Raw genomic sequence first — 138364 nt, 5'->3', positions numbered from 1 at the left:
GGTTTCCTGCTTCATCCATGTCCCTGCAAAGGACAGGAACTCATTCTTTTTTATGGCTGCATAGTACTCCATGGTGTATATGTGCCACATTTTCTTTATCCAGTCTATCATTGATGGGCATTTGGGTTGGTTCCAAGTCTTTGCTATTATAAGTAGTGCTGCAATAAACATATGTGTGCATGTGTGTGTCTTTTTTTTTTTTTTTTGAGATGAAGTCTTGTTCTGTCTCGAGGCTGGAGTGCAGTGGTATGATCTCAGCTCACTGCAACCTCCGCCTCCCAGGTTCAAGTGATTCTCCTGCCTCAGACTCCCAAGTGGCTGGGACTACAGGCAGGTGCCACCACACCCGGCTGATTTTTGTATTTTTTTTAGGGACGGGGTTTCACCATGTTGGCCAGGATGGTCTTTATCGCCTAACCTCATGATCTGCCTGCCTCAGCAGCCCAAACTGCTGGGATTACAGGTGTGAGCCACCGCGTCAGCCGTGCATGTGTCTTTATAGTAAAATGATTTATAATCCTTTGGGTATATACTCAGTAATGGGATTTCTGGATCAAATGGTATTTCTGGTTCTGGATTCTTGAGGAACTGCCACACTGACTTCCACAATGGTTGAACTAATTTACACTCCCACCAACAGCGTAAAAGCGTTCCTATTTCTCCACAGCCTCGCCAACATATAACACCACACTTCTCACCTTCTAATGTAGCTAAATGAACAAGTTTCCTTAATAGTAACAAGTTCTCAAACATATAGCCATTCTGTAGCATATAAAAATAATAAGTATAGCATTTGGTAATCAATGTTTCATTATTCATTCTTTTTCAGACATTAGCTAGGTTATCAATAATTATTAACTCAATTTATTATTAATTCAAGGTTTCAAATTACCTGAGGATATTGGAAATTACCTACTAATAAAGCTAACATCCTACAAGGCATACATACTGCTATAAAAACATTTTTCAGAATTATTCAATTTAGCTGAAATTTATATTTTTCATAATCTCAAATGCTACGTAGGGGTATTAGTTTATTTGAATCAATATGAAATCAATATGAAAAAGATAGGAAGTTTATGAGAAAAGAAACCAAAATCTTCACACAAATAAATGCAAATGGAAAGACATATAGCTATTACTTATGTTTTAAACCAAAATTATTGAGCCAGTTTTTCCAAAGATTTACCTTAACTACGTGAACCAGGATTCTTATATTAATGTTTCTAAGCTAACATTTTTAGTAAGAAGGACTTTTTAAAACCTTGCACTTTAAAGTAGTAGTTTCCTTATTTTCTGCAAATTTCAGAAATAGGAGATTTATATAAGTATCAATTTCTGAAAACTCATCAGATCACTGCTCCTTTATTTTAATATATTTAATAATATAATCTGGAAGTAATAAAACATTTCATATTCGTACAATGAGATATCAAGGGGATTTCTGAACCACAACATGCAGCCATCCAGACACAGAGAGCTCATAGCTTCAATCTCAAGTTAAAAATAATCCCAGAAAAATAAAAAAAAATCACTGGTTTAGATCTCAAAGGGCTGTTCTTCTAGGGAACATGAAATCCATAATTGATTCATGCTCATAAACAGACACACATACAAACGATTAAAAAAGACTATCAAACCAGAATCTCTCTCTCACCCAGCAGAGAACAGACCTGTTATCCACCTATGGGATATCACCAAATGGTCAGATCATAAAACCCAATCCCCAATTATTGCTAACACCAATTAGACTGACAAGCCAAGAATAAAACAAAAATACAAAATCTATAGACATGAAAAAAAAAAAGAATGTGGACAAACTGAGAGCTGGCAAAGTTAGAGCTCATTACCACCCGGGATTCTCTCTGGAAGCCCAGAAAAGACCCGTGTGGGCTTAAACTGGAGTGCAGTGGCACGATCTCAGCTCACTGCAACCTCTGCCTCCTGGGTTTAAGTGATTCTCCTGCCTCAGCCTCTCCAGTAGCTGGGATTACAGGCATGCGCCACTATGCCTGGTTAATTTTTTTTTTTTTTTTTTTAGTGGAGATGGAGTTTCCCCATGTTGGCCTGGCTGGTCTCGAACTCTTGACCACAGGTGATCCGCCTGCCTTGGCCTCCCAAAGTGCTGAGATTACAGGCGTGAGCCACCGGGCCCGGCCAAAATGCATTTCTTAAGCAAAACAGTTTAACTGTCTCCTTCAGGTTAGTCCACCTGGACATCTCTGTAGAACAAACCACAAAAAGCACAATTTCCAAAAAGATAAAATCTTGACTCTTACGTAAATATAAAATCAATGCAGGTCAAAAATTTTATTCAATTCATTTGTTAATGAGGGAAACAGTAGTATGTTAAGACTGGTTCAAACAACATTCCAAAAGCTAGGTATTTAGAGACAATTTATGGCCAGGTACAGTGGCTCACACCTGTAATCTCAGCACTTTGTGAGGCCGAGGTGGGAGGAGCTCTTGAGGTAACATAGTGAGACCCCCATATTTACAAAAAATAAAAAAATTAGCTGGGCATGGTGGCCTACGCCTATAGTCTCAACTACTGGGGAAGCTCAGGTGGGAGGATCGCTTGAGCCCAGGAGGTCGAGGCTGCAGTGAGCCATGATCATGCCACTGCACTCTAGCCTGGGCAACAGAGCAAGACCTTACCTTAAAATAAATTACAAAGACAATTTACAAAGAAATATTAGGGTATGATGTCTGGGTTAGATACAAAACCACTTAAAGTCCAACAGGGTAATGAACTGTAACTTTTGCGGTTATCGGTTCTATCAGAGAGAAATTACTTTCATCTCTACTGTGCAAAACTCTTCAAGCAAACATGTCACTTCACGTAATCTAGACCTGTAACAAATCGTAAGCCAACAGTTGAACAAAATATATTCCCCTCGTTTGAGTGGGTCTGGGTCAGTATACGACATGGAAAGGACATGCCACTCACCAACTTGTCTTATTTCCAAGTTTTAGATCATTTTTGTTTTTTTTTCTTTTTTTTTCCTTTTCCTTTTTTTTTTTTTTTTTGAGACGGAGTTTCACTCTTGTCACCGAGGCTGGAGTGCATTGGTGCCATCTCAGCTCATCATAACCTCTGCCTCCCAGGTTGAAGTGATTCTCGTGCCTCAGCCTCCCGAGTAGTGGGACTACAGGCGTGCGCCACCACGCCCAGCTAATTTTTGTATTTTTAGTAGAGATGGGGTTTTACCATGTTGGCAAGGCCAGTCTCGAGCTCCTAACTTCAAGCGATCCACCCATCTCGGCCTCCCAAAATGCTGGGATTACAAGCATGAACTACTACACCCAGCCTTGGATCATTTTGCCTCACAATAAAAAAAAAAGTTGTCCGACATGGGAGATAAAAGATTCATGCCCTTATGTGCTTGGAGAGCAAAAATAGCAAAATTGATTGCTCTAGACAGATGAAAAGGCATTCCCTTCCTCTTGCCCAACACTAGAACCTCAGATTTCAACTCCCACCACGCTACAGGTGTTCTTTGAAACATTACTTTCTATGAAAGGTCTGGGTTCTTTAAGACAGTATCAAGGCAGTTCAAATTAATAAAATAGATACAGAGTGTTAACTAACTCACAGGCACCTGTTAGAGAAAACTGACTTCCCTGGGGAAGTCAAAGGAGAGTACCTCTTCCTGAAAGGTGGAGAGACATTCAACATTTGATGTACACAACAGTAAAATGCCCTATGCAGCTCTCTCTTCCCGATCATCCCCTCCAATGTCTCTTTTTGAAATGGCTCCTTCCACAGACACTGTGGACCCCAGCCTGAAGGAGTTCTCATCAGGCCAGGTCCCATCCTGTCTGGTGACTCAAGAAGGCCACCAGTGAGAAACAGATTTGGCTCTAAAAATGAGATGCATGGATTCACTGGCTCTTCAATTCTCCCCACTCCCACTCTGCAGCATGGCCAGAGTGATAGCTTTGCTACTTCTGCTTCTTATGGTCCCCTCCAATGACTTTTGGATTTTTATTTTAACCTGTTTCCTGCTTAAAAACAAAATAAAGAAGGTCGGGTGTGGTGGCTCATGTCTGTAATCCCAGCACTTTGGGAGGCTGAGCCAGGTGGATTGCTTGAGGTCATCCTGACCAACATGGTGAAACGCATCTCTACTAAAAATACAAACATTTGCTGGGCATGGTGGTGGGCGCCTGTAATCCCATCTACTCAGGAGGCTAAGGCAGGAGAATCACTTGAAGCCAGGAGGTGGAGATGGCAGTGCGCCAAGATCATACCACTCCACTCCAGCCTGGGTGAGAGAGAGAGATTCCTTCTGAAAAAATAATAAATAAATAAAGGGCCAGGTGTTAATTAATTAATCATGCCTTAATTCCAGCACTTTGGGAGGCCAAGTCGGGAGAATCACTTGAGCTTAGGAGTTCAAAACCAGCCCGGGCAACATAGCAAGACCTTGTCTGTACTAAAAAAAAAAAAAAAACATATATATATATTTATATATACATATTTATATATATATTTATATATATTTATATTTATATATTTTTGTATTTATATATATTTATATATATATATATGTAAAATAACAAAAAAACAAAATAAAGGTGATCAAGAAGGTATGATACAACTCATTCAGGTTCCCACCTCCCTAGGACAATGTTTTCTAAACTTCTGGAATATGTATTGTTTATCCTTTATATGGAAAAATAAAGCATAGGTACATTGAATGATTGCACCACTTGGTGACTTCTTACAAGGCGAACATCCTTATAACCATCACCCAGGCCAAGCCCAGAAATCCACTTCCTTTCTCCAAGAGTTACCAGCTAAATCAGTTTAAGTGGAGCAGAGTGGAAAATAACAGCAGGCATCAAATGGAGCCAACAGTGGTTGGAATCTGGCATTTTCCTTCCATATTAACTTTTATGTTAATGTGTGTCTGTGTGTGTATTTATGCATATGTTACTGAGTCACAATTTCTCATTATTGCTCACAATCAAAAAAGTTTTTAATAGGCCAAGTGCGGTGGCCCATGCCTGTAATCCCAGCACTTTGGGAGGCCGAGGTGGGTGAATCACTTGAGGTTAGGAGTTCGACACCAGCCTGGCCAACATGGTGAAACCCCATATCTACTAAAAATACAAAAATTAGCCAGGCCTGGTGGTGTGTTACTGTAGTCCCAGCTACTCAAGAGGCTGAGGCAGGAGAACTGCTTGAATCTGGAAGGCAGAGATTGAGTGAGCCAAGATCGTGCCACTACACTCCAGACTGGTCGACAGAGTGAGACTCCATCTCAAAAAAAACAAAAAAAGAAAGTTTAATAGCCGCCGCACCATAGTGAATTGTTGGGGAGGGGAAATGGGAGAAAACTCCATGATTTTGTTTGTTCCCTAAAAATGGGCAGACACAGGCTTAGGGTCACGTGTTTCCCACTTTGTAACAACTACAGCAGCTGCCTTTCTCACCTATCAGAACATTTTAGAAAACATAAAATGTTTTTAAAGAAGATGAAATATCTGTCCGTATTATGCAAAAAATGAATAAGGAATATTATAAAGAAAGCAATTAATCCACACTTAAAACTAATTGCCTAACCCAATGGGTCTTTAAATTATTCATTAGTGCTATTTAAAAATAATTCCAGCTTATGAGGAAAACCCATTATAAATTTCTTTTAAGAACTAAAAGGAAAGGGTTTCCATTTTTATTACTTACCAACTGCTTACAGCTCTTGAAACCAGACCCATTTTTAGACCAGCTTAATATATTCATTATCCTGCTGCCCCAATCAAATCATCTTTAACATTTATCATATCAACATTTCATGAGGTTCCCTGTAATGGATTCTGAACTCGCAGAGAGGACAAAGGTATTGTCCAAAAAGAACATAACCAGCTACTCAGGAGGCTGAGACAGGAGGATCACCTGAGCCCGGGAGGTCGAGGCTGTAGTGAGCTGCAATCATGACACTGCACTCCAACCTGGATGACAGAGCAAGACCCCGTATCAAAAAAAAAAAAAAAAGATGAAAGGTATGTTTAAAAAGAAAAAAAAAAGACTTTCAGAGAACAAAGCAAGAAACCACTAGCAAGATTTAACAATTTCCTCAGATTAAGTTCATGATTGTTCTTCCATCTCCAACTGAGTGACCTGGGATTTCCTCATGAGTTTTGCTCAAGTTAGTTAAGACTTCTGAATTCCTTCTCTGCTGTCTTCATTTACTTCATGTCATCAGAAACCAAAACAGGAAAAATAAATAAATACAAGACACATGGACAAGTTCACATGAAATGGGACAGAAGGGTTCACAGCCAAATTTATCAGAACCAAAGCCCATGTCATTTTATTTTAGTTTTTGGTTTATTTTTAGAAATGGAGTCTTGCTCTGTTGCCCAAGCTGGAGTGCAGGAGTGCAATCATACTTCACTACAGTCTGGAACTCCTGGGCCCAAGTGGCCCTCCTACCTCAGCCTCCCAAATAGTTGGGACTATAGGTGTGTACAACCATGCCTGGCAAATTTTAAAATTTTTGTAGAATAGGGGTCTTGCTGTGTTGTCTAGGCTTAGTCTTCAACTCATGGGCTCAAGCAATTCTGCCGCCTTGGCCTTCCAAAGTGCTGGGACTACAAGTATGCATCAACCTGCTGGGCTAATGTCAAGCTCGTGTCATGTTCTTAGTTTCTCTACTTTTTTTTTTTTCTGGAGACAGAGCCACTGTCACTCAGGCTGTAGTGCAGCGGCCTGATCGCAGATCACTGCAACCTCTGCCTCCCTGTTCAAGCGATTCTCCTGCCTTAGCCTCTCAAGTAGCTGGGACTACAGGCATGTGCCACCACACCTGGCAAATTTTTGTAATTTTAGTACAGACAGGGTTTTGCCATGTTGGCCAGGCTGCTCTCGAACTTCTGACCTCAAGTGATCCACCCGCCTTGGCCTCCCAAAGTGCTAAGATTATAGGCAGGAGCCACTGCACCTGGCCACTTTCTCTACTTCTTTTGGTTTCTTCAAAGAATGCTCAAAATTGTAGCCATGAAATGGTGGAACCTAAAAGGACTTGTCTAGTTTCGTGGTTTTCTATTTTAGTGTTTTCAAACTGTGTCCACAGGCACACAGGAGCTCCCCAGTGTGACTGAATTGCTGAGTTGGCAGGCTTGGGGTCCCCAACTCCACCTCAATGCCTATCCCCAAGTCTCCATCACCAGAGTCTACTTTGAGCCTTTTTAAGATTTCATTTGGGCCTGGCATGGTCACTCACACGTGTAATCCTAGCTACTTGGGAGGCTGAGGCAGGAGAATCACTTGAACCTGGGAGGCAGAGCTTGCAGTGAGCCGAGATTGTGCCACTGCACTTCAGCCTGGGTGACAAAGTGACACTTTGTCTCAAAGGAAAAAAAAGATTTCCTTTGAAAAAGGCATTCTTCCCCTAAAAACAAAATTCAAAATTTATTCTCATAATGTAGATGAGAACACCAAGGCCCTACCCTCCAGCTCCAGGGTGGACCCTTATTAGCTGATGCCAATAGATTGTATCCCCTACCCCTGACAACAGCAATTGGTTCTGTGATGGGGACCTCACTCAGTTGAAGCCAAGAAAACCAACAGATGTTTGCTGGAAGTACTGGGAAAAGCCATCTTTCTTCAATTGACTCTAATCTTTCCTTTAAATCTTCCCCTTAAACTTTCCCAAAAAATCTTTTCTAACTTATTGATGACAGATTTTTTTGCATCAGTTTTGTTTTTTACATAGAGCATCAAAATATTATTTATGCTTTTTATTTTTTTTAATTTTAAAAATTTATGTTTATTCGTTTCTGGAGGGTGGTGGGGGTAGGGACAAGAGCTCACTCTGTCATCCAGGCTGGAGTGCAGTGAGTGGAATGATCCTAGCTCACTGCAGCCTCCAGTTCCTGGGCTCAAGCAATTCCCCTTCCTCAGCCTCCCCAGTAGTTGGGACTACAGACATGTGCCACCATGCCCAACTAATTCTTTAAATTTAATTTTTTGTAGAGATGGGGGTCTTGCTACATTGTTAGGCTGATGTCAAACTTCTGGCCTCAAGTAATCCACCCACCTACCCACCTTGGCTTACCGAAGTGCTGGTATTATAGGCCTGAGCCATCCTGCCTGGCCAAAATATTATTTATCTTGAGGGTTTTTTGGCAGCTCTCCTTTTAAATTTTGCATCTCAGACAAGTGCTTCAATCCCCTAGGCTTGGTCTCTGCCCTGTGGGGATGTGGAGCCCACAGATGCCAAAACTTTTTTTTTTTTTTTTTTCACTTTGAGGAGACACTTTGGAGTTGATATGGAACCATCACATAGAGCTTTTGGAGGAAGTCATCATTACATGAGACCAAGAGAAACCAGGTCCTAGTTATTTGAGCTACCAGATCAAGCCTTGCCTGAAGGCATCCGTACCACTTGACAATTTACAAGAATCAGTGAATTCTCTTTATTCTGTAAGCTAACTTGAATTGCTTTATTTGACCTATAACCAAAATAATGCAAACTGGCACAATGGCCAGTTACACGAGGTTAGCCCTTGAATGTCTTGTTGCTTTCAATGTGTGGTCAATTAAACAGAGCCAGCATATCCTTGATGGCTGTGGTCAACTTTCAGCAGTTTTCACTGTAGAGTAAAATTTTATTCTATCATTTATTAGGGCCCTTTTATGCACCAGGCACTGTGATAAACACTCTATATATTATATGAAATACTGAGCTCTCATCAAAAAATGTATATATCAACTGGGTGAAGCACAGTGGCTCATGCCTGTAATCCTAACACTTTGGGAGGCAGAGGAGGGCTGATGGTTTGAGCTCAGGAGTTGGAGACCAGCCTGGGTACCATGTGGAAACCCTGTCTTTACAAACAAAAACAAAAACAAAAAAATTAACCAGGTGTGGTGGTGCACACCTCTGGTCCCAGTTACTTGGAAGGCTGAGGTGGGAGAATCACCCGAGCCCAGGAGGTTGAGGCTGCAGTGGGCCACAATCAAGCTACTGGACGTCAGCCTGGGAAATTGAGTCACACCTTGTATCAAGAAAGAGAAAAAAGATGTCAGCAGCTAGTACTATTATTACCCACATTTTAGAGGAAGGGAAATGAATGAATAAAGAAAAGAGCAACATGTACATGGTCATTTGAGCAGTTGCAAAGGAGGAATTCACAGCCAAAATTGTCTGAACCAAAGCCTATGTTCTTAATGACTCACACAATCGAGTCTCAAGATTTTAGCTATGGGCCAGGCGCGATGGCTCACACCTGTAATCCCAGCACTTTGGAAGGCCAAGGTGGGTGGATCACTTGAGGTCAGGAGTTCAAGACCAGCCTGGCCAACATGGTGAAACCCTGGCTCTGCTAAAAATACAAAGATTAGCTGGGCATGGAGGCACATGCCTGTAACCCCAGTTACTTGGGAGACTGAGGCAGGAGAATTGCTTGAACCTGGGAGGCAGAGGCTTCAGTGAGCTGAGATCACACCACCACACTGTAGCCTGGGCGAAAAAGTGTGGCTCCATCTCAAAAGAAAAAAAAAATTAGCTATAGATGGAAGAGAATACCTGCTATATAATAGATGCTCAATAGGTACCTGTGGAATGAATGAGTGAATTAATGAATGAAGTCAATTAATTATTTGAAAGGTGAAGTGTTAGGCATTTTGATATGGATTCATTTTATTTGCATTGACCTCTCTCTATAAATAGGGTGCAAAAACGCAGCCTCTTTAGGTTAAGTTTCAGTTAATACAGATATTTCTATTAAGGGACATGGTTCTCAGGGGTGCACATCATCAACATGGTTAAATACAAATTTATGAAAAAGACATGCAAAGATAGAATAATAGCTATCCATCTGAAAAAGTCTCATGGCAAATCAGGTCTCCTGACTTCAAAGGGCTTGGGAAGGAATCAAATTAGGTCACGGACTTGAAGATGTTTTGCAAAATATAAGGCAATACACAACTGATTATTAGTATGCTTTTAGGTTTACTGTCTTCATTCAAAGACTTACCATACAAAACGCCTACCTTGAATGCTAAATTTCTTTTACTCTAAGACCTACAGTTGATGAGTATGTCCGTAAGACAAAATCAATACCATTTTAAGATATAAATTTATCCGACAAAGGTAAATATCACAGTACAGAGTTCCAGGGTTTTAGCATTCTTACCCAAAGCAATGAATAAACAGACTCCTCCCAAAGTAAAGATGGAAATATGATTATTGACTCTCTTCATGTTAGATTTGCCCAGAAATTGAAATGTCGTTAGCAAACACAGATTTAAATTTTGTGCTCTAAATGAATTGGTAGATCTTTCGGTTTATTGTTTTGATTTCTCTACATTCTACCACAGGGAAATTATGCAAACTCTTAGAGTACATGAAAAGAATACTGATAATTATGGAATTTGCTGCTTAGCTTGAAGATAATTTCATGAAACTCTTTCGATCTTTGGTATGGTGGCCCGTGTGTGGTTGTATCACTGCTATTCTTAAGTCCTGTGATCTGATGTATATTGTAAGTGTGTTTGAAACTCTGCAATGCCAAGCTAATTATTCAATTTAGCACACAAAGTCAGCCCAGACAGTTTAGCCTATGGGGCTGGTTGCTTAACATATTTAAGTCATCCAATAGTCCAAGGCTGGGGGTCCCAACAGTCTGCTCCCAATCCCACTGGCAGGACGAAAGTGCCTGGAAAGCTTCATAAAATGGAAATCCCAGGGATCCACCCCCGATCTGTAGGATAAGCATCAGAACCCAGGTCATCTCTATTTAAATGAGCCCTTCAGGTGCCTCTCCCGCACAGCCAGGTGAAGAAAACACTTCTATGTTCATAACAGCACAGAATCCAGTAGAGACCAAGATAATCCATTCCTTTGTTTTGTCTGCATGATGCTCTACGTAACTGCTTTCGTTTTATATTTTGTTTATTTTTTAGAAAACCTGTTGGACTCCTTGGCTGCTATAATGCCACAGAGCAACAGGCTCAGAGGCTTTGCTTCAATCTGGAAAAACGACCATGCTTAGGAGCTGAGAGAATTGTATTTATCACAGAGTCTTAGAATGTGTCTGTTTCAGGCAGCCCATCTGCATTCCCTGTAGTAGTTTTCCCCGCTGAGGTTCAAAGTCATCTCTCTGTTATAAATAATAACCCTTCAATTTCATGAAGACAGTAAATCGCTCAGTGAGAGGCTAAACATCTCTTTTCACCTGACCATTCAGACAAAAACAAACAAATAAACAAAAACTAATGGAGGGCAATGGAAAGTATACAGCCTTTTAACTAAAAGTAGAACTACCATTTGATCCAGCAATCCCACTACTGGGTATCTACCCAGAGAGAAAGAAGTCATTATACAAAAAAGATACTTGCACATGCATGTACACAGCAGCACAATTCGCAGTTGCAAAAATGTGGAACCAGCCCAAATGCCCATCAATCAACAAGTGGATAAAGAAACTGATACACACACACACATACACACACTCCATCATATACATATAGATATACATATATATATGGATGGAATACTACTCAGCCATAAAAAGGAATGAATTAATGGCATTCACAGCAACCTGGATGAGGTTGGAGACCATTATTCTAAGTGAAGTAACTCAGGAATGGAAAACCAAACATCGTATGTTCTCACTCATAAGTGGGAGCTAAGCTATTAGGATGCAAAGGCATAAGAATGACACAATGGACTTTAGGGACTCTGGAGGAAAGGGTGGGAAGGGGGTGAGGGAAAAAAGACTGCAAAGTCGGTGCAGTGTATACTGCTTGGGAGATGGGTGCATCAAAATCTCACAAATCACCACTAAAGAACTTACTCATGTAACCAAACACTACCTGTTTCTCAATAACTTATGGAAATAATTGTTTTTCTAAAAAAATAAAACATACAGGCTTTTAATCCTGCACTTACTAGCTGGTAGATACTGGGTCCAGGATTGAATCCCACTGAGCCTCAGTTTTCTCATCTCCAAAATGGGATTGAAGGGCATTATTATAATAGATACCGTATTCGTCTGTTTTCACACTGCTACAAAGAACTACCTGAGACAGTGTAATTAATGAAGAAAAGAGATTTAACTGGCTCACAGTTGCACAGGCTGTACAGGAAGCATGGCTGGCAGGCCTCAGAAAACTCACAATCATGGCAGAAGGGTGAAGGGGAAGCAAGTCATGGAGAGTGGAGAGAGAGAGAGAAGAGGGAAGTACTACACACTTTAAAACAACTAGATTTTGGCCAGGCATGGTGGCTCATGCCTGTAATCACAGCACTTCGGGAGGCCGAGGCAGGTGGATCTCTTGAGGCCAAGAGTTCAAGACCAGCCTTGCTAACATAGTGAAACCCCATCTCTACTAAAAATATACAAATTAGCCAGGCATGGTGGTGTGCACCTGTAGTCACAGCTACTCAGGAGGCTGAGGGAGGAGAATTGCTTGAACCTGGAAGGCGGAGGCTGCAATGAGCTGAGATCACGCTATTGCACTCCAGCCTGAGTGACAGAGCAATACTCCATCAAAAACAAAAAACAGATTTTGAGAGAACTCTATCATGAGACAGCACTAGGGGGATGGTGCTACACCACTGGAAACCACCTCCGTGATCTAATCACCTCCCACTAGGCCCCACCTCCAACACTTGGGATCGCAATTCACCATGAGATTTGGATGGGGACACAGAGCCAAACCATGTCAGATACCTCCTTGCAGAATTATGAAAATTAGATAAGATAATCCACATAAAATATATGCACTAAACAGTCGCTATTATGATCATCAATATTGCTAAACAATGTTTTCCAGGACTCTGAACACTCTAAAGCTTTTATATTTCATGTGGCCTTATCTACATTTTCTTATGGCAAGTGTGAATATGATTTCAGATATTATTTGGCCAGAGAAGAGCTAAATAAACATATTACTTTGGTCTTTTAAAAATTATTTTATTTTTGTTTAAGATATTATTTTTAAGATTGGGGAGGTCGGCCGGGCACAGTGGCTCTCACCTATAATCCTAGCACTTTGGAGGCCAAGGTGGGTGGATAACGAGGTCAGGAGATGAGATCATCCTGGCCAACATGGTGAAACCCTGTCTCTACTAAAAATACAAAAAATTAGCTGGGTGTGGTGGCACATGCCTGTAATTCCAGCTACTTGGGAGGCTGAGGCAGGAGAATCGCTTGAACCTGGGAGGCGGAGGTTGCAGTGAGCCGAGATCTCGCCACTGCACTCCAGCCTGGTGACAGAGTGAGACTCCATCTCAAAAAAAAAAAAAAAAAAAAGATTGGGGAAGTCATACTTCCAAAATGCTTTTCTCTAGTAAGGCAACACCTGGAATACTGAGATTATTTCTAGACACCCCAGTTTACATATGTATGTATGTATGTATTTTTGAGACAACGTCTCACTCTGTAGCCCAGACTGGAATGCAGTGGTGCAATCAAGACTAACTGCAGCCTTGACCTCCCAGGCTCAAAGGACCCTCCTGCCTCAGCCCCCAAGTAGCTGGGACTGCAGGAATATGTCACCATGCACGGCTAATTTTTGTATTTTTTGTAGTAATGGGATTTCTCCATGTTGCCCAGGCTTGTCTCAAGAACTCCTGGGCTCAAGTGATCCACCTGCCTCAGCCTCCCAAAGTGTTGGGATTACAGACGTGAACCACTGTGTCTGGCCAACACCCTACTTTAAGAAGAATGCAGGGAACCTTGGGGAAGTGACCAGGGAAGTTCTGGAAACCAAGACAATATCATATGAGAAATTCTTTTAGAAACTGGGTGGCTTATGCCTATAATCCCAGAACTTTGGGAGACTGGGACAGAAGGATCATTTGAAGTCAAGAATTAGAGACCAGCCTGGACTGTTTCTACAAGAAAGTAAAGATAAGAAAGAAACTGGCATTCTCAGCTAGGAAAAGAAAAGTCATAGGGGAGTGTAAGACGGTGGTCTTCAGGTATCTGAACAGCTGCTGCACAGATGTAGAATATGACTTACGGAGATGGCCTCAAGTAATATAATTAGAACGAGGGCACTTGAGATGAACTATAAGGTCTCCCAGCACTAATGGTCTGAGGTGATTGGAGTCCAGGAGTTTCCTTGAACTGAGCACTCTGCTTCTACTCAGGCTGAAAAGAAATGTGTGCTAATTTTTAAACAGTCATATTACAGCACTGTTCTTTCTGAATATTCGAATGTGGCTGGGACTCTTGCTGGAAATGGGTAGCCTGCAAATTAGAGATGAACCACTGTAATTCACATGAGGAAAAACAACCCCAAAGACATAGACATATGAGCAGCGGCAGCTGGCTGTCTCAGTAAATTATTTAAAAGTGTCTAAAAAGCACCATTTTCAGGCCTCAGGCTTTGCACAGTCTGTTTAGAGCTTTTACCCTGAATGTCATGATTATCAGCAACATGCAGGGGAGGTCCACACATAAACAGCCCTGGCTGCTCAACAAACCCCTGGTCCACAAACTGACATGGTGAAATCCAGTCCAGAGCAGAGCAGGGATTTTCCTTAATCCAAAAAGCAGACAAGCTGGGCACAGTAGCTCATGCTGTAATCACAGCAAGATGGGAGGCTGAGGCAGGAGGATCTCTGGAGGCCAGGAGTTCAAGACTGGGCCGGGAGCTCAGGTTTGATTGGCATTTTGGCCACCACTGCCTAATAGCACTCCTTTAGACATTTGGCTGCCTCAGGAGGAGGAGAAGCAGGTTGGAGTTTCAGTACCATCTCTGCCACTTTTACCCAGACCAGTCTGGGCAACATAGTGAGACACCATCTCTAAAAAAAAAAAAAAAAAAAAAAAAAAAAAAATTCAAAAAGCAGACAACTGTTTAACAAACAGCAAATAAACTTTTTATTAAACTTGATTTTCATGATGTATGATGCAGTAGGTGGGGACTCTGACATCTCTAAATTTATTCCGCAGACATCAAACAACTTGTGTTTTGCTTGGTACTAATGCCACTGCACTAAAAAACAGCTTTTCTGAGAAAAGCAAAGTCTAACAAAATATTTTTTTTATCTCACACTCCAAAAATAAATGATGGGCTCATCTATTTACAAGGAATGTAAATGAATTTACAAATAAACGTAAGACTCTGTGACTACCATTTCTTTTCTTTTTTTTTTTTCTTTGAGACAGAGTCTTACTCACTCTATTACCCAGGCTGGAGTGCAGTGGCACAATCTTGGCTCACTGCAACCAATGCCTTCTGTGGTTCAAGCAATTCTCCTGCCTCAACATCCCGAGTAGCTGGGATTACAGGTGCACGCCACCATGCCTAAGTTTTGTGTTTTTAGTACAGACGGGGTTTTTCCATGTTGGCCTGGCTGGTCTGGAACTCCTGACCTCAAATGATCCTGCCCCCCTCAGACTCCCAAAGTACTGGCATTACAGATATAAGCCGCTGCACCTGGCCTCATTTAATTATTTTCTAATCACACCATTCGCAGGAGTGCCATTTCTTGGGGGAAAATAGTGGGGTGCAGAGGAGTTACACTCCTTATCTGGATCATTCAATAAAAGTGGCAGAGATGGCACTGAAATTTCAATCTGCTTCTCCTCCTCCTGAGGCAGCCAAATGTCTAAAGAAGTGCTATTAGGCAGTGGTGGCCAAAATGCCCTTCAAACCTGGGCTAACCCAAGGCAACAGAATAAACTTGAGGACAGTAGCACATTAAGAACCAGGCTGGGCATGGTGGCTCACACCTGTAATCTCAATGCTTTGGGAGGCTGAGGCTGGAGGTTCACTTGAGGCCAGGATATTGAGACCAGGTCTCATAATAAGGGCAACATAATAAGAACCGGTCTCTACAAAAATAAAATGATTAGCCAGGCGTAATGTCACTCACCTGTAATCCCAGCCACTTGGGAAACTGAGGTGGGAGGATCCCTTGAGGCCAGGAATTGGAGGCTGCAGTGAGCTATGATTGTGCTGCTGCACTTCAGCCTGGGCAACAGAGTGAGATCTTGTTTCCATAAACAAGAAAAAAGAGCCAAGATTAGATGGAATAGTACCAATACTGAAAATACAAAAATTAAAGTGTAAGCTATGATAAAGGCTGTTTGGGAAATCAGTGATGCTCCAGGTACTAATCAGAGCGCTAACCTTGGCATTTGCAGTTAACCTTGGTTTCCCAGTCTTGTGCATCACCTGGAAGGTCCACAGCAAGGTCATCAGTTAGACCCCCACACAGAGGGGTAGCCCCACCAGTTTGCACAACTCGAAGGAACATGATTGACGCAGACAGCAGTATGCGTAGTACCTTCGAGAGTCATATGGTACGGTAGCCCTGTAGGAGTGGTTGGCATATTAACAAATGCCGCAGCTAGTGAACAAGTCTAGCTCACTGCCTAGCATTTGTATCTTGATGTGGACTTGTTGCTTTCTCTATCCAATGTCAAATATGCCATGGCGCTTGCAATGTGTCAGGTATCTCATATCTTTTTTTCTTTTGAGATTGGATCTTGCTTCATCACCCAGGCAGGAGTGCAGTGCCGCGACCATGGCTCACTGTGTCCTTGACCTCTTGGGCTCAAATGATCCTCCCACCTCAGCCTCCCAGAGAGTAGCTGGGACTACAGGTGCACACCACCATGCCCAGTTAGTTTTTAAAATTTTTTGTAGAGATGAGGTTTGTTGCCCAGGCTGGTTTCAAACTACTGAACTCAAGCAATTCTTCCACTTCAGCCTCAAAAAGTGCTGAGATTACAGGCATGAGCCACCACGCTGGGCCCTCATGTCTCTTCAGGGAAAAAAGGGCCCCATTTACAATTGCAAATATGAATAACAGGAATAAAAAGAAAGTGAAGTATTAGATAAATCCAAGGATAAAATATCAAATTTGATAATTGCTTGAAGCCACCAAATACTCTATAAGGAATCAAGGGAAAGTAATTTCTGAAACTGTTCAATGAGTGTTTCGGCAAGAATTTATTTTAATTGCTTTATAAATTGCTTTAATCCTATTTTTAGGGAATCACTAGGAGCCTAAAAGGGTCACTTAAAATTTTCACTTATGCTTAACTAAATTTTATGGAGAAAATTACATGTTTTAATAGTAGTCACAGAATTGTGGACCTGAAAAGGTCTCAAAATTTGTCCTTCTAAAATAGCAAAGGTCTGTGACTCAGTATCACTTAATTTTCACAATAGCCCTGTGAAGGAATTATAATTATTCTCACATTACAGATGAGAGATCTGACCCTCAAAGAGTTTGAATTATTTGCCAAGTCAGCAATTTCATGGAAAGATCCTGCCATCTTCATCTTTCCATTCCCAGGGTCTGGCAGAGGACAGACATTCCACATGTTATTCCAGGTGTTCTCAAAGTCTGCTCTCTGGCTGGGCATTGTGGTTCATGCCTATAATTTCAGGTCTTTGGGCGGCTAAGGCAGGAGGATTGCTTGAATGCAGGAGTTCGAGACCAGCCTGGGCAATGTAGCTAGACGTTATCGCTACCAAAAAAAAATTGTTTTTTAAATTGTTGTCCCCCAATTAGCAGCATCACCATCACCTGGGAACTTATTAGAAATGCAAATTCTCAGGCTCACTCCAGACCTCCTGACTCAGACATTCTGGGTACAAGAAGACCTATCTTTTTTTTTTTTTTCTTTTTTTTTGAGACAGAGTCTCACTCTGTCACCCAGGGTGGAGTGCAGTGGCGTAATCTCTGCTCACTGCAACCTCCACCTCCCAGGTTCGAGAGATTCTCCTGCCTCCCAAGTAGCTGCGATTACAGGTACCTGCCACCATGCCCAGCTAATTTTTGTATTTTTAATAGACACAGGGTTTCACCATGTTGGCCAGGCTGGTCTTGAACTCCTGACCGCAGGTGATGCGCCCACCACGGCCTCCCAAAGTGCTGGGATTATAGGCATGAGCCACCATGGCAGGCTAGTTTTGAGAGTTCTTTTAACACTCTAGAGACAAGTAATCTGTCAGCGATGTGATTTGCAAATATTTTCTCCCAGTCTGTAGCTTGTCTTTTTATTTTCTTCATGGTGTTTTCGTAGAGCAAAACTTTTTTTTTGACGTTTGACGTTTTATATCATATCAATAACTACATACTGTACAAAATCTGTCTCCCAACCTGCCGGGCAGGCAGTGTGGTGGCCAAGAGCAGTGTAGAAAACCAGGTTTCTTGTCCCATAAGAGGACAGAAAAGAGGGTTTTGCAGTTAAGGAAAAATAGAATCAAAACCCAACATGATGGAAGAGAAGCCCTGAATCTGCATCAGATGGAGGGGCCATGGGCAATGCCGCAACTTGGCCACTGCTGCAGCACCAGTAGGAGGATTCCTGTGATTCCTGGTGGGGGCGGGGGGATGGGTCTGGGGTCAGTTCACGAGTTTATTGATTGATTGATTGATGGAGACAGTGGAGTCTTGCTCCGTTGCCCAGGCTGGACTGCAGTGGCGTGATCTCGGCTCACTGCAACCTCTGTCTCCCAGGTTCAAGTGATTATCACGCCTCGGCCTCCAGAGTAGCTGGGATTACAGGGGCCCGCCACCACACCTAGCTAACTTTTGTATTTTTAGTACAGACAGGGTTTCACCATGTTGGCCAGACTGGTCTTGAACCCCTGACCTCAGGTGATCTGCCCGCCTCGGCCTCTCAAAGTGCTGCGATTACAGGTGTGACCCACTGTAACTAGCCTCCAGATGTAAGTATTTCAAAATAGCTGGAAGAGGGAATTTTGAATGTTCTCACCACAAAGAAAAGATAAATGTTTGAGATGATGGATATGCTAATTACCTTAATCTGATCATTACACAATATGTACATGTATCAAACCATCACACTGTACCCCATAAATATGTACAGTTATCATGTGTCCATGAAAAATAAAACTTACAAAAACAAAAGAGGTGTGATGTCACATATCTTGAAAACCTTTCACCACTCCCAATTGATTGAGGAATTGTTTAGCATGGCATTCAGAACTCTGAGATTCTGGCTACATTCTGTATTTCCCGTCTTACCTCAAGGGAACCATCCCCAACCTTTTTGGCACAAGGGACAGGTTTTATGGAAGACAATTTTTCCACAAGAGGGAATGGCAGGGGACATGGTTTCAGGATGAAACTGTTTCACCTCAGATCACCAGGCATTAGATTCTCATAAGGAGTGCACAACCTAGATCTGTTGCATGCACAGTTCACAATAAGGTTCATGCTATTTTGAGAATCTAATGCTGCTGCTGATCTGGCAGGAGGTGGAGCTCAGGTGGGAATGCATTTCTGCCCACTGCTCACCCATCTGGTTCCTAACAGGCCACAGGCTGGGACCTGTGCCAAGGGATGCTAGAGGTTATCTCACTCCCATTCTACAGGAAACTTATCATCCCCAATCATATTTATGCTGCCAATCTTTGTCTTACCATCCCTTCAATCTAGAATTCTTTATAACCCCTTTCCTATCTATAAGACCCCAACTTATTTCCAAGCCCATTCTCAATGTCATCTTCCCATGAATTCAGTAAAAGCTAAGCATCTTTACCTAAACTTTAAATCAATTATTGGATTTCTTATATGTTTTATAACACATGAGCAACTAAACTGTTTCTAAGCTGAGCACTTACTATGTACTAGCCTTCATATATTGAGTCTTGAAACACATGCTATATATTAGGCTGTTCTTGCATTGCTATAAACAAATTTCTGAGACTGAGTAGTTTTATGAATAAAAGAGGTTTAACTGGCTCATGGTTCTGCAGACTGTACAGGAAGCACAATGCTGGCATCTGCTCAGCTTCTGGGGAGGCATCCAAAAGCTTTTACTCATGGCAGAAAGGGAGGTGGGAGCAGACACATCACAGGGCAAAGACAGGAGCAAGAGAAAGGGGTGCTGGGAGAGGTGCCACACATTGTTAAATAACCAGATCTTGTGAGAACTCACTCATTATCACAATGGCAGCACCAGGGGATGGTGCTAAACCATTCATGAGAAATCCACTTCCATGATCCCATCACCTCCCACCAAGCTCCACTTCCAACACTGGGAAATGGGCAGGGACAAATATCCAAACCATGTCACCCTACCGCACAGACACTGCTATTATCTCTACTTTTACAGAGCAAGAAACCAAATTTAATTGGAAGGGCTTAGACTTTCCCCAGGTCACATAGCAAACAGGAAAGCTAGGAATCTAACCCAGATCAACTGACGCCAGAGCCTGTTTTTATTTAAAATACTATTTGGTACACCCTCAAATGACAGAAGTTTCATTTAACTTTAATGCTGAATATGTAGGCCGCAGTTGGTGATCAATAAATGTCTTGAAGGAGAGAGAATAGAGTATCATCAGACTTCCCCAAAGTTCACCAAGGAAACCAGGGGACTCCTTTGTAATTTGGCTGAAGTAACTATCCAGTCAACATTGAATCAAATGTGAATTCAACTGAGTCACCCCAAGTAATAGAGCTAGATATGTCTCATGAATTGAAGTGGCAACAGGACAGACTAGGGAAGTAATTCAGTCAACTCAGAAGAAAAAAAAACTTACTACCGTCCCCATTGTAAAGACAGATAAACTGAGGCACCATGCAGTTTAACAATTCATGTTCACATAGTCAGGCTCCACAGCTCACTCTTAACCATCCTGTAATTCTGTCGACTCTATGCCCAGTCACTGAGGCACTTGCATGGCACATCCTGGCCCCTTAGAGCTTAGAACCTGGGTTTCATTTCCTGCTCTACAACTGTATAATTTAACAATTTTCCTCTGAATTTATCGGATTCTAACCTATATATCTCAAATTATATTAATATTACTAAATCTTAAAGGGGGCTGTGATGCTTTAGACTGTAGAAATATTAACCTATAAACAAAGGACTATACGAGGTTAAGCAGTATTCAAATTTCTATGTGCTTTAAAACATTGAGGCAATGTACTGAGAAACACACCTAAAAAACTGCAACCCATCTATTCTCAACAAAAATTTAGACACTGTTATCTCTTCAAAATAAGCTATCTAGTGCTATTTATGCATATACTTACATATATCAACAGTATTTTACATGCTCATAATCTTAAAAATAAAAAGTGTCAAAATTATAGGCATTATACATTTCTGTGGGCTTGAAAAAAAGATACAATACAGATAATTTCTTTAAAGTAGTCAATAAAACACATAAACTTCTAGAGCAATCACTAACAAAAAAGTTCATACCAAAGGTTGTAATACTAGGAATAAAAGACGTCTCAACACTGCAGGTTCTTAAAGGCTAAAGTTGATAAAGCCTCGTTTTTGAATGTGAATCTTGGCCTTAAAGAATTACACACATGATCCTCCCCTTCCTTTTCCTGTTGGCAAAGATGTAGTGACGCACCAGGTTTCCTCATGCAGATGACAATACTCTTGAAAATAGTGGCAGAGAAATAAAATGAAGGGAAAATGGTTCACTTAATGACCTCCTAAATTGGAACTTATTACTCCCATGACTCTTGCATATCTCCAGAACAGTATCTAAGAGAGATGAAATGGCTGTTTGCTACCAATACTTTATCTGATGCTTCATTTTTTGATTCCTTGAATAACTACTTACAATGCATTAACAGGATCGTGAAAGCACAGCTATTCAAGGAACTAAATAAATAAGCAACGAATTTTTTTTCTCATCTCTAAAACAGCATGGACCGATTATTTTTAAAATACAACACACTGATAAGCAGTTCATAGAAGCAACAGCATAAGCAAATGAAGAGGAACAACAAGATGAAAACAAGAAGAAAAAGCCAACTGGAAAAAAGGAAAAAGAACAGGTGAGGGAATCAGTCCTATTATGATACTTTTTCCCCCTTCCTGATTCACGAAATTTGAAAAAGTGCAAGACTATCACAACAAAAAGCAACCAAAAAGATACACAAGTAGACTCCCCCTAAATTTTGTTGAGTGAGATAATGCTCCATCACTTGGCTCAAGTGCCAGCAGGAGGAGGGTGCCCTTCAGATTCTGCAGGAGAAGGGGCAGGAGGACCCCTTGCCCTGGCTGTGCCTCCACTGCATCCACTGAGGCCTGCGGTACAGCACCTGCAGCTTCCTCCACCCCAGACTGCAGCGGGCCCCACAAGGCTCCTGCTCCCCCTTCCCAGCCCCCAGACTTGCTGCTGCCACCACTAGACACCGATGCCAATACAACCACCCCTGCCGTCACCCTCAATGCACTGGTCCATGCTGCAAAGCTCCTACCATTTGGCCACTGCCACAGCCCTTCCCTCACCCTGGCCACAGCTGGCCAACTCTTACCCCCCCCGGTGTGCTGCAGTCTCCACCACCACCACCAACTTCAGCAAGGCCAGCTGCAGTGTCACAAGTTCCAGCCTCCAGCATGTGGCAGGTCGCTATTCCTTCTGGCATGGAGCAGCTAGGTAGAAAAAGTCAGAAAAACCTAGAACAAGATGCAGGGAGTGGTAGCATTAGAGCGTCACCTTGTCATAATGGCCACTGGGTGGCAGAGGCGGTTTCAGCCAAGGCACTCACGCCCACCCTCCAAAGCGCAGCCTCTCCTTCTGGCCCAAGTTTGCCAGGAACTGGGGCCTGGGATGGGGACTGGAGACACCACAGTGCCCAGCTTCCCATTCCACAGGAACCGCTGGGCACTGGGGCTGCACTCCTCGCAGAGCAGGAATACCACAAACTCAGGACCAGCCAGGCCTACCCAAGTGCCTGTTCCCTTCCTGACACCTCCACCCACAGGGCCCTGTCTCTCCACGGTGTCCCCACGCCTGGGGGTTCCGGTCGGTCTCCACGACACAGGGTGGGGGCCCCCGCAGTTCTCAGGATTCCCGCGGAAACGCTGTGCACCCTCCCAAGTCACCCTTTAGAGTCTGGAGTCTGGGGAGAGAAGGACAGCTCCTTCCTTGGAGGCCACCACTGTAGCTGCCACCCCTGCCACCAGCAGCGCAGCCCCTGATAGTGCCCCTAATCCACCACCCCCCACTGGCAGTACAGCCCCCATAGCACCCTTAACCTGCCTCTCACTGCCAGCAGTGTAGCCCCTGGATACGGCTCTAAACATCCCCACCCAGAGTAGCACACGATAACGTTCCCAACCCACACCCAGCCGTGGGCAGCAGAACCCTGGATATATCATCCCAAACCCACTCTCCACTGCAGGCAGTGATACCCCAAATATCGCACCCAACCTGCTCCCTGCTGTGGGCAGTGCAGCCCGATACACCCCCAACCAGCACTCCCGCCATAAGCAATCTGGCCCCCAATTTTGCCCCAACCAATCCTCTCACACCCGCACCACCGCGGGCAGTGTAGCCCCTTTAGCACCCCTAACCCATCCCCTGCCACGGGCATTGCAGCCCCTGAGAGTGCCCCCAACCCGCTTCCCACTGTGGGCACTGCACCCACGGGTAGCATCCCTAACCAACTCCCCCAGCCCCCGCCATGGGCATTGCAGCCCCGGAGAGGGCCCCCAACCTGCTCCCCACCATGAGCACTGCACCCATGGGTAGTGTCCCCAGCCAGCTCCCCCAACCCCAGCCACGGGCATTGCAGCCCCGGACAGCGCTCCCCAACCTATTCCCGACTATGGGTACTGTGTCCCCAACCAGCTCCCCCAGTGCGGGGCAGTGCACCCACAGATAGCGTCGCCAACCAACCCCCCAATGATCCGGATAGCTCACCCACCCTGGACTCCGGCGTGCCGCAGACTTTGTGGAGGTTGGGCCACCAACCACAGCGAGGCGAGCCCAGGCTCGAGCCTCCACCATGCGGGAAGCAGCTACTCCTGGCTAGTCGGTCTCCGCTTCTTCGAAGCCAGCATGCGGCAGCTGCCCCCCCTCAGACGCAATAGAGCTTCGAATGGCACGGTGCTCCACGTAGCATACTTTATATTTGGAAAAATATGCAAATGAGGTTCCTGGACTACATGTTCTGATTGGCTAAGAGAAAAAACCCTACACCTGCTCTGATTGGACTTTATCATCATGTTCTGATTGGTTGTCATAAGATTTACTCTCATCCAATCAGAACATGACGATAAAGTCCAATCAGAGCAGGCCTAGAGTTTTTCCCTCATCCAGTCAGAACAGAACAGGTAGTCCAGGACCCATATTTGCATATTTTCGGGATATAAAATATGCTAAGCGGGGGAGTCTTGCTATTTCAGGCTTTTCTGCGTGTGTTCGGCCGTGTGTTTGGTGTTCGGCCTAGAGGAGGAGAAAGCGGAGCGGTTCTTGTGCAGCACGCTGGAAGCTGGAGGCTGGAGCGTGCAGCCTGCGGGAGCCGCGGCTCACTTCGCTATGGGTTTGTGGCGGCGACTGTGGGTTTCTGGCGGCGACTGAGACTGCATGGCAGCGAGAGTGGTATAAAGGCCGCAAGGTAGGTGTACTATCTGGGGCTGCACTGCCGGTGGCGGGGGCTGGGTTGGGGCCATATCGGGGCGAACTGCCCATGGCAGGGGGGTGGTTGGGTGCCCTATCAGGGGTGTCACTACCCGTGGCCTGGAGTGGGTTTGGGGCGCTATCCGGGGCACAGTTGGGGGGCTATTCGTGGTGCTATTCGTGGATGCACTGCCTGTGGCGGAGGACTGGTTGGGTGTGCTCTGCAGGGCGTCACTTCCCGTGGTGCTGAGGGGGGAATCCAGGCCTAGGCCGCTGGCCAGCGGGTCAGGCAGAGGTGGTGAGGGATGGCAGAACCTTCTTGGAAGTTATCTTGGGGCCTGCTGTGTTTGTGTTTTCTCGCTCATGAATGTAGGAACATTGGCTAAGAGGTGTTCAGAGTGAATTCTAGTTCTGTCTGGGGCTGAGAAAGTTCCAGTAGTTCCGTGTGTTTTCTTTCAAGAAATGTTAGTTCAGAGCTTCTGTTCGTTTTTCTTTTTTTTTTTTTTTTATTATACTTTAGGGTTTTAGGGTACATGTGCACAATGTGCAGGTTTGTTACATATGTATCCATGTGCCATGTTGATTTCCTGCACCCATTAACTCGTCATTTAGCATTAGGTGTACCTCCTAATGCTGTCCCTCCCCCCACCCCACAACAGTCCCAGGAGCGTGATGTTCCCCTTCCTGTGTCCATGAGTTCTCATTGCTCAATTCCCACCTATGAGTGAGAACATGCAGTGTTTGGTTTTTTGTCCTTGCGATAGTTTACTGAGAATGATGTTTTCCAGTTTCATCCATGTCCCTACAAAGGACACGAACTCATCATTTTTTATGTGCCACATTTTCTTAATCCAGTCTATCGTTGTTGGACATTTGGGTTGGTTCCAACTCTTTGCTATTGTGAATAGTGCCGCAATAAACATACGTGTGCATGTGTCTTTATAGCAGCATGATTTATAGTCCTTTGGGTATATACCCAGTAATGGGATGGCTGGGTCAAATGGTATTTCTAGTTCTAGATCCCTGAGGAATCGCCACACTGACTTCCACAATGGTTGAACTAGTTTACAGTCCCACCAACAGTGTAAAAGTGTTCCTATTTCTCCACATCCTCTCCAGCACCTGTTGTTTCCTGATTTTTTAATGATGGCCATTCTAACTGGTGTGAGATGGTATCTCACTGTGGTTTTGATTTGCATTTCTCTGATGGCCAGTGATGAGGAGCATTTCTTCATGTGTTTTTTGGCTGCATAAATGTCTTCTTTTGAGAAGTGTCTGTTCATGTCCTCTGCCCACTTTTTGATGGGGTTGTTTGTTTTTTTCTTGTAAATTTGTTTGAGTTCATTGTAGATTCTGGATATTAGCCCTTTGTCAGATGAGTAGGTTGCAAAAATTTTCTCCCATTGTGTAGGTTGCCTGTTCACTCTGGTGATAGTTTCTTTTGCTGTGGAGAAGCTCTTTAGTTTAATGAGATCCCATTTGTCGATTTTGGCTTTTGTTGCCATTGCTTTTGGTGTTTTAGACATGAAGTCCTTGCCCACGCCATTTTTCAATCAGACTTTTTTTTTTGTTTTCTGGAGTTCTTTTGGTATTGAGTTGTTTGAACTCCTGTATGTTCTGGTTTTGAATCCCTTGTGGGGTGGGGAGTTTGCAAATATTGTGTCCCATTCTGTGTGTTGTCTCCTTTCTTTTTCCGTTTCTGTGCCAAAAGCTTTTTAGGATGACAGAATTCCGTTTATTTTTGCTTTGGTCACCTGTGCTTTTGAGGTCTTAACCCAAAAACTTTTGCCTAGACCGGGGTCCTGGAGTGTTTCCACAAGGTTTTATTCCAGTAGTTTCGTGGTTTCAGGTCTTCAGTGTAAGTGTTTAATCCATTTGATTTGATTTTAACGTCTAGTGAGAGATAGGGGCCTAGTCTAATTATTGGGCATGAAGTTAGTTTTTTCAGCACCGTTGGTGGAAAAGACTGCCGTTTCTCCATTGTTGGTATTTTTTGGGTGTCTTTGTCAAAGACGAGTTAGCTGTGAGTGTCTGTAGACCTGGGTTCTCTGTTCCCTTCCATTGATCTACGTGTCTGTTTCCAGGACATGGCTATGCAGATGAGGTTACTACAGCTTCCTAGTACATTTGGAAGTCAGGTAGTGTGGTAACTCCAGCTTTATCCTTTTGGCTCAGGATTGCTTTGACTATTCAAGATCTTTTGTGGCTCCATAGAAATTTTAGGATATTTTTTCTATTTCTGAAGGTCATTGGCATTCTGATAGGGATTGCATTGAATGTGTTCATTGCTTGGGCTACTGTTGTCATATTGAGCATCTTAATTCTTCCAGTCTGTAACCATGGAAGAGCTTTTTATTTTGTGTGTCTTTTTCCATTTCTTTCTTTGGTGTGTTACAGTTTTCTTTGCATACATGTTTCACATGTTTGACTAAAAGGATTCTTAGGTGTTTTATATTGATTGCAGTTATTGTAAATGAGATTACATTCCTGATTTCTTTTTCGGATTATTTCCTCTTGGTGAATATAAATGCTACTGATTTTTGTATGTTGATATTTTGTGTCCTACAAATTTACAAAAATTAATCACTTCTGCCTGTTTGTGGTGGATTCCTTAGGTTTATCTAAGTGTATGATTGTGTCATCTGTACAAGGCTAATTTGATGCCTGCCATTTCTATGTAGAAGCCTTGCTTTTCCCTTTCTCTTTCCTGCCTTTCCCTTTCCTTTTCTCCTTTTTCCTTTTTCCCCTTTCGTTTATTCCCCTTTCCTTTCTTCCTCTTTTCTTTTATCTTTACATTCCTTTCCATTCTGTTCGTCTATCCATTCTTTTGCTGAATTGCTCTGGCCCTGAATTGCACTGGGGATTATGTTGAATGAGAGTGATGAAAGGGAAAATGATCCTGATCTGTCTTCTCCAGGACCTGAATGTGCACTCACCAGGCGGCTGCAGCAGTGGTGCTCCATGCCTCCAAACATGCCATCCAGGAACATGGAGTCCTGACCCAGACAGCACAGAGAGAAGTTGGCACCTTTTACACGGATGTGGAGGTCTCCAGATGGCGTCAGGAGATGCTGCTCAAGTGGCCAGTGTTCCCGAATCCAGCAAGCCCAGAAAGGCATCGCACACCATAGACACCCAGCAGTCCTTCATCAGGTACTGGAATAGGGACCCTCAAGCCATGCCCCAGCCCTGCCACCTGTGGTTGTGGTCTGCACCCAGGAGTCCTGCTGATGCCACTTCGCTGGGCCTGCAGGAGCCTAGCAATGGGGGCCAGGTCCAGGCTGGTAGCTGGGGAGCCAGCCAGTGAGCCAGAAGCGGTGAGAGCTGTTAGAACGTTTTTTGAGGTCATCCTGGGGTTCCCTGGTTTGGATATTTTCCCATTCATGAGTGTAAGAGCATTGGCTAAGAGAAGTGTTCATAATGGTCCTTCCTGATTTCTAGTTTTAGCAGTGGCTAGGAGGGTTCCAGTGGTTCCATGTGCCTGCTGTGACTTTGTATCCCCCAGTGTCAAATGTCTGTTTGGCTCCGTTTGTTTTGGCATTTATTTTGTGGTACTGTCTGTTAATATTGATAAGCAAAATTGGCCTATAGTCATCAAATTGTCTTTAAATTGGATCATTTCCTTTATTTTGCTTTCTGTATGTACATCGTTACTCTCTTCCATTTTTTTAAATTGCATACAGACCGTGGCAAATTTCCATTCCATCTTCATTTCTCATATGTGCACGCTGGATGCACAGCCTAGAGTCCCACTTTGTCTGGTAGTCCCTTAGCAGCATTGCACAAGTGTTGGTTGTGAGATGTTCATTATTTCTTTATACAGGTATCATGCTTTCTGTGATGAATTGACTTGAGAATAGTTTACAAGTGTAGTTTTCAGTTTCCCAAATATATATGCTTTGGGGTGATGATTTTATTGCATTTTTCTAGGGTATAGGCTACCTTTCGATTGTTGAGGACAGCTTTTGGGACTCATTCAGAAATCCCAGAAATGAATGTCCTCTCTCTTTGTAGGGTTCTAACCATGCCCATTAGATAACGCTTACTGAGTTTTTTTTCCTTTTCCTTTTTGTTGTTTGTTTTTGTATTTGTTTCAGATGGAGTCTTGCTCTTGTTGCCCAGGCTGGAGTGCAGTGGTGCAATTTCGGGTCTCTGCGACCTCTGCCTCCCAGGTTCAAGTGATTCTCCTGCCTCAACCTCCCAGAGTAACTGGGACTACAGGCACACACCACCACACCCAGCTAATTTTTGTAATTTTAGTAGAGACTGGGTTTCACCATGTTGGCCAGGCTAGTCTCAAACTCCTGACCTCTGATGATCCACCCACCTCGGCCTCCCAAAGTGCTAGGATTGCAGGCATGAGCCGCCGCACCTGACCTTACTGAGTTTTGACTGCTTCATCAGTCCTTACTAAAGTCTTGGTCTGCTTAATGTATAAATATCCAACCAAGGTATGTAATTTCTCTTCATGATTACAGACTTACCAATTTTTCTTATTTTTTACCAGTTTCCTTTATAAGCTTCACTGTTTCCATATTTGTTAATATGTTTTACGTTCACAGAGGTTCAACGCTAGTTTACATATATTAACAGTATTAGATATTAAACTTGTTGTATTGGCGAGTACAACTTGTTTATATATGTGGTAAACAACATTATGTTTTGAGGTATGTACACATTTTGAAAAGCCTAAATCAAGCTATTTTATGTTTTAGCTTACTTCATGTACTTTTTTGTTTTACGTGTGGTGAGGACATGGAAAGTCTATTCTGGGGGATTTTTAGGTATACAATTCAGTTATTAATGCTAGCCCTGATGCTGCGAGTAGCTTTCTTGAACTCTCCTGTCAAGCTGGAATTTTATACACTTTGCCTGACATCTTCCCAATCCCCCCACCAGCCAGCCTTTGGTAACTACCATTTCATTTTTTGCTTCTTGGAGGTAGGTTTTTTTAGATGCCACACATAAGTGAAATCATGTGGTATTGGTTTTACTGTGCCTGGTTCATTTCACTTAACCTTATGATTTCCAGGTTCATCTGGGTTGTCACAAATGATCGAATTTTATTATGGCACAGCAGTGTTTCATCCTGTGTATGTACCACCTTTTGTCTATCGTGACCCATCACCAGCATTTGGAGTGAATGCTGTAATAAATATGAGAGTGCAGATGTTTCTTTAACATACTGATCTCATTTCTTTTAGATAGATAACCAGTAGTGGGATTGCTAGATCATATGGATTCACTTTTAGTTTTGGAGGAACATTCGTCCTGTATTCCATAGTGGCTAGACCGATTTATATTCCCGCCAACAGTGTTCAAGGGTTCCCTTTTCTTCACATCCTCGTCAACACTCGTTATCATTTGTCTTTTTTATAGCAGCCATTCTGATGTGTGAGGTGATACCTGATTGTGGTTGTGATTCACTTTTCCTTAGTGATTAGTGAGTTGATCCTCTTTTTTCATATATCTGTTAGCCATTAGCATGTTTTCTTTTGAAAAATGTCTATTCAGTTTCTTTGTCCATGTTTATCAATCTGCTTATTTATTTTCTTACTAATGAGGTTTACATATACATGTGTATGTGTGCATCTAAATATATATACACATACACATATAACTCCTGTATGTATATGGTATTAACCCTCTACTAGATGTATGGTTTGCAATTGTTGTCTCCCATTGTATAGGTTTTCTATCCAATCTGTTGATTGTTTCCTTGGCTGTCGCTCAGGAGCTATTTTGTTGGATGCAATTCCATTTGTCTATTTCTGCTTTTGTTGCCTATGCTTTGAGGGTCATGTCCAAAAAATTATTGTCCAGCTCAATGTCATGGAGCTTTTCTCCTATAGCTTCTTCTAGTACTACAGTTTCAAGTCTGTCTGAAGTTTTCAATTCGTTATTTTAATATGCTGTGAGAGGAGCTTCTGATTTTACTCTCCTGCATGTGGATATATCCAGTTTTCCCAGTGTCTTCTGTGGAAGAGAGTGTGATTTCTGTATTGCGTGTTCTCGAAATCTTTGTTGAAAATAGACAGACTCCTGGATGGGTGCAGTGGCTCATTCCTATAATCCCAGCACTTTGAGGGGCCGAGGTGGGTGGATCATCTGAGCCCAGGAGTTCAAGACCAGCCTGGGCAACATGACAAAACCCCATTTCTACAAAAAAAAAAAAAAAAAAAAAAAAAAAGAATTACCTGGGTATGGTGGCATATGCCTGTAGTCTCAACTACTCAGGAGTGATTCCCCCACCTCAGCCTGGGAGGCACAGGTTGCAGTGAGATGAGATTGTACCATGCACTTCCACCTGGGTGAAAGAGCCAGAGGTCCCTGTCTCAAAAAAGAAAGAAAAAAGATAGACTTCGGTGATTTTTTCCTAGGTTGTTAAGTTGGATTTTGCTTTTATAATTGTCAACTTTCTTACTGTTCTTTTCAATTCTTTATCTAGCTTCTGGGGTCAAATACTTAACTCATTTTGTTGTCAGAAACATATAGAAACTATGGATAACTTTCAGATAGTGTTTTAGTTGTATTACACTAGTTTTGATTTTGTGTTTAATATTTTTGTATTTGTATTGTCTGTCATCTATTACATTTTGAATTCGGTTTGTGATTTGTGTCTGTAAGCTACTCCTTGTTTGAGCTTTGTTTTCTCAGGTTTTCCAACCTGTGTTTATAAAATTCCTATTAGTAAGGGTTCATTTCTAATTGCCAGGTGATCAGATAATATCGTTTCAATAACTATGATTGTGACTGAGCATACAATTTATTTTTTTCAGGGTACATAGGATAATTTGATACATTTTTATAATTTGTAAACATCATATCAGTCAGAGTACCTGGAATATCCATCCCCTTAAAAAAATTGTCATTTCCTTATACTAGCATAACGTCCTTTTTATGCTAGCGTAATTCTACCTATTTTGTAATGTACAATAGATTATTTTAAATCATAGTCATCCTATGGAGCTATCTAACACTAGGCCTCACCTCTTCTATCAAATAGTGTATTTGTAGCCATTAGTCAACTTCTCTTTATCTCCCCTCCTGCTTCTCATCCCAGCCTCTCGTAACCACCAATCTACCCTCTATCTTCTGGAGACCCATTTTTGTTGCACCCACGTGTGAGTGAGAACATTTATTGTGTCTTTCTGCATGTGGCTTATTTCATTAAACATTCTGTGTTTGATGGAATAGACCACCCATTCTATCCCAATAGACCTAATGGATAGACCTCCCATTTTATCCATGTGGCTGCAAATGACAAGATTTTATTCTTTTCTATGGCTGCACAATATTCTTACTGTGTACCATGTTTCCTTTATCCATTAATTCCTAAAATGAGCATTTAGGTTGTTTGCATGTTTTGGCTGCAGTGATTAGTACTGCAACAAACATGGGAGTGCAGATATCTTAGAGGTATTGATTTCCTTACTTTTGGATACATACTCCATAGTGGAATTGGTGGATCATGTGGCTAATTCTACTCTCAGTGTAGTGAGTGATATGGTTTAGATTTGTGTCCCACCCAAACCTCATGTTAAGTTGGTGGAGGGGCCTGGTAGGAGGTGATTGGATCATGGGGGGCAGATTTTTCCCTTGCTGTTCTCATGACAGTGAATGCATTCTCCTGAGATCTGATTGTTTTAAAAGTGTTTGGCATTTTGTTCTTAGCTCTCTTTATCTCCTGCTCTGCCATGGTAAGATGTGCTTGCTTCTCCTTTGCTTTCTGCCATTATTGTAAATTTCCAGAGGCCCCTGCAAGCCTTGCTTTCTGTATGGCCTGCAAAACTGTGAATCAGCTAAACCTCTTTTCTTTCTAAATTACTCAGTCTCAGGTAGTTCTTTATAGCAGTATGTATAAAGTATAATACAGAAAACTGGTACCAGAAGAATGGGGCATTGCTATAAAGATACTTGGAAACATGGAAGTGACTTTGGAACTGAATATTGGGCAGAGGTTGGAATGGTTTGGAGGGCTCAGAAGAAAGGAGGACGTGGGAAAGTTTGGAACTTCCTAGAGACTTGAATGGTTTTGAGCAAAATGCTGATAGTGATATGAACAAGGAAGTCCAGGCTGAGATGGTCTCAAATGGAGAGGAGGAACTCATTGGGAACTAGAGTAAAGTCACACTTGCTGTGTTTTAGCAAAGAGACTGGTGGTATTTTACTCATGCCCTAGAGATCTGTGAAACTTTGAACTTAAAAGAGATCCTTTAGGATATCTTGCAGAAGAAATACTTAAGCAGCAGAGCATTCAAGATGTGACCTGGCTGTTTCTAAAAGTGTACACTCATTTGTGGGAACAAATAGATTATCTGAAATGAACTTTTATTTAAAAGGGAAGCAGAGCATAAAGCTTTGGAAAATTTGCAGCCTGATCATGCAGAAGAAAGTAAAAACCCATTTTCCAGGGAGAAATGCAAGCTGGCTGCAGAAATTTGCATAAGAGGAGCTGAATGTTAACAGCCAAGACAATGGGGAAGCACCTCCAAGGTGTTTCACAGATGTTTATGGCAGCTTATCCCATCATAGGCCTGGAGACCTAGGAGGGAAAAATGGTTTCACGGGCCAGGCCCAGGGCCCTGCTGCTCTGAACAGCCTTGGGATATGGTGCCCTGCATCCCACCTGCTCCAGCTCCAGCCATGGCTAAAATGGGCCAAGATCAGCTTGGGCCATTGCTTCAGACAGTGCAGGCTCTAAGCCTTGGTGGCTTCCAAGTGGTGTTAGGTCTGCAGGTGCATAGAAGACAAGAGTTGAGGTTTGCGACCTTCCACCTAGATTTCAGAGGATGTTTGGAAATGTCTGGCTGTTCACACAGAAGTCTGCTGCAGGGGCAGAGGCCTCTACTAGGACAATGCAGAGGGGAAATGTGGGGTTGGAGCCCCCGCAGAGTCCCCACTGAGGTACTGCCTAATGGAACTGCAAGAAGAGGGCCACCATCCTCCAGACCCCAGAAAGGTAGATCTACTGACAGCTTTCACTGTGGACCTGTATAAGCCACAAGCACTCAATGCCATCCCATCAATGCAGCCAAGGAGGCTATTGCCTGCAGAGCCACAGGGGCAGAGCTGCCCAAGGCCTTGGGAGCCCAAGATTTAATGACTGACCTACTGAATTGCAGACTTGCACAGGGCCTGTATCACCTTTGTTTTGGCCAATGCCTGTATCCCCATTGTATCCTGGAAGGAAGTAACTGACTTGTTTTTGATTTTACATGCCCGTAGGCAGAAGAGAGTAAACCTTGTCTCAGATGAGACTTTGTGTACTTTTGAGTAAATGCTAAAACGAATTAAGACTTGGGGACTGTTGAGAAGGGATAATTGTAGTTTGCAATGTGAGAAGGACATGAGATTTGGCAGGGGCCAGGGTGGAATTACGTGGTTTGGATTTGTGTCCCTGCCTCAAATCTTACATCAAATTGGAGGGAGGAGCCTGATGAGAGGTGATTGGATAATGGGGGCGGATTTTCCCTTGCTGTCTTTGTGATAGTGAATGAGTTCTCATGAGATGTGATGGTTTAAAAGTATGTGGCACTTCCGCCTTCACTCTTTTCCTTTCCTGCTCCCCCATGGTAAGATGTGCTTTCTTCCCCTTCATCTTCCACCATAATTGTAAGTTACCTGAAGCCTCCCAGCTGTGCTTTCTGTACAGCCTGTGGAACTGTGGGTCAATTACATCTCTTTTCTTTTTAAATTACCCAGTCTGTTAGTTCTTTATAGCAGTGTGAGAACAGACTAATACATCGAGGCACCTCCATCCTGTTTTCCATAGTAGCTATTATATTTTACAGTTTCACTCACAGTGTACAAAGGGTAGTTTTTTTCCCACATCCTGGCTAGCATCTGTTATTTTCAGTATCTGTTGATAAAGGCAGTTGTAAGGGGTAAGATGATACATCATTATGGTTTTGATTCGCAATACTGTGATTAGTGATGCTGAACGTTATTTAATATGCCAGTTGGCCATTTATCTGTCGTCTTTTCAGAAATATCTATTCAGGTCTTCTTATTTTTAAATAAGATTATTTGGGTTTGTTTGGTATTGAGTGGTTTGAGCTCCTTATCTATTCTGGCTTTGTATCCCTTGTCAGGTGAGTAGTTTACAAATTTTGTATCCCATTCTGTGGGTTTTCTTTTATATTGTATCTTGTGCTGTGCAAAGAGCTTTTTAGCTTGATGGAATCCCATTTGTTTATTTTTGCTTTGGTTGACTGTGCTTTGAGGTCTCAAGTCAAAAACTTTTGCCCAGACCAGTGTTCTGAAGTGTTTCCTCAATGTTTTATGCTAGTAGTTTCATAGTTTCTAGTCTTCAATGTATTAAATAAGTGTTTAAGCCATGTGATTTGATTTTCATGTGTGGTGAGAGAGAGGTTTTCTGTTCCTACATTAATTTGCTGAGGATAATGGCTTCCAACTCCATCCATTCCCTGCAAACAACATGAGCTCATTCCTTTTTATGGCTTAAAAGTATTCCATGGTGTATATGTATCACATTTTCTTTATCCAGTCTATCATTGATGGGCCTTTGGGTTGATTCCATCTTCTCTATTGTGAATAGTGCTGCAGTGAACATGTGCGTGCATGCATCTTTGTAACTGAATGATTTGTATTCCTTTGGGTTTATTATTATATACCCAGTAATGGAATTGCTGCATCAAATAGTATTTCTGTGGACAGTTTTAATTTTAATTGCCAACACAAACTCAGAAAGCCCAGCTTATTCTTCAAATGTTTGTTAATTACCTTTTGCTCCAGGCATGGTGTCCAATGGGGGGGGCCACAGAAATGGGCAAGAAGAAATTCTACTCATCCTGGAGCTAACCAGCTATGGGGTGAGATCAATATGTACAGGTGTAACTGAATTCGACCTCGTGGCTATGACTGAGGACTTTGCAAGTCTCCAAGGGAGCACGATGAGGGAGTGATTTCTTCCTTGAAAGGATGTAGGAAAAAGTTACGGAGAAGATGAGGTGACTCCAGGCAGATGATGGGGCCACAGTTCTCAGGTGGGGAATGGCTAGGCTGGTTGCAGCCACAGTGTTCATAGATCTGTTTTATTCTTGCTGCAGGGAGGAGCGTTAGTTCCTTCAAATGGAGGTGGAGGTTGGTCTCACTCACTTTGTTCACCCAGCAAGGACATCGGACTGAACACCCCCCAATCCCTCCCGGAGCTCAGAGAAAACCAGGGAAGAAGGGGGAGACATGAAGCTGCGAAGGACGGAATCCTGTGTGATTTTTTTCACTTCTGTATGTCCAGGAGGCCACATGATGTCTAATAGATAGTTGGCACACAATTAACGTAGGTAGACTTAGTTAACCAATACTCTGTATTTATTTTGAAACAGGGCTTCACTCTGTGACCCAGGCTAGAGTGCAGTGGTATGATCTCAGCTCACTGCAACCTCTACGTCAAGCTCAGGTGATCCTACCACCTCAGCCTCCTGAGTAGCTGGAACTACTGGCGCCTGCCACCTAGCCAGGCTAATTTTTCTATTTTTAGTAGAGACAAGATTTCTCCATGTTGCCCAAGCTGATCTCGAATTCTTGGCCTCAAGTGATCTGCCCGCCTCTGCCTCCCAAAGTGCTGGGATTACAGGCGTGAGCCACACCAACCAATACCATTTAAAGGAGCCTTTGGTTATACAAAAGAAAATCTATATGAAAGAGGCAGGAATAGGGAGCATAAATTTCTCTTTATTGGTTAAAGGCATTTTCTTTGGTTAAGGAATTCTGGCATATTATTTTTTTCTTTTTTTTTTTTTTTTTTTTTTAGGAGACAGGGTCTTCTTGCTCAGTGGCCCAGGCTGGAGTGCAGTGGTACAATCATAGCTCACTGCAGCCTCCAACTCCTGGGCTCAAGTGATCCTCCTGCCCTAGCCTCCTGAGTAGCTAGGACTACAGGCATGTGCCACCACAGTGAGCTAATTTTTATTTTATTTTTGTAGAGATGGGGTCTCGCTAAATTCCCCAGGCTGGTCTCAAACCCCTGGCCCCAAGCTATCCTTCTGACTCGTCCTCCCAAAGCACTGAGATTACAAACATGAGCCGCCACACCTGTCCAAAATTATATATATTTAGTGTTAAGACATTTGAAGATTTCACTTGGCAGGCTCAAAGAGTTTTTTACATGTTGAGGCAGCTGCAGATAGTATTAGTAGGTGTTGGCTCTAAGCAGAATGAAGCTTTCACAAAATAACATTCAGCTGAAACCAAGGATAAATAAAGCTTTTAAGGGAATTTCTGGGGTGATGGTTGGCCATTAAATTTTAGGAACAGCAATTTCTGCTGTTTCTTTTGAAGTTGTTTCCTGCCCTGCGCTATCATTTCCTTTTGTCCCACAACCCAGACTTCTCTGCTGAAATCACTTGTGGGTTGGTGGTGCTATGGAGTTGAAGGAGAGGCACCTGTGTTCACATTTGGTGTGAAATCATGAGAAAGATACAGCATTTTCAGATGGCCAGCAATGTGTTGGGGATTTGGTAGTCAGAACCATCTAGCACACTCTGGGGGAAGGTAGGGGGAACACCAGATTCACCGTGAAGAAGTGGGATAGAGGCTTCATTTATATGATTTGGTTAATACAGGAAGGTATGACCTCAGCAGGCTGGAGAAATGAGACACTCGGGTTGCCAGCTGTGCTCCCTGCAGAACGTCTCCTAACTCAGATTGTTGCTGGCAGCCTGGGCCCCTTTTCAATGGTCTGAAAGTCTACACACCTGTCCTGCTTCTTACCAGATTCACACCAGTTTTGCAGCTTAAATATTCCACCTGTCACCCGTGAGTGCCAACTGTCTCTTTCTTGCCTGCTCAGGGAAATCAGCCCAGATCCCCTGCTGCGGCCACCACGTGGAAAGACTGTCCTCAGTTTTTGGCCCAGGTGAGGACGCACTAATCTGTGCCTCCATCCCCAATCCATAGGATCCCCAAGGAGTTTAATCCACTGCACCCAACCCTTGCATCCCAGGAAGAAGGCAACCTCTCTGAAAATTCCATGCATTGTTCCTTATTTCCAAGTCTCTTAAAAGGCCCCAGATCCCCTGCATTCAGCTAAATCTCTCCTCCATCAGAAGATTTGTTCCCCATGGCCTGTAATCTCAGCACTTTGGGAGGATGAGAGGGGCAGATCACCTGAGGTCAGAAGTTTGAGAACAGCCTGGCCAACATGGCAAAACCGCTTCTCTATTAAAAATACAAAAAAAATCAGCTGAGCATGGTGGCACATGCCTGTAATCCTTGCTACTCAGGAGGCTGAGGCAGGAGAATCGCTTGAACTTAGGAGGTGGAGGTTGCAGTGAGCCGAGAGTGCACCATTGCACTCCAGCCTGGGCCACAGAGTGAGACTCTGTCTCAAAAAAAAAAAAAAAAATGTGTTCCCAACAGAAGGAGCAAATTACCTTGAAAAAGATGCCCCAACATAGAGCACAGCAGTTTGAAAAGGGATGTTCACTCATTTATTCACTGAACACAAGTTTCTGAGCTGCCACTAGGCACTAAGTGCGGAACATATGATACTGATTTTTTATGATTTTTTAAAAGATACACAAAATACAGTTGCTGCTGCTCTTTTGAAGTGACTTGCAGAGGAGGTGTTCATTAGCCAAATTGTCTTGCAGCTGATTATGTACAAACTGCTGTCAGTGTCACAAAGAGAAGGAACTCTTCTTTGAGAGTTTTTTTTTCTTCTTTTTAGAGACAGGGTCTTCCTCTGTCACCCAGCCTGGAATGCAGTAGCAAGGTCATAGCTCACTGCAGCCTCAAACTCCTGGGCTCAAGTGATCCTCCTGCCTCGGCCTCCCGAGTTGGTGGTACCACAGGCATACACCACCACACCTGGCTAATCTTTAAGTTTTTTGTGGAGATGAGGTGTAATTATGTTGCCCAGGCTGGTCTCAAACTCATGGTCTCTAGCAGTCCTCCTGCCTTAGCCTCCCAAAGTACTGGGATTAAGGCATGAGCTATCACACCTGGCCTTTGAAAGTTTTTAAGAGAAGTGTCTGGCCTGGGCAGCCAAGAACCACTTCCCTGAAGGGGTGTAGTGTGGGGGACATCTGGTGATCAGTAACAGGAACCTAGGCCATGAGGCAGAGATGGGAGAACAACATGCCTCAGGAAGGCAGGCAGGTGCATTTGGATCTAAGAAATAGGGAAAACTGGGGGAACCATAGGACTCCAGGATGTGGAAAGCATGCAGGACAAGTGACAAGACCATGCACAGCCCCTCCAGAGGCCACATACATGAGAAGAGACTTAGCGCAGCCTCGCTCTGTAACCGAACCAGGGTTCAGCTGCTGACCACTTGAAAGCCTTACACAAGAGACAAGAATTTGTGGGAAGAAAAGCTGTTGATTTGGAGAGCAAGCAAAGCAAGAAGATGGTGGATATCGTCCTAAAGTACCATCTTAAGTCACAACAAGTTTTAGGCTCTTTCTATGTTAAGAGCAGGGGGAAGGGGGGCGGCTAGGATCAAGATGTAACTGACAGTGCTTGCTTCAGCAGCACATATACTAAAGTTGGAATGGTACAGAGAAGAATAGCAAGGCCCCTGGGCAAAGACGACATGCAAATTCTTTTTTTTTTTTTTTTTTTTTTGTATTTTTTTTTTTTAGTAGAGATGGGGTTTCACCGTGGTCTCGATCTCCTGAACTCGTGATCCGCCCGCCTCGGCCTCCCAAAGTGCTGGGATTACAAGCGTGAGCCACCGCGCCCGGCCGACGTGCAAATTTTTGAAGCATTCCATATTTAAAAAAAAATTTAAATTTTAAAAGGGGGTAACCAACCACCGCAGACATCTGGGCACTAGTGAGGGTCCAAGGAGGTTGGGAACTTCTTCGTCCTTGGTCAGATCACAGTGCTAATATAAATCTTTCAACAAAACAGCTAGTTGTTTACATCTCCCTTAATCCCAGAGTTCGTTTTTAAAACTACATGATTGCTGTGTGTGCGTTATTATCCTAGTGTCCTAAAATTATCCTAGGCTACGTGCAGGAATGAGAAAAGGTCCCTTAAACAAAAATGGAGTGAGTTACGTTTGTTCTTTCGCTGTTTCTCTGCTATAGTTCAAAGATGGTTTCCTAATGAGATGAAGCTCCCGGGACTCACACCCTCATGCAATCTCCATTCCTTGAACATCAACAGGCCTGTGATTCCACATGGCTTGTGCGGCTGCCACTGGGAGATCTTGGAAAGTTTGCACTGGCCTATAAATGCTTTGCAGTTGGGGAGCCTAGCTTAACCCCAATGGAGAGGCCACATGAAAAGAGTGTGATGCCCAGCTAACCCACATAGCTCTGTTACCCCTACTGAGACACGAGACACATCAGAGAAGAGTTGAACCTTCAGATGACCCCAGCTCTAATCAACATCTAACTGCAAAACTGTTTGAGAGATTCACAATAGCAAAGCCATGTAATCAACCAAATGCCCATCGATAATAGACTGGATAAAGAAAATGTGGTACATATATACCACGGAATACTATGCAGCCATAAAAAAGAATGAGATCATGTCCTTTGTAGGGACATGATGGAGTTGGAGGCCATTGTCCCCAGCTAACAACAGGAACAGAAAACCAAACGCTGCATGTTCTCACTTACAAGTGGGAGCTGAATGATGAGAACACATGGACACGTGGAGGGAACAGCACACACTGATGCCCGTCATGAGAGTTGGGGGAGGGAGAGCATCAGGAAGAATAGCCAATGCATGTGGGGCTTAATATCTAGGTGATGGGATGATCTGTGTGGCAAACCAGCATGGCACACATTAACTGTGTAACAAACCTGCACATCCTGCACATGTACCCCTGAACTTAAAAGTTGAAAATTTAGGAAAAAACTGAGAGACCCCAAGTGAAAACCACCCAGGTGAGCTTAGTCCACCCGCATAACTGTAAGAGCCAAATAAATAGTTTCTTTAAATCACTATGCTAGTTTGTTCTGCAGAAGTAGAGGAACAGATTTGGTGCCTGGAAGTCAGTGCTTCCCAAAAAAAAGAAAAAATATTAAAACAAGGCTCTAGACATACAAATGTGCCAGTGGGTCAATAGGGTTGTCCATTTCACATCTTGAGTAAGGAATGCTTCCCAGACAGGCTTAAAGGCACAGAGCTTGCTGGATGGAATGTGGCTCCTGTCCATCTGTGGAATTTCTACAGTGCTTTATTTGTTTGCGTCATGTGTTTCCCTGACTGACACTGATAGTTCAGTGTGTCCTTCTGGGCACAGTGCTATAAAATTGTAGCCGAGTTGAGTAATAAGGTGTCTCCATTCCTGTCTTTCGTTCACTGCTGTTTACAAGAAAATAGCGTGAGTGAGTGGCAGAATATAGCCCTGTCAGGATCCTGCCTTCACAGAAATAAAAATGTAAAACTGTCAAATCTCAAGTGTTCTATATCCAAAGGAGCATTATTGCCTCCTTTTCTGGCATCCCTCAGCATCCCATAATGCCCCTATCAGTGAAAAAAACTATAGTGTGATGTGCAAATTCTTCTGAGTTTATTTTTATTTGGTTCGGTAATAACCAGGGTGATTTCTGAATCCCAATAAGATGGCTACACACAGTATTCCTGTCTTCCCATTCAGACAGAAATATAGTTTATTCATCATGCCAGCCACACTAAAATGCCCAGAAAGTTTCACCTTGGTCTGTGAAAAGAATTCTAGTATCATTGGCAGACATTTCAGGTGTTATCTAATCTACCTAGTAACCTGATTCATTGACTTCTTCATTCAGAAGTCTGCTGTTGAACACCCACTGTGAGTCAAGCACTGTGATTGACTAATCCACTTATTTCTTTCTTTTTTTTTTTTTTTTTTGAGATGGAGTTTTACTCTTGTTGCTTAGGCTGGAGCGCAATGGCACAATCTCGGCTCACCTCAACCTCCACCTCCTGGGTTCAAGCAATTCTCTTGCCTCGGCCTCCTGAGTAGCTGAGACTATAGGCACGTGCCACCACACCTGGATAATTTTGTATTTTTAGTAGAGATGGGGTTTCTCCATATTGGTCAGGCTGGTCCCGAACTCCTGACCTCAGGTGATTCACCCATCTCGGCCTCCCAAAGTGCTGGGATTACAGGCATGAGCCTCTGTGCCCAGACCCCACTTTTTTCTATTGGGGTAGGTGACTGTGGTCTGTAAACTAAAAATGAACTCTTAAGCCCCACCTCTCCCCCGCTGCCACAACCAACTGAACAAACTCTCTTGGCGGAGGGGACCCCAGAAAAAACTGAAAACTGAGTTTCCAGCCATGATGGGATGGGAGGTCAGAAATGCTTCATAATACATGCCCTTTTGCAGTTCAGACACAACTGAGCAGCACTGATGTTAAAAATAGAGACCACAGTACTGACAGAACAGACTCTTTGTGGCAATAAGATATCAAATTATAAACAGCATCTAAGGTTATGTCAGGCAAGGTTAAGTCAGACAGACAACCCTACGCTTAAAGAATGAACTACATTCTAACTGCCACAAGGTTTTTATTTTTCTCTGGCGCTAAACAAGCATTGACCTTGGAATAAGTATTATTAAAATAATTAGCTCACCACCAGACACTAACTGATCCCCTAGTTCCACGAGTCACAACTACAGCTTTGATTGGACAAGAGACTGCTTTCTGTATCTTCCTCCTCATAAGAAGACCACTAGCCATGACTAGTTTTAGCCTGTTTATAGAGGCTGCACACTTGAGTAGCTCCATATCCCGAAAAGATGTTTTGACATTTAGAGACTAACTGTAATACGTTTAAGCATTAAGTCTCCACCACAACGTGTACACGGGTCCTATGTTAGATGCATGTTTGTTCAACATGCATACATCAAGATTCCTTCATGAATGTTCATAGCTCTTCCTTAATCTGTTGAATGTGTATGCTTAGCCAACCTGTTGAGCATAAACTCCTGCCCCAGCTCCTCCTCCTCTGATGTGCCTGTCTCTGGTCTGGGCCAGAGGCTACACTTCCCAGCCTATGGGATGACCATCTTGCAGGATATAACCCTTTACAAGAAATAAAGTCTTCTCAGCTGGGCATGGTGGCTCATGCCTGTAATCCCAGCACTTTGGGAGGCTGAGGCGGGTGGATCACGAGATCCGGAGATCGAGACCATCCTGGCTAACACGGTAAAACCTCATCTCTACTAAAAATAAAAAAGGAAATTAGCTTGGCGTGGTGGTAGGCACCTGTAGTCCCAGCTACTTGGGAGGCTGAGGCAGGAGAATGTTGTGAACCCAGGAGGTGGAGCTTGCAGTGAGCTGAGATCACGCCACTGCACTCCAGCCTGGGTGACAGAGCGAGACTCCATCTCAAAAAATAACAATAAAAAATAAAGTCTCCTCTGAATTTATAAATTTGTGATTTTTTTAAAGTTAATTAACAGGTCTTAGCCTACAGAGCTTTATTTACTTTGGAGTTCTGGTGGAGCTACCTCTGAGCCCAGGTTTGGGCATGTGATAATCTGTGTGTTTCTGTTGCCCAGTTTTCCAGAATGGTGTTGGTGCTTTTTTTGTTTTGTTTTGGAAACTTAGTTATCCAGTTCTTTCTTCAATTCCAAGACAGATTGTCTATTCTTTCAGTAAACTCTTTTTCTCAGTTGAAATTAGCTGGAGTCCATTTTTGTGGCTTACAACTTAGCAACACCACCCGATACAGTTCTACTTACAGCTGAGATGGCAAGGAGTTTTGTTTTCTCCCAAACTTCATACAGTTTCAAATAAAATAGCTTTATATGTATCTGTCTTAACCCCCTTCGGTGTTGGTGCTACTTCTATGCAATGGAAGAAATTAGTTTTGACCATGAAACCTTAAGTCTTGAGTATCTGTTCTCTGCTAGGCCAGATGGGGAAGTCCAAGTTGAAAACACAATGCGTGTGCACATCTAGTCTGCCCTAATAGACTGTAAACTCCTTGCTGTGAGAGAGTATGGCTTGCTCAATTTTGTATCCTTAAAAATGGTGATTCCTAAGCATTGATGCTTCAAGGGTAGTAGATGTGGTTTTTGAGACTCGTCGGAATATAGACAGTCATTAGATGGATGGAAGTCTTGGAAACAGATAACAGTAGCTTGGGAAATTGGAAGGGATTTGTATTAGTTTGTTCTCACATTGCTATAAAGAAGTATCTGAGACTGGGTTATTTATAAAGAAAAGAGGTTTAATTGGCTCGCAGTCTGCAGGCTGTACAGAAAGCATGATGCTGTAATCTGCTTGGCTTCTGGGGAGGTCTCAGGAAACTTACAATCATGACAGAGACAAAGTGGGGAGCCAGCATTACACATGGCCAGGAGCAGGAGGAAGAGAGTGGGAGAGGTACAACATACTTTTAAACAACCAGATCTCATGAGAACTTGCAGTGACAGCATCAAGGGGGATGGTGTTAAACCATGGAAATGACCCCCACGATCCAGTCACCTCCCACCAGGCCCCTACCTCCAACATTGGGGATTGCAATTAGACGTGAGATTTGGGCGGGGACACAGATCCAAACCACATCAGGATTTAATGACTAAATCCCGGATAATATCAATATTTAAGACCAAGAAAGAAGTGGAAAGAAAAGCCAGCAACAGAAGCAGAGAAAGGAATCAGAGAAGAGCCAAGCATATTAGCACAGAAGTCAGTGGAGACCCAGGTTTTGAGAACCAGGCCGTGGTCAACAGCACCACGTGCTGCAGAGGGTGTAGGGCCAACTGTGCACTAAGAGAAGAGTTCAAAGAACTCAGCAACAACAACCAAAAAAACCTCTGATGATTCCATTCCCAGCAGAACAATGGGAACAAAAGCCAGCTTGCCCTAGTGGACATGCAGAATCGGGTCATGATGAGACCCCTTTGAGTACCGTTAAACCCCAAATTCCATTTTAAAATTATAAAAATAATTGGCACTTGGACTTTGTAAGTGACAATGCATGGGTTAGTGCTCTTTCTCTCTGATGTTTAAGCAAAAGTGATTTACTCAAAACCCCAAACCAAGAATAGTCTTATATGGAATCTCCAACAAACTAAGGCTCTAAAACCCTCCCTTTGATGAGGGACTGAGAGCACTTGAAAAGAATACTGTGGTAATCCTCCTACTCTGCCTCAAAAAAAAAAAAAAAAAAAAGCAACAAGCACTGATGCAAATAGTAAATGCTTTGAACTGAAAATCCCACAATGGCAGGGGAGCATCAAAATTGCCCACATGAAGGTTTTCTCTAATGGAGACAAAGGCAGAAAAAACCCTACTTCCTAACATGTTCAATAGGGCATAGAGAGTAAAGCCAATGCCATTTTCATGCTATCTGGATGCTAAAAGTTTTACCCTTATAATAATGCATTTTTCTATTTATTTTATTCTATTTTTAAATGCCTCTTAATATTACATGGCGAGATCATGCAACTTTAGGTAAATGTAATCAAGTAGCTCAATGGCTGTATTCTACATGCCATCCTTTCTGCCCAGTAAACAGTCAATTTCTTCAGAGACAAGACCTTGTCTATCTCGTTCATATTCTGTTCCCATGTCATAGCACCGTGCCTGACGTGTAATAATTTTGTTCAATTAATGAATGTTTTAGCTAAGCCCTCATCATCTTTTGCCTGAGTAATTGTGTTCTCTAATGAATGCCTCTATTTCCATTCTCCCTCCTGGTATCATCTATTGCCTAGTAGCAAATCATCACAAAATACAATGTCTCAAAACAATAGTAATCCTTTCTTTTGCCCTTGAATGTGCAATTTGGGCAGGGTTGAGCAGTGTCAGCCCCTCTCTGTACCATGTGGAAATCACCGAGAATGAAGGATCCACTTTCAAGATAGTGTACTCCTATGGCTGGTAGTTGATGCCAACTGTCAGCTGGGAGCTCAGCCGTGGCTTTCAGCTGGGGTCCTGAATTTCATTCCTCCTGGATCTTTCCACAAATGCGTGGGCATCCTCATGGCATGTTGGTGAGTTCCAAGAACAAACATACCAAGAGGCCTGGGGGGAAACTGTTGGGTTCTGTGATCTGGCTTGAAAGTCTCACAGTATCATAAATCTGCCCAGGTCTCCTCTACGGAAGGAATATGAAAGCCATATAGCAAGAAGAGCATGTTCAGTGTCTGATATGGTTGCAGCCATATATACAATCTCCTTCGTTCTTTCTAACCATCTCTCTCAATGCTCCTACATGATTTTTTAAAAACACAAATCTAGTTGTGGTTAACTCTCACCTTAAAAACATCCAGTGTTCCCTTTACTAAGAACAAATTCTAGGCCAAGCCCAGTGGCTCATGCCTGCAATCCCAACACTTTGGGAGGCCGAGGTGGGAGGGCCTAGGAGTTCAAGACCAGCCTGGACAACATAATGAGACTTCATCTCTACAAAAAAATTTGAAAATTAACCCAGACATGGTGGTGCACATATATAGTCCCAGAAATTTGGGAGGCTGAAGTGGTGGAAGGATCATTTAATCCCAGGAGATCGAGGCTGCAGTGAGCTCTGATTCCCACTGCACTGCAGCCTGGGTGACACAGACCCCATTTCAAAACAACAACAACAACAACAAAAACATTTTATTCTCCTAATGAAGAGCACGGAAAGCATGGAGAACACACAAATCTTCCATGACCTGGTGCCTGCAGCCCCTCGAGTTTTACCTGCCACGTGGCCCCTGAGGCCACATCAGTTACACACTTCCCTCACTTGTTCTTCCTGCTACCTCCAACAGGTCATTGCTCCTGTCTCACCAGGTGCACACTCACCTGGAAAAGATGAGTGATTATCCTCATCCTCAGTGTCCTTTATTGCCGTCTGAGGATCATCCAGAGAAGGCTTCCATTGGACTGAGTACTCTCCATTTTAAGTAATTATATTTCTTTTTCTTTTCTTTTCTTTTCTTTCTTTCTTTTTTTTTTCTTTTGAGGCTGAATCTTGCCTTGTCACCCAGGCTGCAGTGCAGTGGCATGATCCCGGCACACTGCAACCTCTGCTTCCCGGGTTCAAGCGATTCTCCTGCCTCAGCCTCCCTAGTAGCTGGGATTACAGGCTGGAATTTACAACATAAATCTAAATATTGATCCACAATAATATGTAAGACAGAGGATAAGTTATTTAAAGTGTTCTAACATCTGTGATTGTTCAGAGAAAGAAATATTCTGTTTAACTTTGGTCTTCAAGTTACTTAAGCATATCAAAATTTTAAGGATACTGACTAAAAGAACAGGATAGGCCAGGCATGGTGGCTTACGCCTGTATTCCCAGCACTTTGGGAGGCCAAGGCGGGCAGATCACTTGAGGCCAGGAGTTCGGGACCAGCCTGGCCAACATAATGAAGCCCCATCTGTACTAAAAATACAAAAAAATTAGCCCACAAGCCTGTAATCCCAGCTAGTCAGGAGGCTGAGGCAGGACAGTCTCTTGAACCAGGGAGCTGGCAGTTGCAGTGAGCTGAGATCATGCCACTGTACTCCAGTCTGGGCAACGGAGCAGGACTGTCTCAAAAAAATGAATAAATAAGTAAAAAAGAATACGATAGAGTGAAAACTTCCAAAATGATAGAGAGGACAATCAAACTTAAAAATACAATCACCCAAAAAGAAAATTGAAAAAGAAAATAAAGCACAGAAAAGGCAGATCAAATAGAAAGTAGAAACTATAATGCCAGAAAGCGATTCCTCAAGGATCTAGAACAAGAGGTACTATTTGACTCAGCAATCCCATTACTGGCATATGCCCAAAGGATTATACATCATTCTACATTTCACATGGTAGACAGACTTAGGTGAGATTCTTAGCAAGGTAGAATGAAGAGTAAAGAGGTTTGTTTATTTCACAAGGGTTTATTGAAGGCCTACGATGAGTTAAATGCTGTAGGAAATACCCAGTGATTTCTCTTTCATGGAGGTTTCCTGCCTTCTCTTAACAAGTTGTCAATTAACCTGTTTACTGGAAATTGCTAAGTTAATGAACACACGGGATACATTCTTTGGATGAGCAGACATTGGTTGGGCGAAGGAGGAAGAGGAGAGCAGTTTAGACAGAGACCTGCTTATGCACTGTAGTGTCTAAAAGAGCTTGTTGTGTTCACTGTGCTACAATATAGGGGATGGCTGGTTGCGGTGGCTCACTCCTGTAATCCTATCGCTTTGGGAGGCCAAGGCGGGTGGACCACCTGAGGTCAGGAGTTCAAGACAAGCCTGGCCAACGTGGTGAAACCCCATCTCTACTAAAAACACAAAAATTAGCTGGGTGTGATGGTGGGTGCCTGTAATCCCAGCTACTTGGGAGGCTGAGACAGGAGAATCGCTTGAACCTGGGAGGTGGAGGCTGCAGTGAGCTGAGATCATGCCATTGCACTCTAGCCTGGGCGACCGGGTGAGCACGCTCAAATAATAATAATAATAATAAATAATAATATAATAATAATATAGGGGATTTGATAAAAGGAAAGGATTAGAGAGATTCTGAAAAGAAGGTAGTTTTGGGCCCAGTGATGACTAGATTTTAAATTTCATTTAGTAGGAAGTGGGGCACTAGTAAACTTTTAAGCAGAAAAATTATTTGACCAGATTTGTGATTTCAAAAATAGCTCTGGTAATAGAGTGGAGGATGGCTTGGAGCAGGGAATAAGGGGAGATAAAACCATTATAAAACTCTTAAAGCTAGTACAGCAAGAACTTTGACGGTCTTTGCTAAGACAGCAGCTGGCAGCTTCAATTTGGAGTAGGATATCAAAGGCAACTGTGTATAAGGAATAGTTATGTCACTGGTACCCAATTTCTGAGATGATTTTGACTTAAACATTGTGTATTTTCCAGCATACTGTTGGTTTTTCTAATTCTGTGGGAAATTATGTTGCTTTCACTTTGTTTTTTTGCTCATTGCCCAGGCTGGAGTGCAATGCTGCAATCTCAGCTCACTGCAACCTCCACCTCCCAGGTTCAAGTGATTCTCCTGCCTCAGCCTGCCGAGTAGCTGGGTTTATAGGCGCCCACCATGATGCCTGCCTAATTTTTTGTATTTTTAGTAGAGACAGGGTTTCACCATGTTGGCCAGGCTTGTCTCCAACTCCTGACCTCAAGTGATCCGCCTGCCTCTGCCTGCCAAAGTGCTGGGATTACAGGCATGAGCCACCCCACCCGGCCATGCTTTCAGTTTTCAAGAAAGACGCCATTGTTGCCAAAGATTTTGGTAATTTGAGAGATACAATGTATGTTTTCTCCATGTGGATCCTAGTATAATTAGATAGTAAGGATCTGTTGAATTTGAAGTATCTATCCAGAAGTATTTTGGGTACATGTTTAAGGATTGTAAAACAATGTTTTTATTTCTGGATATAATAAATGTATTTGTTAATATAATAAATGAATAGATTAGACCCATAAACTATTTATGGTGTTGAGTCATTTCCCACAGTTAAAATCAGGATGAAAATATATAGCTGAATAGTTGCTTTGTTTCTTATAACATTTCTTTAGTACAGAAGCTGCTAAGGCCATCAAGCCTGTTGGTCGGAAGTCAGTCCATCAGATTTGCTCTGGGCCAGTGGTACTGAGTCTAAGCACTGCGGTGAAGGAGTTAGTAGAAAACAGTCTGGATGCTGGTGCCACTAATATTGGTAAGTTTGGGAGAGTTTTAAGCCACAAGAAATGATCAGTGAATGTTGTTGTAGTCAAGAAACATTTGTTATTGAAAGAAGACTATCAAGTGTTGATGTAGTAATAAGTTATTTTTAAGTTAAAGTTAGCACCTATTATGTGCCTAGTACTTAGCTAGGTAGTAATAATAATAACAGCTTTTATTGTGTTCTTACGGTGTGCCAGGAAGGTTTTATGCTAAGAATTACACAGAAATATCTCATTTAATTTGCAGAATAGCTGAGCATGGTGTCTCACACGTGTAATCCTAGCCCTCTGAGAGGCCAAGGTTGGGGGGATTGCTTGAGTCCAAGAGTTCCAGACCAACCTGGCCAACATGGTGAGACCTCGTCTCTATTAATAACTAAAGTAGGCCAGACATGGTGGCTCACGCCTGTAATCCCAGCACTTTGGGAGGCCAAGGCGAGTGGATACCTGAGGTCAGGATTTCGAGACCAGCCTGTCCAAAATGGTGAAACTCTGTCTCTACTAAAAATACAAAAATTAGGCGGACCTGGTGGCAGAAGCCTGTAATCTCAGCTACTTGGGAGGCTGAGGCATGAGAATTGCTTGAACCCGGGAGGCGGAGGTTGCAGTGAGCCGATATCATGCCACTGCACACCAGCCTGGTGACAGAGCAAGACTCTGTCTCAAATAAAATAAAATAAAATAAAATAGGCCTGGAGTAATGGCTCACATCTGTAATCCCAGCACTTTGGGAGGCTGAGGGGGGGGCTGATCATTTGAGGTCAGGAGTTCGAGACCAGCCTAACCAACATGGTAAAACCCTGTCTCTACTAAAAATACAAAAATTAGCCAGATGTGGTGGTGCATGGCTGTAATCTGAGCTCCTCAGGAGGCTGAAGGAGAATTGCTTGAACCTTGGAGGTGGAGGTTGCAGTGAGCCAAGATCAGATCGTGCTACTGCATTCCAGCTTTGGTGACAAGAGCAAAACTCCATCTCAAAAAAAAAAAAAAATAACAAAATTAAAACAAATAAAAAATTATTAATCTGCCAAATAACTTTGTGATATAGAACTTATCTGCATTTTACAGATGAGGAAATTAAGGAACAGGAAATTTCCTTTTTTTGAGATTATAAAGCTAATAAAATAGGATCCAGGAAGTCTGATTCCAGAACCAGTTTTCTTTTCTTCTTTTTTTTTTTTTTTTTTGAGATGGAGTTTTGCTCTTGTTGCCCAGGTTGTAGTGCAATGGTACGATCTTGGCTCACCGCAACCTCTGCCTCCTGGGTTCAAGCGATTCTCCTGCCTCAGCCTTACGAGTAGCTGGGATTACAGGCATGCGCCACCACCCCTACCTAATTTCGTATTTGTAGTAGAGACAGGGTTTCTCCACGTTGGTCAGGCTAGTCTTCAGGTGATCCGCTCACTTTGGCCTCCCAAAGTGCTGGGATTACAGGCATGAACCACCGCGTCCGGCCCCCATTCTCCTTACTGGGTATGTTAAAATTATTTCTTTCAAAAGAAAAGGCTGGTCAAAGTGCAACGGTGTTACCCACTACTTGATCACAACCAGTTACAGATTTTTTGTTCCTTCTCCACTCCAACTGCTTCACTTGACTAGCCTAGGAAAAAAAAAAAAGAGAAAAGAAAGAAAACGCTAAACTTTTCAATCTGGGCTGGTAAATACCCAGGAAGGACTTTATAAAAATGAAATACACAAAATGACACTAGTACATTTAACTAAAGGTATAGTTATGACTCTTAAATTTGCGTATGTTATAAATAATATCAATATAAACACATAGCATGGGTCCATTTTTAATAACTATAAATATTTTAAACTTTCTAGATCTAAAGCTTAAGGATTATGGAGTGGATCTCATTGAAGTTTCAGACAATGGATGTAGGGAAGAAGAAGAAAACTTCAAAGGCTTAAGTAAGTTGACTTTTTCTAATCCTATTATAAAATAATTGGGCCACATGTCTCAGAATTTTGAATAAAACTGTCTTGGGAAAAGCAAAAACAGTTTTTTAAAGCCAGTTACTAGATATCATGTATATTCGTTGTTATAGCACTTGAGGTATCTTAGTCCTCACTTTACACTCTCTTTCAGCTCTGAAACATCACACATCTAAGATTTAAGAGTTTGCCGACCTAACTCAGGTTGAAACTTTCGGCTTTCAGGCGGAAGCTGTGAGCTCACTTTGTGCACCGACGTGAAACAATATTTTTATCCATTGACTTGACCCCTTAGAAAAACCTTTCTGAAAATTAGTTGGAATCATTATTTACAATTTTCTATCTCAGTATCTCAACTTCTAACTTCTGAATTCTGTTTTGTCTCACTGCCAGTCTAAGTCATAGTACTTCTGAAATGTGAGCAATAAATGAATGAAATGAAGCAAATAGTATTGTTAAAAAAGTGATTACCCTTATTAAAACAGTAACTTCTCAATTTTAACATAACATGTAGATAATAAATGATAGTTACCATTGGTTTTCACTATCAAATTTTAGGGAAACATTTCACCAAAGCATTATTTAATTATAGCACAGATACAAAATTTTTATAATTATATATATATATATAGTTTAGGCAGTGTCTCACTCTGTCCCCCAGGCTGGAGTGCAGTGGCACAGTCTCAGCTCACCGCAATCTCTGCCTCCCAGGTTCAAGTGATTCTTGTGCCACAGCCTCCTGAAGAGCTGGGACTATAGCGTGCACCACCACTCATGGCTAATTTTTGTATTTTTAGTAGAGATGGGGTTTTGCCATGTTGCCCAGGCTGGTCTGGAACTCCTGGCCTCAAGTGATCTGCCCTCCTCGGCCTCCCAAAATGCTGGAATTACAGGCATGAGCCACCGCACCCTGCCCTACGTATACATTTTAATTATAGTATCTTTTGGATTCTTTAAAAAAATTTTTAAAACCTTTTAAAAATTTTTTAAAAAATTTTGTTTGAAGTGTAATAACAAAACAAATCTCTATTTGTGAATAAATAAATCTTGAGATTATTTATGGTTTTACAGTTCAACCTGAAAATGAAATCAAAGCTTTTTTCAAAACAAAACATGTTTAGTGCTCTCTGTCTCACTGTCTTTTAGATGCCAAACCTTAGATATTATGATGACTCCTCAACCATTTAGATCTTGGTTATCTCAGGGATCATCAGCTTTTTAAGAAAGTTTTGAGAGAAAAGCAAGTGAAGAAAAGCGTAGTCAGTGCCCAACATCATGGGTCTCTCACTGAACACACCATGCCTGGTATTCTCTCACAGCAATGTCACCATTTCTACCTGCCACGCATTGGCAAAGGTTAGGATTCGACTGGTGTTTGATCACAATGGGAAAATCATCCAGAAAACCCCCTACCCCCGCCCCAGAGGGACCACAGTCAGCGTGAAGCAGTTACTTTCTATGCTACCTATGCGCCATAAGGAATTTCAAAGGAATGTTAAGAAGGTACAGTAATTTAATCCTGGTTTTCAAGAGTATTGGTTAATGCACATGAGCAAAAGATTTACTAAAGATGTTTATTCTTCAGTTGATTCTCTTCCCATCATTTATTGAGAAATGCTTTATTTGCATTTCTCATTAAAGACTTAACTTTAAGGTGATTTACTTTTTTGTTTTCACCACATAGTGTTTATTAGGACTGGGCAACATAGTGAGACCCTGCCTCTATGAAAAATTACAAAAAAGATTGACTGGGCATGGTGGCATGCACCTGTAGTTCCAGCTACTTGGGAAGCTGAAGTGGGAGGATCACTTGAGCCCAGGAACTTGAGGCTGCAGTGAGCTATGATTGTGCCACTGTATTTCAGACTGGGAGACACAGTAAGATCCTGTCTGGAAAAATATATATATACACACATATATATATAATATACATATATATATTATACATATATATAATATACATATGTATATTATACATATATAATATACATATATATATTATACATATGTATAATATATATAATATACATACAGTAACATATATATATTATATATATATAATTTTTTATTTTTATCTTTGTTTGAGATGGAGGCTCACTTTGGCACCCTGGCTGGAGTGCAGTGGCACAATCTCAATTTACTGCAACCTCCATCTCCCAAGTTCAAGCGGTTCTCTTGCCTCAGCCTTCTGAGTAGCTGGGATTACAGGCGCACACCACCACACCCAGCTTATTTTTGTATTTTAAGCAGAGACGGGGTTTCACCATGTTGTCCAGGCTGGCCATGCTGGTCTCGAATTCCTGACCTCAGGTAATGCGCCCACCTTGGCCTCCCAAAGTGCTGGGATTACAGGCGTGAGCCACCATGCCTGGCCTTACGTACTTATATTTTCATGGGAATATTTCTCTTGGTTTTCTGATAAATGAGTTACTGGAACCCTTATGAATTTGAATGCAAATGAAACAGCTAAATGTTATGTAATTGTTGTGTTTAAAAACCAGATTATAAAACTATCTGTATTATATGATTCCAGTTTTATAAAAACAAAACAATGGCCTAAATGTGTATAGTATAAAGGCTGGAAGAGTCAGCACTTTCATGTTCTCAGTGGTTATCCTTGGGTGTGAGATCTCATGCATGTTTTGCTCTCTTCTTTGTGCCTTTCCATTTTGTATGTGTTTTTCATAATCTAATTAAAGTTATGTAAACATATGCAGCTAAAAATTTTTTTTACTTGTAAATCATTTGGTGCTAATTTTAACATTGTGTTTTTTAGACAGAGTCTTCTCACTCTGTCTCTCAGGCTGGAGTGCAGTGGTGTGATCTTGGCTCACTGCAACCTCCACCTCCTGGGTTCAAGTGATTCTCCTGCCTCAGCCTCCCAAGTAGCTGGGATTATAGGTGTGTGTCACTATGCCCAGCTAATTTTTGTATTTTTCATAGAGATAGGGTTTCGCCATGTTGGCCAGGCTGGTCTTGCATCCCTGACCTCAAGTGATCTGCCTGCCTCAGCCTCCCAAAGTGCTGGGATTACAGGCGTGAGCCACCACACCCAGCCTTTTTTAAAAAACTTTTTTGTAAGTCAGCTAGCAAGAACACAGGAGGAAATACTCAAATCTCCCTTACACAGCTGGGGGCTATGTCAGATTTTATAAGCATACGGTAATGAGGTGTGATTTGATTGGATCTTGCAATAAAGTAATGCTGGGAGGTGTGATCTGACTGGATCCTGCCATGGGGTGACATCAAAACTCAATCTGATTGGATCCTGGCTCTGCTATGGGGTGTCCGTTTCTTAAATGGGTCCCAGCTCTTCAGGCCAAGCTCTTAGGTTCCACTCTATGGTGGCACACTTGCTTAACCTGGGCATGCACAGGGTACATGACCTTCAACCTGCAGGTCCATGACAATTGAAAAACAGCTGACAACTTCATTACATAAAAGTTGAACTGAGCCGGGTGCAGTGACTCACGCCTGTAGTCCCAGCACTTCGGGAGGCCAAGGCATGTGGAGGTCAGGAGGTCAAGACCAGCCTGGCCAAAATGGTGAAACCCCGTCTCTACTAAAAATATAAATATTAGCCAGGTGTGGTGGTGCACCCTTGTAATCCCAGCTACTTGGGAGGCTGAGGCTGCAGAATCACTTGATCCTAGTAGGGGGAGGTTGCAGTGAGCTGAGATCATGCCATTGCACTCCAGCCTGGGTGAAGAGTGAAACTCTGTCAAAAAAAAAAAAAAGTTGAACTAGATTTGGTCTGATGCAGTTACAGATTTACAAACCGCACCCCCACCCTCCTGCTGACACCTTCCGCTCATTCTTGAGGGATTAGGGATGGAGGTCATGCTTCTGCATCGACTTCATGCTGACCAGGGGCACTGAGTCCCCTAAAGTGAGTGGGCTTCTGAGTTCAAATGAGTTCTGGGGTCACCTGGAGTAGCTTGAAAGGCTGGTATTGTTGTAATACAAGGTGAAGGTGGAAGTGTTGGAGCCTGGAGGACCAACAGCTTACCATCCATTTAAATAAATAGGACCGAAAAGTGACAGAACAGTGGCCACGAGGGACCCCAGTAGAGGAAGAAACCAGGTGAGGTGTGGTATAGTGGGCTCGACTGCCTTCTAAATCTCAGTGGTTGGCCGGGTGCGGTGGCTCACACCTGTAATGCCAACAAAAGAAAAGCTGAGGCAGGGTGATCACGAGGTCAGGAGTTCAAGACCAGCCTGGCAAACATGGTGAAGCCCCATCTCTACTAAAAATACAAAAATTAGCCAGGCATGGTGGCATGTGCTGTAGTCCCAGCTACTTGGGAGGCTGAGGCAGGAGAATTGCTTGAACCCGGGAGGCGGAAGTTGCAGTAAGCCGAGATTGTGCCACTGCACTCCAGCCTAGGTAACAGAGCGGGACACCATCTCAGTCAAGCAATCAATTAATCTCAGTGGTTGAACTACCCTTGATATGGTTCAGCTCTGTATCCCCACCCAAATCTCAGGTCAAATTGTAATTCCCAGTGTTGAGGGAGGGACCTGGTGGGAGGTGATTGGCTCATGGGGGCTGACTTCCCCCTTCCTGTTCTCTTGACAGTGAGTGAGCGCTCATGGGATCTGGTTGTTTAAAAGCGTGCAGCACCTCTGGCTTCACTCTCTCTGTCTCTCCTGCTCCACCATGGCCAGATGTGCCTGCTTCCCCTTCACCTTCTGCCATAATTGTCAGTTTCCTGAGGCCTCCCCAGCCACGCTTCCTGTACACCCTGCAGAACTGTGAGTCAATGAAACCTCTTTTCTTTGTAAATTGCCCAGTTTGTGGTAGTTCTTTATAGCAGTATGAAAACAGACTAATGGACCCTTCTGGTTGAAGGAATGCAGCCATTCTGCTTGTTTGACTATTTCCTTTCTATTCATCTCTATTTCCTGGGAGGTGTTTATCCAAGTGCAATAGGAGGTATTGGTGACCGCACAGTCCCCTCAGTGTTCTGCTAGTAAATAGTTGAGGGTCGATGATCACTGACCTCCTGCGTTTTCAGTCTGGCATGGAAAAGCCCCTGTGTAACTGGTAAAGGGTATCAATAAGCACTAGGAGGTATCTAAATCCACGAGGAGCCATCGGCATCACATTGAGGTCCATTTACCAGTCTTCCCTGGCAAGATTCTTCTGAATTGTACTGCCTTGGGCAAAAGAGGTATGGGAGGGGCTGGGTGCAGTGGCTCACGCCTGTAATCCCAGCATTTTGGGAGACCAATTCAGGTGGATCATTAGAGGTCAGGGGTTCAAGACCATCCTGGCCAACATGGTGACATCCCGTCTCTACTAAAAATACAAAACGTTAGCTGGATTTGGTGTTGGGTGGTGCCTGTAATCCCAGCTACTCGAGAGGCTGAGGCAGGATAATCGCTTGAACCTGGGAGGAGGAGCTGGCAGTGAGCTGAGATCTCGCCATTGCACTCCAGCATGGGCAACAAGAACGAAACTTCATCTCAAAAAATAAAGGAGTCTGGGTGCAGTGGCTCACGCCTGCAATCCCAGCACTTTGGGAGGCCAAGACGGGGTCAGGAGTTCAAGACCAGCCTGGCATAGATGGTGAAATCCTGTCTACTAAAAATACAAATATTAGTTGGGCATAGTGGCACGCACCTGTAATCTCAGCTACTCAGAAGTCTGATGCAGGAGAATTGCTGAAATCCGGGAGGGAGAGGTTGCAGTGAGCCGAGATCGCGCCACTGCACTCTAGCCTGGGTGACAGAGCAAGACTCCTTCTCAAAAGAAACAAAAAGGAAATTCCCCAGGGAAGTACTTCGGCTTATTTCATAAAAAGGTACTGAAGGAAGCAGAGGCATGTGGAGGACTTCCCCACCTTGTGCAGCTATTTGGGCCATGGCGTCTGAAATTTATTATTTCAGAGTCACCCCTTTGATGACCTTGGCAGTGGACTACAGTCATCTGTTTAGGCCTCTCCATGGCCCACATCAATGCCAATATTTCTGTTTGTTGCACATTTGATTTCCTTGTTGTTGGCATTTAGAAGGCCCTCTGTTTTCCAGATCACATCCTGGGCATGGACCACAAAGATTGCGTCTTTTGAGTCTGTAGAAACAGTCAAGGCCTTGTCCTCTCTTAGGTCCAGAGCTCAGGTTAATGCAGATTTTCCCAGCCGTCTGTGCTGAAGTCCCTGCGGGGAGGCTCCTGGCTGGTTTCCGTAGGTAGACAGCTACACACCCTGCCCTTCACTGGCTTCTTTTCATGAAGCTCCTGCCATCTACAAAACATGTCTCCCTTTTCTTCTTGAACCACATCTCTGTTATTGAAACTCTAGAAGTCGGCCGGGCATGGTGGCTATGCCTGTAATCCTAGCACTTTTGGAGGCCAAGGTGGGCGGATCACCTGAGGTCAGGAGTTCAAGACCAGCCTGGCCAACATGGCGAAACTCCATCTCCAATACAAATACAAAAATTAGCCAAGGGTGGTGGCCACTGTACTACAGCCTGGGTGACAGAGCAGGACTCCATCTCAAAAAAAAAAAAAAAAAAAAGGGAGAAAGAAAGTATCATGCTTTTCTGAGTTCTGTGAGTTGTTGTAGTGAATTATCAAACTTGAAGGCATGGTGGGAACCTCCAGATTTGCAGCCAGTTGGTGAGAAGTACCTGTGGTCTGAGGACACCCAAGCCTGCAGCTGCATCTAAAGCGAGGGCAGCCTATTGGGGGCTGGTGGCCTTAACCTGTGGCATTTGAGGTAACATCAGGGAGATGACATCAGAATTACATCACACAAGCCGGGCACGGTGGCTCATGCCCATAATCCCAGCACTTTGGGAGGCTGAAGCGGGCAGATCACGAGGTCAGGAGATTGAGACCATCCTGGATAACACAGTGGAACCCCGTCTCTACTAAAAATACAAAAAATTAGCTGGGCATGGTGGCAGGTGCCTGTAGTCCCAGCTACTCGGGAGGCTGAGGCAGGAAAATGGTGTGAACCCAGGAGGTGGAGCTTGCAGTGAGCCAAGAGGGCGCCGCCGCACTCCAGCCTGGGTGACAGAGCGAGATTCCATCTCAAAAAAAAAAAAAAAAAAAGAATTGTGTCACACAGGCCAGACGTGGTGGCTCCTGCTTATAATCCCAGCAATTTGAAAGGCAAGGTAAGAGGATCGCTAGAGCTTGAGTCGGAGGCCGCAGTGAGCTATGACCGCACCACCGCACCCCAGTCTGGGTGACAGCGCCAGACCCTGACTCCAAAAATAGAAAAAACAGAAAGAATTGCATGGCAGAGGGCCTGCCTTTCACAGCTTGAACTGCTGCAGGAACTTTCCTTTTATTTGGAGAGGGAGTGGGGAGACACAATCTCTGCTAGTGATTCTCCTGCCTCGGCCTCCCAAATAGCTGGGATTACAGGCGTGCATCACCACGTCTGCCTAATTTTTGTATTTTTAGTAGAGACAGGGTTTCACCATGTTGGCCAGGCTGGTCTCAAACTCCTGCTGGGATCACGGGCATGAGCCACCATGCCCGGCCACCTTTAGAGTTTTCTTACCACCTGGTTTTCCTCTCTCAATATCTTTCTCTCATTTCCTGCCTTAAAACTCTAGCTTGGCGTCTGGGTGCAGTAGCTCATGCCTGTAATCCCAGCACTTTGGGAGGCCGAGGTGGGTGGATCACTTGAAGTCAGGAGTTCAAGACCAGCCTGGCCAACATGGTGAAACCTTGTCTCTACTATTTTTACAAAAGTCAGACATACAGGCGGGTGCCTATAGTCCCAGCTACTTTGGGAGGCTGAGGCAAGAGAATTCGCTTGACCCTGGAGGTGAAAGTTGCAGGGAGCTGAGGTTGTACCACTGCACTCCAGCCTGGGAGACAGAGTCTTGCTCTGTCTCCAAAACAAACAAACATACAAAACAACCCTGTAGCTTAAGATCAGCCTTCTCTTCTATTGTTTTTCTTTAAAAAATAAAAATTAAAAATAGATGTAGATGCAATGTTGCTGAGGCTGGCCTCAAACTCCTGGCCTCAAGTGATCCTCCCATCATGACCTCCAAAACTGCTGGGATTGTAGGTGTGAGCACTGCACCCAGCCTTATGTTTTTTTCTACATAAAAAACAACACAGGATTATCTTCCAGACCTAATAAATATGTTCAAATAACCACAACCCCATTAAGGAAAAATATCACTTGACAGCAAATAATCCAGACCAATGTGATCACACTTACTGTGAAGGTGAGAAAAGTTCATCTTTATTATGTTTCCCCAAGAGTCGCACTGCATTGTTCTCTTGAAAACACACAGCTCATGCCCTCCTTTAGAACACACATCCTCTTTAAAGTAACATACAAATATGCCAGTACAAGGTAAAAAATTACATCTGAATTCTCACATTTCAAACATACACTAAATATCAAATAAAATTTATTTTTACAAGAATTTAGGGGAACTACTACATAGCTATAAATGTAATATGTATGTTAACTAAGTATCATAGATAAAAACCATGCTCCCTTCAGCAGCACGTGTAATAATAGATACAAAGATTGAAAGGTAAAAGATTTAGGATAAAAATAATTCTCTCTTAAAAAGAAAAACAAAATTTTATTTATGTGTATATAACAGTTATAACACCCATCACACAACTTTATAGAAACAGCATCTATTCAAAAATACCAGTATTTCCAAAATGTTTAAAATAATATTTAAAGTAATAATATTTAAATAAATATATTTAATATATTTAATAAATATTTAATAAAATAATATTTAATTCAATGCCTATGTTTTTCAAAATAAACCAATAAAATAGTATATATTTGACATGTTAGTGTGTATATCTGAGACATGTTAAAAATCACAACTGAATTCTCACAATTGAGTCACAAAGCTAAACAGCAAATAAAAATTTCTATCATGAGAATTTAGAGGAACTACCAATAGCTATAAATAGAAGAGATTATTATGGAAGTATCATAGATAAAAAGAGTGCTCGCTTCAGGAGCACATATAATAATACAGAAAAAAATTTAAAGATAATAAAATAGGATAAAAAGAATTCTTAAAAATGAAAAGAAAATTATCTTTATGTATATATAACAGCTATAACTCTCATCAACAAACTACAGGAACAGCATGTTTTCAAAAGTACAACAATTTCCAAACTATTTGAAATAAACCTATTAATAATTCAATGGCCAACATTTTCCAAACAAACCAATAAATGCATAGTGTGATTGAAGCTATCTGTTACAGTCTATGGCACTGATATTTCACAAAGAATTCTGTGCCAATCTGAGCCCCTGCACTGTGCCTTCAAATGCTCCTGGACTGTGGCAACCAAGTCCGTAAGAAACAGGGCCTCCAGGTTCTGCCCCAGGGAGGTTGGAATTCAGCAATAGAAAAAGGGAGGTGGTGTCACAGGAAAGGGTGGAACTGGAGACACTCCTAGTTTTTTACTTTTCTCCAAGGACTCCTAGAAGTACCCCACCCCCCACCCCCACCCCTGCTCCTAGGAGGACAACGTGATCACTGTATTCAGCTCCACCAAGAACGGTCCAGGTTCTTCTAGATGATCTGCACAAATGGCTCCTCTCCTCCTCCCTGGTGTCTGCCATTAGCATTGGAATAAAGTTCTGCTGAAAATCCACATCTCCCTTCGGCACAGTGTTCTGGAAGTGAGAGAGACGATGTTACACTTCAAGGAGGCAGCTCTCTAGACAGGAAGGCTATTCACGTCCCATGTCAAGTCTAACTAGAGTTCAGAGCAATTGAGAAATGCAATTTTATCTCCTGCCTTTCATTCTATACCCTGCTTCTGAACTATCATGTTCAACTGTGATATCACGCTTTGGTGACCATGACTCCAAAACTCACTTAATACACCCAAGGTCAGCCCCAGTGATCTGCTTCATAGCAAGGACTTTGGGTGGGTCTTCCCAGGGAGTAGGGTATTCTCAGAGAATGTGGCTTTGGACTTCATCACAGCTGGGGCCTTTTGTGTCACTTAAGATCTAAACTTGTAACCATGCTAGATCTGTTTCTAATGTGACAACATCGCAAACCACGAGTCCAGAAGCCTAATCCATAATCCTACCTCCTCATGACGAAGTCTCACGCTCTGTGCTCAACGTGGTTAGCTGCGCAAGATGTAAACCAAAGCTTCACTGAACCCTCGACCCAAATCGGTACCTCAAGTGCGTCAATCATAATGAACCTCCCCGAACTCAGTATTTATGATCATTTTTGAGGCAAGGTCTTACTCTGTCGCCCAGGCTGGAGTGCAGTGGCAGGATCAGGGCTCCCTGCAGCCCCGACCTCCCAGGCTCCAGCGATCCTCCCGCCTCAGCCTCCTGAGTAGTTGGGAGTAGACATGCCTCCCACATCGCCTGGCTAATTTTTGTACTTTTGTGGAGAGAGGATCTCGCCACGTTGCCCAGGCTTGAAGCCGGATCAAGCAATTGGGTTCCTCGGATTTCTGAAGTAGACCCCAATATTCTGCCTTTACCCCGGAGGATGCAGATGTACCTTCTCTCAGGCCGATGACCTCAGGCCTGCACGGTCCCTGGAGCTCTAGTGAAGGCGGGCGCGATTTCGTGCCCACACCCAGTGTTCTGGGTCATAAGCCTGGATCTGGAAAAACAAACGCCGTTTGAGAAGACGGGGACTCGCCAGGATACCTGTCTCTCCCCTTGTCCAGCCTCCAGCCCACCTGATTCCTCCCCACCTCCCCAGGCCCCACCCACCTCCTCCAACTCCTCCGGGGAAACCCAAGCCCTGTAGCGCATGGAACAGAAGAACTGGAACCGAAGCTCCTGGAACAAGGCTATCTGAGAGCGGTTCTTCCTGGCCCTCCAGTTCATGGAACGGCGTAACTGGGACCGACGCTTATGGAACAAGGGTATATGAGAGCGGGTCTTCCCGTACAGGAAGTAGATGATGTTTTGTTTGGGGGCCTCGTCGTCCTCCTCCATGTCATTGGCCAGGTAGCTGGGGACAGAAATCAGGTTACTGCTCAGGGGCACCACCAGGAGAGACTTCCGTCTGAGGTCAGCTTCCCAGAGAGGAGGGCAGGCGACCGTCCCTAGCTCAGGACTGGCACCCACCCTGCAGAGAGCCACGCCTTCCTCAGGAGGGCTCTGCTGGACAGAGACCTGATCAAGGGTGTCTCCCACTCCTTCAGGATGGAGACAAAAACCGAACTGGTGGCCAAGAATGGTGCCTTATGCCTGGAATCCCAGCACATTTGGAGACGGGAGGAGGAGGATCACTTGAGGCCAGGAGTTTGAGACGGGCCTGGGCAACATAGCAAGACACTTGTCTCTCTTAAAAATATAAGAAATATGCCAGACGTGGTGGCTCATGCCTGTAATCCCAGCACTTTAGAAGGCTGAAGCAGGTGGATCGCTTGAGACCAGGAGTTGGAGACCAGCCTGGTCAACATGGAGAAACCCCGTCTCTACTAAAAATACAAAAATCAGCCTGTTGCGGTGGCACGCCCCTTTGTCCTAGCTACTCAGGAGGCTTAAGCATAAGAATTGTGTGAACCCAGGAGGCGGAGGTTGCAGCGAGTTGAGATTGGGCCACTCCATTCCAGCCTGAGAGGCAGAGCAAGACTCTGTCTCAACAAATAAATAAATAAACAAACTGTCCAGGTGTGGTGGCACAGCCCTGTAGTTGGGGCTAATCAAGAAGCTGAGGTGGGAGGATCGCTTGGGCCCAGGATATGAAGGCTGCAGTGAGCTATGATCTCACCACTGCACTCCAGCTTGGGGGACAGGGAAAGTCTGTCTCAAAAAAATAAAAGAAATTGTATACATTGATATTTTGCCAGGACCCTGCCTTCTACAGGCATCTAGTCTAATGGGACTGGGAGTAATCAGGGCAGATGACCTAATCCCAGTGTCCAGGATGTAACTGGAGAGCTACGGGCATGCAGAAGTTGGAAGATGAGGGGAAGGCATCACAGAGGCTGTGGGGTGAACTGACTTCAAGGAATGGGTCCTTCCCTTCAGAATCACGTGTACGCAGGACACCCAGACAGAAAACACAAACACAAAGTCGAGTGGAGGGCATTTGGAAGGGGCAGTGAAGCCACGCCAGGAAACACCAAGATGGCGAGCCAGTGTGCTTGTAGAGATTGTAGAGAGGGTGGAATTGGCACTGTGGACCCTGGCCTCGATAGAGAAAGACATCAGCTAAGGAAGTTGTTCAGGTGGACAGTGAGGTTGTCGTGCTTTGGAAAGATGCTCAGGCTGCACTAGAAAGCCCCCTGGCTTGGGGAGAGACTCCAGGAGACCCCAGCAGGGAGCATTTGACAGTGGATTTGAGTGATGCGAGGGGGACCTGAACCGTGACCTCTGTCATGGGAACCCGGAGGAGGTTGATGGCGTTTGTGGTTGATGTAAGTAGGAGAGAGAGAGAAGAACCAGAAACGTCTGCTTGCTGGGGGAAGCGTCGTGTCCGCTCCTCCACTACTTTTCTTTTTCCCTTAGGAGCGGTTTGTGGTTCCTTTTGTTTTATTCTTTTATTTGTACACTGGCGTTGGAGTTTGTTTTTTGGGATTTTTTTTTTTTTTTTTTTTGAGAAAAAGTCTCGCTGTGTCACCCAGGCTGGAGTGCAGTGGCTCAACCTTAGCTTACTGCAACCTCCACCTCCTGGGTTCAAGGGGTTGTCTTGCCTCAGCCTCCCGAGTAGCTGGGATTACAGGTGCACACCACCATGCCCAGCTAATTTTCCTATTTTTAGTAGAGATGGGTTTGGCCATGTTGGCCAGGCTGGTCTCGAACTCCTGACCTCAGGTGATCCACCTGCCTCGGCCTCCCAAAGTGCTGGGATTACAGGCATAAGCCACTGCACCCAGCCTGAGTTTCTTTTTAGAAACAACAGTCTATGATAGTATAATCCTCCCTTTTTTGTACACAGTGTAAAGAGGACAAATAGGTGAAAGAATAAATGAAAGGCTGGAATCCCACTTCCCCCGCTATCCCAGGGTGTTGGATATTGAGGGATAGGAGGCAGCAAACCACTCACAGAGCCAGGAAGAAATGAATGCGTTGGTACTGCCAGGAGAGGAGGCCGGCCCGGCTAAAATACGCTATGACCATAGCCAGGAGATACTGATGGAGAGAAAGGAACACAGAGAGGGAGAGGTCACATCTTGGAAGAGGAAGATTGTGGAGAGGGGGAATGAGGGTCTGGGGAGGGGCTGCCCATCAGAGAAGGGACCTCAATGTTGGGGTGACTGTGCTCATGTGGAAATTGTGGGGTGGAGGGGTATTCCAAGGTCGGATGCAAATCCAAGAAGCCGGAGGAAGGGTTTTCGGTGATGCTCCCAGGATGGTGGGCTCCGATGGGATCTTTGGAGGGGGTGTGTCTAGGTCGGCTGCTGTCAGGAGGGCCTTTTGTGTGCCAGGCAGAGAACTGTCCCAAAGAGCTGAGAGTAGAGGGGCCAGGAGTTTCAGGGCTGCGGCCAGACTGTGCCCCAGGGCTCAGATCCCACAGGACCCGTAGGAGAGGCAGGGGCCATTCATTCACTCTGCAAGAGACCAGCAGAGTCCTGAGGGAGATGCTGACAAGTCATGAAAAGACCAAGAATAGGTGGGAGTGGCAGCTCAAGCCTGTGATTCCAGTACTTTGAGAGGTGGAGACAGGAGGATCACGTGAGCCCAACAGTTCGAGAACAATCTGGGCAACATAGAGAGACCCTGTTTCTACAAAGATTTCAAAAATACAGTTGAGCATGGTGGCATGTGCCTAGTCCCAGCTCCTCAGGAGGCTGAGGAAAGAAGATTGCTTGAGCCCAGGAGTTAGAGGCTGCAATGAGCTATGATCATGCCACTGTACTCCATCCTGGGGAGCAGAGCTAGACTCTGTCTCCGAAAAAAAAAGAACGTGTGGGTGACAAGACTCAAGACCATGGGAGCTGGCCGGGCACAGTGGCTGACGTCTGTAATCTCAGCACTTTGGGAGGCCAAGGCGGGTGGATCACCTGAGGTCAGTTGTTCGGGACCAACCTGGCCAACATGGCAAAACCCCGTCTCTACTAAAAACACAAAAATTAGCCAGGCCTGGTGGTTCATGTCTGTAATCCCAGCTGCTTGCAGGCTGAGGCAGGAGAATTGCTTGAACCCAGGAGGCGTCGGCTGCACTGAGTCAAGATCGAGACACTGCCCTCCAGCCTGGGCAACAGAGCAAGACTCTGTCTCACACACACAAAAAAAAAGATGGAGCATCTGGTGGGAGGTGGTGGAGAGAGAACTGTGGGTTTGGAAGCTGCGCCCTCCCCCCAGCCGTGCATTGGAACAGGAACACAGTTACATGGAGAACAACCTTACCTTGTCCGACGCCCTCAGGTCTTTGTCCCAGGCCAGGAATCTTTGAATGACAGTATCCTCTGTGATTAGAGAGCAGATGTCAGTGTGAGAAGCAGGACAGGGTTTCCGTGGGAGCAGCAGAGCAGCGAGGAGAAGTGTGCCTCCCGGGGGGAAGTCTCAGGATTGTGGCCACGGGTGAGGTGGATGGGAGAGGGGAGAATGAGTTTCACTGGGCAAGGGAGAGGGGCTCCTGCTCTGAGAATCCCCTGAGAAGAGGCCGAAGGAGGCCGTGGGTGTGAGAATCTATAGGATGTAGAGCTGGGAATCAGCCAGGACCCCCTCCAGCAGACACGGAGGGACCACTGCAGAGTCATAAAGGAATTCCCATCATTTCTTCATGAGACAGTCACATCAGGGTGTGACCATGGCCTTGGTATCCGCCACTATGGATGGAGACACTTAGGTTTAGAAAAGTCTGTAAGAGACATTTTCAGAGGGCACAGCTGAAACCACTTTGTTTATTGATTTTGTTTTTCTTTATTTGATTTTTATTTTTATTTATTTATTAATTTATTTTGAGACAGAGTCTCGCTGTGTGGGCCAGGCTGGAATGCAGTGATGCGATCTCAGCTCACTGCAACCTCTGCCTCCCGGGTTTAAGCGATTCTCCTGTCTCAGCCTCCTGAGTAGCTGGGAGTACATACATGAGCTACTGTGCCCAGCCTTGGTTTTTCTTTTGAGACAGGGTTTTGCTCTGTCACGCAGGCTGGAGTGCAGTGGTACAGTCATAGCTCACTGCAGCCTCAAAGTCCTGAGTTCAACCAATCCTCTTGCCTCAGCCTCACAAGGTGCTGGGATCTCAGGCGTGAGCCAACACGCCTGGCCCGAAACCAAGCTTTCTTATCCCAAGCGCCAACCTTTATCAAGTCTAGCCTAATCCTCTATCGTCTCCTAAGTGTCCCTCATGAGTGATCACTTCAGAGTCCTCCCACATGGAGAGCTCACCCAGTGGGGGGGCATATTTTTCCCATTGGAAAAGTGTGGTTATTGGAAGTTTCCTCTTTTTAGAAAGAACAGGATTGGAGGTGCTCTCTGGGGTGTCCTCCTACCAAGCAACCTGTTGAAGGCCTCGTGGTGCTCAGGGAGCACCAGCGACACTCGCTTTCGCTTGAGCTTCATCTTGAGGCCACACAGCGTGTCCGCCACCCAGGTCTCCTCAGGCTCAGGGGCAAGCTCCTTCTGTGGCTCCTCCGATGACGACTCCTGAGATTCGTCCGACCTCTCCCTCTTCCTTTTCCAGCAAAGGGACCTACATGGGGGGCTGGGATCTACCCCAGGGGCTGAGTAAAGAAACCAGGCCATGGTGTAATGCTTCTGCAGTTGATCACCTTAGATCCCGACCGATAACCCCAAACCACTGTCCATCCTCCCCAGCCTCGCAGACTGCTGGCTTCTCCAAGCCATCTTTCCTTGTGTCTGTCTCCTCTGCTGAGCTCCATGTGCTGCTCCTGCTCCTCCCCATTCTCCCATTTCTCTGTCCTCAGAACACTTCCTCATGTCCTCATGTCCTTCCCTGGTCCCTGGCTCTGAGTCCCTTTTTTTTTTTTTTTTTTTTTTTTTTTGAGACGCAGTCTTGCTTTGTGGCCTAGGCTGGAGTGTAGTGGTGCGATCTTGGCTCACTGCAGCCTCCGCCTCCCGGGTTCCAGTGATTCTCCTGCCTAAGCCTCCCAAGTAGCTGGGATTACAGGTGCCCGCCAGAACACCCAGCTCATGTTTGTACTTCTAGAAGAGACAGGGTTTCACCATGTTGGCCAGGCTGGTCTCCAACTCCTGGCCTCAAGTGATCTGCCTGCCTGGCCTCCCAAAGTGATGGGATTACAGGTGTAAGCCACTGCACCCTGCGCGTCAGTACCTCCATTCTTCCCACACACCCTCCTCACGTGCTCCTTCCTGACTTCTGGGCCCTTCCTTCTTTTTTTTTTTTTTTTTTTTTTTTGAGACAGGGTCTCACTGTCTCACCCAGAATGGAATGCAGTGGTGCTATCTTGGCTCAAAGCAACCTCTGCCTCCCGGGTTCAAGTGATTGTCCTGTCTCAGCCTCCTGAGTAGCTGGGATTACAGGCATGCACCATCACGCCTGGCTAATTTTTGTATTGTTAGTATAAATGAGGTTTCGCTATATTGGTCTGGTTGGTCTCGAACAACTGACCTCAAGTGATCCACCCATCTCAGCCTCCCAAAGTAATGGGATTACAGGCATGAGCTACCACACGCGGCCTTAGTTTTTCTTTTGACACAGGGTTTTGCTCTGTCACCCAGGCTAGAGTGCAGTGGTGTAGTCATAGCTCACTGCAGCCTCAAAGTTCTGAGTTCAAGCAATCCTCTTGCCTCAGCCTCCCAACATGCTGGGATCTCAGGCATGAGCCACCATGCTTGGCCCGAAACCAAGCTTTCTTATCCCAAGCGCCAACCTTTATCAAGTCTAGCCTAATCCTCTGTCGTCTCCTAAGTGTCCCTCATGAGTGATCACTTCAGAGTCCTCCCGCATGGAAAGCTCACCCACTGGGGGCATATTTTTCCCATTGGAAAAGTGTGATTTTTGGAAGTTTGCTCTTTTTTAGGAGAACAGGATTGGAGGTGCTCTCTGGGGTGTCCTCCTACCAAGCAGCCTGTTGAAGGCCTCGTGGTGCTCAGGGAGCACGGGCAACACTCGCTTTCGCTTGAGCTTCATCTTGAGGCCACACAGCGTCTCCACCACCCAGGTCTCCTCAGGCTCAGGGGCGAGCTCCTTCTCTGGCTCCTCCTCAGATTCGTCGGACCACTCCCTCTTCTTTTTCCAGCAAAGTGACCTACATGGGGGGCTGGGATCTACCCCAGGGGCTGAGTAAAGAAACCAGGCCACCGTGTAATGCTTCTGCATCTGATCAACTTAGACCCCGACCCAAAACCCCAAACCACTCTCCATCCTCCCCAGTCTCGCAGACTGCTGGCTTCTCTAAGCCACCTTTCTGACTTTCTCCTCTGCTCAACCCCAAGTGCCGCTCCTTCCCCTCCCCATTCTTCCGTCTTTCTGTCCCCAGAACACCGCCTCATGTCCTTCCCTGGTTCCTGGCTCTCTGAGTCCCTCCTTTCTTGTTTTGTTTTGAGACAGAATCTTGCTTTGTTGCCCAGGCTGCAGTGTAGCAGTGCAATCTCAGCTCACTGCAACATCCATCTCCCAGATTCCAGTTATTCTCCTGCCTCAGCCTCTCAGGTAGCTGGGATTACAGGTGCCTGCCATAATGCCCAGCTTAATTTTGTACTTTTAGTAGAGACAGGGTTTCACCATGTTGGCCAGGCTGGTCTCAAACTCCTGGCCTCAAGTGATCCACCTGCCTTGGCCTTCCAAAGTTCCGGGATTACAGGTGTGAGCCACTGCACCCAGCCTGAATTTCTCCATTCTTTCCACACACCCTCCTCAGGTTCTCCTTCCTGACCGCTGACCCTTCTTTTTTTTTTTTTGATACATTGTCTCTCTCACCCAGACTGGAGTGCAGTAGCGCGATCTCGGCTCACTGCAACCTCTTCCTCCCAGGCTCAAGTGATTCTCCTGTCTCAGCCTCCCGAGCAGCTGGGATTACAGGTGCGCACCACTACCACCTGGCTAATTTTTATACTTTTAGTAGAGATGGGGTTTCACCATGTTGGCCAGGCTGGCCTTGAGCTCCTGACCTCAGGTGATCGCCTGCCTTGGCCTCCGAAAGTGTTGGGGTTACAGGCGTGAGCCACTGCACCCAGCCCCCTTCCTTCGTCTGAGTCAATCCTATCCCACCTCTTCTTCCTCCAGTTCCCTCACCTGATGGTACCGACAATTCGTCAACCACCACCTCCTGGAGGGGGTACCCCGAGGTGCTCCGCTGGGGGCTCTGCTCATCCTGGGGATGCGGTTGACGGCTGGTCATGATCTTTCCCGTAATCTGTCCCCTCTCAGGGAACCTAGTCTCTGTTCTGTCCATGGCCTTCTTCTGGACACTGCTAGGATCCAGAAGAGTATGTTATCAATTCTCAAGGCTAGGAGAAGTCAGGAGTGGGGAACAGCTCTGAGAAGATACTGTTGTCCAACTGAACTCCAGGTGCCCACGGAGTCCAATCCTTCCAATCAGGAAGGTCGGAATCTCTGATGTCATCGGTCTTTCCAACCTGGCAACCAGTTTGAAACAAAACTGTAACTGCCAGGCTGATCTCTTGTCCTGGAGATTCTGGGTGAATGGTATCTCCTGCCACTGTCCCAACCTTAGACAACTGTCCAGAAGCATCTTCAGGGTCTCCGCATCCTTCTGTTCCCTGTCCCAGCAGAGGCTGTGTTCTCTCCACTCAAAGCCTGAAGCATGTTGGGGTCTCCTCTTTGTACGTGCCCATTTCAGAGTCCAGTCTGGTGGGAGAGGGAATAGGGTGGGAAAGAAAACTAGGGTAAGCAGAAACTATGAAATCTCACAAGAATGAGATTGTCACGTACAAGAGTGAGATTATCATGTACCAGAGTGAGATTATCATGTACAAGAGATCCCAGGAACATTGACTTGATGAAAAAGTCACATCAGAGCACTCAATTTGGCAGAGCTTTTCTGCCGAATGTTTACTGACATTCACCGTCCGAGATTCTGTACCGGGGGTACACGCGTCCTCTGCCCTAAGGCAACTTTGAGTCCAAGAGACATTTTGAGGCCTGAAAATCATAGGAAACTGCCCCTGAGCTCACACGTATTTCCAATGGTGTCCCCAATTTCAGGGAGTCCATGGATTACCTAAGCCAGCCCGGAGGAGTTCGGCTAAGAAACTCTAGTCTCTGTATCAAGTTTTGTATCATATGTATTGCTCTGAACTCAGAAATTTCCCTTCCATTTATGGATTCTATGAATAAAATATCGCATGTACAAAAAGACTAAGTCAAAAAATCTCAGCTGTGCACAGTGGCTCATGCTTGTGATCCCAGCACTTTGGGTGGCCAAGGGAGGAAGATTGCCTGAGGCCAGCAGTTCAAGACCAGTATAGGCAACATAGCAGGAGCCCATCTCTAAAAAAACAAAACCAAACTAAATTAGCCAGGTGTGGTGGCTGGCACCTGTGTTCCAACTACTTGGGAGACTCATGCGACAGGAAGATCACTTGAGCCCAGGAATTAGAAGCTGCAGTGAGCTGTGATCTTGCCACCGCACTCCAGTCTGGGCAACACAGCAAGACATTGTGTCAAAAAAATTTTTTTTCATAAATAAAAGAGTTGCATGACATTCAGAGACATCCAGAAAACCTGTGGGTTCCCTGCCGGGCTCAGTGGCTCATGCCTGTAATCCCAGCACTTCGGGAGGCCAAAGGGGGTGGATCACTTGAGGTCAGGAGTTTGAGACCAGCCTGGCAAACATGGTGAAACCCCGTGTCTACTAAAAATACAAAAAATTAGCCAGGCATGGTGGCGGTTGCCTGTAATCGCAGCTACTCGGGAGAGGGCACTGGAGAGTCACTTGAACTCGGGGTGCGCAGGTTGCAGCGAGCCAAGATCGCACCATTGCACTCCAGCCTGGGCAACAAGAGCAAATCTCCATCTCAAAAAAAACAAAGAACTTGCGAGTGAGTTCCCACCCGTTTTCCTAATGGGCTGCGGCTCTCCTAGGAGTCTCTCACTCATGGGAAAGGCACAAACTGAATGAGGAAGCAGATCCCATTGCTGTGGAAGTCCCATTGTTAGGAAGCTCTGCTTTTCTGGAGTTCAAATTCGCATTCATAACGCTTTAAACCATCAGAGCTGGGTGGGTCCTCCTACAACAAAATAGTTTGCTATCTCTCTCCTAGTTAATAGGCTTTCAAATATTAGATCATCAATGTTCTGACTCCATTAAAATTTCTCTTTTGTGGAATGAAATGCTCTGATTTAACCCATCTTTAAGCCTGGTTTGCATATTCCTCTCTCTTCTGGCCACCTTGTCTAGACACACTACACTGAGGCTGTGCCCATCTTAAATGATGTTGATACGTTATCAAAAAATTGGCAAACCAGGCGCGGTGGCTCATGCCTGTAATCCTACCACTTTAAGAAGCCGAGGCACACAGATCACCAGAGGTCAGAATTTTGAGACCAGCCTGGCCAACATGTTTAAATCCGTCTCTACTAAAAATACAGAAAAAATTAGCTGGGTGTGGGGGTGCACATCTGTAATCCCAGCTGCTTGGGAAGCTGAGGCAGGAGAATCGCTTGAACCTGGAAGGCAGAGGTTGCAGTGAGTCGAGATTGCGCCACTGCACTCCAGCCTGGGTGACAGAGCAAGACACCATCTCAAAAAAAAAAAAAAAAAAGCTAAACAGCCCAGATTGGGTCTGATATGTTCAGAAAAAAGCAAAACAGTCACCTCTCACCTTTTCTTTTCCCGCAATGATGCAGTTTAATACAACAATGGTTGTAGGTATGCTGCAGAAATATCATTCAAGTGAAACAGAAGGGCTTTCCTGGCCAGACACAGTGGTCACTCCTGTCATCCCAACACTTTGGTTGGCCAAGGTAGGAGGGTTTCTTGTGGCCAGGAGTTCGAGGCTGCAGTGAGCTCTCATCTTAACACTACATTCCAGGCTGGGCATCAGAGTGAGGCCTGTCTCTTAAAAAAAAAAAAAAAAAAAAACCCTTCACTCCCCCAAAAAAGGGATTTGCAAATACCAGCCTTTCAGCAGGATCACATGGAGGAACGTTAAGATACAGATGCTGGCACCCAGCCCTATTGATTGTAATTCAAAAACTGAGGTGGGGCCTGATTTAACTCCACCATTGGAATCCATTCGGATTTGGAACTCCCTGGGTTGGACAGAGAGAGAGAGATCCTAAAGAAAGCAAAATCACTATGGATTGAAATGAGCCGACAAGGTTTTCTGAGTGTGGTGAAATGTTATCAGGGCCTCACTTGGGACGGCTGTGGCCTGGCCTTGAGTCCTTGGCTCAGTGGGACCTTCTGAAACAGCCTCCAAGCCGTGCCCCCGCTTTTTTTTTTTTTTGAGGCAGGATCATGCACTGTCACCCAGGCTGGAGTGCAGTGACACAATCAGTTGGAGGCTCACTACAGCCCTCAACTTTTAGGCTGAAGTGATCCTCCCGCCTCAGCCTCCTGAGTAGCTGGGACTATAGGCACACGCCATCATGCCTGGCTAATTTTTTATAGAGATGGGGTCTCGCTGTGGCCCAGACTGGTCTTGAACTCCTGGCTAGGCTCAAGCAGTCCTCCCGCTGGGCCTCCCAAAGTGCTGCGATTACAGGCGTGAGCCACCACGCCCAGCCCATTTATCTATTATTGGGTCTTTTATCAGCTGTCTTAGATACAAACTGAATAAGCATTAGGAGGTCTGACTTCAGAAATGCTGCTTACACATTTATCACAGATGCCTAAATGGTGAACAGTTTGGCCCGCCACCTTGGTATTCACTCCTGGAGGGCTGGGGACTGAGTCTTATTTTTCTTATTTTCTTTTTTTTCTCCCTGAATGGATTTTACAGTCTTTGACACATACTTCGGGCATAAAAATGCTTATAATGTGAAAGAATGCCAGAAAGGTCTCCTTGCACATTTCAAAGTCCGGGTGCCTGAGCAGGGTGTGGTGGTTCGCACCTGTAATCCCAGCACTTTGGGAGGCCCAGGCAGAAGGATCACATAGCCCAGGAATTCAAGACCAGCCTGGGCAACACAATGAGACCGATGTCTACAAAAAATAAAAAATTAGCTAAGTGTGTTGGTGCATGCCTGTAGCTCCCAGCTGCTTGGGAGGCTGAGCAGGGAGGATCACTTGAGCCCAGAAGTCGGAGGCTGCAGTGAGCTATGATTGCACTGCAGTGAGCTATGATTGCACCAATGCACTCCAGGCTGGGCAACAGAAGGAGACTCTGTCTCTAAAAAATAAATTAATTAACAAAATTAATTTAAATTTAATAAAGCCAGGGTCCCCGGCTGGCTCTGCACTCAGCTTTGGTTTAGGAGGCTGCTCTCAGGAAAAGTAAGTGCTATCCGCTGGGAGAAGGGAGTGTGGGGAGGCTGGGGGTTGCTGGTCTCTCCTCACTGCTTCCTTGCAGTCTGCAGGGGCTGTGCTTTAAGCGGAACCAAAAATTATTTCAGAAATCACTCCTACACCAAGGCCAGGCATGGTGGCTCACACCTGTAATCCGAGAAATTTGGGAGGCCAAGGTGGGTGGATCTCTTGAGGCCAGGAGTTCGAGACCAGCCTGAGCAACATGGTGAAACCCCGTCTCTACTAAAAAAACAAAAATTAGCCGGGCATGGTGGCGGGCGCCTGTGATCCCAGCTACTTGGGAGGCTGAGGCACAAGAATCGCTTGAACCTGGGAGGTGGAGGTTGCAGTGAGCCAAGACTGTGCCACTGCACTCCAGCCTGGGCGACAGAGCGAGACCCTGTCTAAAAAAAAATAGAACGAACGAACGAGAGAGAGAGGGAAGGAAGGAAAGGAGGGAGGGAGAGAGAGAAAAAGAAAGAGAGAAAGAAAGAAGGAAAGACTCCTACACCAAAAGCTGATTTTAGCTTCCAGACCCAAACATCTGTTTAAGCCCACCCCTCTCTAAATGAAAATGTCATTGAGGAAAGGAGCTTTATGGTATCTTTCAGTTCAGAAGCAAAATAACATGTGCTCCGGGTGAGTCATTTAGTTTCCTACCTGAGGCGAGTCTTTCTGCCCTAAATGACAGTGCACTTGCGACCTGAGCCTTACTGAGTAAAGCCTAACGTTCCGGGCACAGAGTTGGCCTAACAGCTGACAGTGCCCAGTTACTGGGTCTGTGAATCTTGTTGAAGCACGCAATTACAAAAGTGGAAATTCTCTCCTCACTCCAAAAAGAGCTCACTAATGACAGAGATCTGGAATAGCCGAACTTAAAATCATGGGAGGCCAGAGGGACATTTATTTATTTTTGAGATGGAGGCTCGCTCTGTCGCCCAGGCTGGAGTGCAATGGTGCAATCTCCAACTCCCACTGCAACCTCCAACTCCCAGGTTCAAGCGATTCTCCTGCCTCAGCCTCCCAAGTAGCTGGGATTACAGGCGTGCACCACCACGCCCAGCTAATTTTTGTACTTTTAGTAGAGATGGGGTTTCACCATGTTGGCCAGGCTGGTCTCAATCTCCTGACCTCGTGATCCACCTGCCTCAGCCTCCCAAAGTGCTGGGATTACAGCCGTGAGCCACCACGCCCGACTCTGATGGACATTTATTACATGCAAACTGACAACTATCTGCAGGGGGTGGGTGTGTCTGGAATTAGGCCTGGGGAGAAGCGGTTCCAGGATCCCCTATATGGGGAATTTAAGGTGTGGAGAGATTGAAGGTGCCCCTGAACGGGGCCAGGCAGGTTTATGGAAGAAGTGGGGTGTGCAGGTTTATGGAAAGGGCTTTTGTTATTGAGACGGAGTTTTGCTCATTGCCCAGGCCGGAGTGCAATGGCATGATCTCAGCTCACTGTAATCTCTGCCTCCCAGGTTTAAGCAATTCTCCTGCCTCAGCCTCCCAAGTAGCTGGGATTGCAGGCTTGCACCACCACACTGGGCTAATTTTGTATTTTTAGTAGGGACGGGGTTTCACCATATTGGTCAGGCTGGTCTTGAACTCTGACCTGAGGTGATCCGCCCGCCTCAGCCTCCCAAAGTGCTGGGATTAGAGGTGTGAGCCACTGCGCTCGACTCTGATGGACATTTATTACATGCAAACTGACGACTATCTGCAGGGGGTGGGTGTGTTTGGAATTAGGCCTGGGGAGAAGCAGTTCCAAGATTCCACATATGGGGAATTTAAGGTGTGGGGAGATTGAAGGTGCCCCTGAATGGGGCCAGGCAGGTTTATGAAAGAAGTGGGGTGTTGAGGTTTACGGAAAGGGCATTTTAGACAAAGATTGCTGCTGTCAAGGCAAGCACAAGGCTGGCTAAATGGAAAGGGGCCAGAGGTGCTGCCTGGAGGAGGAGCCAAGGGGTCAAGGTGCAGGATTCCCTGCAGGAACCAAGGTCCTTGATGAGGAGCGGAAGCACACCCTCACTTTATTTTTTTTTGGTTTGAGATGGAGTCTTGCTCTGTCACCCTGGCTGGAGTGCAGTGGCATGATCCTGGCTCACTGCAACCTCCACCTCCCAGGTTCAAGCGATTCTCTTGCCTCAGCCTCCTGAGTAGCTGGGATTACAGGCGCCCACCACCACGCCCAGCTAATTTTGTATTTTTAGTAGAGATGGAGTTTCACCATGTTGGTCAGGCTGATCTTGAACACCTGACCTCAGGTGATCCACCCACCTCGGCCCCCCAAAGTGCTGGGATTACAGGCGTGAGTCACTGTGCCCAGTCTGCACACCCTCACTTTTAATAATGCATAAGAACCTGAGGAAGCCCTCAAATGTTGTTTAAAAGTTAGGTGTCACGAGGCCAGACACAATGGTTCATGACTGTAACCCCAGTACTTTGCGAGGCCAAGACGGGAGGATCACTTGAGGCCAGGAACTTGAGACCAGCCTGGGCAACACAGCAAGACCTCATCTCTACCAAAACTTTAAAAATGAGCCGGGCATAGTGGTGCATGCCTATAGCCCCAGCTACTTGGGAGGCTGAGGTAGGAGGATTGCCTGAACCCAGGAGTTCGAGGTTACAGTGAGCTATGATCGCACCACTGCACTCCAGTCTGGGTGACAGAGCAAGACCCTATCTCAACCACCACAACAAATAGCTGTAGTTATTCCCGAAGGACCCGTCATCAACTCAGCATTCTCATAGAAAGGGCAACGCAGTACCAGCGTGGCCTACAGGGTATTTATGCAAATTAGAAAAAGACACCTTTCTTTCAAGATGCTTGCATCTCAGGAAATTGTCTACTCAAGTGGATTTTATTAGAACAAGTATTCCCATCTACCCTAAAACTCCCAGAAGGAATGTACAGTTCCATGGTGTCTTAGCTCTGAGCGGCACTCCCTCCAAGGCACTGCCAACCACAACTTGCACAACTGCTCGGTCCCCTGCAGTGGCTGGGTGCAGGCTTGGTCCCCTGCAGTGGCTGGGTGCAGGCTTGGTCCCCTACAGTGGCTGGGTGCAGCCTTTATCCCCCGTGGTGGCTGGGTGCAGGCTGGGTCCCCCACGGTGGCTGGGTGCAGGCTCGGTCCCCCGCGGTGGCTGGGTGCAGCCTCTCTCCCCCGTGGTGGCTGGGTGCAGGCTTGGTCCCCTGCAGTGGCTGGGTGCAGGCTGGATCCTGGGAAGCAGAGCCCATGCCATTGTTTTCCATAACCCCCCCCTCACTGTGCATACTGGGCACCCACCATGAGAAAGGGGCACAGACCTTCTGGTCTGTTGTCAACCGCCTGCCTCTGTCTAGCAACACAGTGCTCTGCTGGAAGTTCTGCCATGTGTTCCACAAACTCCTCTGAGACGGACACCCGAACGTGAGTTTCTGGGGCTGTGGGGTGGCAGGGAGCCAGGGACACTTGTGGGGAAAGTGACTGCCTGGGTCACAGAGGCTGCTGTCGTCTCCCACACTGCCCCCTTCTCCTGGCCTTTGGGTTCCCCATTAGAGGTGGGTGAGCCTCTCTCCCATCAGCCTGTCCCTCTGCCCCAGGTTTACCTCCGCCTCTCTCCATCCTCCTTTCCTTTGTCTTTCCTTCCTTCTCCATTCTCTCACAGGCTGTTCTTTTGCTCCTGCAGGTCCTGAAGGACTCTCTGAGATACAGAAATGAATTGAGTGACATGAGCAGGATGTGGGTGAGTCTGGAGATGTACCCCGGAACCACCTGCTTCTCCTGTCCTTCCCCTGAGGCCACAGAGCAAGGACTGGAGGGTGAAATAAATTCATCTCGTTCAGTTTGTTGAGGATTTCTCCCATGAGTGCCAGAGAGGGACTAAGGATGCCCCCAAAGAGTACCACGATATCCATAGTCTTGCCTGGGGTCCCTGGATGCTTCAGGAAATTTCCAGGGCCTGGGAGCTTCTCCTGCCAATGGAAACTCATGTCACAAAGCTGTCCAAGAGTTGGGATCCCTCAGCAGTAGCCACACAGCCATGGTTCATGCATTATTTTTTTTTTTTTTTTTTTTTTTGGTAGAGATGGGGGTTTCGCTATGCTGCCCAGGCTGGTCTTGAACTCCTGGCCTCAAGTGATCCTCCCACCTCAGCCTTCCAAAGTGCTGGGATCACACACATGAGCCACTGTGCCCAGCCCACAGTTCCTATTTCTCTTCTCCTTCTACTGGTCCCGTTGGAGTCATAGTGCATTGAGAATTAGAATTAGCATACCCAATTCTTAATGCCAGAGCTTTTTCTTTCCTGTTTAGAGATTATCAGTGCTTTAGGATGAGGGGGGAGGTAGGTGGCAATATCACAGTCAGTGGAAAAGGGCATTTCTATACACACACCACAATCACCCCCGATTCTGATGTCTGTGGGTGTGTATATGGAGAGGGGTAATCTACATTTTGAAGAATCTCCCTTGGCCAGACGCAGGGCTCATGCCTGTTATCCTAGCACTTTGGGAGGCCGAGGCAGGCAGATCACCTGAGGTCAGGAGTTTGAGACCAACCTGGCCAACATGGTGAAGCCCCGGCTCTACTAAAAATATAAAAATTCGCTGAGTGTGGTGGCGTGTGCCTGTAATCCCAGCTACTTGGGAGGCTGAGGCAGAAGAATCACTTGAACCTGGGAGACGGAGGTTGTGATGAGCCAAGACTGGGCCACTGCACTCCAGCCTGGGTGACAGAGTGAGACTCTGTCTCAAAAAAACAAAAAAAAAACTCCCTGGTTGATTCTGATATGTTCTTTTGCCTCTACCAGTTGAAAACTACTACTTTAGCCTTTTTGCACAGTCTTACCTGTATCTGTCTGCACCTATAAAACACTGGCAACTATGTAGTCCTGTCTACCTATCATAGGTGAGGAAACACAGGCCCAGAAAGGGAAGCAGCTTGTCCTAAAGTCACAAAATTAGGTACCAGAACAAAGTTGAGAGTTGTCCCCAGATTTCCCAACTGTGTGCTAGAAAACATTCCCTGTAACATGTAAAGCTTAGGTCTTTTTCCTTTTTGTTAGAATTTGCCTGGTACATATTTTTCCATCTTTTTACTTGAAGCATTCCTGTATTTTTATGTTTTAGAAATAACACTTATAAATAACATTTGGTTGGATTTTGTGTGGTTTGTGGTTGTTGTTTTTTTATCCAGGATGGTAGTCTTTGTTTTTTAACGGGGCATTTAGTCTATTTACATTTATTATGCTACATGGTATGTTTAGATTTCTGTCTCCAATTTATTCTATGCTTTGTATTTGTCCCATCTGTTCTACTTCTATTTCTCTCATTCCTTGCCTTTTTTTGGATTGGCTGGGTATTTTTTTCTCATTCTGTTTTTTCCTCATTACCATTTGGGAGGTTAAAAAACAAATCTACTTTTTTTGTTTTTGGCATGTTCTCTAATAATTACAAAATGCTTGCTTGTTTTATCTAGGTCTGCCTTTCATATCTTTGTTTCCTGTGTAACACAAAGACTTTAGAATATTTTAGTTCCATTCAGTCCCTCAATTTATCTGTTAGCATAAGCATGTATTTTGGTTTTGGTTATGTTTATCTTTAAACTCTGTAAGTTATTGTTTTATTTTTCTTGTTTTATTCTGCGCTTTCCATAGACCTTCCATCTGAGATGACTTTCTTTCTGCCTGGATTATTTGTTTTATAACTTCCATAATTGAGAGTCTACTGGTGGCTAACACCGTGTTTGCATGTTTAAGAATGTCGTTTTTGGCCAGGCGCAGTGGCTCATGCCTGTAATCCCAGCACTTTGGGAGGCCGAGGCAGGCGGATCATGAGGTCAGGAGATTGAGACCATCCTGGCTAACACGGTGAAACCCCGTCTCTACTAAAAAAAAATACAGAAAACTAGCCGGGCTTGGTGGTGGGCGCCTGTAGTCCCAGCTACCTGGGAGGCTGAGGCAGGAGAATGGCATGAACCTGGGAGGCGGAGTTCGCAATGAGCCGAGATCGCACCACTGCACTCCAGCCTAGGTGACAGAATGAGACTTTGTCTCAAAAAAAAGAAAAAAAAAAGAATGTCGTTTTCTTTTTGTGGAGACAGAGTCTTGTTCTGTTGCCTAGGCCAGAGTGCACTGGCATAATCTCAGCTCACTGCAACCTCCGCCACCCAGGTGGAAGCAATTCTCCTGCCTCAGCCTCCCGAATAGCTAGAATTACGGTACTTACCACCACACCCAGCTAATTTTTATATTTTAGTGGAGACAGGGTTTTGCCATGTTGCCCAGGCTGGTCTCAAACTCCTGACCTCAAGTGATCTTCCCTCCACGGCCTCCCAAAGGGTTGGGATTACAGGCATCAGTCACCGTGCCCAGCCCCTTCTCAGATTTTGGCTAGACCTGTGTCAGACTTTCTCATCCTACCCCTCATGTCTCTAAACCACTCTTTCAGTTTTTTCTACCTATTTGTCTTTGCTGTATTCTGGATAATTTTTATCAGCTCCAGCCTTCAGTTTGCCTCCTCTCCAGTTGGGTCTAATGTGTTATTAAGCTTCTCCATAAGGTTTTCAATTTCATTTAGTACAGTTTTATTTGCTTTTCTTCTACTTCTTCTTTTTTTTTTTTTTTGAGACAGAGTTTTGCTCTTGTTGCCCAGGCTGGAGTGCAATGGCACGATCTCTGCTCACTGCAACCTCTGCCTCCCAGGTTCAAGCAATTCTCCTGTCTCAGCCTCCCAAGTAGCTGGGATTACAGGCATGTGACACCACGCCCAGCTAATTTTATATGTTTAGTAGAGATGGGGTTTCACCATGTTGGCCAGGCTGGTTTCGAACTCCTAACTCAGGCAATCCAATGTCTCGGCCTCTCAAATTGCTAGGATTATACAGGCATGAGCCACCACACCTGGCCCAATTAGTACAGTTTTCATTTCTTGAAGTTCTATTTATAATCTGCTTATTTTTCGTGGGGGGAGGTGGTTGTTGTTGTTGTTGTTGTTGTTGTTGTTGTTTGAGACAGGGTCTCACTCTGTCACCCAGGCTGGAGTGCAGTGGCGTGATCATGGCTTACTGCAGCCTCAACCTCCTGTGCTCAGGTGATCCTTCCACCTCAGCCTCCCAAGTAGCTGGGAAAACAGGTGTGCACCACCAAACCCAGCTAATTTTTGTAGATGCAGGGTTTTGCCACGTTGCCTGGGGTGGTCTCGAACCCCTGGGCTTAAGCGATCTGCCACCTCAGCCTCCCAAAGCACTGGGATTACAGGCAGGAGGAGCCACTGTGTCTGGCCCTGCTTCTCCTCCTTTACAATTTATTATGCTCTGCATATATATTGAAACAGTCTCTTATTTCTTTAGATATATGAACCAAAGTCATTTCATATATATTTTGTAATTCTATTATCTAAAGTCTTTAGAGATTTGTTTCTGTCCTCTGTCCTTTTTGGTGCATTTTGCCCATGCTGTGTAGTTTTATGTTCGGTTATTTTCTGCCCTAAGTTGCTCATCTTCCTTGGAATTCTATCTGTGGAGAATTCTTTGAAGTCTGTAATGAAGGCAGGTTCCTCCATGGAGAACTGGTATTTGCTTCGATTGAGATCACTTGAAATTAAATTCTCAGCTGAAGGTTTTGTGAATTTAGGGCAGATTTTCCTTCCCCGATCACAGCAGCGATTTGAGGCAGTAGAATTCTTCATAGTCCTTAGGGAGGACTTCCTCAGTGCAGGAGTACAAGCGTTTGTTATTTTATTATTTATCTTTACTTCTGCTGTACCAAGGAGGCAGTCTTTTGTGTGTGTGTTGGTGGTGGTGGTGGTGTTTTGAGACAGTTTCTTGCTCTGTCACCAAGGCTGGAGGTATGGTGACAGGATCACAGCTCACTGCAGCCTCAACTTCCTGGGCTCAAGTGATCCTCCCACTTCAGCCTCCTGAATAGCTGAGACCACAAGTGCACACCACCATGGCCAGCTAATTTTTTAATGTTTTGTGGAGATGGGCTTTCACCATGTTGGCCAGGCTGGTCTCAAACTCCCGAGCTCAAGCAATCCTCCCTCCTCGGCCTCCCAAAGTGCTGGGATTACAGGCATGAGCCACTCACTGTACCTGGCCAGACTCAACATTCTTAAGTAGGCAGCTTTGTCCAGAATTTATCAAACAAAGTCCTTATGTTTGTACAAAAGATTGTGCTGTAAGGAATGTTCATTGAAATGGTTTATGATAGTAAAAATTTCAACTGGCTTGAATTGGCTTCAGCTCATTTGAGTTTATTGAGTCAGTTCAATAAATTACAATAATACTAGTCAGTCACTAAAAATAATGAAAGAAAGTTTAAGAAGTTGAATAAAATTGCAGCATATTAAGTGAGAAAAATAGATTGATTCTATTTTACATTTAAGAATAAAGGTAGATGGCTGGGTGCGGTGGCTCACGCCTGTAATCCCAGCACTTTGGGAGGCAGAGGTGGGCAGATCACCTGAGATCAGGAGTTCGAGACTAGTCTGGCCAACATGGTGAAACCCCATCTCTACTAAAAACTACAAAAATTAGCTGGGCGTGGTGGCTCACACCTGTAGTGTAATCCCAGCCTTCTGGGAGGCCAAGGCAGGCGGGTCACTCGAGGCCAGGAGTTTGAGACCAGCCTGGGCAACATGGTGAAACCATATCTCTACTAAAAATATAAAAATTGACCAGGCTGGTGGCACATGCCTGTAATCCCAGCTACTCGGGAGGCTGAGGCAGGAGAATCACTTGAACCCAGGAGGCAGAGGCTGCAGTGAGCCAAGATCGTGCCACTGCACTCCAGCCTGGGCAACAGAGCTAGACCCCATCTCTAAATAAATAAAATAAAGGGGAGGAAAAAAGAAGATAGATTCCTTACCAGAGAATTCCTGGCCGCAGATCTCTCGACTGTCATGTTCTTGTTTTTGACTCTGTTTCTCCTCCTCTTCCTAAAAGGGCCACCTGAGCGAGGGGTATGGCCAGCTGTGCAGCATCTACCTGAAACCACTAAGAACCAAGATGGAGTACCACACCAAAGTGTGTCTCTGCGGACAGTTCTGCCACCACCGCCGCCTCCCCTGCTCCATCCCCTCAGCCCCTCCCTGGGCTCAGTTGTCAGCTCTTTCAGGTAATAGACAGCCCAGGCTTCTGAGGAAGTGTGCACATCATGTACCCCAGCTGTGCGAGAGGAAAGCCGCCGCCAGGCCCACGGGGCGTGACGAGGGCTGGGATTTTGGCCCATGTCTTCTGCACCCTTTGTTCCCCATTTTGCAGCTAGAAAGAACAACTGGCCAGGCATGGTAGCTTACGCCTATAATCCTAGCTCTTTGGGAGGCCCAGGCGGACGGATCACCTGAGGTCAGGGGTTCAAGACTGGCCTGGCCAACATGGCAAAACCCCGTCTCTACTAAAAGTACAAAAATTACCCGTGGTGGTGATGCATGCCTGTAGTCCCAGCTACTCGGGAGGCTGAGGCAGGAGAATCGCTTGAACCTGAGACCAGGAGGCAGAGGTTGCAGTGAGCCAAAACCACACCACTGCATTCCAGCCTGGGAGACAAAATGAGACTCTGTCTCAAAAAAAAAAAAGGAAGGGTAACCCTAGCCACTAGATTGCCTTATGAAAATGTTACAGAAGCATTGATTTTACTGTTAATAAAAACAATTCCTGTCCAGGCACAGTGGCTCATGCTTGTAATCTGAGCATTTTGGAAGATCGAGGCTGGAGGATCTTTTAAGACCAGGAGTTTGAGACCAGCCTGGGTCATAGCAAGACCCTGTCTCTACAAAAAAAATTACAATTAGCCAGAGGTGGTGGTGCATGCCTGTAGTGCCAGCTACTCAGGAGGCAAGAGGATCACTTGAGTTCTGGAGTTGAAGGCTGCTGTAAGCTATGATCATGTCACTGTACTCCAGCCTGAGTGACAGGGCAAAACTACTGCTACAATTTCTTTTGCTTTTTTATTTTTTGAGAGAGAGTTTCGCTCTTGTTGCCCAGGCTGGAGTGCAATGGGGCAATCTCGGCTCACCGAAACCTCCACCTCCCGGGTTTCAAGCAATTGTCCTGCCTCAGTCTCCTGAGTAGCTGGGATTACAGACATGCACCACCATGCCTGGCTAATTTTGTATCTTTTTTTTAGTAGAGATGAGGTTTCTCCATGTTCATCAGGTTGGTCTAGAACTCCCAACCTCAGGTGATCCACCTGCCTTGGCCCCCCCAGATGAGGGTCTGTCTGGCACGTGGTGTATCAGTGAGGACGGGCTAATTAAGCTGCAGTAACAAACAACCCCAAAACCTCAGTTGTTTGAATCAATAAAATATTTATTTCTCATTCATGCTACACATCCATGACAGGTTGGAAAGGGGGCTTTGATTTCCATAAGTTGCTCAGGGAACCCAGCTGAGGGATGCTCAATTTCATATGTGCTTCTATGATCACCAAGGCAGGAAAAAGGGATGCAGAAAATCAGGCATTGGCTCTTAAAAATATTGCTGTTTGCCGGGCACGGTGGCTCATGCCTGTAATCTCTGCACTTTGGGAGGCTGAGGTGGGTGGATCACCTGAGGTCAGGAGTTCATGACCAGCCTGGCCAATGTGGTGAGACCCCTTCTCTGCTAAAAATACAAAATTTAGCTAGATGTGGTGGCGCACACCTGTAGTCCCAGCTACTCGAGAGGCTGAGGCAGTAGAATCACTTGAACCTGGGAGGTGGAGGTTGCAGTGAGCCGAGATCACGCCACTGCACTCCAGCCTGGGCAACAGAGTGAGATTCCAGTCTCAAAAAATTTTTTTTTGTTTTTTGTTTGTTTGTTTCAGGCTGGGCGTGGTGGCTCATGCCTGTAATCCCTGCACTTTGAGAGGCCAATGGGGGCGCAGATTACTTGAGTTTAGGAGTTCTAGACCAGCCTAGCCAACATGGCAAAATCCCATCTCTACAAAAAATTAGCCCGGCGTGGTGGCATGCGCCTGTAGTCCTAGCTATTCGGGAGGCTGAGTTGGGAGGATTGCTTGAGCCTGGGAGGCAGAGGTTGCAGTGAGCCGAGACCGTGCCACTGCACTCTAGCGTGGGTGACAGACTGAGAACCTCTCTCTCTAAAAAAAAAAAAAAAATGGCTGTTTACATTTCATTGACCAAAAAGTCACACGGTCACCCCTCACATGACAGGGTCAAAGACATACAGTTCCACTTCATGTGTAAAGAGGGAGAAAGAAATATTTGGTTAACCTCTATGGTTAGTTATCATGATTTAAAAAGTGGGCAGAGGGGAGTTCACTGAGGATGTGACATTTGAGTTGAGGCTTCAATGACAAAGAAGTGGAAATTATAGGAGCTACACGTGCGAAGTCTCCAAGGCAGGAATGGGCTTTTAAGGAACAGAAAGTGGCTTGAATGTTTGGAGAATGGTGAGTGAGAGTAAGAATTGAGCAGGGTCTGGGTCACACAAAGCCTTCTTGGCCACAGTAAGGAGTTTGAATTATATTTCAAGTGCGCCAGGAGACTGGGCAGGGTGGCTCACACCTTTAATCCCGGCACTTTGGGAGGCCGAGGTGGGAGGATCATTTGAGCCAAGGAGTTTGAGACAGACCAGCCTGAGAAACATAGACCCCAAAATGTCACCCCAAAATTTAAAAATGAGCAGGGCATGGTGGTACATGCTTGTGGTCCCAGCTACTTGGGAGGCTGAAATGGGAGGATCACTTGAGCCTAGAAGGTCGAGGCTGCAGTGAGATGTGATGGTGCCACTGTACTCCAGCCAGGGCAACACAGTGAGATCTGTCTCAAAAAAAATTGACTGCGTGTGGTGGCTCATGCCTGTAATCCCAGCACTTTGGGAGGCTGAAGCAGTGGATCACTTGAGGTCAGGAGTTTGAGACCAGCTTGGCCAATATGGTGAAACACAGTCTTTACTAAAAATACAAAAATTAGCTGTGTGTGGTGTTGTGTGCCTGTAATCCCAGCTACTCGGGAGGCTGAGGCAGCAGAATCGTTTGAACCCAGGAGACAGAGGTTGCAGTAAGCCAAGATTGCGCCATTGCACTCCAGCCTGGGAGGCAAAGTGGGACTCCATCTAAAAAAAAAATATGTGAACTGATACATTGGGCTGTGACTTCATGAAAAGATATTATCATTGTTTATACAGGTTTCTACCCTATAAACACAAGAATTGTAATAACTTCTAGTGCACGTAATTATCATAAAAATGCAAACTCTATTTTAAAAAAGTTAGCCGGGTGTGGTGGCACGCACCTGTGTCCAGCTACTCAGGAGGCTGTGGCAGGAGGGTTGCTTGAACCCAGGAGTTGGAGGCTGCGGTGAGCTATAATCACACCACTGCACTCCAGCCTGGGTGCCAGAGCACATCCGTGTCTCTAAAACATGCAAGCAAACGAAACAAAATAAAAACTCTGTGTGTGAGATTGCACACACCAAATGATTGAGGCCATTCTGTTATGAGCGATGACATGTTATGACTAGGTAGCAACAAGAATGAAATTATATGCTTACAATTGTACTTCTTTGATGACTCGAAGTATTTCACACACATTAGCTTCTGGGTCCATATATATCAAATGTTATTTCTTTTTTCTCTCTTTCCTTTTTTTTTTTTTGTTTGTTTTTGAGACAGAGTCTTGCTCTGTCTCCCAGGCTAGAGTGTAGTGTCACAATCTCGGTTCACTGAAACCTCTGCCTCTGGGGTTCAAGCAGTTTCCTTGCCTCAGCCTCACGAGTAGCTGGGATTACAGGTGTGTGCCACCACACCAGGCTAATTTTTCGTATTTTAGTGGAGACGGGGTTTCACTGTGTTGGCCAGGCTGGTCTCGAACTCCTGACCTCAGGTGATCTGCCCGCCTTAGCCTCCCAAAATGCTGGTATTGATGGCGTGAGCCACCGCACCCAGCCTTCTAATGTTACTTCTCTACTACCCACTTTTTTTTTTTTTTTTTTGAGACAGGGTCTTGCTCTGTCCCCCAGGCTGCAGTGCAGTGGTGCAGTGACAGCTCACTGCAGCCTCAACCTCTCATGCACAAGCGATGCTCCCACATCAGCCTCCTGAGTAGCTGGGACTGTCACAGGGAGGAAGGCTGGTTGGGGGATATGCCACCACGCCTGGCTAATCTTTGTATTTTTTTAGAGATGGGGTTATGCTATGTTCCCTAAGCTGGTTTCAAACTCCTGAGCTCAAGCAATCCACCCACCTCAGCCTCCCAAAGTGCTGAGATTATAGGCGTGAGCCACTACGCCCAGCCAAAAAAAAAGAAAGTATTCTGCTTACCATGATCCTGGGAACTGGGACGTCTAAGTCCATCAGATCCTAATGTTATAAAGACTGGAAACATGGCCAGGTGCAGTGGCTCACGCCTGTAATCCCAGCACTTTGGGAGGCTGAGATGGGTGGATCATGAGGTCAGGAGATAGAGACCATCTTGACTAACACGGTGAAACCCCGTCTCTACTAAAAATACAAAAAATTAGCTGGGTGTGGTGGCTGGCGCCTGTAGTCCAAGCTACTCAGGAGGCTGAGGCAGGAGAATGGCGTGAACCCAGGAGGCGGGGCTTGCAGTGAGCCGAGATCGCGCCACTGCACATCAGCCTGGGTGACAGAGTGACACTCCGTCTCAAAAAAAAAAAAAAAACATACTGGAACACATTAGAAAACTCAGCCAGGTGTGGTGGCACATGCCTGGGGTCCCAGCTACTTGGGAGACTGAGGTAGAAAGATCTTTTGAGGGCCGGGCATGGTGGCTCACACCTGTAATCCCAGCACTTTGGGATGCCCAGGCGGCAGATCACGAGGTGAGGAGTTCGAGACCAGCCTAATATGGTGAAACCCCAGCTGTACTAAAAATACAGAAATTAGCCAGGCGTGGTGGCGGGTGCCTGTAATCCCAGGTACTCAGGAGGCTAAGGCAGGAGAATCGCTTGAACCCAGGAGGTGGAAGTTGCAGTGAGCTGAGATCATGCCATTGCACTCCAGCCTGGGTGACAGAGCAAGACTCTGTCTCAAAAAAAAAAAAAAGAAAGATCGTTTGATACCAGACTGAGCAACATAGTGAGACCCCATTTCTAAAATAAATGTTTTTTTAAAAATTTGCCTGGGCCAGGTGCGGTGGCTTAAGCCTATAATCCCAGTACTTTGGGAGGCCGAGGTGGGCAGATCACATGAAGTCGGGAGTTCAAGACCACGGCACCCAACATGGTGAAACCCTATCTCTACTAAAACTACAAAATTAGCTGGTCATGGTGGCACATGCCTGTAATCCCAGCTACTTGGGAGGCTGATGGAGAAGAGTTGCTTGAACCTGGGAGGCAGAGGTTGCAGTGAGCCGAGATCACATCACTGCACTCCAGCCTGGGCGACAGAGTAAGACTCCGTCTCAAAAAAGAAAAACTAAAAACTTTTTTTTTAAGATATAGGGTCTCACTATGTTGTCCAGGCTGTTCTCGAACTTCTGACCTCAAGCCGTCTTCCCACATTGACCTCCCGAAGCGCTGATTACAAGCATGAGCCACCCAGACACTCATCCTGCCAGAGTGGCATGTGTTGCACAGAGCTGGGTCCGGGGATCGGGAGGAGGGGACAGTTAAGACATCCTGAGGTCAACTCTGCCAAGGCAGGAAGGTCCGTTGGTTTTCAAGGTTCAGATAGAGGATGGGATGTGACATCAGGTGAAGGATGCCACCCCTGTCCCCCTCCTGACTTGGATGTGGTCAGCAGAGAAGTGGCACCAGGTGAGGTCTGGGCTGCTTTTGCCTGGTCTACACCCTCTGTTTCTGACTTCGTGGCATTCAGTACAGGAGGAAGAGAGGAGAGGGCTGGGTGCCAGCGTGCGCCCCACTCACAGTGTCCTAAGCAAAGTCCCCCCATCCCCCAACCAGCCTTCCTCCCTGTGACAGGCAGTAGGTCATCTCCCTGTTAGTCATGGGTCTGAACCCTCTTGCCTCAGGCTTGGATGTGGCCCTGGGCTCTCCCCTCTCAGGAGATATTGGGCCCATCCACTCGAAGAGGAACTCCTGGCCCCACTGGCCCAGGTGCACAAACTGCCCTGGCAGTTGACCTGTCATCAGCAAGTTTTCTGTCCGTTCCGCAGAGTCCCTGCTATGTGTCAGGGCTTACGCTAGTCCTGGGGATACAGCTGTGAAGCATATTGGTCCTGGATCTCTTTGGGGGCCTAGGAGCTGAGCCCGGCCCTTCTCTCTGCAGTCGGGCCCTATCCTGGACATGTGAGCTCTCTCCAGCGTCAACGACATTGGCCAGGACTGGTGGCTGTGGCATTTTGTTGGCTAGGTGTGGTACGAATGGGAGGTGACCCTGCCGGAGCGATGGACCCAGGACCTGCGCACAAGAGTGGTGCTGAGGATTGGCAGTGCCCACTCCTATGCCATCGTGGTCAGTGCGGCCAGGAGCAGGCAGGGCAGGTTGAGTGCGCACGGCTGCTGAACAGCATGGGACCTCCATCATTTGCCACCCACAGTCTGTCTTCTGGGGTGGGACAGTAGGGGGCACTCCCCTGCCCAGGGGGCTGTGCGCTGTGTAGGGGGATAGGTGGCCTGATCTACCCCATTGGGATGTCATTCTTCCCATCTGGCTGGCAGGCCCCTGAGCCCCATGCTGCAGGTTATGTGAGGGAGTGCCTAATATCCCGCCTCTTGCCGTGACCTGCCGCCCCCTCCCCTTATCCCCTGTGCCTGCAGTGGGTGAATGGGGTTGACACGCTAGAGCATGAAGGGCAGACATCAGCAGCCTGGTCTAGGTGGGGCCCCTGGCCTCCTGCCTCCCTATCGCTATCACCATCAACAACATGCTCACTCCCTCCGCCCTGCCACCAGGGACCATCCGCTACATGACCAACACCTCCAAGTGGGTACCATCCTGTCTCCACCACACCCACCCACCTTCCCGTCCCACCCCGTGGTCTTCTAGATAGGGACAGGGTGGCCTTCGCAGAGTGGACTTTTTCAACTGCGTGGGATCGCAGTGGGCTCTGCTTCTGTACACGACACCTACCACCTACATCGATGACATCACCGTCACCACCAGCGTGGAGCATGACAGTGGTGAGGGCTTCTGGAAGGATCCTCCCTCAGCGGGCCCAGGGTGGCTCTGTTTGTTCCCTCTTTGGAAAGCTCTCCCAGGAAAAGGGTTCTCCCAGCATCTCTAAACCCTCACAGGTTCCCATCCACCTACGAAGCTAAAATCCAGCCTGTCTGAGCGGGCACAGGCTCCTGAAATCACCCATGTGGTTGAGCTTGCTTGGAGAAGAGGGATCTGGCCTAAGGTCACACAGCTCAGGGTGGCCATCCTGTCCCTTCCCCACGGTGCTGCTCTCACTCCAGCTCCCCTTGCTACACATTGTGTTCAAGGAACAGGCAGCTTCGGGGGGCCGGGCACAGTAGCTCACTCCTGTCAACCCAGCTCTTTGCAAGGAGACCCAGGTAGGAGGATCACTTGAGGCCAGGAGTTGAAGACCAGCCTGGGCAACACAGCGAGACCATCACCACAAAAAATTTAAAAATTAGCCAGACACGGTGATGTGTGCCCATAGTCCCAGCTGCTGAGGCAGGAGAATCACTTGAGCCTGGGGGTCAAGGGTGCAGTGAGCTATGACTGTGCCACTGCACTCTGGTCTGGGCAACAGAGGGAGACCCTGTCTTTTTTTGGAGACAGATTCTTGCTCTGTCACCCAGGCTGGAGGGCAGTGGTGGGGTCTCGGCTTACTGCAACCTCCACTTCACGGGTTCAAGGGATTCTCCTGCCTCAGCCTCCCGAGTAGCTGGGATTACAGGCACCTGCCACCACGTCCGGTTAATTTTTGTATTTTTTTTTTGGTAGAGATGGGGTTTCACCATTCTGGCCTGGCTGGTCTCGAACTCCTGACCTCAGGTGATCCACCTGCCTCGGCCTCCCAAAGTGTAAGGATTATAGGGGTGACCCACCGCACCCAGCTGGGATACTCTTGTCTGTAAGGGAAAAAAATATATAAGTTTTTGTCTTTTTTAAAATAATTTCTTTTTCTGAGATGAGGCCTTGCACTGTCTCCCAGGCTGCTGTGCAGTGGTGAGATTATTGACAGCTGTTGTGGGGCCACAGTTCTGAGTTTAAAGGGATTTAGGCTGGGTGTGGTGGCTAATGCCTGTTATCCCAGCACTTTGGGAGGCCAAGGTGGGCAGATGACTTGAGCCAAAAGTTGGAGACTCACCTGGGCAACATAGTGAGACCCTGTCTCAAAAAAATAAATAAATAAGTAAATAAGAATTTAAACAAGAATCACACAGCAAAGATGATGCAGCATACAGCAATTTATTGCAAAGGAAAAAGTGTTTTGACAGTTAAGTGCAGAATAGCGTGGACACAGTGGCTCATGCCTGTAATCCCAGCACTTTCTGAGGCTGAGGTGGGTGGATCACTTGAGCTCAGGAGTTCAGACCAGCCTGGCCAATGTTAGCTGGACATGATGGCATGTGCCTGTAATACCAGCTAATCGGGAGGTTGAGATGGGAGAATTGCTTGAACCCGGGAGGTGGAGGTTGCAGTGAGCTGTGATTGCAACACTGCACTCCAGCCTGGGTGACAGAGCGAGACCCTGTCTCAGAAAAAATAATGAAGTGCAAAATACACAGTTGACCATGAGAGAGAGAGAATTCAGGGCAGGCTGCTCGTAAGGATGAGACAGCGCTGATTATCACTGGGGAGACACTGGGAGTCTTCCATGATGAATTCCTAAGGAGCTAGGAAGAGGTGTTAGTCTAAGCAAGTTCTGGGTCGCCCTCTTGGTGCACATGCACGGTAGCTGTACTTGCTTGTTTACACATCACCTGTCTCAGCACCGTGGATGGCACATCCAAAGGACATGGTCACTTTCTTGACTACCTACCCTGCCTCAAGATCGTAGCTCACTGCAGCCTGGAACTCCTGGCTCAAGCAGTCCTCCCACTTCATCCTCCCAAGTAGCTGGGGCTGCTGGGGCTGCAGGCACGCACCACCATGCCTGGCTAATTTTTTGTATTTTTAGGGAAGTAGTGGTTTTAATATGTCACCAAGGCTGATCCTGGGCTCAAGCGATCCTTTCATCTCAGCCTCCCCAGGTGTTGGGATTACAGGTGTGACCATGTTGCCTGGCCAAAAAAATCTTTTTTTAAATTAAAAAAAAAGTGCCGGGCGTGGGGGTTCACACCTGTAATCCTAGCAATTTTGGAGGCCGTGGCAAGAGGATCACCTGAAGTCAGGTGTTGGAGACCAGCCTGGCCAACATGTCAAAACTCCATCTCTACTAAAAATACAAAATTAGCTGGGCATGGTGGTGCACACCTATAATCCCATGTACTTGGAAGGCTGAAGCAGGAGAATCACCTGAACCCTGGAGGTGGAGGTTGCAATGAGCCGAGATCACGCCACTGCACTCCAGCCTGGGGGACAGAGCGAGACTTTGTCTCAAAAAAAAAAAAAAAAATTAAAATTTAAAAAAAGCATCAGAAACAAATGATTGTCTGGGAGTGGTGACTGCGGGGCACTCCCGTTTGTGTGGCCCAGGTCGTGTCCCTCCCTCAGCCCTGGTATTTCTTGCCTCCTGCAGGGCTGGTGAATTACCAGATCTCCGTCAAGTGCATTAACCAGTTCGAGTTGGAAGTGCCTCTTCTGGATGCAGAAAACAAAGTCATGGCCAATGGAGCCAGGACCCAGGGCCAGCTGAAGGTGCTGAGTGCCAGCCTCTGGTCACCATACTTGATGCACGAATGCTCCACCTATCTGTACTCGTTGGAGGTAATGGTGGTTTGGGACTTGCTTTAAGGGAGGTCTTTTGCCCCCATCTGGTGGCCCTGGCTTCAGCAGGAGCTCAGGACAGGTGAATGGGCAGGCGTGGTCCTCTGATGTTTCCTACCCTTGGTGGGAGGCCCACATTTTTTTTTTTTTTTTTTGAGATGGTCTCACTCTGTCACCCAGGCTGGAGTGCAATGGCCCGATTACAACTCACTGCAGCCTTGAGCTCCTAGGCTGCAGCAATCCTCCTACCTGGATTCCTGAGTAGCTGGGACTACAGGCACATGCCACCATGCCTGGCTAATTAAAAAAAATTTTTTTGTATCCTGGGCATGGTGGCTTACAACCTGTAATCTCAGCACTTTGGGAGGCCGAGGCGGGTGGATCACTTGAGGCCAGGATTTGAAGACCATCCTGGCTAACATGGTGAAACCCCATCTCTATTAAAAATACAAAAATTAGCCAGGCATGATGGCGGGCACCTGTAATCCCAGCTACTTGAGAGGCTGAGGCAGGAGAATCGCTTGAATCCGGGAGGCAGAGGTTACAGTGAGCCAAGATAGCGCCACTGCACTCCAGCCTGGGCAACAAGAGTGAAACTCTGTCAGGAAAGGGAGGGGAGGGGAGGGGAGAAGGAAGGAAGGATAGAAGGGAAGACGGAAAGAAAAAAGGAATGAAGGAAAGGAAGGAAGAAAGGGAGGGAGGGAGAGAGAGAGAGAAGAAAGGAAAGGAAAAAAAGAGAAAGAAAAGGAGTGAGATAGAGAGAAAGGAAAGAGAAAAGGAAAGAAAGAAAAGAAAAAAGAAAGAAAAAAGGTAAAATAACAGCGGATGACCTCAGACGGCCACAGGTGACAATTCTTTTATTATTTATTTATTTGTTTACTTATTTATTTATTTTTGAGACGGAGTCTCGCTCTGTCGCCCAGGCTGGAGTGCAGTGGCGCGATCTCGGCTCACTGCAAGCTCCGCCTCCTGGGTTCACGCCATTCTCCTGCCTCAGCCTCCTGAGTAGCTGGGACTACAGGTGCCCGCCACCAGGCCCGCCTAATTTTTTGTATTTTTAGTAGAAACAGGGTTTCACCGTGTTAGCCAGGGTGGTCTCGATCTCCTGACCTCGTGATCCGCCCTCCTCGGCCTTCCAAAGTGCTGGGATTACAGGCGTGAGCCACAGTGCCCGGGCCGCCGGTGACATTTCAAGCTGTGAGTTTGAAGAACGTGGGCGCTCCAGGCAACTGTGGGGTGACTGCACCCCCTGGTGGTCATATGTGGCTAAAGCAAGTACAAGTCCAGATTCACACCTGGAGAACAGGTGCCATCGCCTGAAAGCAACAGTAACTACGACAAGGCCAGGTGCAGAACCCAGGTCTCCCCCCATTATTAGAACCTGTGGAGAGATCATGAATGTACTTCCCGATAAGTTCATTTTCAGGGGTGAAAAAAAAACAATCTCTCACAGTGTCGCTTCTCCCAGGAACGTGTGTATGTGAATGGCTTAAAAACTGTTGCCATTGACAAAGAAATGTACCAATTTCCAATGATAGGATATTTAATTGAGGAAAGATCTCATTAACCAATGTAAGTGTAGGGTCTCGGTATCAGAATTTCCCTTCAGTGTTTTATCATAAAAACGTTTGAGGTGTGGGGCTTACACTTGTAATCCTAACACTTTGGGAGGCCGAGGTGGGAAGATCACTTGAGGACAAGAGTTTGAGACCAGCCTGGGTAATTAGCCAAATGCGGTGGAGCACAATTGTAATTCCAGCTTCCTGGGAGCTGAAAAGGGAGCGTCCCTTGAGCCCAGGAGTTCAAGGCTGCAGTGAGCTAGGATCACATTACTGCACTCCAGCCGGATAAACAGAGCAAGACCCTGTCTCTAAAAACTAAATGAATTAACGTTCTTAAGCAATGTTCAAACTTAATGAAAAGTTGAAAGAATTTTGCAGTGAATATCCATATCCACCCCTGAAGTCTACAATTAGCATTTCATTATGTTCAGTTTATCATATAATCTACTCGACTATCCATCCCTCAAACCATTCTATTTTGAGGCATTTCAAAATGAATTGTGGCATTAGTACATTTCACCCCTAAACACTTCAGCACACATATTATAACAAGACTCTTGTATTTATTTATAGTCCTTTTTTCTTTGGGCATAAAATATGCATACAGGTCAGGCGCGGTGGCTCACGCCTGTAATCTCAGCACTTTGGGAGGCCGAGGTGGGCAGATCACTTGAGCTCAGGAGTTCAAGATCAGCCTGGACAATATGGTGAAACCATGTTTCTACTAAAAATACAAAAATTAGCTGGGCATTGTGGCACACGCCTGTAATCCTAGCTACTCGGGAGGCTGAGGTGGGAGAATCACTTGAACCTGGGAGGCAGAGGTTGCAGTGAGCCGAGATGGCACCACTGCACTCCAGCCTGAGTGACAGAGCAAGACTCTGTCTCAAAAAAAGAAGAGAGAGCACATAAGTCTCTTCCTTTTGGCTTCAATGTGTTCTTGAGGATCACGTTGCAATGTAGATCATATTTTTCCAATGGATAAACTTGCATCCCAGACCAGAGACAGAGCATCATCTGAATCATGGCTTTAAATAATAACATAGCATGAAAGAAAAGAATCAAATATTCTAGGCTTGGGCATGGGGGCTCATGAAATCCCAGCACTTTAGGATGCCAAGGTGGGAGCCCAGGAGTTCAAGACGAGGCTGGGCAACATAATGAGACCCCTGTCTACAAAAAAAAATGTTAATGCATATAGTAAAATGTACAAATCTTATGTGTACCACTCAGTAAATCCTAACAAATGAATTCACCCATGTAACCCATATTCCCATCAAGACAGAACATCACTATCATCCCAAAAAAAACTTCCCCTGTATACCTTCTCAGTTGATCCACTCCCACCGTCTGATCAGGCAACCACTGATCTGATTATTCCCATTATAAATTAGTTTCAGCCTGTTCTAAAACTTAATATAAATTGAATCATAAAGTAGGGACTCTGGTGTAGCAGCATCAGAATTCAAAAAGCTACTCAGAGGTCAGGTGCAGTGGCTCACGCATGTAATCCCAGCACTTTGGGAGGCCACGATGGGCAGATCACTTGAGGTCAGGAGTTTGAGACCAATCTGGCCAACATGGTGAAACCCCGTCTCTACTAAAAATACAAAAATTAGCCAGGTGTAGTGGTGTGTGCCTGTAGTCCCAGCTACTTGGGAGGCTGAGGTGAGAGAATTACTTGAACCCGGGAGGTAGAGGTTGTGGTGAGCTAAGATTGCACTACTGCACTCCAGCCTGGGTAACAGAGTGAGACCCTGTCTCAAAAAAAAAAATAAATAAATAAAAAGGTACCCAGGTGATTCTAGGCTGGGAACTTTTGCTCAGACCCAGGCCTTTGCCCACATTCCAGGTGACAGCAATTTGGCTCTGGTCTGAGGTCACAGCTAATTGGCTACAGATCTGTGACTAGATCTCAGGTCTTCTTGCCGTTCACCCTGTTTACTGTACAACAAGAGGGTTTCTTCTAGAACAGTGGTTCTCAATATTAGCACCCATTATAATCTCTGGAGGACCATACCTCTGGGATAGGGCTCAAGAATCTGCATTTTTGGCCAGGCGCAGTGGCACACACCTGCAATCCCAGCACTTTGGGAGGCAGAGGTGGGAGGATTGCTTGAGCCCAAAAGTTTGAGGCCAGCCTGGGCAACATGGTGAAACCCCATCTCTACTGAAAATACAAAATTAGCCGGGCATGCTGGCACACACCTGTAATCCCAGCTACTCAGGAGGCCGAGGCAGGAGAATCGCTTGAACCCAGGAGGCAGAGGTTGCAGTGAGCTGAGATCGTGCCTCTGCGCTCCAGCCTGGGCAACAGAGTGAGACTCCGTCTCAAAAATATAAAAATAAAAATAAATAATAGTAAAATAAAAGTCAATTGCAATTACTGTTGGATTTCTATTGGAATTACTGTTAGAAACCAACCTGTCATTTCTACATCACAACAAGAAAGAATTGGGGTGAGCTATTTGCTAATGGTGACCATCTGACAGTGAGGTGTCCTCACCCCATGTTTCCTGAAGATCTTTCTTAACATCACTGCTCAGCAATCTTTCAACAAGACTTCCTTGCCTATGTTTCAGCAAAAGTATTCCCATCTTGCCTCACTTTCTCTTTATTTTTTTAATTCTTATTTATTTATTTTCTGAGATAGAGTTTCACTCTTGTTGCCCATGCTGGAGTGCAATGATGCAATCTCGGCTCACTGCAACCTCTGCCTCCTGGGTTCAAGCGATTCTCCTGCCTCGGCCTCCCGAGTAGCTGGGATCATAGGCGTGTACCACCACACCTGGCTAATTTTCTATTTTCAGGAGAGATGGGGTTTCACCATGTTGACCAGGCTGGTCTTGAATTCCTGACCTCAGGTGATCCGCCTGCCTCAGCCTCCCAAACTGCTGGGATTACAGGCGTGAACCACCACACACGGCCAGCCTCATTTTAACTGGGGGGAGTCTTCCTCTTTTCTCTGCTGACTCATTGACATGCACATCTTACTGTGGCCAGGTTTCCTCCTCCATTCAACCTAGTTAATCTACTTCCAAGGGCTGGGAGTAGCCCAGTGCAGACTTATCCCCCAGGACAGAGCCCCTCACCACTGTTCCATGGGCAACATGGGGTGATAGTTTTAGGGTAACACACTATACTTTTTTTTTTTTTTTTTTTTGAGTTGGAGTCTCGCTCTGTCACCTAGGCTGGAGTGCAGTCGTGTGATCTCGGCTCACTGCAACCTCTGCCTTCTGGGTTCAAACAATTCTCCCACCTCAGCCTCCCGAGTAGCTGGGACTACAGGCACACACCACCATGCCCGGCTAATGTTTGTATTTTTAGTAGAGATGGGGTTTCACCATGTTGATCAGGCTGATCTCAAACTCCTGACCTCAGGTGATCCACCCGCCTCAGCCTACCAAAGTGCTGGGATTACAGGTGTGAGCCACCGCACCCGGCCTCATACTATTTTTTTAATACTTATGAATTGATTTTAGTGTACCTTAGGAAAATAGCAAACCCATGAATTCACACATACTGTATATTATTTAAGCTGTTTCCTCTTTAAATAAATTTAAGTTTAAAAAAGAAATTGATTGGAAACACCACTATTGATGGACTTACAAAAACAGGGGCCTGAGCTGGGCCCAGTGGCTCACACCTGTAATCTAAGAGCACTGACAGGCTGAGACAGGAAGATTGCTTGAGGCCAGGAGTTTGAGACCAGCCTGGGCAACATAGCAAGACCCTGTTTCTTCCAAAAGACATAAAAAAGTTAGCTGGGCATGGTGGCTTATGTCTAGTCCCGGCTACTCAAGAGGCTGAGGAGGGAGGATTCCTTGAGCCCAGGAGGTCGAGGCTGCAGTGGGTTATGATTGCACCACTGCACTCCAGCTTGGGCAACAGAGCAAGACCCTGTCTCAAAAACAAACAACAACAACAGAGACTTAACAGGGATGTCAAAAAGTGAAAGGATAAGAGTTTGCCCATGATCTGAGAATTGCTGCTTCAGTGGATTCCAGGGAAAGGTGAACGTGGAGACTCAGAGTGGTGTCTCCTGTTAGGAAAACTCGTGTTCTTTTCCCGCAAGCTTTAAGTCATTTCATGAAGACATAAAAGCAATTCTAGTTATTTTGCATTTGTATTTTGTGGCTTCTTTTGTATATTATTCTCAATAACTCACAATAGCATACTTATTTGCCTTAAAATATGTGAATTTACATAGATGCTGCAATTTTAAAGTGTAGTTTTTATAACATTTTGGGACTAGAATTCTTTTTCCTAAAGGGGCAGATTTTCTGTTTTATAATGAAAGTCAGCTGGAATATAAGATTCTGCACATAATAGATTACTTAAGAGACAGATTTCAATTTTTACTTATAAATGAGTTATGTTGTTATTAAAAAGCAACTTTATTCAATTATATTTCTTTTTTTTTGTTTTCTTTTTGAGATGGAGTCTCGTTCTTTCACCCAGGCCAGAGTGCAGTGGCGCGATCTCGGCTAGCACTGCAAGCTCTACCTCCCGGGTTCACGCCATTCTCCTGCCTCAGCCTCCCAAGTAGCTGGGACTACAGGCGTCCGCCACCGTGCCCAGCTAATTTTTTGTATTTTTAGTAGAGATGGGGTTTCACCGTGTTAGCCAGGATGGTCTCAATCTCCTGACCTTGTGATCCACCCGCCTCGGCCTCCCAGAGTGCTGGGATTACAGGTGTGAGCCACCGCACCTGGCCCAATTATGTTTATTTCTTTCTTTTGTACTCTGCCTCATTTCGTGTCGATCTGAGATGACTTAGAGTAAGAATACGCATGATAAAATAAAAACTAAAAAACAAAAACTGGGAGTTAAAAGTAAGACGTCAAGGTAAGGGAAAATAAAACAAACACAAACTCTCCAGACCCAAGTGGTTACAAGTTGAGTTTCAGGCCAGGGGTAGTGGCTCGTGCCCGTAATCCCCGCACTTTGGGAGGCTGAGGTGGGCAGATCACGAGGTCAGGAGATCGAGACCATCCTGGCCAACATGGCTGAACGCCGTCTCTACTAAAAATACAAAAATTAGGTGGGTATGGTGGTGCATGCCTGCAATCCCAGCTACTAGGCAGGCTGAGGCAGAATTGCTTGAACCCAGGAGTTGGAGGTTGCAGTGAGCCGAGATTGAGCCACTGCACTCCAGCCTGGCTACAGAGTGAGACTCCATTTCAAAAAAAAAAAAAAAAAAAAGTTTATCTTTATTTATTTTTTTTAATTAATTTTTTTTTTATTTTGAGACAGATTCTCGCCCTTTTCCCTAGGCAGGACTGCAGTGGCACGCTCTCGACTCACTGCAAGCTTCACCTCCCAGGCTCACGCCATTCTTCTGCCTCAGCCTCCCAAGTAGCTGGGACTACAGGCACCCGCCACCACGCCCAGCTATTTTTTTGTATTTTTAGTAGAGACTGGGTTTCACCATGTTAGCCAGGATGGTCTTGATCTCCTGACCTTGTGATCCTCCCGCCTCGGCCTCCCAAAGTGCTGGAATTACAGGTGTGAGCCACTGCGCCTGGCCAAAAGAAGTTTATAAAGAGAACAATGGGGTTTTTGGTTTTTGATTTGTTTTGTTTTGTTTTTGACACAGAGTTTCACTCATGTTGCCCAGGCTGGATGCAGTGGCGCAATCTGGTCTCGAACTCCTGACCTCATGACCTGCTCGCTTCAGCCTCCAAAGTGCTGGGATTACAGGTGTGAGCCACTGGGCCTGGCCCCATCAGTATAATTATTTTTAAAATGTTTATCCATGTTGTAGCATGTATCAGTAATTCACTTCTTTTTATTACTGAGTAGTGTTCCATTGTGGGGATATACCACAATTTGTTTAGCTATTTGTTGATGAACATTGGGTTTTCTCTAGTGTTGGGCAGTCACAAATAAAGCTGCTATGAATATGTTTTCATGTCTCTCAGATAAAACTCCAAGATTGGGATTGCTGGGTCTTTTTTTTTTTTGGTTTGTTTGTTTTTTTGAGCTACTCAGGACGCTGAGGGAGGAGAATTGCTTGAAACCAGGTGAGGGAGGTTGCAGTGAGCTAAGATCGCGGCACTGCACTACACTCCAGCCTGGGTGACAGAGCAAGATTCCGTATCGGAAAAAAAAAAAAGAAAAGAAACATGTTCTTAGTATTCCTTGAGCCATAAATTGGGTGTGTGGCCAGACACTGTTGCTCACGCCCGTAGTCCTAGCACTTTTGGAGGCCAAGGAGCATGGATCATTTTAGGCCAAAAGTTCGAGACCAGCTTGGCCAACATGGCAAAACACCGTCTCTACTAAAAATACAAAAAATTAGCCAGGCATCGCAATGCATGCCTGTGGTCCCAACTGCTCAGGAGGCTGAAGTGGGAGAATCGCTCGAGCTAGGGAGGCAGAGGTTGCAATGAGCTGAGATTGCACCATTGCACTCCAGCCTGGGTGACAGAGTGAGGCCCTAACTCAAAAAAAAGTGTGTGTGTGTCCGTGTGACTATGTGTGTGTGTGTGTGTGTATGTGTATTTGTGGGGAATGAGATTGGTAAAATACATAGGCATAGGAGCCAGATCATGAATGCAATAAATTATGTAATGAAGACATTATGTTAATTGGCCAGGTGTGGTGACTCTGGTAGGGTGCGGTGGCTCACACCTGTAATCCCAGCTCTTTGGAAGGCCGAGGCAGGCGGATCACTCGAGGTCAGGAGTTCAAGACCAGCCTGGCCAACATGGTGAAACCCCATCTCTACTAAAAATACAAAAATTAGCTGGGTGTGGTGGCAGGAGCCTGTAATCCCGCTACTCAGGAGGCTGAGGCAGGAGAATCGCTTAAACCTGGGAGGCAGAGGTTACAGTGAGTCAAGACTATGCCACTGCACTCAAGCCTGGGTGACAGCGAGACTCCTTCTCAAAAAAAAAAAAAGATTTAATAGACACTGAAATTTGAATTTCATTTTTATTTATTATTATTATTATTACTTTAGAGACAGGCTCTCACTCTGTCACCCAGGCTGGAGTGCAGTTTCATGGTTGGAGCTCACTGCAGCCTCAGACTCCTGTGCTCGGGCAATCTTTCTCCCTCAGCCTCTGAGTAGCTAGGTCTGTAGGCACGCTCCACCACACCTGGCTAATTTAAGAAATACTTTTGTAGAGATGGGATCTTGCTGTGTTGCCCAGATTGGTGTTGAACTCCTGGCTTCAAGTAATCCTCCTGCCTCAGCCTCCCAAAGTGCTAGGATTACAGGCATGAGCCACTGCAGCCAGCCTGAAATTTGAATTTCATTAATTTTTACATGTCAACAAATACTGTTCTTCTAATGATTTTTTCCCAACTGTTTAAAATGTAAAAATCAGCTGAGCATGATGGCTCACACCTGTAGTCCCAGCTACTCGAGAGGCCAAGATGGAAGGATCGCTTGAGTCCAGGAGTTTTGGGCTGCAGTGAGCTATGATGGCACCACTGCACTCCAGCTTGGGTGACAGAATGAGATGCTATCTCAAAAAAAAAAGTAAAATAAAATGTAAAAATCATTCCTACTTGTGAGCCACACAAAACCAGGTGGCAGGGTGGATTTGACCTACAAGCCATAGCTTGCTGACCCCTGACTTAAAATATTTTTTTTTCCAGGCCAGCTTTAAATGGCATTATTCTGCCAACTGCATTGGTTGGAAATCAGTTGAGCAGTGGGTTGGTCACCTGCTTTGAGTCTGTTTTTAACCACAGTCTATTCTAAATATAGATTACTTACATTATTTGTGTAGCCTTGTGTATGACATATTAGTCTCTGATGGGAGGCTGGTCTAGGCAACCTTGAGGATCCCTTTCACCCTAATTCTAGTCCAAAGATTTTCTAAAAAATAAAAACCACCCATGGGGGCTCATGCCTGTAATCCCAGTCATGCCTGTAATCCCAGCACTTCGGGAGACCTAGGTGGGAGGATTGCTTGAGTCCAGGAGTTCAAGACCAGTCTGGGCAACATAGAAGACCCCCATCTCTACAAAAAATTTTTAAAAAATTAGCCAGGCATAGTGGTACATGCCTGTAGTCCCAGCTACTTGGGAGGCAGATGCAGGAGGAATCTCTTGAGCCCGGGAGTTGGAGGCTGCAGTGAGCCACGATCACACCACTGCACTCCAGCCTGGGTGACAGGGTGAGAACTTGCCTCAAAAATAAATAAAATTCGTTTTGACTCTGTCCTCTGCAGCTTCTGTGACTCCCAGAGTTTCTTCCTGTAACTTCACCATCTTCCTTCTCCTTCCCAGGCTCAAGTCAGGATGTAAAGGTGGTGGTCCTGCAGGCTCTGTCCTTAGCTCTCTTCTCTTCTCCCTCTCTCTGTTGTCCCTGAACTTTACTTTTATAATTTTTTATTTTCTTGAGACAGGGTCTTACTCTGTCACCCATGCTGGAGTGCAGTGGCATGATCTCGGCTCACTGCAATCTCTGCCCCTCAGGTTCGAGCAATTCTCCTGCTTCAGCCTCCCGAATAGCTGGGACTACAGGTGCATGCCACACTGCCTGGCTAATTTTTGTATTTTTATTAGAGATGGGGTTTTGCCATGTTGATGAGGCTGGTCTTGAACTCCTGGCCTTAAGTGATCCTCCTGCCTCAGCCTCCCAAAGTGCTGGGATTACAGGCATGAGCCACCATGCTCGGCCTTTCCCTAGACTTTAATCAGACCATGTCATCAACTATCCCCTCTACATTGGCGACGTTGTGTATGTTTAGCCCTTATATTTACCTCTGACCTTTCTTCTGAGGCTTAAAGCATTTTCCAGTACCTGGAAGTTAAAGTCTAAGCTCCTTAGCCTGGCCCTAGGACCTGCTTAGTCTGAACTCCTGATGCACTGCCAGGCCCCTGGGTCAAGCCACGGGGTAGCTTCCAGCACGTCATCTGCTTCTTCCTTCTCTTCATCTTTGCTCACGCTCCTCCCTCTGCCATCACAAGCGTCTCTCCTTGTCTTCACCTCTCTCCCTCTCCTCCCAGCACATGCCAAATCGATGCCCTGCCCTTCGACAACCCACTTAGAGGGCCACTTACCTGTCAGATTCAGCTCAAATACCTGTGCCTCCTTGAAGCCTTCCTTCTTTTCTTCTAGTTAGAGTCAGGGTCTTGCTCTCTTACCCAGGCTGGAGTGCAATGTTGCAATCTTGGCTCTCTGCAGCCACCACCTCCCAATTCAAGTGATTCTTCCACCTCAGCCTCCCGAGTAGCTGGGATTATAGGCGTATACCACGCCCAGCTAATTTTCTGTATTAATATTTTTAGTAGAGACTCAGTCTCTCTATGTTTCCCAGACTGGTCTCAATCTCCTGGCCTCAAGAAATCTTCCTGGTTTAGCCTGCCAAAGTGCTGGGATTACAGGCATGACCCACCATGTCCAGTCTGAAATCCTGTTTCGTAGAAAAGGGTAAACATTTTTCCTGTGTGCCCACAGAGCCTTATGCACACCTCCACTTTAATGCTTGCTTTCTTGCTACAATTAGGTCAAAAATAATTGAATACTGTTTCAACAATACATGTATATATTTGATGATATATATAAAATATATATTATATATGTTTTTTTTTATTTTGAGATGGAGTCTTGCTCTGTCACTCAGGCTGGAGTGCAGTGGTGCGATCTCGGCTCACTACAGCTTCTACCTCCCAGGTTCCAGCAATTCTCCTGCCTCAGGCATCTGGGTAGCTGGGATTATGGGCGCACACCACCATGCCTGGCTAATTTATATTAATTTTTATTTTTAGTAGAGACAGGGTTTCACCGTGTTGGCCAGGCTGGTCTGGAACTCCTGACCCAGGTGATCTGCCTGCCTCAGCCTCCCAAAATGTTGGGATTATAGGCGGGAGCTACCGTGCCTGGCCTCAACATCAAATATATTTAAAAGCTGGTACCAGCTGGGTGCGGTGGCTCACACCTGTAATCCCAGCATTTTGGGAGGCCGAGGCAGGTGGATTACGTGAGATCAGGAGTTCAAGACCAGCCTGGCCAACATGGTGAAACCCTGTCTCTGCTAAAAATTAAAAAAAAAAAATTAGCTGGGTGTGATGGCACGTGCCTGTAATCCCAGCTACTCAGGAGGCTGAGGCACGAGAATCACTTGAACCCAGGAGGTGGAAGTTGCAATAAGCCAAGATCCTATCACTGTCCTCCAGCCTGGGCAACAGAGTAAGACTACATCTTAAAAAAAAAAAGAAATAGAAAAGAAATTGGTGTCATGTGGGAAGTAAAAAATAAAAAAAGAAAAGGAAAAAGAAAGGAATGAATTCATGAGTACACTGTTATGTGGCCTGCACTGACTTTGACACAAATTAGATTGGCTTATTAGACAAGTTAGGATCTTTTCATAATTTTATTTGATGTCTTTAAATATATTTATCTTTTTTTTCCTATAGGAGGAAAATTCTTCCAAGGATGGTCTCCCACTCAGAGCTGAGGAAGCTTTTCCCCTCAGCAGATGCAGTGTGTTTTGATGTTGACAGCACAGTCATCAGAGAAGAAGGAACCGATGAGCTAGCCAAAATGTGTGGCATTGAGGATGTCAGAAATGCGGTGTCAGAAATGTAGGGATAGCTTTTATTCACTTTATGAAATGATAAAGAATTTCTATTTTTTTAGATTTTATTATTATTATACTTTAAGTTTTAGGGTACATGTAGAGTGACTGTTTTGGATGAAGTGCTAGACCCTGGCTGTGGAACATGAGCACTAGGCTTTTTCTTTCATTCGTTAGAGCTGAATTTGATATATTCATTCATTTATATAAATATTTATGGCAAACAAATATGGATAAGACAGGTTCTTAGCTTGATCAGGGGAATGACAACTGTCACTAACCAAAGAAGATGGTTTGCGGGGCGGGGCCCAAGTATCCAGCAGCTTTGTGTCATGGTTGAAAGTGTGGCCTTATTGGTTCCCTGGAAAGGTTCAGAGCCTCTTGGTGGATTCTGGGTCAGAGCCCCTCCCTCCCTCCTGCCCTCCTGCCCTGCAGCTGGGCACCTCCCTCCACAGCCCCAGTCCCCCAGTCATACACCATGTCATTTTCTTTTCTCTTTTCTTTTCTTTTCCTTTCTTTTGTTTCTTTTCTCTTCTCTTCTCTTTTCTTTTTTCTTTTTGAGATGGAGTCATGCTCTGTCGCCCAGGCTGGAGTATAGTGGCATGATCTCGGCTCACTGCAACCTCTGCCTCATGGGTTCAAGTGATTCTCCTGCCTCTACCTCCTGAGTAGCTGGGACTATAGGCGTACACCACCACGCCCAGCTAATTTTTGTATTTTCAGTAGAGACGGGGTTTCACCATGTTGGCCAGGATGGTCTCGATCTCCTGATCTGATGTCATGATCTGCCTGCCTCTGCATCGCAAAGTGCTGGGATTACAGGCATGAGCCACTGTGCCTGGCCTTTTTTCTTTTCTTTTTTTCTTTTTTCGAGACTGAGTCTCAATCTGTAGCCCAGGCTGGAGTGCAGCAGCGCAATCTCGGCTAACTGCAACTTCTGCCGCCCGGATTCAAACAATTCTCCTGCCTCAGCTTCCTGAGTACCTGGGATTACAGGCATGCACCACCATGCCTGGCTAATTTTTGTATTTTCAGTAGAGATGGGGTTTCACCATGATGGCCAGGCTGGTCCCGAACTCCTGACCTCATGATCTGCCTGCCTCGACCTCCCAAAGTGCTGAGATTACAAGCATGAGCCACCATGCCTGGCCACCATTTCATTTTCAACTGCCTTTCATGGAAGAACGTTTAGCCTTTGGTCTCTTTCTTGATTTTGACAGCTCACAGCTTTCAAGAAAACTACCTATGGATAGGCTGTGTGGCTTCTTTTGTTTCGAGACTGAGTCTTACTCTGTCATCCAGGCTGGGGTGCAGTGGCATGATCTCAGCTCACTGCAACCACCACCTCCCAGGTTCCAGCAATTCTCCTGCCTCAGCCTCCCAAGTACATGGGATTACAGGCACACACCACCATGCCTGGCAATTTTTGCCTTTTTTTTTTTTTAGTAGAGATGGGGTTTCGCCATGTTGGCCAGGCTTGTCTCAAACTCCTGGCTTTAGGTGATCTGCCCATCTCAGCTTCCCAAAGTTTTGGGATTATGGGCATGAGTCACTGCACCCAGCCTGTTAACGTTATTTTCACGTAAACTTTCAAAAGTTTATTCCAAGGCCTTGCTCTCATAGCAGCAAAGCCTGTCTTTTGCACAGTGGGGCTCTTGGTAGCATCTTCCTTTTGGTGGATGTTGTGTAGACCTGAAGCAGTAAGGCATGTTAACCTCAAGGACACCGGAACTGGCTGGCCTGACTGTTGGGTCTCCCTCCCAGGACACAGCGAGCCATGGGTGGGGCAGTGCCTTTCAAAATTGCTCTCACGGAGCACTTAGCCCTAATCCAGCCCTCCAGGGAGCAGGTGCAGAGACTCATAGCAGAGCACCCCGGACACCTAACTCACTGCATAAGGTAGGAGTCCCGGTTCCAGGTGTATTTCAGCACCAGTGTTGGGGGGCACATCCTCCTGAGAGTATCTAACTATTGCTTTAGAGTGCCCTCTGGGTGGCTTATTTATTTTCATTTTTATTCTTTAGTTTTATTACTGTTTTTTAAAATTTTATTTATTTATTTATTATTCTTTTTGAGGCAGAGTCTTGCTCTGTCGCCCAGGCTGGAGTGCAATGGTGTGATCTCGGCTCACTGCAACTTCCACCTCCCAGGTTCAAGCGATTCTTTTGCCTCAGCCTCCTGAGTAGTTGGGATTTCAGGTGCCCACCACCATGCCAGGCTAGTTTATGTATTTTTAGTAGAGACGGGTTTCGCCATGTTGGTCAGGCTGATTTCAAACACCTGACGTCAGGTGATCTGCCCACCTCAGCTTTCCAAAGTGCTGGGATCACAGGCGTGAGCCACTGTGCCTGGCAATATTTTATTTATTTATTTTTTTGAGATGAAGTCTTGCTCTGTTGCCCGGGCTGGAGTGCAATGGTGTGATCTCAACTCACTTCAACTTCCGCCTCCCAGGTTCATGCAATTCTCCTGCCTCAACCTCCAGATTACCTGGGATTACAGGTATCTGCCACCACAGCCAGCTAATTTTTGTATTTTTAGTAGAGACGGGTTTCGCCATGTTGGCCAGGCTGGTCTCCAAGTCTTGACCTCAAATGATCCACTTGCCTCAGCCTCCCAAAGTGCTGGGATTACAGGTGTGAGCCACCGCACCCGGCCTATATATACATTTTTTTTAAGAGTCAGAGTCTCATTGTGTTGCCCAGGTTGGAGTACAGTGGTATAATCATGGCTCATTACAGTCTCAAACCCCTGGGGTCAAATGGCCCTCCCATCTTAGCCTCCTTAGTAGTGGGGACTACAGGTGCATGCTACCATATCCAGCTAATTTATAAAAAAAATTTTTTTGAGAGACAAGGTCTCACTTTGTCACCTAGGCTGGAGTGCAGTGCCACCATCACAGCTCACTGCAGCATCAACCTTCTGGGCTCAAGAGATCCTCCTGCCTCAGCTTCCTAAGTAGCTGGGAGTACAGATATAGGCCGCCATGCCTAATTTTTAAAAAAAATTTTTATAGACACAGGGTCTCACTATGTTGCCCAGGCTGGTCTTGAACTTGTGGGCTCAAGTGATCAATTTTCCCACCTCAGCCTCCCAAAGTGTGGGAATTACAGGTTTGAGCCACTATACCCAGCCTTTAAAATTTTTTTTGTAGAGATGGGGTCTTGCTATGCTGCCCAGGCTGTTCTCAAGTGATTTTCTACCTCAGCCTCCCAAAGTGCTGAAATTAAAGATGTGGCCTGTGTGGTTCTTTCAGCCCTTAACACATTGTCCTGTCTGGCCGGTTGTCTGGTCCTGTCTGTTTCCACCTTTCCTCTTTCTCCAGGGAAAACCTAAGCTTTCTTTGTTTGTCCTCACCTTGTGTTTTTCTAGGCCCATGGGCAGAGTAGAATTCTGGAATGGTTTCCTAAAGCAGCCAAGCCCTACCCATTGATTTCTAAGTGCATTTAGAAAAACACATATAAGGCTGGACAGGGAGGCTCACGCGTATAATTCCAGCACTTTGGGAGACCGAGGCAGGTGGATCACAAAGTCAGGAGTTCGAGACCAGCCTGACCAACATGGTGAAACCCTGTCTCTACTAAAAATACAAAAATTGGGCTGGACATGGTGGCTCATGCCTGTAATCCCAGCACTTTGGGATGCCGAGGTGGGCAGATCACCTGAGGTCAGGAGTTCGAGACCAGCCTGGCCAACATGGTGAAACCCCAACTCGGCTAAAAAAAAAAAAAAAAATACAAAAATAAGCTGGGTGTGGTGATGCACAACTGTAGTCTCAGCTACTTGGGAGGCTGAGGGAGGAGAATCACTTGAAGCTGGGAGGTGGAGGCTGCAGTGAGCCAAGATCATGCAACTGCACTTCCAGCCTGGGTGACAGAGTGAGACTCTGTCTTAAAAAAAAAAAAAAAAAGATGGAGACTTCAGAAGGGAGACTTCTGTAAACGCATTACTGAACTACAGCTGCCCCTGGGGAAGCCTCCTGTCCCCTCTCTGGTCCATAGCGGTGCCACAGCTGTTATGTTTCCTCAGATCTCCAGATATGTCAAGGAGTGACTGATAGTGATATTCTTTTTATTTTACTTTTTATTTTATTGTTTTGAGACAGGGTCTCACTCTGTTGCTCTAGATGGTATGCAGTGGCTCGATGTCGGCTCACTGCAACCTCTGCCACCCGAGTTCAAGCGATTCTCCTGCCTCAGCCTCGCGTGTAGCTGGGATTACAGGTGCCCACCACAACACCTGGCTAATTTTTGTATTTTTTTTATTAGAGTCAGGGTTTCACCATGTTCGTCAGGTTGATCTCAAAGTCCTGACCTCAGGTGATCCACGCACCTCAGCCTCCCAAAGTGCTGGGATTACAGGTGTGAGCCACTGCACCCGGCCAAGGGGGCTGATATTCTTAAAACCAAATATTTTTAAAATGTAAATATGTTAATAGAACATTCTTGAATGGTCTAGAGATAGAGATCATTGAAAAAAGAAGTCAAGAATGAGTGTGGTAATTACGGTAAAAATAGAAATAATTGATCAAAAATAATCTGGAATTTCCTCTTGGGTGACATTATATATTAACATTTTAAATTTAATGTATTAAGGCCAGGCATGGTGGCTCATGCCTGTAATCCCAGATCTTTGGGAGGCCAAGGCTGAGGTCAGAAGTTCAAGACCAGCCTGGCCAAAGTGGTGAAACCCCATCTCTACTGAAAATACAAAACTTAGCTGGTGTGGTGGCATGCACCTGTAATCCTAACCACTCGGGAGGCTGAGATATGAGAGTGGCTTGAACCTGGGAGGTGGATGTTGCTGTGAGCTGAGATCACACCATTGCACTCCAGCCTGGACAACAGAGTGAGACTCTGTCTCAAAAATAAATAATCAATCAATAAATAATAAATACATTTGATATATTAATATGGTGTGCTGCCATCTCAACAAGGTTTTACAATTACTGGAAGCTTAAAGGATATAACAAATTCACCCCTAGGTATTTATTACCTAATAGAGCCATCTCTACAATTGATATTTATAATTTAAAAGCAAAGGTTGGCTGGGTGTGGTGGCTCACACCTGTAATCCCAGCACTTTGGGAGGCCGAGGCAGGAGGACCATATGAGCCTAGGAGTTCCAGACCAACCTGGGCAACATATCAAGACCCCATTTCTATGTTCATAATCATAAAAGGAAATAAAAGCAAAGCAAAGCTTACTTATTCCCAGCAACAGGTATGGAGCCCCAGGTTGCGCGAATTTACCGAGGGCTATTTTTGCCTTCTCAGTGACATTTAAGTGAATATGTCATCTATGCAGAAAGCTGGAAGTGGTAAGATACATCTGTGAATCTTTAACCCTGTTTTTATTGCTCTCTTAAGGTGAAGATGTAGGTTTTGATGAGATGCAGCCAACAGCCAAATCTGATGGAAAAGGAAAGGTGATTAAACATTTAAAGGAAAATTTTCATTTTAAGAAAATAATCATGATTGGAGATGGAGCCACAGACGTGGAAGCCTGTCCTCCTGCTGTGTGTATTAAGGATGCTAATGTTTTTTCAGGGTGTATTTTTGTTTATTTATTTATTATTTCTTAATTTTTTTTTTGAGATAGATTTTTGCTCTTGTTGTCCAGGCTGGAGTGCAATGGTGCCATCTTGGCTCACTGCAACCTCCACCTCCTGGGTTTTCAAGTGATTCTCATGCATCAGCTTCCCAAGTAGTTGGAATTATAGCTGCCCACCACCATGCCTGGCTGATTTTTGTATTTTTAGTATAGACAGATATTCACCATGTTCGCCAGGCTGGTCTTGAACTCCTGATCTCAGGTGATCTGCCTGCCTTGACCTCCCAAAGTGCTGAGATTACAGGCATCAGCCACTGTGCCTGGCCATACTTTTGTTTTAGACAGCTGATTTATCCTATAATCCCAGCCCTTTGGGAGGCCGAGGCAAGAAGATCGCTTGAGCACAGGAGTTTGAGACCAGCCTGGGCAACACAGTGAGACCCCATCTCTACAAAATAAATAAATAAAATAAGAACAGCTGATTTAGAACTACATAAGATTTAAAACATGAGTAAATAAACCTCTCATTACAAGATAAAAATGAAATAAGAAATTCAGTCTTGTTATGTCAGTTGACTTTGTGCAAACCCAAGAAAAGTTATGAATAAGGAACTAAAAACCTTTTAAAACTTTGAACAATGCCTTATCCCTGTAGAATGGGCACCACCTTTTAGCCTAGGTGCGTGCTCAATGAGTTGGTTTCATTTCCCCAAATAATACCATCAACAACTCTTATAACCAAGACTTTAACGTCATTTTATACCTCATATACTAGTTCCTCATACATTACCTCATTTAATTCTCATAACAGCCCTGTGAAGTCAAATATTATGTTTTGTTTTGTTTTGCTTTTTAGGCAGAGTCTCTCTGTCACCCAGGCTGGAGTGCAGTGGTACGATCACAGCTTATCACAGCCCTGAACTTCTGGGCTCAATTGATCCTCCCAGCTCAGCCTCCTGGGTAGCTGGTATTACAGGTGTGTGCCACTGCATCCCAACCACCACAACATTTTATTCCTCTGAATTCACATCATTTTCTGAGACTAGCAGAGGTTTTATTTCTTTTTTGAGACAGGGTCTTGCTCTGTCACCCAAGCCAGAGTGCAGTGCCACAATCTCAATTCACTGCAGCCTCGACCTCCCAGAATCAAGTGATCTTCCCATCTCAGCCTCCTGAGTAGCTGCGACTGTAGGCTTATGCCACTACACCCATCTAATTTTGGTCACCTTTTTCTTTTTTTTTTTTTTTTTTTTTTTTTTTTTTTTTTTGGAGAGATCAGGTCTCACTATGTTGTTGGCTCAAGTGATCCTCCTGCCTTGGCCTACCAGAGTGCTGGGATTATACATGTAAGCCAACATGCCCCGCCAGGGATTTTATTTCTAAGCATTTAAAAATCAATGCAGGAAGCAAATGCTATATAGCAAGTGTCATAAATATCAAAGATGTCCATTTAACATAGGGCTTAGCCGTTTTCATGTCATTCTAACATAAGAAAAACTACACCAAAAATACAGTGTGGCCAGACACGGTGGCTCACACCTGTAATCCCAGCACTTTGGGAGGCTGAGGCAGGTGGATCACCTGAGGCCAGGAGTTTGAGACACACCTAGGCAACATGGTGAAACCCTGTCTCTACAAAAAATACAAAAAGAAAAAAAAATAGCTGGGCGTGGTGATGGGTGCCTATCCTTGCAGCTACTCAGGAGGCTGAGGCACGAGAATCACTTGAACCTACGTGGTGGAGGTTGCAGTGAGCCCAGATCATGCCACTGCACTCCAGCCTGGGTGACAAAGCGAGACTCCTTCTCATATATATATTGTGCTGAAGTTCTTAACTACCTAGATTCCTGAGATCTAAAAATAGGGGTTGTCAAAAAAAAACAAAAAGAGAGATAATCTTTGTGAATGATGAATGAAAAAGGGTTAAAAGGAACCTTTTTGGCTGGGTGGGAAGGTGGCTCATGCCTGTAATCCCAGCACTTTGGGAGGCAGAGACAGTCAGATCACCTAAGGTCAGGAGTTTGAGACCAGCCTGGCCAACATGGTGAAACCCCGTCTCTACTAAAAATACAAAAATCAGCTGGGCATGGTGGCAGGTGCCTATAATCCCAGCTACTCAGGAGGCTGAGGCAGAATAATCACTTGAACCCAGGAGGCAGGAGGTTGCAGTGAGCTGAGATCGCACCACTGCATTCCAGCCTGGGCATGACAGAGCGAGACTCCATCTCAAAAAAAAAAAAAAGGTTCCAGCCACGCTGGTATCCAACTCTCGACCTCAGGTGATTTGCCCACCTGGCCTCCCAAAGTGCTGGGATTACAAGTGTGAACCACAGCACTCAGCCTTTGGATCTTTTTTTTTTTTGACAGAATCTCACTCTGTGGCCCAGGCTCAAATGCAATAGTGCGATCTCGGCTCACTGCAACCTCTGCCTCCTAGGTTCAAGCGAATCTCCTGCGTTAGCCTCCCAGGTAGCTGGGATTACAGGCACCCGCCGTTCCCAGCTAATTTTTTGTATTTTTAGTAGAGATAGGGTTTTGGCATGTTGGCCAGACTGGTCTCAAACTCCTGACCTCAGGTGATCCATCCGCCTTGGCGTCCCAAATTGCTGGGATTGCAGGCATGAGCCACTGCACACAGCTGCCTTTGAATTGTTAGCTTAGATAATTTATTGTTAGCATAGATAATTTATAACCAATGTTGGAATTGGCTAAGCAGTGAACATTGGGCAAGTTTAATGAAGAATACAAACAAGTAAAATGAAGAGTTTTTTCAGGGAGCTCCCAATCTCATTTTTAAGAAATGATAAAATCAGACGGGAGCGGTGGCTCACGCCTGTGATCCCAGCACTTTGGGAGGCTGAGGCGGGAGGATTGTTTAAGCACAGAGGTTCAAGACCAGCTGAGCAACATGGCAAAACTCCATCTCTACAAAAATTAGCCAGGGATTGTGGTGTGCACCTGTCATCTGAGCTACTCAGGAGGCTGAGGCAGGAGGATCACTTGAGCCCAGAACTTCAAGGCTGCAGTGAGCCATGACTGTGTCACTGCACTCCAGCCTGGGTGACAGGGTGAGACCCTGTCTCACAAAAACAAAAAAGAAATGACAAAATTGGTTAGGTGCAGTAGCACATACCTGTAAATCCCAGCACTTTGGAAGGCTGAGGCAGGAGGAGTTTGAGAGCAGCCTGGCAACATAGCAAGACCGTAAAAAAATTTAAAAAGTAGCTCAGTGAGGTGGGGCACACCTGGATTCTCAGCTACTCGGGAGGCTGAGGCATGAGAACCACTTGAACCCAGGAGGCAGAGGTTGCATTGAGTTGAGATTGTGCCGCTGTACTCCAGCCTGGGTGCGACTGTCTTAAAAAAAAAAAAGTGAAGATAAAAGGCAAGTAACAGAATTTCGTACTTTCAAATGAGTATATGCAGTATTGTGTCTATATCCTGGCAGAAAAAAAGGAAGTACCATTTTCAAAAATCGTTAAAAAGAGGGTATCGGTTAGTACAGCTAGTGAAATAATAATAAGTATAAACAATGTTTATTTGTTTGTTGTTTTTTTCTTGAGACTGGGTCTTGCTCTGTCACTCGGGCTGGAGGGCAGTGGTGCAATTACAGCTCATTGCAACCTCAAACTCCCAGGCTCAAGTGATCCTTCTGCCTCAGCCTCCTCAGTAGCTAGGACTGCAAGCATGAGCCACTACCCCCAGATAATTTTTAATTTTTTTATAGAAATGGGGTCTCACTATATTGCCCTTGCTTGTCTCAAATTCTGGCCTAAAGCCATCCTCCCTTCTCACCCTCCCAAAGTGCTGTGATTAGAGGAATGAGCTACTGTGTATGGCCTATAAACAGTTTTAACTATGAAAAAGTAGAGTGTTTCCATCAATCAATCAGTGAAAAAAAAAGTAGCATGTAGGTTGGGGGCAGTGGCTCATGCCTGTAATCCCAGCACTTTGGGAGGCTGAGGCAGGCAGATCACCTAAGCTCAGGAGTTCAAAGCAGTCTGGGCAACATGGTGAAACCCCATCTCTACAAAAAAACATAAGAATTAGCTGGGCATGGTGGCATACGCCTGTAGTCCCAGCTACCTGGGAGGCTGAGGTGGGAGGACGGCTTGAGTCCAGGAGGTGGAGGTTGCGGTGAGTTGAGATCGCACCACTGCACTCCAGCCTGGGTGACAGAGCCAGACCCTGTCTCGAAAAAAAAAAAAAAAAAAAAAAAAGAAAAACTTAGAGTACTACCAACAGTTCTCCCTCATCCCAGAGTAGAAACTCCCCACCATTTCCTGTGCACACACTGCGGCTCTTGGCCTCCCTGGCAGGGCGGTGCCTGGTCTGGACCAGATCCCAGGTCCAAGGGGATTTCCCCTACACCGCAGACTTCTCTTTGGTCTTCCTCTCTTGGAAATTACAGGGCCTGGATGTGATTTCCATCCAGTGTTTGTTTCTTTGTTTATTTATTTATTTATTTATTTATTTTTGAGATAAGGTCTCACTCTGTCTCACAGGCTGGAGTGCAGTGGTGCAGTCTCCACTCACTGCAACCTCTGTCTCCTGGGTTCAAGTGATTCTCATGCCTTAGCCTCCCAAGTTGCCGGGACCAGAGGCACCCGCCACCATGCCTGGCTAATTTTTTTTTTCTTTTTTCAGACGGAGTCTTGCTCTGTTGCCTAGGCTGGAGTGCATTGATGCAATCTCAGCTCAGTGATTCTCCTGCCTCAGCCTCCCAAGTAGCTGGGACTACAGGTGCATACTACCACACCCGGTTAATTTTTTTTTTTTTTGTATTTTTAGTAGAGACAGGGTTTCACCATGTTAGCCAGGATGGTCTTGATCTCCTGACTTCATGATCTGCCCGCCTCGGCCTCCCAAAGTACTGGGATTACAGGTGTAAGCCACTGTGCCCAGCCTAAGTTTTGTATTTTTAGTAGGGATGAGGTTTCACCATGTTGCCCAGGCTGGTCTCAAGCTCCTGATCTCGGGTGATCTGCCCACATCAGCCTCTCAAAGTACTGGGATTACAGGCATGAGCCACCACACCTGGCCTGCCATCTTGTTTATTTATTCTTTATTTATTTTATTTTTTGAGACAGAGCCTCACTGTCACCCAGGCCAGAGTAGAGTGGCATGATCCCGGCTCACTACAACCTCCGCCTCCTGGGTTCAAGTGATTCTCCTGCCTTAGCCTCCTGAGTAGCTAGGATTACAGGTGTCTGCTACCATGCCTGGCTATTTTTTGTATTTTTAGTAGAGACGGGGTTTCACCATGTTGGTCAGGCTGGTCTCAACTCCTGACCTCAGATGATCCTCCACCTCAGCCTCCCAAAGTACTGGGAATACAGGTGTGAGCCACCATGCCCAGCTCCTACCATCTAGTTGAGAACTCAAACATTAACCTACTGATGTGATTTTTATTTTTGTAGGCATTCGTCTTGGTTAGAAGAGGGCAGGGACCACATCTTACCGTTCTCCCAAAGCCCCGACATTGTCCAGCTGAATGGGTCCTGAGCAGTGGTGCATGTACTGATGCAGGAGAGTGCAGTAAGGGATAGAAGGCCAGGAGGCGAACACAGGAGGAGGCAAGGAGGAAGGTGCTGTGCACTCAGCAAAGGCTCCCTGGGGGAGGCCAGGCTTACCTCTCTTTGCAGGAACAGTTTATGATTGAAACATTGCCCTCTATTGCTGCTGCAGTCTTTGTCTTTTGGTTTTCTAAAAATCATTTCTTCGCTGGGCATGGTGGCTCATGCCTGTAATCCCAGCACTTCGGGAGGCCGATTGTACCATTGCACTCCAGCCCAGGCAACAAGAGCGAAACTCTGTCTCAAAATAAATTTTTTTTAAAAAAGTCAGCTAGCTTATGTCTTTTTATTTTTATTTTTGAGACAGGGTCTTGTTCTGTTGACCAGTTTGGAGTGCAGTGGTACAATCATAGCTTTCTGCAGCCTTGACCTCCTGGGCTCAAGGGATTCTCCCATCTCAGCCTCCAGAGTAGCTGGGACCACAAGCATGCACCACCATGCTGGGCTAATTTTTATATTTTTTTTTTTGTAGAGATGGGGTCTCTTCATGTTTCCAAGGCTGGTCTCCAACTCCTGGTTTCAAACAATCCTCCTGCTTGGCCTCCCAAAGTGCTGGGATTACAGGCATGAGCCACCACGCCCGGCCTCTTTTTATGATGGTACTGAAACACTCTTTACAAAGTACTGCTGAGTGCACAATATGATTTTCCTTTAGGTTCAGTTTTTCTATACCAGACCTTGCTGAACCTAATTCCCAGCCTTGTGCATTCCTGGACTCTGTTTCCACCATGCCCTCCAAGTGTGGGAGGCAGAAACAGCTTTTCAGATACTGGTGCTTAATTAACTCCCAAAAAGCATGAAGAAAAAGGTCTTTGGGCCAGGAGCAGTGGCTCACACCTGTAATCCCAGCACTTTTGGCAGGCAGATCACTTGAGGTGAAAAGTTCAAGACCAACCTGGCCAACATGGCAAAACCTGGTCTCTACTAAAAATACAAGAATTAGCTGGGCTTGATAATGGGTGTCTGTAATCCCAGCTACTCAGGAGGCTGAGGCAGGAGAATCACTGGAACCCAGGAGGCAGAGTTGCAGTGAGCAGAGATCACATCACTGCGCTCCAGCCTGGGTGACAGAGCGAGACACAGTCTCAAAAAAAAGAAAAGAAAAAAAATAAAAAGAAAAGAAAAGGCAAAGAAAAAGAAAAGCAAAAAAGAAAAAGGTGTTTGCATGTTTCTGATCGCAGAGACCCTGAAGATGGGTCTGCTGGCCTTTTGCTATTCTCAGAAACCTGCCTGGTGTTTGGGAGGAGGGTTGAGAAGGGGGAAAGAGCTGACCTTCCTCGCCCTGCAGCTGCACGTGGGGATGGCTGTTCTGTGTCCAGTGAGGCATTAGACTCCAGACCTGTGAGCCTTCACATGTTTTCCTCCCCTTCTCTGGCCAGGTGCTGGTTGGCCCACGTGCTCTTAGCTTTCAGAGCATCCAGCTCTGCCAACCTTGCAGGAAGATCTGGGGGTAGGGGGCTCGGGGGAGAATCTTTATTGGGGCCATTCATTCTGCAGCCACATAGGACTGGTGGATCAGGAGCCAGTGCCCAGTTGGCCCTGATGAAAAGCTTAATAGAGATATGTAGTCCAGCTCTGGTCGGGCACAGTGGCTCTCATGCCTGTAATCCCAGCAGTTTGGGAGGCTGAGGCAGGTGGATCGATTGAGCCCAGGAATATAAGACCACCCTGGGCAACATGACGAGATGCCCCTCTTTTATTTTATTTTATTTATTTATTATTATTTTTTTGAGATGGAGTTTCACTCTTCTTGCCCAGGCTGGAGTGCAATGGCGCGATCTCGGCTCACTGTAACCTCCACCTCCTGGATTCAAGCGATTTTCCTGCCACAGCCTTCTGAGTAGCTGGGATTAGAGGTATGTGGCACCACAATCAGCTAATTTTTGTAATTTTAGTAGAAATGGGGTTTCACCATGTTGGCCAGGCTGGTCTGGAACTCCTGACCTTAGGTGATCCACCCGCCTCGGCCTCCCAAAGTGCTGGGATTACAAGCCACCATGCCCAGCTGACACCCCTCTTTATAAAAAATGTATAAAATTAGCTGGGTGTGATGGTGCATGCCTGTAGTCCCAGCTACTGAGGAGGCTGAGGTGGAAGAATTTCTTGAGCCTGGGAGGTTGAGGTTCCAGTGAATCGTGATTGTGCCCCTGCACTCCAGCCTGGGGGGACAGAGCAAGACCCTGTCTCAAAACAAATAATAAAGCAATTATTATAATATGATGGTCAAAGTGTTCTTATTCAGTTAGCCTCTCACCAGATCTTAGTGGAGGGGTCTTCCAACTCTAGACTGCAAGTTAAGGAAAAGTTTTTAAGAGGTAATGGCAGAGCTGAGTTTTTTCTGTTTTTGTTTTTTTGTTTGTTTTTGAGACAGGATCTTGCTGTGTTCCCCAGGCTGGAATACAGTGTTGCAGTCATAGCTCACTGCAGCCTGGAACTCCTGGGCTCATGTGATCCTCCCATCTCAGCCTCCCAAGTAGCTGGGATTACGGTACAGGTGCACCACCATGCCTTGTTAATTTTTTTTATTTTTTTGTAGAGACAGGGGTCTTGCTATTTGCCCAGGCTGGTCTCAAACTCTTAGGCTCAAGCAATCCTTTCTCATTGGCCTCCCACAATGTTGAGATTACAGGTGTGAGCTACCATGCCCGCCCAGGGTGATTTTTTTATTTTTCTTTCTTTCTTTTTTTTTTTTTTTTGAGATGGATTTTCACTCTTGTCATCCAGGCTGGAGTGCAGTGGTGCAGTGGCACGATCTCAGGTCACTGCAACCTCTGCATCCTGGATTCAAGCGATTCTCAGGATTACAGGCATGAGCCACCATGTCTGGAGTCCATATTTTGGAATATTTTCCATTTGTGGTTGGCTGAATCCATGGATGGGGAACCTGCAGTTATAAGGGTCAACTGTACTGGCCTCATCAGTCCAAAAGTGCTTCCACTTCTGTTTTCTGGAGATTACGTGTAATTGGTGTTGATATTTCTTTAACTATGAGCAGACTTCCCCAGTGAAACTATCTGGGTCTGGAAATACCTTTTTCAAGAGTGGGAGGAAAGAGTTAACAGAGCGGGTCTGTTTCACTCATTTCTCACTTCTCTCTGTAACCAAGGTGATGGCTGTTGGTCAAACTGCAAACCAACTCCTGGGATATTCACATAGCTACCCAAAACAGTGAGCCCAGATGAACCAGGCTGTCAGCAGGTTTAAAGTAAACATAAAGATTCATGATGCTTGGCCAGGCACACTGGCTCATGCCTGTAATCCCAGAATTTTGGGAGGCTGAGGTGGGCAGAATTGCTTGAGGTCAGGAGTTCAAGACCAGCCTGGCCAGCATGGCAAAAACCTGTCTCTACTGAAAATACAAAAAATTAGCTGAACATGGTGGTGAGTCTCAGCTACTTGAGAGGCTGAGGCAGGAAGATCACATGAAACCAGGAGACAGCAGTCTCAGTGAGCCAAGATCACACCACTGCACTCCAGCCTGGGTGACAGAATGAGACTCTGTCTCAAAAAAAAAAAAAAAAAAGGCAAGGTGAGCTATGATCATGCCACTGCACTCCAGCCTGGGGGACATAGTAAAACCTCATTTCTAAAAAAAAATGACAAAAAATTTATGACGTCCAACCTGGTGGTTTAGGCTGTGTTGGTCACATGGCAGGAATGTCAGCCAGGCTGGAGTGCAATGGTGTCATCTCAGCTCACTGAAACTTCCGCTTCCTGGTTTCAAGCGATCCTCCTGCCCCAGCCTCCCGAGTAGCTGGGATTGCAGGCCTGTGTCACCACACCCACCTAATATTTTTAAATTTTTAGTAGAGACGGGGTTTCACCATGTTGGCCAGGCTGCTCTCTACCCCCTTGACCTCAGGTAATCCACCCTCTTCAGCCTCCCAAAGTGCTAGGATTATAGGCATGAGCCATCATGCCCGGCCCACAAATTTTGTATTTTTTTATTTGTTTTTATTTTTCCAGACAGAGTCTCTCTCTTGTCACCTAGGCTAGAGTGCAGTGGTGCTACCTAGGCTCACTGCAACCTTTGCCTTCCAGGTTCATGGGATTCTCCTGCCTCAGCCTCCAGAGTAGCTGGGATTATAGGCTCCTGCTACCATGCCCGACTAATATTGTAGTTAAAGTAGAGGTGGGGTTTCACCATGTTGCCCAGGCTGGTCTCGAACTCCTGACCTCAGGTGATCCTCCCACCTTGGTCTCCCGGAGTGCTGGGATTACAGGCACGAACCACCATGCCCGGCCTGATTTTTCTTTCTCTTTCTCTTTCTTTCTTTCTTTCTTTCTTTCTTTCTTTCTTTCTTTCTTTCTTTCTTTCTTTCTCTTTCTTTTTTTCTTTCTTTCTTTCTTAATAAAAACTAGGTCTCACCATGTTGCTCAGGCTGGTCTCAAACTCCTGGACTCAAGCAATCCTCCCATTTCAGTGTCCCAAAGTGCGGCATTACAGGGGTGAGCCACTGCACCTGGCCTAACCACACAAATTTTGACTCCAGAACTCAAGTGGGATTTCCTGGATGAGTACATCTCACACAAGTCCTTGCAGTTTGCTCCTGGAAAAGATATGTCTGTGCTCTCCCTGCAGAGAGAGGATAAAAAAGTGTGCATTTGACCTTCCAGCCTTCATCTATTAATGTCCTTTTTCCTGCTGTTCTTGTATTGTATTCTCTGCTGTAATAAATCTTCATTAGAGTAGAACTTGATCTGGAGTCACATGGGTCCTTCCAGGGAATCACCAAACTAGCTGTATGCGACCACAAAGACAAGAAATTGCTTTATTAAAACTATGAATTCAAGGCCAGGCATGGTGGCTCATGCCTGTAATCCTACAATTTAGGAGGTTGAGGTGGGTGGATCACCTGAGGTCTGGAGTTTGAGACCAGCCTGGCCAACATGGTGAAACCCTGTCTCTACTCAAAATACGAAAAATTAGCCAGGTGTGGTGGTGGGCACCTGTAGTCCCAGCTACTTGGGAGGCTGAGGCAGGAGAATTGCTTGAACACAGGAGGTGAAGGTTGTAATGAGCTGAGATTGCGCCACTGCACTTCAGCCTGGGTGACAGACTACTGAGATACCATCTCAAAACAAAACAAAAAAAACTGCTGGGCCTAGTGGCTCATGCCTGTAATCTTAACACTTTGGGAGGCCAAGGCAGGTGGATTGCTTGAGCCCTGGGAGTTGGAGACCAGTCTGGGCAACTTGGCAAAACCCTGTCTCTACGAAAAATAAAAAAATTAGCTGGGTGTGGTGGCAGGCACCTTTAGTCCTATCTACTCAGGAGGCCGAAGTAGGAGGAACACCTGAGCCTAGGAAGTCACGGCTGCAGTGAACCGTGATTGTGCCACTGCACTCCAGTGGGTGACAGAGTGAGATGCAGTCTCAAAGTGAAAAACAATTCAATTTTTAACATTGTTGCAAGATTTTTAAAATTATGTTTCATATTGAGTACTTTTTTGGTAGTTTGTAGTTTTCAAGGAATTGGTCCATTTCATCCAACTGGTTGGATTTACATAGGTAGAGCTGCTTACTATTTCCTTACTATCCTTTTATTCGATTTTTTTGTTTTTGTTTTTTGGTTGTTTGTTTTTTGAGACGAAGTCTTTCTCTGTCACTCAGGCTGGGGTGCAATGGCACAATTTTAGCTCGCTGCAACCTCTGCCTCCCTGGTTCAAGTGATTCTGGTGCCTTGGCCTCCCGAGTACCTGGGATTACAGGTGCCTGCCACCACGCCTGGCTAATTTTTTTTTTTTTTTTTTTGAGACAGAAGAGTTTTGCTTTGTCTCCCAGGCTGGAGTGCAGTGACCGATCTCGGCTCACTGCAACCTCCACCTCCCGGGTTCAAGCGATTCTCCTGCCTCAGCCTCCCAAGTAGCTGGGACCATAGGCACCCACCACCACAACCAGCTAATTTTTTGTATTTTTAGTAGAGATGTTTCCCCGTGTTAGCCAGGATGGTCTCAATCTCCTGACCTCGTGATCCGCCTGCCTTGGCCTCCCAAAGTGCTTGGATTAGAGGTGTGAGCCATCATGCCCAGCCTAATTTTTGTATTTTTAGTAGAGATGCAGTTTCATCATGTTGCCCAGGCTGGTCTTGAACTCCTGACCTCAGGTGATCTATCCGCCTTGGCCTCCCAAAGTGCCAGGATTACAGGCATGAGCCACTGCACCTGGTCTTGTTTTGTTGTTTTGAGGTTTTGAGATGGAGTTTGGCTCTTGTCGTCCAGGCTGGGGTGCCCTGCCACGATCTTGGCTCACTCCAACCTCCCACTCCCAGGTTCAAGCGATTCTCCTGCCTCAGCCCCCTAAGTAGCTGGTACATAGGCCCAGCCCTCTTTTTTTTTTAAGACAGAGTCTCTGTTGTCCAGGCTTGTGTGCAGTGACACAGTCTCAGCTCACTGCAGCCTCCGCCTCCTCGACTCAAGTGATCCTCCCACCTCAGCCTCCCTAGTAGCTGGGAGTAAAAGTGTGTACCATCATGCCTGACTAATTTTTGTATTTTTAAAAATTTATTTATTGTTGCACGAGGGGGCAGGTGGCAAGGTGCCACGCCTGAGTGGGGATGGCCAGATTGTTCTCCAATCTCCAACCTCAGTGGTGCAATGGGAGATGAACATGAGAATGCTATGGCCTCACGGGCCCTGTGACGTTATGGAAGGATCCGGGGAAGGGAAGCAAAGTGAAGTAACAGGCAGCAGACTGTGGCAAGAATATGGAATGCATCACGAATTTGCGTGTTATCCTTGCGCAGGGGCCATGCTAATCTTCACTGTTACCGTTCCAATTTTAGTATATGTGCTACCAAAAAGGGCACAATTTTTGTGTTTTTTGTAGAGACAGGGTCTTGCCACATGTCACCCAGGCTGGTCCCAAATTCCTGAATTGAAGTGATTTGACCGCCTCGGCCTCCAAGTGCTGGAGTTACAGGCGTGAGCCACTGCACCTAGACTCAAATGGAAATTTTAAAATACAATAACAAAAATTTAAGACTCACTAGATGGACTCAATACTATGAAGAGGAGGAAGAGTCAGGAGACAAAGGTGGATTGATAGAAAGCACTCAAACTTGCTGGTCATGGTGGCTCACACCTGCAATCCTAGCACTTTGGGAGGCCAAGGTGGTGGATCACTTGAAGTCAGGAGTTCGAGACCAGTCTGGCCAACACGGTGAAACCCTGTCTCTACTAAAAATACAAAATTAGCCAGGCATGGTGGCACATGCCTGTAATCCCAGCTATTCGGGAGGCTGAGGCAGAAGGATTGCTTCAACCTGGGAGGCAGAGGTTGCAGTGAGCTGAGATCGCACCGTTGCACTCCAGCCTGGGCAACAAGAGCAAAACTCTCTCAAAAAAAAAAAAAAGTACCGAAACTGGCGGCTGGCATGGTGGCTCACGTCTGTAATCCCAGCACTTTAGAAGGCGGAGGTGGGTAGATCACCTGAAGTCAGGAGTTTGAGACCAGCCTGGCCAACATGCTGAAATCCCATTTCTACTAAAAATACAAAAATAAGCTGGATGTGGTGGTGTGTGCTTGTAATCCCAGCTACTCAAGAGGTTGAGGCAGAAGAATCACTTGAACCAAAAAGTCAGAGTTTGTAGTGAGCTGGGATCACGCCACTGCACTCCAGCCTGGTGACAAACTGAGACTCCCATCTCAAAAAAAAAAAAAAAATCCGGGCATGGTGGTGGGTGCCTGTAATCCCAGCTACTTGGGAGTTTGAGGCAGGACAATCACTTGAATCCAGGAGGCAGAAGCAGAGGTTGCATTGAGGCAAGATCACACCACTACACTCCAGCCTGGGTGACAGAGTGAGACTCTTTCTCACAAAAAAAAAGAAAAGAAAAAATAAAGGAGGCTGGTGGCTACTGGGGAACATGCCCCCCGGGGATACTGCAGTGGCTGCTTCATTCATTCCTTTATTCTTTTCATATTTTTGGAGCATCTATTCTGTGTTTGGCACTACTCTTTGTGGGGAGATAGAGGACCGGGTAACCTTGGGGGGACAGAGGTGGGTCAGGGAAGTAGCGGCTGCTACTTGAGATTACAGGAGTGTGTGTGTCCCAAGGCTCCAGAGGGAGCTTAGGCAGGGACACTGGGAAAGAGGGAGGAAGACCCTGATCTAATGACCGCCTACCACATGTCAGGCTGGCAAGCGCCGTCTCACAGAAACCCTGCAAGCTTGGTCCTGTTTTCCTCACTTTGCAAATGGAGAAAATAAGGTAAGTGCACAGCTGGTAAGTCGTAGAGCCAGTTTTGAGGCTGGGTTGGCCTCACTGCAAATCCCGTATCTTTTATTTATTTATGTTTTTAATTTTTATTTTTTTCTGAGATGGAGTCTTGCTCTGTCACCCAGGCTGGAGTGCAGTGGCCCAATCTCGGCTCACCGCAACCTCTGCCTCTTGGGTTCAGGCAATTCTCCTGCCTAAGCCTCCCGAGTGTGTGCCACCGCACTTAGCTAATTTTTGTATTTTTAGTAGAGATGGGGTTTCACCATGTTGGCCAGGCTGGTCTCGAACTGACCCCAGGTGATCCATCGCCTCAGCCTCCCAAAGTGCTAGAATTACAGGTGTGGGCCACTGTATCTGGCCTCTTTTTAATTTTTTTAGTATTTTTTACAGACAGGGTCTAACCCTGTCACCCAGGCTCTAGTGCACCGGCGTGATCTTGGCTCACTGCAGTCTCAACATTCTGGGCTCAAGCTATCCCCCTGCCTCAGCCTCCCAAGCAGCTGGGATTACAGGCATGCACCACCACACCTGGCTAATCTTTGTTTTTTTGTAGAGATGAGGGTCTTATTATATTGCACAGGCTGGCCTCAAACCCCTGGCCTCAAACAATCCTCCCGCCTCAGCTTCCCAAAGTGCTGGGATTACAGGCATGAGCCACAGTGCCTGGCTTGAATCCCATTTCTTTCCACTATCACAAGGAACAGAAGTAGTCCTTCAGCAGCATTGTTCCTTGGGATGTGTCTGCAGAGGCTTGGGAGATAATGAGAGGCACTCGGTGAACAGGGAGGGAAGGAGATGGAAGGAAGTGCCCTGGCTTTTGCAGACCCTTCTCGGGGAACAGGGAAGAACACACTCATTCATTCCTTCATTCACACATTTAGTCAGCTTTTTTTAGAGGATTTCGTTTTGCCAGCCTGGCTGGAGTGCAGTGGCACAATCATAGCTCACTGCACCGTTGAGCTCCTGGGTTCAAGCGACTATCCCATCCTGGCCTCCTGAGTAGCTGGGACTAGAGGTGCACGCCACACACCTGGCTAAGTGTTTAATATACTGAAGAGATGGCGTCTCACTATGTTGCCCAGGCTGGTATCAAACTTCTGGCTTCAAGCAATCCTCCCACCTTGGCCTCCCAAAGTGCTGAGATTACAGGTGCAAGCCACTGTACCTGGCCATATTTAGTAAGATCCTTACTGAGCCCTACGGGGTGCCAAGCACGGTGTTGAGGTGCTGGGGATATGCATGTGTGAGGCTGACGTGCTCACCCTCATGGAGCTTCCATCTGAGAAGGCAGGCAGACACTCCCGCGTGCTAAGTGGCGTGACGGGGGCTCATTGTGCCCCACAGAAGCTCAGAGAATCACGTAACAGAATTGCAGGGTGAAGGGAGACTTCTGGGAAGAGGTAACTGCTTATGAAATACTGGGAAGGCCGGGCGCAGTGGCTGACACTGTAATCCCAACACTTTGGGAGGCCGAGGTGGGCGGATCACGAGGTCAAGAGATTGAAACCATCCTGGCCAACATGGCTAAACCCCGTCTCTACTAAAAATACAAAAATTAGCTGGGTGTGGTGGTGCATGCCTGTAATCCCAGCTACTTGGGAGGCTGAGGCAGGAGAATCGCTTGAACCCAGGAGGTGGAGGTTGCAGTGAGCCGATATCATGCCACTGCACTCCAGCCTGGGCCACAGAGTGAGGCTCCATCTCAAAAAAGAAAAAAAAAATGCTGGGAAGAGCCTTCTGGAAAGTTACATACAGGAGGATCTGCTGGTGGCAGAGCCGAGTGTTCGCAATCGCAGCTGACATGAACCCGGTGCTGTCCGGTAACTATATGTGGGGTGGTGGGCGGCAGGGACAAAGGCTGGAAGCGGGGCCAGGACATTGGGGCCTGACAGGTCTTATGAGAGGTTCAGACTGGGTCCAGGGCAATAAGGGGAAACCAGTGAAGGGTGTCAAGTTGGGGGCAATGACCTGCGCAGCCTGAGGCTGCAACACAAGAGGAGAGCTGTCCAAAGGTTTGCCCAGTTCAGGCTGGGCACTGTGGCTCACGCCTGTAATCCCAGCACTTTGGGAGGCCGAGGCAGGTGGATCACTTGAGGTTAGGAGTTCGAGACCGGCCTGGCCAACATGGTGAAACCTCGTCTCTACTAAAAACACAAAAAATTAGCCAGGCATCGTGGTGGGTGCCTGTAGTCCCAGCTACTTGGGAGGCTGAGGCACGAGAATCTCTTGAAACCGGGAGGCGAAGATTTCAGTGAGTCAAGGTCGCACCATTGCATTCCATCATGGGCAACAGAGCCAGACTCCGTCTAAAAAAAAAAAAAAATGCAGCACGCCGGAATGTCTGCTGGTGGCAGAGGTGTGATAGCAATCGTAGCTGAGGTAAGCCCACTGCTGTTTGAAAACAGAGTGTGTGGGGTGGCAGGTGACAAGGAAGTAGGCCGGAAGCTGGACCAGGGCATCTGGGCCCAAAAGGCCTTATGGGTCCTGGGCAATGAAGGGAAATTGGTGAAGGGGTGAGGCTGGGAGCGATGACCTGCGAAGCCTGAGGCTGCAACACGAGGGGAGAGCTGTCCAAAGATTTACCAAATTGAGGCAGAATGGTGCAAGAGTGAGCATGTGAGTTCTGTCTTTTTTTTCCTCATGAACCAAGGTTTCCAAGAAGCGCACTGAGCAGTAAGCAATAAAGCTAGGAGTAACTAAGGATGATCCAAATGGGAGCTGCTAGCGCCAGGTCCTCAGGGCTACCGTTTCCAGCTTTGGAGCTGACGTTCCTGAGCACACATCTCCCTCTTGGGGCCGAGAGCGGTATTGCCGCTGAAGAGTGGTGGGGACCCCCTCCAGACTCTAATTCTGAAAACCCCAACATATAGGCCAGGGGCCGAATCTACCTTGTGGACCCCATGAGATTTCCCACTTCGTTTTTAGAAAAATGTGATTAAGGCCGGGCGCAGTGGCTCACGCCTGTAATCCCAGCGCTTCGGGAGGCCGAGGCGGGCGGATCATTTGATGTCAGGAGTTTGAGAACAGCCTGGCCAATGTGGTGAAACCTCGTTTCCACTAAAAATACAAAAATTAGCCGGGCGTAGTGGCGGGCGCCTGTAATCCCAGCTACTTGGAAGGCTGAGGCAGGATAATTGCTCGAACCTGGGAGGCAGAGTTTGCAGTGATCTGAGGTCGTGCCAATGGACTCCAGCCTGGAAAACAGCGAGACTCCCTCTTAAAAAAAAAAAAAAAAAAAAAGAAAAATCCGATTAGTGAGGAAAATCTATATGCATACTTAGAAAAAAGTGCTAGAAGGACACTGAAATGTTACCAGTAATTCTTTCAAGAATATGTGACTGCCGGGCGCGGTGGCTCACGCTTGTAATCCCAGCACTTTGGGAGGCCGAGGCGGGTGGATCACGAGGTCAGGAGATCGAGACCACGATGAAACCCCGTCTCTACTAAAAATACAAAAAAATTAGCCGGGCGTGGTGGCGGGCGACTGTAGTCTCAGCTATTGGGAGAGGCTGAGGCAGGAGAATGGCGTGAACCCGGGAGGCGGAGCTTGCAGTGAGCCGAGATTGCGCCACTGTACTCCAGCCTGGGTGACAGAGCGAGACTCCGTCTCAAAAAAAAAAAAAAAAAGAATATGTGACTAATTTTTTTCACTTTCTTTGTGTCTTTTTCTTTTTCTTTTTTTTTTTTTTTGAGACAGATCTCTCTCTGTTGGCCCAGGCTGGAGTGCGGTGGCACCATCTCTGCTCACTGCAAGTTCTGCCTCCCGGGTTCATGTCATTCTCCTGCCTCAGCCTCCCGAGTGGCTGGGACTACAGGTGCCCGCGACCACACCCGGCTAACTTTTTGTTTTTTTAATAGCGATGGGGTTTCACTGTGTTAGTCAGGGTGGTCTCGATCTCCTGACCTCGATCCGCCCACCTCGGCCTTTCAAACTGCTGGGATTACAGGCATGAGCCACCGTGCCTGGTCTCTTTATATGTATTTCAAAATGTTCTATTTCATTTCATGCCTGACTTTTGTTGATAAGACAAAAATTGTATTATGATTAAAAAACAAAAAAGGCCAGGAGCGGTGGCTCATGCCTGTAATCCCAGGACTTTGGGAGGCCAAGGAGGGCGGATCACCTAAGGTCGGGAGTTCAAGACCAGCCTGACCAACATGGAGAAACCCCGTCTCTACTAAGAATACAAAATTAGCCGGGAGTGGTGGTACATGCCTGTAATACCAGCTACTCCGGAGGTGGAGGTTGCGGTGAGCCAAGATTGTGCCATTGCACTCCAGCCTGGGTGACAGAGCAAGACTCCATCTCAAAAAAAAAAAAGCCTGATCCCTGAATGCTCAGGGAGACTGATTTGAGTAATAATAAAACTCAGGTCTCCAGCACAGCCGCCTCCATAAGAATTATTCTCTATGGCAATTCCCCTGTCTTGGTAAATGAGCTCTCTCTAGGCAGCAGGCAAGGTGAACCTGTTGGGCGGTTCCACTCTTCCTTGGTCCCCTCAGCTTCCTTGGACTTTGTAGGGAGGTTTGCATACCTGCCCACCTCAGAACATCCTTCCTCCTACTGTAACTGCCCAAGGGGTTCACGTTGCCCGCAGCCTAGACAGAGTCGATTTATCAAACCGGGAAATGCAATAAAAAGTAATTCACAGGGCCGGGCATGGGGCCCCACACCTGTAATCTCAGCACTTTGGGAGGCCAAGGCGGGCAGATCACCTGAGGTCATGAGTTAGAGACTAGCCTGACCAACATGGAGAAACCCCGTCTCTACTAAAAGTACAAAAAAATTTAGCCGGGCATGGTGGCACATGCCTGTAATCCCAGCTACTGGGGAGGCTGAGGCAGGAGAATCGCTTGAACCTGGCAGGTGGAGGTTGCGGTGAGCCGAGATCGAGCCACTGCACTCCAGCCTGGGCAAGGAGAGTGAAACTCCATCTCGAAGAAAAAACACACACACACACACACACACACACACACACACACACACACACACACACAGAATAATACACGCAGAGCCGGCTGTGCCAGAGACCACAGTTTTATTATTACTCAAATCATTCTCCCCGAAAACTCAGGGATCAGAGTTTTTAAGGATAATTTGGTGGGTAGGGGGCCAGTGAATCGGGAGTGCTGACTGGTTGGCTAGGGGATGAAATCACAGAGAGTTAAAGCTGTTCTCTTCTGCTGAGTCAGTTCCTGAGTGGGGGTGCCTCAGAATTGGTTGACAAATAAAGAAGGGGCCATCTGGTTGTTAGAAATGCAAAAACCTGAAGATCCATTTTGAAAGGCCGATCTTAGGTTCACAATAGTGATGTCACCTTCAAGAGTGATTGTAGAAGTTGCAAATCTTATGACCTCCAGAATGATGGCTGGTAATACTTAGAATTCCAACCCCTCTTATTCTAACTCGATGGCTGGTGGCCTTTCGTTCATTTTACAAGAACAGTTTAGCTTTTGGGAAAGGCTATTATATTTAGTTTAAACTACAGACTAAATTCCTTCCCGAGACTAGTTCGGCCTACACCCGGGAATGGATGAGGACAGTTTAGATGTTAGAAGCAAGATGGAGTTGGTTAGGTCTTATGTCATTCACTGTCATGATTTCCTTAGTTATAATTTTGCAAAGGTGATTTCACTGTTCTCACTCCAGGGATTGTGGGAAGGGAAGGTCAAGTGTCAGAGAAGGATCTTTCAGGCAAGAGTGAGGCCTCTCTTCTTGGAGTGGGTGGTTGGAGACCAGGACAGAGGGGTCCCACCGTTTAAACATGGTCCTGTAGGGCTGGCCTCTGGCTACCCTAAGCACAACAAGCCTTGCCCCCACTTATCCTCACCTGGGGCTCCTCTTCCTTCAATACTGGGCGCCTGGCTGGGCGCAGTGGCTCACCCCTGTAATCTCAGCACTTTGGGAGGCTGAGGTGGATGGTTCACGAGGTCAGGAGTTCGAGACCAGCCTGGCCAACATGGCAAAACCCCATCTCTACTAAAAATGCAAAAATTATCCGGGTGTGGTGGCAGGTACCTGTAATTCCAGCTACTTGGGAGGCTGAGGCAGGAGAGTCACTTGGACCCAGAAGGCGGAGGTTGCAGTGAGCTGGGACTCCGCCATTGCACTCCAGCCTGGGTGACAGAGTGAGACCCTATCTCAAAAAAAAAAAAAAAAATAGACTGGGGACTCTGAGAAAGGACATAGCTGAGGACACAAAAGCAACTCTCTTTTTTTTTTTTTTTGAGACTGAGTTTCACTCTTGTCGCCCAGGCTGGAATGCAATGGTATGATCTTGGCTCACTGCAACCTCCGCCTCACGGGTTCAAGTGATTCTCCTGCCTCGCCCTCCTGAGTAGCTGAGATTATAGGCACCCACCACCATGCCTGGCTAGTGTTTGTATTTTTTACAGATGTAGAGATGGGATTTCACCAGATTGGCCAGGCTGGTCCTGAACCCCTGACCTCAGGTGATCCACCCGCCTCAGTCTCCCAAAGTGTTGGAATTACAGGCATGAGCCACCGCGCCTGGCCAAGCAACTCTCATTTTCTACATGTCCTTGAATTTCAGGCATGGGTACTGCTTCTGCAAAGTCCCCTGAACACAGGGACACAAGTGCAGTCACATGACTTAGGCCTCTAACTCTGCCATAACTCCTTTTCTTTTAAACATTGATTTTTTTTTCTTTTATTTTTGAGACAGGCTCTTGCCTGTCACCCAGGCTGGAGTGCAGTGGCCTGGCCCAATCTTGGCTCACTCTGCAACCTCCACCCCCACAGGCTCAAGGGATCCTCCCATCTCAGCCTCCTGAGTCCCAAATAACTGGGACCACAGGCATCTGCCACTTTTTTTTTGTATTTGGCTTTTTTTTTTTTTTTTTTTTTTAGTACAGACAGAGTCTTGCTATGTCACCCAGGCTGGTCTAGAACTCCTGAGCTCAAGATTCCACCCACCTCGACCTCTCAAAGTGCTGGGATTACAGGCCTGAGCCACCGTGCCCGGCCTGCAGCCTGGATTTTTAATGAGATCTCAGGTCATTTGTGTGCACACTGAACTTTGAGAAACTCTTATTTATTTATTTATTGAGACGGAGTCACACTCTGTCACCCAGGCTGGAGTATAGTGGCGAGATCTCAGCTCAATGCAACCTCTGCCTCCCAGGTTCAAGCAATTCTCCTCCCTCAGCCTCCAAGTAGCTCCAAGACCACAGGTGCACACCACGCCCGGCTAATTTTTGTATTTTTTTTTAGTAGAGATGGGGTTTCACCATGTTGGCCAGGCTGGTCTCAAACTCCTGACCTCAAGTGATCTGCCCACCTTGGCCTCCCAGAGTGCTGGGATTACAGGTGTGAGCCTTTGTGCCCAGCCCAAGAAGCTCTGATTTAAAATGTAGTACTCAATAAATTGATGAAGAAGGTAGTTGAAACAATCTCTAATATATGTGACAGTTTAGAGTTTAAAATATTTCCATATTTGTTATTTCATTTTATCTTTTTTTGTTTTGTTTTATTTTTTTGAAACAGTCTTGCTCTTTGCCCAGGCTGGAGTGCAGTGGTGTGATCTCGGCTCACTGCACCTCAGCCTCCCAAAGTGATGGGATTACAAGCATGAGCCACCGTACCCAGCCAGGAGTGCTGTCTTTTTATTAACTCTTGTATGTCCTTAGTTACCAGCATAGCCTTTTGTTATAGCAGAGTAGCCTGCCTTACAGATAGAAAGGTCTTCCAGTGTTCCACAGAGTATAATGTTGTCCAAGGGCTTTGCCCGAACAATTCTGAAACATAGACATTCAAGTTGCAATGTATGTGAATGAGTCATAGTTTTCTTTCCAATGCACAGGGCTTCAGTGTTCTACTTGGTCACTTGGTCTAAAGATCTTTGAGGCACGTTCTGTCTGCAACATACTTGCCCAGCATCTCCTGGGTGGCTCCACTTCTAAAATGGATAGCACTTTCTTTACTGGCCAGGTTTTTATTTAACAAAAAATCAAAAAAATAGACAAGCCACTAGTGAATCTAATCAATTCAAAAGGAAGAAAACACAAATATGTAAAATAAGACATCTTTGGGGGGAAGATCTGAAAAGCGGGAAAAGTTTAAAAGTCACAAGATGATTTTCCCAATTTTAAGCAAATACATGCGAGAATCTAGATAAAATGGATAACTCAGAAAATACAACCTATCAAAATTGACCTGAGCGACATTAAAAAAATAGAGAATAGTGAAAAAAGTAGTAGAGCACTGCTACTGAATGCACCAAGCCAGGCTGGTGGATTCTACCAAACTTTAAAGATCAGTCAATCCCAGTATTACTTAAATAAGTTCAGAGCACTAGAAACAAATAGAAACAAAAAGCTTCCAATCAATTCTTATGAAACAAGTATAATATATTTTCCAAAACCTCATATTGTACCAAGAACTTTAGATTTATGAATATTGAGATATATACCTTAAATAAAATATTGGCAAGCAATCAAAATGAACATTAGAAAAAAATAGTCCATCACAACTCAGAGTTTTATTCCAGGAATACACATTTTGTTCCATTTTTAATGTAATTCATCACATTAATACAGCTAATGAGAAGAATTATATGATTATCTTTATAAATGCACAAAAGGACTTTGACAAAATTAGTACTAATTCATGTTGAAAAACACAACAAAAAGAAATTTATGGATTTCCTCTACACGTAAAATATATACTTTAACTCAAAAGCTTGCATTTTACTTAAGGGAAATATTAAGGCTTTGTCACCAAAATCAGGAATAAGACAAGGACTGCTATCTCATTACATTGAACATCGGGATGGAGGTGTTAGCTAATGCAGTTAGAGAAGAGAAAGCAATTCGAGACACTGGAATTGAAAAGTAAATAAAAATAATCTCTATTTTCAAATGCAATTGTTATTTATCTGAGAAACCCCAAAGTATCAATGGAGAAATGACTACAAATAATGAAAGAATTTAGTAAAATAGTAGGAAATAAAATTAATATATTAAAAACTCAATAGCTTTTGTGTATAGAGACAAAAGACAGAGAAGCTAAAATGGAAGGGACTATCCAAAATATGGCAGCAAAATGATAATAAAATACTTAAGTGTACATTTCGCACAAGTGTCCAAGATTTATATGAGGAAAACTCACAAAATGCTACTGAAGAAAACAAAATTGAACAAATGTAAAGGAAACCATGTCCTTGGATAGAAAAACTTAACATCATTAGAATGTTGTTTAGTCTTCCAAGGTTAACTTATACATTTAACAAAATCACAATAATAATGTCCTAAATATCTTCTGGACAGACAGGCCAGTTAGAAAGTTCACTTGAAAGGATAAATGAGAGAGAATAGTTACAAAACGTATGGGGAATAGAAAAGCCAAAAGTGTTGGGTGTGGGTAGGATTAGCTCTACTAGATATTAAAACTTACTTGTAAAAATCTTTATAATTAAAGTAGGATGGTATTGATGCATGAATAAAAAGACAGTGTAACAGAATTGAAAATCAGACATAGACCTCATTATATATACAAATTTAGTATGCTATGGAGGCCGCACTCAAAATCAGTGAGGATATAGGATGGAATTATTAATAAGAGGATTAGGATAATCAGAGAGCCATATGGAAAAAGTTAAATGAGATCGATATCTTATACCATTCAACAGGATAAATTCCAAGTGGACCAGATATTTGTAGACAATGTAGCTATACAGGTAAAAAAATAAGAAAACATGGATGAATACCTGTATAATCTTTGAGCGGGAAAAACTTTCTAACTATGACTTAACACCCAGAAACATGTTACAAGGGAAACAGTACTGCTAAAAAAATAACTTTTGCATGGAAAAGGAAATCATAGACGCAATAAAAAGACAAAATGACAAGCTGGATTTACATGGCCAGGTAATATATACACCTAGATTGAGTGAATAAATCAGTTATTAACTGATGAGGAAGTTGGTAGCTTCAACAAGGGCTATTTTGGAAGCATGTGCAAGGTCAAATCCTAATTGGAATGGACTGAGGATGAGTGGGAAATGAGGAAATAGAGGTTGTTGGTGTCCACAATACCTCTAAGAAGTTAGGTAGAGAGGGAGAAGGTAGGGCAGAGTTGAAGTGGGGGAGGAGGGGCAGGACTAATAGAGTGGAACTGACTGGAGGCTGGTCGCACAGGTGAGGGCTTACCTGTGTGATTTGCATCACAGGTGATTTTCTCCTACCTTTGTTAAGTTCTGAGAAATTATAAAAATCACCCAAGTTACTACTAAAAAAGAGATCAAGATCAGCAGCATTATTTGAAGCATCATACTTGAGGACGTGACGAATGTTCTAGGAGAGATGACACAAGAGAGGAGTCATGAGAAGTGCATCTCTCTGTACTCACTCATTATTTTATTTCTAACTTGTAATTTGCCTCCAAAATTGTGTTCTTCTTTTGTGAGTCACTCTCTTCTTTCCCTCTGTCCACTAACAACTCATACTCCCAATCCCTTTGTCTATCTATTGGGTGCTTCTTGTCCAAGTTCCACTTAGGATTGTTGCTTCCTCCTTCCAGGACCCTGAAGTGAAGTCAAAGTCACCTCATAGGTTCTCTTAATGCCCTCTGTATTTTCTTAGTTACAACACATAACAATTACAATGACAAGCAGAAAAATTAATTCATCAGCATGTCTTTTGGGGGAACACTAGGGATAGTGGATGGAACCACAGGAATACGCTCATATTACAAAACATAATCTGTAAAACGCCTTTAAAGAAACCCAGTCCTGTTAACTGGACAGGGAGGTGGGATGGGTAGCTTTTGTTTTGCTGAATGCCAAGTCTGAAATTTAGAAACAGAAACTCCTTCAGGGATGAATTACTCTGTAATAAAGAAGAGATGATCCAATAAGGCTGGGCACTGCGTGAGGAAGGGGAAAAAGGAGATAGAAAGGGACGGTGAGGGAGAGAGATGGGGAGAGAGAGAGAAGCTCGTCCACACCATGCCCATGTTAGTACCATCATGGAGATCAGAAATAAAATTATATGCTTTAAATAGTTTATTTTGGGAAACCAAATGTAAAGCCTTGCCTCTTTGTCCCCTACCAAATCCTCAGTGAAGTCTCAATTGTGTGAAAGCTTTTGTGTGAGTGGATTCATTTTGTGGAATCCAAAAAGGTTCTGTGTTTTGAATCTGGTATGTGCAGAGCAATATTAGATACTTCACATGCCAAATGGAAGGGAGAGAACAAAGGATGAGTTTAGAGCTGGTTAACCTTTGGGAAGTCCAAGATGAAATCATTTTAAACAAGATGTAGTACACAGTTGCAACTCGTATTGAATCACTACATTCTGATTGATCTGTGACTCCCCAGTTACTGAAGCGTGGTGCGGGAGAACCTGTGGAGGTGTTGAGTGTTGAGACCGAATGAATGCAGGAGAGAAGACAAGGGCCAGCTCTAATGTGTGTCACACACTATATTGCAATAGATTGTTTACTTTTTAATTTCCCAAAGACTGTCAATTACTGAAGAATTGGAATAATGCCTATCACAGCGTTGTATGCCCAGTGCCTAGCATGGTGCCTGACAAGCACAATATTTGTTGAATAAATAATTTCAAAACATAATCCTGATTTTTAGAACAACTTCAACTTCTATCCACTGAAATTTCATATTTTCTCAAAAAGCACGTTGAATAGGGGAAAAAAAAATCAGCCAAGGGGCTACTCTGACCCCTCCTGCCCCCGAAACTGACCCAGGTTTTCTGACTTCAAAGTGAATTTCGTAAAGTATGAGTTATAATGTCTCATCTGATTCATTTTTCCTTGCCCAGAAAGTAGTGTGTATGGATACGTTTCAGCAGCATTTGAAAAAAAGAAAGTATGGTTGCCATTGCACTTCTATAAATCTTAGATTCTTAAACTCCTTTTCATAGATCTTTAAACTTATTCTGTAAAATACTGAGTACTTACCCAATAGGTGTCAGGTACCATGGAATGCACTGAAGATAAAGAGAAGCAGCAAAATGAATGAAATAAACATGTATGTTGGATAAGAATACAGTAGTAGAAATACCAAATTCTTGTTGATCTCTGAAGAAACCTTGTTCTTCTAAGCTCCTGAGTCTTTGCCCAAGCTGTTCTGCCTGAAATTCTTATTACCTCCTCCCTCACTGCACCAACACTGCTCAATCTCCACCATGCTTCCTGGTAAACTTGGAAAATTCCTATTCATTGTTTGGGTTTGAGCTTTAATGCCAACTGTTCTTTCCTCAATCATTTTCATTGATAATTTATTCCTTTGTGCTCTTATAGTCTCGTATGCATACCTTTGTAATAATATGTGCTACACTGTTGTATCTCCTTATGTGTCTGTGCCTTCATTAGATTGATGGACATTCTAGGGGAGATTCCCTTGAAGAGTCCCTCATTCAAGAGGAGGATCACCTCAGGCTGAATCCACCTACCTTGGATTGCTGATATGTCACAAGATTCTGGTCCTGACAACCAAGCAGTTCTGTGGTTTATATCCCTGGTCTGACATTTCCACTGATGAGCTACCAACTTTGGTTAGAATTGGCTCATTTGAGAGTGGCCAGAGAGCTTCTTTGTCAGAAGGAATTTTACTGATGGCAGAGTTTTGGAATTTATTAACCCCATCCTCTGTATCATACTTATTTTTGCATCTATTTTCTACTTGCAACCCTTAATCAAGATCACATTTGTCTAAGCCATAAGTAACTGCAAATCAGAATTCTTCTTAGAATCCTATGGCCAGATAATCTCATTTATTCTGAAATCAATGTCTCACCTGGATTCTACTCCTTAGCTTGAGCTCTGCATATCTCAGTGTCTTTAAGATGTTTCCACTTGGAAATCCTCACTGGTAGAGGTGAGCTGAACCCAGCCTTTGCTAGCTTATGAAAGCCTATTCATGCACATTTCTTTCCAACTGCTCATTTGGTGACATCATCTTGGTAGCTTGAAATAGGCCGTCATGGGTACATTTGCATCACGGAAATCATCAAAGGCTGTAAACAGGATTTTTGTTTTTGTTTTCTGGGAGGGCAGGTTTGTCAGTATACCCCTGCTCATAGGAATCTCAAGGTCAACTTGTCTAATTGGAATGTTTTTTCTTCTTCCTAATATCTTCTGCTGCTTCTTCTCCCCGTCTGTGAATGGTATCCCAAGTCAGAAACTTGGACACTGTCGGAGTCACTTGTCTCCTCTCCTTATGCTTCTACATGGTCATCCTCAGACAGGATTGGATCAATGTAGAGAGCCCGCTAGTTGTCTCTTTCATCAGTTGTAATAGAAACTTGTAGCTGGACATGTGTTAGCTGAGATACACAACCTTTCCCGACCTCTGTTGTATTTGACTGTGGCCAGGACACTGAGTTCTCTGATACGTAAGCAGAGGCCATGTGTGCCATACCTCCTCCAGGTTCTCTTTCCTCTTCCTACTTGTATAAACTAGAGGGGGCAGCAGCCTAGCTTAGACCACAGAGGTGATGACAATAGCCCAGAACAGGGGTTCTTAAACATTCTTTGTGACATGGGCCCTTTGACAGTCCTATGACCTCTTTTCCAAATACATAAAATAAAATGTATAGAATTATAACAAAAGCCAATTATACTGAGGTACAGTTATCAACATTTAAGTGACCTAATTTGTTATCTAGTCATATAGCATTTTTTTATTAACACAGTAAATAACAAAATTTAGCAGCCAGGTCTTATATTTACAGTAATTTCAAAGCAATAATAATTATGAGTGATATTTCAAGGTTCTTTATTAACTGTACTGTGATGTGAAAATAATCTGTGACTTCAAGTTGCTAAGCCACAGGCATTGCTAATACTACTGTGATTTGTTGTCATAATTCATAATTGAAGAGATTGCTAAACTTCATTTAGGAGCTAGTGAAAATAAAGATGTATTTTTTTCCCCATTCAGGTTCACAGGCCTCCTAAATTCTGTCTATGGGACCATTTGTGGGCCTGCCAACCCTAGAATAAGACCACTGGCAGAGGATAGCAGAGCTTGATGTCTGCCTTCCTGGATGACCTCAAGGTGCACACCCTAACTAGATAGTTACATGAGACATAAATCCCTATCTTGTTTACTTGTTTAAGTAATTGCATTTTGGGAGTCTTTTTTTTTTTTTTTTTTCATGGCAGTCCAGCCTGTCTACATCTACCTATTAAGTATCTTTTCAACATGTGGTTCTTTTTTTTGTCATCACTGTTGCTGTCTGGTATAGGTATTGCTGGGGCATTAACTGGGAATTGTTTCAGCTTTGTTTTTACAGCATTACTGAGGTATAGTGTACATGCAATAAGAATACATGAATTTTTTTTTTTTTGAGATGGAGTCTTGCTCTGTTGCCCAGGCTGGAGTGCTCTGTTGCCCAGGCTGGAGTGCACTGGTGAGATCTCGGCTCACTGCAACCTCCACCTCCTGGGTTCGACCGATTCCCCTGCCTCAGCCTCCTGAGTAGCTGGGACTACAGGTGTGTGCCACCACCCCCGGCTAATTTTTTATATTTCAGTAGAGATGGAGTTTCACCATATTGGCCAGGATGGTCTCAATTTTCTGACCTTGTGATCTGCCCGTCTTGGCCTCTCGAAGTGCTGGGATTACAGGCATGAGCCCCCATGCCCGGCCAAGAATACATGCATTTTAAGTGCACTGTTTTATGAATGTTGGCAAATGTAGACACCTGTGTACCCACCACAATCAATAAGCAGAATATTACCACCACCCCAAAGTTCCATTTCCTAGTCAATTCTGTCCTCCTCCTGTGCATGCCCTTCTGCCTATGCCTAACATGTTTCTGGCCCCGGACAGTCACAGATCTAGTTTTTGGCACTACAGATTAGATTTGTTTTTCTAGAGTTTCACATAAATAGAATAATGTAGAATGTACTCTTTTGTGTCTGGCTTCTTGGACTTAGGATTATGTTTTTGAAGATTCATTGATGTTGCATTTATCAGTAGTTTGTTCCTTTTCATCATTGAGCAATATCCCATAATATTTTATCTATTCCTCATTTGATAAATA

The 138364-nt window shown here is 45.4% G+C and overlaps 1 protein-coding gene, 2 long non-coding RNA genes, 2 other non-coding genes and 1 pseudogene across 6 annotated transcripts; 4 read left to right on the top strand and 2 right to left on the bottom strand.

Annotated features, from left to right (window-relative positions):
* Positions 1–24170: 24170 nt before the first annotated feature.
* On the top strand, positions 24171–55634 carry LOC134731337 (putative postmeiotic segregation increased 2-like protein 2; annotated as a pseudogene). The gene is made up of 7 exons (XR_010113523.1): positions 24171–24335; positions 27255–27490; positions 48770–48909; positions 50744–50830; positions 51009–51111; positions 52174–52357; positions 55434–55634. The product of XR_010113523.1 is annotated as a putative postmeiotic segregation increased 2-like protein 2 (transcript).
* LOC129490830 (U6 spliceosomal RNA) lies at positions 38821–38927 on the top strand. Its single transcript, XR_008660322.1, has one exon. It is a non-coding gene; the product is annotated as a U6 spliceosomal RNA (small nuclear RNA).
* A 5756-nt stretch (positions 55635–61390) lies between the features above and the next one.
* Positions 61391–69273, bottom strand: LOC129490703 (speedy protein E18-like). Its single transcript, XM_055294526.1, has 7 exons — positions 68969–69273; positions 67795–68013; positions 66243–66473; positions 65155–65213; positions 63851–63936; positions 61564–61807; positions 61391–61450 (listed from the first exon to the last, which is right to left on the bottom strand). The coding sequence occupies exons 1-7, from the start codon at positions 69126–69128 to the stop codon at positions 61391–61393; spliced, it is 1059 nt and encodes a 352-aa protein (XP_055150501.1). The 5' UTR covers positions 69129–69273.
* Positions 69274–76272: 6999 nt separating this feature from the next.
* Positions 76273–82813, top strand: LOC129489880 (uncharacterized). The gene is made up of 3 exons (XR_008660105.2): positions 76273–76557; positions 76817–76873; positions 82075–82813. It is a non-coding gene; the product is annotated as an uncharacterized lncRNA (long non-coding RNA).
* Positions 82814–91707: 8894 nt separating this feature from the next.
* On the top strand, positions 91708–114983 carry LOC134731340 (uncharacterized). The gene is made up of 3 exons (XR_010113539.1): positions 91708–91881; positions 109353–109411; positions 114957–114983. It is a non-coding gene; the product is annotated as an uncharacterized lncRNA (long non-coding RNA).
* Positions 114984–121812: 6829 nt separating this feature from the next.
* LOC129490976 (U6 spliceosomal RNA) lies at positions 121813–121920 on the bottom strand. The gene has a single exon (XR_008660425.1). It is a non-coding gene; the product is annotated as a U6 spliceosomal RNA (small nuclear RNA).
* Between the last annotated feature and the right edge of the window lie 16444 nt (positions 121921–138364).

This window comes from Symphalangus syndactylus, chromosome 9 (genome assembly GCF_028878055.3).
Source record: "Symphalangus syndactylus isolate Jambi chromosome 9, NHGRI_mSymSyn1-v2.1_pri, whole genome shotgun sequence".
Lineage (NCBI taxonomy): Eukaryota > Metazoa > Chordata > Mammalia > Primates > Hylobatidae > Symphalangus > Symphalangus syndactylus.
This window is presented reverse-complemented; position numbering and strand designations above follow the sequence as displayed.

Coding starts and splice junctions, on each gene's coding strand:
- LOC129490703 (XM_055294526.1), bottom strand. CDS start 69,128: ATGGACAGAACAGAGACTAGGTTCCCTGAGAGGGGACAGATTACGGGA. Junction 65,214..66,242: donor GGCCTTCAACAGGTTGCTTG/GTAGGAGGACAC, acceptor CTCTAATCACAG/AGGATACTGTCATTCAAAGA. Junction 61,808..63,850: donor ATTCATTTCTTCCTGGCTCT/GTGAGTGGTTTG, acceptor TTCTGTCCCCAG/CTACCTGGCCAATGACATGG.